This window comes from Aquarana catesbeiana, linkage group LG02 (genome assembly GCF_042186555.1).
Source record: "Aquarana catesbeiana isolate 2022-GZ linkage group LG02, ASM4218655v1, whole genome shotgun sequence".
In the NCBI taxonomy this organism is placed as follows: Eukaryota; Metazoa; Chordata; class Amphibia; order Anura; family Ranidae; genus Aquarana; species Aquarana catesbeiana.
In genome coordinates this window covers 269014952-269159130 of record NC_133325.1, presented here as the reverse complement: position 1 = coordinate 269159130, position 144179 = coordinate 269014952, and the positions used below count along the sequence as shown (strand labels likewise).

Genomic DNA, 144179 nt, shown 5'->3' with positions numbered 1-144179 from the left:
TCTTTTCAGGGCTGAATAGGATAGTGTTAGAATGTTGGTGGCTATAGATGCAGAGATTTTAATTTTAGCATGGACTTCCACTTTAAGGACACCATTGTTGCGGACTAAATCTCCAACTACATTTGCAGACATGCAGCACCAAACATGCAAGGAACCTCCACCATACTTCACTGTTGCCAGCAGACACTCATTATTGTAACGCTCTCCAGCAAACAAACTGCCCCATGCTACAGCCAAATATTTCAAATTTGAACTCCTTAGTCTGCTGCCATTTTTCTGCACCCCAGTTCATATGTTTTTCTGCATAGTGGAATCACATAGACTTGTTTGCACAGCAAAGGTATGGCTTTTTTTCGTCACAGCTCTTCCATGAAGACCACTTCTGATCATTCTTCTCTGTACAGTAGATGGGAATACCTGGGTCCCACTTTAAATGAAACCTGCTGATCGTCTGTGTCCAATCACACACAGTTTTGTGTTTACAAAAACACAGAACTGTGTACATAGGAACAGTGATCTGGCTATTTCTTTTCCCTGATAAGCAAGGAGAAATGACAGCCAGATCAGAAAGTAAAAGCAGCACACATTACACATTGTTAGGCACACAGTTAACCCCTTAACGTTAACTTCTTCCCAGCCAGTGTAATTAGTAGTGTCAGTGTACAGTATTATCACTGATCTCTGTATTGGTGTCACTAGTGACGTCAATGTCCGTGACCCTCCCAGTCAGTGTCTGTTAGTGACAGATTGCCAGACCACCCTGTCACAGTCACTATAAAAGTTGCTGATCGCCACCATTACAGTATAGAGTCTATAGCTGCAAAATTTGTTATATATACACACACACACACACACACACACACACACACACAAACACTGTAGTTTGAAGATGCTATAGCTTTAGCACAAACCAATTAACCCCTTGATGTCGGGCGCACACACACATATGCGGCCACTCGGAAGGTGGGCCTTAATGCCGAGTGCCTGCATATATGCGGCCCTGTTAAAACAACTTACCATGCTGAGAGTGCACTCGCAGCACGGTAGCCGGCGGGTACCGAAAAGCTCCTGATGCATACTAGCAATGGGGAGCTTTCCAATCATATGACCGCTGTGACAACATCCTGGCTTTTAGACCACTTAAAGGGCTGGAAGGCGGTTGGCATGAAGAGGTTAATATGCACTTTTTGGGATATTTTTGTTTATAGCCAAAAGCAAAGTAGCAGAATACATCTTGGTCTAAATTTATGACCCTTTCACACTGGCAGAGTCCGATAGTGGATCTGCCTGCTCAGAAGGGGGTATCTCCGCTGGTCCCCACTGAGCAGTCGGATGACAGGTCCGCGTCCACTCTGCAAATGCTGATCGGACACGGACACACCCCACTGTTCTCTACGGGTTTGTCAGATGGAAACGGACCGCCTATCTGTTTACATTCGACTGTTATCCGCTCTGATCCCCCAGATGGATGGGTATCCCCATCCATCTGCGTTTAGCAGACAGTATCAGATTGGATGTCGACGGGTGTCAGCAGACATTTCTGCTGACATCCGCTGCTCCATAGAGAGCAATGGATGATTCGATCAGGACTCAAGCGGTCCATCAGTGTTAAAGGGGCCTTCAGAAAAAATTTTTTTTATTATTTCTTGTTGGACATGTTTTATAACAGAAATAGTAGAATATACTGTATTGTTTTTTTCTTCCAATAGCAAAAAAGGCTGTGGTCATTAAAGTGTAAGTCCAGCCTAAAATTAAAATCCCTGAATCTACTGGCATCCACGATCTAACACTAACCTATCTAGCCCTGTAAAGAAGAAATCAGTATAAAATACTGTACCTTTTTTGAAGCCGATCCGATCTCCAGCGGTGGAAGCTCTGCAGAGGACATGGCCGACAACGGTTGTAAAATGAATGGGAAGCGACGTCACGTCGCCCATAGAGTTACTATAGGGCTTCCGTTGTCGGATGTGTCCTCTGCACATCTCCACATCGAAGCCGCAGATGACAGCTCAGCATGGGATCAGGTTGGAGCGGCTTCAGAAAAAGTATGTATACTGATTTCTTCTTTACAGGGCTAGATAGGTTAGTGTTAGATCGTGGATTCCTGTAGTTGCAGGAAATTTAGTGTTAGCATGGACTTCTACTTTAAAGGGGGTAAAATCTTTAAGTGGTCAATGAGGAGCTCTAAAGTATAAAACAGATGTTTTTTTTTCCACATAGGGACACTTAATTCAGCTAAAGTAACACAAATGCAAACACTGCCTAAAGACAATCTAACAAAGAAAAAAGCAAAAGTGATCTGAAATTCTGTTGTGGGAAAGTTCACCCAGAGAAACAGATTTGAACTTTCCAATGGAAAATGAAAGGGCTGGGCAGAGTTAGTATGCATGGGTAGGAAAACAAGCCATGAACTATCAGGTAGCGTCACTGATCAGGCCATTTCATTGCTGACAGCGAGTGCAATGCTAGAAGAAAAGCCAGGTTACCATGACAACACTTTAGTAAAGCACTAAATCCAAAGCACAAAACGTCAAAGCGGGATAGGAAATATTAAATTATTTGGCAGCAGCTGGTCAGACTAAATTACACTGGTCATATCCTTGCAGGATTGAAGAAAAACAAAAGCATGGCCGAGACATCAGTCTAACCAATAGCAAGTTCCTACATGTTACAATCATATACAAGGCGGTTTTGTCAGCATTGACTTACAGTATATGCAATGCTCATTCACCAACAAAAACATGAAAATAAAAGTTAGGGGAATTCCTATTTTAGACAGTTGTCACCACCAAAAGATTTCTTCTCACCTTTTGCTCACATTGCAACTCCAAAATGTACTATTTCCCCTTGCTATCTTGATGACAATGGGTAACAAGACAAATATACAGCCGTGGCCAAAAGTTTTGAGAATGACAAAAATATTAACCTTCACAAAGTCTGCTGCTTCAATGTTTTCAGAGCTTTTTGACAGATGTTATTATGGTATACTGAAGTATAATTACAAGCATTTCATAAGTGTCAAAGGCTTTTATTGACAATTACATTAAAGGGGTTGTAAAGGTTCATGTTTTTTCACCTTAATGCATCCTTGGCATTAAGGTGAAAAAACACCTGGCAATGACGGCCCCCCCCCAGCCCCCATTTACTTACCTGAGCACGTTCACCTGCTGTGCGCGTTCCCCGGCGTCCTCTTCTGCACAGAGTCTGGCCGTTGATTAGATAGATAGGAAAGATTGATAGCAGCGCAGCCATTGGCTCGTGCTGCTGTCTATCACATCCAATGAAGCAGCCGCCGGGGGGGCGGGACCGAGTTATACACTCTGTGTCTATGGACGCAGCGTGTATGACAGAGAGCGCATCCGCAAGCTAACCCCCTTGGGAGAGAGCTTCCCAGAGGGGGGTTAGCTATTGCAGGGAGGAGCTGAGACAGCCACCGAGGGACCCCAGAACAGGAGGATCGGAGCCACACTGTGCAAAACTAACTGCATAGTGGAGGCAAGTATAACATGTTTGTTATTTTTAACATAAAAAAAAAAAAAAAACGAACCCATACAACCCCTTTTAGTTTATGCAAAGAGTCAATATTTGCAGTGTTGACCCTTCTTTTTCAACACCTCTGTAATTCACCCTTGCATGCTGTCAGTCAACTTCTGGGCAACATCCTGACTGACAGTAGCCCATTTTCGCATAATCAATGCTTGCAAATTTTCAGAATTTGTGGGGTTTGTTTGTTTTGTTTTGTTTACCCGCCTCTAGAGGATTGACCACAAGATCTCAATGGGATTAATGTCTGGGGAGTTTCCTGGCCACGGACCCAAAATTTCGATGTTTTGTTCCCCAAGCCACTTACTTTTGCCTTATGGCAAGGTGTTCCATCATGCTGGAAAAGGCATTGTTCATCACCAAACTGTTCTTGGACGGTTGGCAGAAGTTGCTCTCAGAGGATGTTTTTGTACCATTCTTTATTCATGGCTGTGTTCTTAGGCAAAATTCTGAGTGAGCCCACTCCCTTGGCTGAAAAGCAACCCCACAAATGAATGGTCTCAGGATGCTTTACTGTTGGCATGACACAGGACTGATGGTAGTGCTCAGTTTATGTTCTCCAGACAAGGTTTTTTTCTGGATGCCCCAAACAATCGGAAAAGAGATTCATCAGAGAAAATGACTTTACCCTTAGCAGTCCAATCCCTGTACCTTTTGCAGAATATCAGTCTGTCCCTGACGTTTTTCGTGGAGAGAAGTGGCTTCTTTGCTGCCCTTCTTGACACCAGGCCATCCTCCAAAAGACTTTGCCTCACTGTGCGTGCAGACACACTCACACCTCATCATAAATATTGAGGCAGCAGGCTTCAAAATGAAAAATAAATATTTGTGTCATTCTCAAAATGTTTGGCTGCGGCTTTAGAGGAATCTCCACAGCAGAAAAAGAAACTGCAATATAAACTCAGTAGTGGGCCTAACCCTTCCCCACTAACCAATAATATTTGCCTCAAATACACCATTATATGAATGAAGGAACAAGAGCTTAGCACACCGATCAAAATGTTCCATTTACTTATTCATTCAATAAATAAAATTATTTTTTACCTTAAAAAAATAAAATAAAAAGACAAACATGAAAAACCTTGTACAATGAGCATAGACAATTGATGCAGTCATTTTATTGGTTATAAAAAAGGAAATAACAGTGATGCCCAGACCGGGGCTGCAACATGTGATAGGAACAACAATCAAGCCAGGGTAATAAGAACAGATACATGTATCAAACATTCAGGACCTATATGAATGCTATGCTAGTAATCTCTTTGAGGGGTATTTGTGGAGAAGTAACCTGATCCACTGGTTAAGAAATAGGTCCAGAAAAGAAGATGGGGAAGGGCTGAGGAGGGAGGAAGAAGAGGAATTGGGGAGGGGTAGGGGAAGAAAGTGAAAACCAGGTAAAAACTGAGGCAGGTCAACAGGGGACAGAAACAGAAGTCATGAAACAAGGCCAACACAAGGGGACAGATAGCTAAAGGTCACAGAAAATGCATCCCCCACAGAATCAGGCCCAAAGGCCAATCAAAGAACTATAAAATGACTAGTAGAGTTAAAAGATGGAAAGCGTAGGCAAGACATGGTTCCCATATTTTAAAGAATTCCAGGAATTACATATTTTTTACATAATTACATTGGTCAATCTTGGACCAATGTAACTAGGCATATACCACATTTGTAGGTTCCTTCTAGAAACTGGAAATCACTGTAGTGCTCACCATTACTACAATGAACTCCATTAGCTTCAGGGCCTATGCCAAGCAGCTGCCCCGCTGCATTGTGAATACAGGAGGTCAGCCACTCAGCATGGGAGCCATTCATAGAATGCTTTGCATTCTCTCAATGAATGCAAAGCATTTAGTGATTGGTCGAACTGTAGAGTCAGGGCAGATGCTTTGCATTCATTGAGAAAATGCAAAACATTCTCTAAATGGTGCATGTGCAGGGCACGGGACCTGGAAGCTAGTGGAGGAGTGTCTATTACAATGATTTCCAGCTTCTAGGGATGCAATGTTACCATAGTCTATGCATAGTTACACTGGTCAAATCTAGACCAAAGTTACTATGTAAAAAAAATGCCACACCTGGATTTCTTCTTTAATAAATATGGTTTGTGAATCGTTGAGAATACTGAGTAGTTTCTAGTTAACCAACATCATATTCATATGTTCCTTAATTTCTTGAAACATTGTAGGTTTCTTTAAGGCTTTAGCTGCATTCTATTTAGCAGCCAAAACAAGTAGTCAATTTCTAATGGGAAGAAAAGAGGCCTGGAATGGTGAACACACTAATCAATTAGTGAAACCTAACAATACATACTAAGCAGAAACATATTCCTGCATAAAATCTAAACATGTACACTAACAGATAAAACATGTCTATGTTAATCAATCTGTGCCATTAAAAGTCGATCCTAAAGAAATGAAATGAAAACACAAAAGGCAAACATTTTAAAGAAGTAGAGGAAGAAATGAGTAGCACTTCCAAATTAAAGCCATTATGAATTGCTGGGTTTTGCCTCAATTATGCCGAGTATTAAAGAAACTTCCAATAATGTGTACCTGTGCTGAATTTAAGTAGACCTAGAGGCAGCTTTTTCATTTTGGATAGAGTAGAGAAAGGTTAAAACCCTAGATTTACATCTACTTCCTGTCCTGTAGATGCAAAGTATTAGGATATCACTTCAAAGCTTGGGAACCCCCACCTCTTGGACAGCTGTCATGAGAACACAAGACAGCATTGAAAGACTTCCCCTGTATTCTTGTTCAGGCGATAGCTCAAAAAACTTTGGATTTTCTCTCACACATTAAGTAAACAATCACAAACCTTTGTTAATGTAATTGTGTAGCCAGTAGCAGGTACCTCAAAGTGCTACTAGGTCACCCAAATTTTTGCATTGGGCTAAGCACATCTTCCCTAATGACAAAACTCAGAAATGGCAATACGCCACTTGGCACTGAATAGAATATTTGGGGAGGCAGGGGCCATGACACAAAGAGCCCTCACATATCGCTTCCGGATACATCTCTGCAAGTAACCTTGTACAGTAGGAATCTGGGGGGTTTAAGAAAAAGCTTTCACAGACAGAGTTATTCCCATAGATGTACTTGAAAGGTTTAGTAAGTGGATCATTCATATTAAATGTGATAAACGGAATAAAAGAGAGTTGATACAAAAAATGGATTATATTGACATATCCTGTGCACTGGTTGGTCTTCCTGCATGACAAGGTGGTAGCCCAAATAGGTCTAAAGTCTGTGATTATGGCTAAAAGAAATCCATGTGACATGTTGGTTTGTAGCAATTTTGTACCCTCTAGGAAAGAATATATGGGAGAACTACTAATATATGGGACTCGGTAACCTCCGTTTGCATCCTGTACATATTGTAAAAGAATTTAGGGAGCAAATTGGAGTTGTAGCTTCTCCCTTAGGCCCCTTTCACATGGGCAGACCAGATCGGACCCTCCAGTCTCCTCTCTGGAGTGGCGGGTGTCAACAGACATGTGTGCGTTGACACAAGTCGACTTCCAATCTGATTGTATCTGTTAAAGATGAATAGAGATCTGTTCCCCATCCATCCGGTGGACCAGCCAGGATCGAATGGAAACGAACAGGCGGTCTGTTTCCATCTGACAGCCCCATAGAGAACAGCAGGCAGTGTCAGCATTCACTCTGCATCAGCAGAGAGAACACGGACCTGTCATCCACCTGCTCATCACACTCTGCCAGTGTGATGGGGGGCCTAAATTTAGGCATCTGGTGGATTGGATCAGAGGACAGTCGGGTGTAAAAAGACAGGCGGTCCGTTTACGTCTGACCGCCCATAGAGGAAAGTGGGCCATTTGTGTTCACTCTGCATAGGCAGAGCAGACACGGACAACCAATCGGGCCTGCTCAGCGGGGAGCAGGTGGACTCCAACAGAGCCCGCCCCATGTGGAAGTGACCTTGGTTCCAGTTCATTTATTTTCATTTAAAGTTTTTATTGTGTGCAACAGTAAGGACAAAACAAATCCAGCATTGAAATATGGTACAGTAAGAATAGGCTGTTACACAAAACTTATAAGAAAGTAGCATTATCTGTTAGGTATATAGCAAGTAGGCCGATATCAACATAACGCAACAACTACATTAGACTGAATTAAAATGCAACAGTGTAAGGCTAAAATCGCCCTGAAACTGATGTACACGGACAAATTTTCCAATAGGACAAAGATCGTTAGCAGACAAGAAGGTAAGAGTAAACAGAAAAAGAACTAAAACAGGCTCAAAAAGGGAAAGACAGAGAATGAACATGAAAACCTGGGGGAAGGAAAAATTAAAAAAACTGTTAGAAAAGGAGGTGTTAGAGCAAATGGATAAGGGCACATGCACAGTCACAGTTGCTCCACTGAGCAGGCCACAAAGGTGTTGTAGTCTTGCGAGTCCTGGAAGTTGTGCCAATAAAACCAGGTTTTATTGAATTTTTCCTCTTTTTGTTTTAACGCGGCTGTTAATGGTTCCATCAGGTTAATTTCATTCACTACAGCTATCCACTGAACAATTGAAGGGGGTTCCGAGCATTTCCATTTTTGTGGATACATATTTTAGCGGCATTGGGAAGGTGGATCAAGAAGGACTTCTTATATCTACGCCTCAAAATCGGAGCGAGATGAAGCAAGCACTGAATCGGATCGTCTGCTAGTGAAATGTCTGTCAGCCGTTAATTCCAGTTTAATATAGAACATGCACGTTTCAAATACTATACAATAGTTTGGGAGGGAGGAGTGATAAATAGTGGTGTTATATTTCAGATAAAGCAAAACAAAATGTTTAAATATTGGACTTACAGAAAATGTTTTCTGCACTGGAAGGGTTTGGTGGTAATGGAGGTAGTGGGCATCAGTACCTAGCTTGTCTTTTCCTTTCAGCCTAGAAGTGTGCACACCCCCTTTCCACCACAACCCCAAATACAATGTGCCCAGAGAACATAGAAACCAGAGAACAGCATTGCCTCTACATTGCTGCCCTGCCCTTCCCCACCATGGCAGCTGACTTCATTCTCCCCAGAACTACACCTGTACACCAAACCCTACTGAACACCTCCCTTCTCCTCCTGCTTTTACTACCTCTCCAATATGCCCCACTTGTCAATCACCACTATGCTCCCTGCCATTGTACAGATGCATGCCTCAGCACTCATCACCACTATACTAATGCACACTTCTGTTTTCTCTGCAACTGCAGTGACATGCCCTTGCATATTCAGCCCAATCAAAAAGTGGGTAAAAGTTCAGGGTATTCTAAGCTAAAAATCAATCCCTGAAGAGGAGTCCCAAATCATAATGTACTACATAACCTGTAAACCATGGACACAGACTGACATATTCAGTCAGAGCTTTGTGTGGCTTTGGGAATGGGGCAGTATGACTGGTAAACATTAGAATAATGATGTAACATATTGTGTAATCATGTTTTGGCATTATTGTTCATAAAGATAATCACTCAACTAACAAGGTGCACTCCAGACAATAAAAAGATTATGAGGCAATAATTGATTTCTATATTACGTAGACAAATACTCAATCAAATATAATTACTGTTCAAACTGAGCTTACATTTAACCAAACTTCAAAGAGCTTAGGAAAAACATTGATAGTCTAACTTATATATTTAAAAAGAACAACTCAGGGAATACTGGTACACTGATCTGCTACAGGGTGTTGTCTGCATAACGTATTGGCTTTGGCAAGCATAGTTTACATTAGGGACCAGAGGGAGGTGGCCTTTTGGCAATTAAGTTTGAATACTGAATCCAAGTTAAACATGATAGTGCCTAAGATAGGGTAGAGTAGACTGCTTCCCTTGTTTATTGAAGTAAAACTAAAAGGCATTTTTTTTGCCATTTGTGTCCCACTGCAGAGATTTTCCTTAATTTCCTATCCCAGAACCAAACAAGGAAGTGAGAAGAAATCCCTCCAAAGTGAGGGAAGCCCTGGTTGTTAGCAAGGTCACCAGAACTAGTGTCCCTATTGGAAGATATCATCTCTATTACCGTTTTGGAGACAACCCAAAATTTGGGATTTCATTTTTCTTTTAATCTCTGTGATAACAGTAAACAGGACAAATAGAGAGGGTGTACACTGCCCTAACAGAGGCACAGATAGCAATAAAGATGTGACTTTTTTTCGCACACAATCTGCAGCCCCCAATACCATACTAAAGCGCCGTACACACTAGTAGTTGTTTGTCGTTAAACACAGCACGGCTGAAAGAAACAAAACTGACAGCTCAGGAGGAGCCACTGTACTAACAACCTGACGTTAGTACAGCGATCTCCCCTACTCCCTACTGTGCTATTGTGTTCGCCGCCGCGCGCCCCCCCCCCCCCCTGGTCAGTGCTCTCAGACATTGGCCGGAAGAAGGCCAAACTCCAGTACACACAGGCCGAATGTCAGCTGGTTTCTATTGAACATTCAGCCAGTGTGTACTAGGCTTTATTTCTGTTATGTCAATGGGGAATGATCAGTAGTGTCACAAGATCAAAGCACACAGCTCTCTTCTGGAAAGTACCCTAAAGTAGCCTATGAAGGCAAACAGCACAAGTGCAGATGTCAGATCAAGTGGCCAGCGGAGGGATGAAAACAATGTCACAGGTCTTGGTGGAAGATCTCGTTAAAAAAATGATTGGGGTCTAGACCGATTTAGGAAGTAAGGGAGAAAGGGTTAAGGAAACCAAGCAAAAAGGAATTCTGGTTGGCGGCACACCCAATAAAGCCACCTTTATTTCATCCAAGTCCATAAAAACATTTCCAAAAAAACACATTTTTGCAAGTGGCATTAGTGGATTCCCCTGCTGTGCACACATTTAGCCCCCGTTCACACCGGCGCGACTTGCCATGCGATTTGACAGGTCAAATTGCATGACAAGTGGCACCCTAATGTTGGCAATGGAACTGTTCAAATTGGTGCAACACTGACTTTGAAAAAGTAGTTCCTGTACTACATTTGGCGATTTCAGATGCAACTTGCATGGACATCTGTGCATGAAGTCGCACAGTTGTCAGCCAAATTGCACCTGAAGTCACACTGACATGCAGCTTTCAAATAGTGAGATTTTAAGTGAAGTCCCATGATTTCAAAGCCGCATTCAGTGTGAACCTAGACTAAGAGGGGAGATTTTGTGCATTCTACTAGTAATGACAGAAATCATGATATTACTTCCTTCATTAATTGTAACACTAGGTATTTGATATATGTAATTATGTGCAACCTTTGCAAAATTCAGTATGTTGGGCATACTACCTGGAGATTAAGGGATTACCTGAACAACCATCTTTATGATATTAACAAGAAACTTTCAAATAATGTAGCTAACCACTTCAATGGTTGTCATGCAGGTGATCCCTCAGCTGTATCTATACAAGGTGTAGAAAAGATCATAGCCCCCAGGAGAGGTGGTGATAACTTCAGACTTCTGTGTAAAAAGGACGTTTTTTGGATCTGGGTAACCTGAAACCTGTAGGACTCAACCATGAATGGGATGTCACATTTTTATGAAAGAATAAAGTGCGATCTAGGTCTTTGCTACTAGTGACCCAGATAGACATTTTTTTCTAATTTGACTTTTTCAAAAATTTGGGTTTTGATTTTTTTAACATTTTTCTATTTTTTATGCAGTCTGATCTTTATTATGATTTATTTGAGGTTTTATATCAGTTATATATGTAAGGCCCCTTTCACACAGGCTTTCCGATCAGGTCCGATCAGTTTTTCAGGCGGACCTGATCGGATGCTCCATTTACTCCTATGGAGCAGTTGATGTCAGAGGTGACATGTCTGCTGACATCCTGTCTGTGAAATCCAGATGGATGGTGACCCTATTTTCCATCCGCCTGCCGGATCGGATAGGCGGTCCGTTTTTATCTGATCTCCCCATAGAGGAGATCGGGGCTCTGACAGGTCTGTCTCTGCACAGTAAGCGGAGACAGACCTGTCAACCGCCTGCACAGCGGGGCAGACGGCCCATGTGAAAGGACCCTAATGCCGCGTACACACGGTCGGACTTTTCGTCTACAAAAGTCCGACAGCCTGTCCGACAGACTTCCGGCGGACTTTCGGCGGACTTGCAGCAGACTTTCTAACGAACGGACTTGCCTACACACGACCACACAAAAGTCCGACGGATTCGTACGTGATGACGTACACCGGACTAAAATAAGGAAGTTCATAGCCAGTAGGCAATAGCTGCCCTAGCATGGGTTTTTGTCCGTCGGACTAGCACACAGACGAGCGGATTTCGGGGTCCGTCGTAGTTACGACGTAAAGATTTGAAGCATGTTTCAAATCTAAAGTCCGTCGGATTTGAGGCTGAAAAAGTCTGCTGAAAGTCCGGAGAAGCCCACACACGATCGGATTACCAGCCAGCTTTAGTCCGTCGGCGTCCGTTGGACTTTTGTAGACGAAAAGTCCGACCGTGTGTACGCGGCATTAGAGTTTCTGTTCCAATCACAAGTAATTATTGCATATATGTATATATACTATATTACCAAAAGTATTAGGATGCCTGTCTTTACACACACACATGAACTTTAATGAAATCCCAGCCTAAGACCCCCATACACACTATTAGATTTTCTGCAGATTTTTGGCTTCAGATTTACCAAAACCATGTACTGCAAGGGCCTGCCTGATTGCATACAAATTGAAACTCTTAAGGTCTGATATTATATTAAATGGTTTTGGTAAATCTGAGGACAAAAATCTGCAGAAAATCTAATAGTATGTATGGGGTCTTAGTCCATAAGGTTCAATATTGAGTTGGCCCACCCTTTGCAGCTATAACAGCTTCAACTCTTCTGGGAAGGCTGTCCACATGGTTTAGGAGTGTGTCTATGGGAATGTTTGACCATTCTTCCAGAAGTGCATTTATGAAGTCAGGCACTGATGTGGTCGAGAAGGCCTGGCTCGCAGTCTCCGCTCCAATTCACCCCAAAGGTGTTCTATCAAGTTGAGGTCAGGACTCTGTGCAGGCCAGTAGTTCCTCCACCCCATACTCACTCATATCTTTATGAATCTTGCTTTGTACACTGGTCCAAATCATTTGGTGGAGGGGGATTATGGTATGGGGTTGTTTTTTAGGGGTTGGGCTTGGCCCCTTAGTTCCAGTGAAGGGAACGCTTAAGGCGTCAGCAAAGCAAGACATTTTGGACAATTTCCGGTCTGTTCTGACTCAGGTGAGAATTCAGTACCATTAACGCTTCTGAATCACACGTCATTCAGTTGTGAACAGGATATAATCCTGACCTGATCCTGATGTAAACCTGACCTGATCTTGATCAAAAACTGACCTGAAACGCTAAACTACTTTGTCAATTAGCTGTGAAAACGCTTCAATACGCACCGCAGTTGTGCACCCAGCCAAAAGGCAGACTTTTTTTACCGTATTGTATTCTCTGCATTAAGGTAAGGTGCACTCAACGGGGTTAGGAGCCAGGAGCGCTGGCAGGGGACCCGAGAAGAGGAGGGCCGGGGCTGCTTGGTGCAAAACCACTGCACAGAGTAGGTAAGGATAACATGTTTGTTATTAAAAAAAATAATAATTTACAATCACTTTAATACATTCAAATTCATTTTAGCATTGTGTTCTGTAGGCTGTCAGCAAAAAATTTCCATGTCGCCTGCAAATTCCACCATTGGAGGTGGTATAAACAGATGACACACAGATCTCTAAAGGAGAACATGTATGGCTATAGGCAAGTTGGATACCAAGCTTAAAGCGGAGCTCCACCGAAATTTATTTTTTTTTTAAAAGTCAGCAGCTACAAATACTGCAGCTGCTGACTTTCGAAACATGGACACTTACCTGTCCAGGGCGCTCGCGATGTCGGCACCCGAGGCCGAACCAGCTCTCGGTCCTCGGGTGCTGCCGCCTCCATCTTCGGTAAGGGAATCAGGAAGTGAAGGCTTGCGGCTTCACTTCCCAGTTCCCTACTGCGCATGCACGAGTCACGCAGCGCAATACGGATGGTCCCTGCTGTCTCTGGGACCTGTGAGTTTCCCAGCAGACAGCGGGGGGGGGGGGGGGGGGCCAGGAAGTGTTGTAAATAACCGCAGAGTCTGCGGCTATCTATGCAGGCAGTGGGTACAGATACCTGTAATATACAGGTATCTGCACCCCCCCTCCCCCCTGAAAGGTGCCAACTGTGACACCGGAGGGGGGGAGGAATCCGACGTGTGGAAGTTCCACTTTTGGGTGGAACTTCACTTTAACTTTTTGAAGTGCTCACCCTGATTACTTACCTAATGAGTCATTGACTTGAAACAAGCACAAGGTTAGTAAAGTCCAAAAGAGTCTTAAAAGGATAAGACATTCTCCTTTAGAAAACTTGCAGGAAAATATCGGATTTCAGATCAGACTTAACACCCCTCCCCCTCCAAACCCCTGCAGCCAGGCCATGCTTCTGCTATTGGGAAAAAAAAAAAAAAGAAAGCTGCATTAATTTTTATTCCATAATTTTTACAGGCCTTTTTGCAGGCATCTCAGGTTTGAATATAATATATATATATATATATATATATATATATATATATATATATATATATATATATATATATATATCCAATGTAAAGTTACCAGAGAAAAAAAACATGATACACGTTTTCCAGCTACGCTATGCTCAAAAGTGAACAGGCCCAACTGAAAAATATGTTTTTTGTTTTTTTTTCGATGTTGAGCGTTTTGGAGCTTCAAGCTACAAAATGCTCAGGGGTCAATGAGGCCTTAGTGTATTGGCCAGCTCTAAAACAATTAATCACCTTCCAAAATATTGTCCTTGAAAATAAAGTGCCTAGTGCAACACCCTTGTCCATTTAGAGAACGCCTTGTATCCCGTGAGAGGTAGCAATGAACAACAAATGGCTCCCTGTGTTAAGTTTGCAGTGGGGCAGTCGCTTAACTTGAAATTGTGGCAATAACTGTAGCAATTTCTTAATATTCAAAAGGATTTAGTGAAAGAAAGCAGGGAGAAGACAACAGCTTTGTGATTTTCGGTCTACTAAAAAGGAACCTGTCAGAACTTATTATATGGAAATTCCAAATCAGTGAATCACGAATTAAAGTGTAATGGGGCGTACACACGGTCGGACTTTTCGTCTACAAAAGTCCGACAGCCTGTCCGACAGACTTCCGGCGGACTTGCAGCAAACTTTCTAACGAACGGACTTGCCTACACACGACCACACAAAAGTCCGACGGATTCATACGTGATGACGTACACCGGACTAAAATAAGGAAGTTCATAGCCAATAGCTGCCCTAGCGTGGGTTTTTGTCCGTCGGACTAGCACACAGACGAGCGGATTTCGGGGTCCGTCGTAGTTACGACGTAAAGATTTGAAGCATGTTTCAAATCTAAAGTCCGTCGGATTTGAGGCTAAAAAAAGTCTGCTGAAAGTCCGGAGAAGCCCACACACGATCGGATTACCAGCCAGCTTTAGTCCGTCGGCGTCCGTTGGACTTTTGTAGATGAAAAGTCCGACCGTGTGTACGCCCCATTAGAATCCAGCCCCTGGAGCTTGCACATTCAAGGACTAGCAAAATATGGCAGCTTCCAAGTTTAATTTACAACCCAATGGGGTTTATTTACTAAAGGAAAATCTACTTTGCACTGCAAGTGCACTTGGAAGTGCAGTCGCTCTAAATCTAAGGGGTAGATCTGAAATGAGTGGAAGCTCTGCTGATTTTATCATCCAATCATGTGCAAGCTAAAACGGTTCACACAGCGTTCTGTAAACCGATTTGGGGGTGTCATTAACTTTATATTGAAACCTGCAGCGGGTCACAGAGTGCAGTGTAAAATGCCTGTGATGATGCAGTGCAGGAACCCACACAGTTTCCCGCATCCTACAAGTGTGAACCTAGCCTGACAGTGTTAATAAATTGGCTACTACAGAGAGAGAACTACTAAACAGAGTTGATACAAAGTTGCATAGACAGAACTTTGTTGTTTGACCAGTTTACCAGACAATGTCTTCACAGATACATAATAGATAACCTAAGATAAACAAACAATGTAGTTCTGTCTCTGCAACATTGTATCACTTCTGCATTGCAGTTCTCTGCTATACAAAAGTTACACAGTGATCTCCATAAACTTTGTACATTGTACAGAGGTCTGTTTTTCAACTTTTTTAGCCTAAAGTGTTAGGCTATATCAGGGGTCAGCAACCTTTTTCCACTTAAGGGCCGGATTCAATGTATGTGAATGCATGGAGGGTCACATTCACCTGCTAATAAAAGAAGATAATAATCTGCACCCCTGTACATCCCCCCCCACCACCACACACACACACACACACACAGACGTATCGTTTGGTAGCCCATGAAAGACAACGTGTGGAAGGGGTTAAAATGTCTGCGGGTCGGGTGCACATGAATTTATCACGTGCACTGACAGGCCGGAACATTTAGTGGTGACGGTGGGCGGTGTGTCGGGTGCAGCCCACGGGTTGCCGACCCCTGGGCTATATAAGGTTAACTCTTCTTGACGAGTTAGGGAATGTTGCATTTACTCTGCGAAAGGCAACATATAAAAACTGACTAAGGGCTCTTCCACACGGGGCGGATCAGTGATGATCCGCCCCGTGAACACCCGCTTGCTCAGCGGGGACCGCTCCGCTGATCCACGCTGAGCAGAAAGATGACAGGTCCATCGCTGCACACTGTGCAGCGACAGACCTGTCAGAGCGCCGCTCTCCCCTATGGGGGATCGGATGATGACGGACCGTAGTGTCTGTCGTCACCCGATCCGATCCGAAAACGGATGAAAAAGTAGGATTTTCCTCCGTTACACTTTTCGGATCGGAGCGGGTCGGATGTCAGCGGACATGTCACCGCTGACATCCGACGCTCCATAGGGATACATGTATGTCCGTTTTTCATCCGAAAACGGAAGGATGAAAAACGGACATACGGATCCCTCGTGTGAAAGAGACCTTACACATCACAAACATATGGGTTTTATTCAGGACTTTTGTGCAAGAGCTCAGACATTCGCAAAGCTATTTTTTACCAATAGGTAGACTATATAGTGACTAAGGTTAGGTGCAGGTTGCAGTTGATGCACTTTTCAGCTCATTTTGTGGTGCGTTTTTTGAACACGCGTTTTGCATTTTTTTGTGGCCAATAGGAGATGACAGTTCTGTTTATGGAGTGCAACTTTGATGCGACTTTACACTCTCTGGCACTCAAATAGCATCAAAATTATATCAAAAGGCAGGGACCTTAATGTTTTCAAAGTCGCATGCTAGGGTTAAGAGCTAGGGTTAAATGTTAGGGTTAGCAGGTAGAGTTAATGTTGGGCTAGTGGTAATCATTAGGGTTAGCTTTCTATGAGCTAACCCTTAACCCTAACATTTAACCCTAAGATAGGACTTTGAACACAAAGGTTCCTGCATTACTTTGATGCTACTTAGATGCTGCTTGAATGCCAACGAGTGCACTCCATGAACAAAACTGTCATACTTCCCTATTGGCCAAAAAAAAAAAGCAAAATGCCCAACAGACTGATGCGTTTTTGATGTGGGACCAATGAAGTCTATTACATGCGAAATGCAATCTGCTGCGGGAAAAAAAGTCCCTGACCCTTTCCAAAAAAAAAAATGCACTGGCTCAAAACACACAGATGTGAGCTAGAACCATGGGAAACTATGTTGAATAAACTGTAGTGCGTTTTTGCTAAACACACTAAAAAAATGCATTGGTGTGAACCAAGGGTAACGGTATATAATTAAAAGCAAAAGTTCATGCTCATATGTATAACTCACATATCATATACCTAACTGCTACACGTCATTTTGTAATTTGATGCAACGAGCAGGGCCTTCTGATTCCTACTGTATTAAAGTGTATTGTATTTGTACTGTCTACCCTCAATTTGTAAAGCGCTGCTTAAACTGTTGGGGTTATATAAATCCTGCATAATAATAATCATTTCTAAAACTAACAAAAATGTCCTACTACATTTCCTTGCAATCATGGCTCTACATGATTTTTCCAAAGCTCAATCTTCATTTCCCTGCAGTTGTAACAAAAAATCCGGGGGGTTTCCTGTGCACAAGTTTTGAACACAACACCCCCAGAAAACTCATTAAACCAGTGAGCTCCTGCCTCACTGCTTTTCCCAGAATTCTTCATAGTGCTACTGGTAACATTACAGGATTGCTGGTTTTTATCAAGTGAAAACAGCGCTTGAGAAAGTTGCTGGGGTGGCCTATTTCACAATCTTCAGAACAGGTCAGGTAAGAATCTGAAGTCTATATAACTGGCTTTGGAGAGGATTTGTTTATCAAGAAAAGTGGGGGTTTACTTTAATAAAGGAGGAAGAAGCCAGCCTGTGCTGAAGCCTACAGCAGCTTTCAAGAGACCACAAAACATGCAAATCTATGGTCATTGGCTAACATGAACTCCAAAAAAGTAGCAGCTGAAAAATCCTTGACTCCTAGGCATTGTAGCGGGACATCATTCTTCCGTGTTCAAGACAGTGTACTAAAACATTCAGTTTCCTCAGAAAACAGAATGAAAACATGCCACATGTGCTAGCTACAGCGCAATCACTGAGAAATATTCAGTTATAGACATAATTACCCTGTAAACTAAAAATACAACCAGTATATACAAAAGGGTAGTAAAGTAGTAATATTCAATGCTGAATTGTGTTTATTAAATCACACAAGTCCAGTAGCTGTGTCAATTCATTCCAGGACTCTACCACCCTTCTTAGATGGTGTGCAATTCTGAGAAGCAAACTGAAAGGTGGAACATGCTCACATGTTCTACAACAAAAACAAGGAAGTGGCTTTAGGAGGATAATATTACCTGTATGTGAGAACACAAGTAACCCCACACCTCTCACCCCACCTACTAGGATGCTCAACTAAACAACAAAATCATTACACTGCTGCTTCTAATGCACATGGTATAATGCGCTACCGCGTGTTTAACTTCCCCATTGTAAAAATAGTGCCTGTTTCCATACCAGTGCTGCAGTGCAATGCATTTGGAAAAATACAATAGGTCTACTTTTTCTGTGCTTCAGTGCGTTTGAAGGCCCAAAGAAGAAAACGATCGCACATATAACATACGTTTTGATTAGCTGGTAACAGATACCAAGAAGCCTTGGTCAGCGGTTAACCCTTTCCGCTCCAAATATAAAGTGCTTCAACACATATGGCAACACACAAAGAAAATGCACATTGATGAAGGTCAATAAACCTGCCTAATATGACAAAATAATGCAACTCTACACAAATGCAATGATCTAAGGCACCCTTCCCACCTTTGTGTCTGCATATTTTTTTGCGCATTTTTCTTTTCCAGGAATTTTATTAAAGAATAACTAAAGGCAAAACTTTTTGTTTTGTTTTGGATAGAGTGGAGATGGATAACACCTGTCACTTTTTATTGCTCTCTGTAACCCTGTTAAGGAGATACAACCCCTCTCTATTTGTCCTTTTTACCATTATCATTGAAAATGAAAGAAAATACCAAAATGTTGGGTTGTCCCCAGAAAAAAAGAATAGAAAAAGGAGGGTACATGGGTGGAGAGTGGGGTCAGATAGTAGGAGTAAGGGATGGATAATCTGCTTTGGTATGTGGGTATGGAGCATGAAGTCGAGGAGTTTACTGTTTCTTTGGAAGTGGAGCCAACAGGCCCATGTGTGAGTGAACTTTGTGGGAGTATCATGTGCTATGTTGATCAGCTCCTCCTTGTTAGCAATGGATTTTTTGTGCATTTTTATGCATCCTGCATTTTTGTTTGGCCAATAAAAGTCAAAAGAAAGAGGTTGCTATGGATGGGAGCTTGTTGTCCTGTGCTAAAGGCAAGTAAAATGCATTTTTCATGTGCTGCCACTGAAGTCTATTGTTAAAAAAGTGTTTTTTTACCCCAAAAAAATGCATCAGTGCTATTTCTCCTGTAGCACCACAGAAAAGAATGACAATTCTCTTATTGTGTATTATTGTGAATTGGGAAACACATGTTAAAAAACCCAGGTATGAAAATGGCCATAATGGGCCCTGAAAGACAACATAGGTGCCTGTAAAAGCATGAACTTGGAAAGTTCCTTCAAAAAATAAATAAAAAAATAAACAAGAAAAAATAAATGAGTACCCAGTGAGACTATACAGTCAACAAAACCCTTCCATTGTCATAGCAACCCATAGTCTACCTCAATGACATCCAGTATAATTGTGACATTTGTTTTTGTCTTGTTCTAATCACAGTGTCTGATTGTGGTGTTAATGTGACCATGTCAAGGCTGCTCAGACACATCCCCTTTGCATTGGGTCTGACTGATAGAAAATAATGAGCTTACAAAGCCTCTGTTTCATCTAATGATTTCTATGTGACCTTTCCATGGAAAGGCAAGTATCAGGGGCTAGAACAGAGCTAACTTGCCAAACTGCAAATATTCACATCTTCGACAGGGACTCACACAGTTCCTAAACCATAGCTACATGGATTTGTGTGTTGTACGATTTCATGCACATCGGTAAAATCTGCATCCACATATTCAGATAAATTAATGTACATTATGCAAAGACCTGCATAAATGGTCAGCGCTAAATACCTGGAATGAGTAAATACATTGGAAATTGATTTGTCTTCTCAGACAGGCGCACTGACAGTTTCTTTCTCGGTGTACCCAGCACGTGGCCTCTATCTTGCATTAAGTAAAAGTCCTCCCTTAAAGCGGAAGTAAACCCATCCATAAAATGGTTTAATTTCCAGCACCGGAAATGTAACACTACCATTGGTTGTGCTCTCAACCAAACTGTCAAGCCATCCAATAGCTAGTGTCCAAACTGATCACATGTGCAGCATCATGGCAGTTGTAGATTAAACAGAGGCAAAGATGGCAGCTTCCTTGGCTGAAAAGGATAGGGGGGTTTACTTACACTTTAACTGTGCACAGCCCCACTTCAAGGGTTACCTACCTGCTTATGTCTAGGGGACTAGGTAAGGGAGCTTTATTTACCTGATCCAATATTCTTCTAGACCAGTCCCCAGCAGCCTCCTCTCCTAGCAATCAGATGCCTCTGACGTGATCAAGACTGATCCAGGCCTATAGCCCTGCACTGGACATGAGGATGCCAAGGGACAGTCCACTGCTGGAACATAGTCTGCTGAGGCAGTGGAGGATCACGCAAGCTAAAATGCTTTTACCATCCCCTAGACTACAGGTGTCCCTCCAACTGTTGCAGAACTACAATTCCCATGAGGCATTGCAAGGCTGACCATTACAAGCATGACTCTCAGAGGCAGAGCCATGATGGGACTTGTAGTTCCACAACAGTTGGAGGGCTGCCAGTTTGACACCCCTGCCCTAGACTAAACAAAGCATTTAACAATTGCAGCATGGGCACAGCCCCACCGCAAGGGAGAAATTGTATTTTTCCTGGAGTTGGGCTTTTAGCGGATAGGCTCACTGTCACAAAAAAAAATGAATGCACTTTTTTTGGCAGGTAAAAAAATATGCATGTATTATTTTTTGCTGTTAGAAGCCTGTAAAGCATTGCACCCACAATCAGCAGATCGTCCTGCAGACTCTCTGTCTAGGCAGTTGCACAGTAGTTCATTGAGAACTATAAGCCGACAGCTACAAAGGATCTTGGGACTTGTTGTTTTCACAGAACACTATGAATGTCAGGGCCAGGCGGGTGGAGCCCCGCACGGCCCCATTATTTTTAAATTGTGACAGGAGATCCCCTGCATGCTGTCAAAACGGGGGATTGGGGGGGAATGTGGGGGCTGGTGCATCTATAACATGAATATGGGTGTAACATGTTACAAAAGGTGAAATTCTCCTATAGGGCTGGTTCACACCACAAAAACGTTTTTAACACATTTTTCATGTGTTCTAGATGCTTTTTTTTCTTCTTTTTTCCACTGTACTGCACACCTGTGTGTTTTTGATACGATTTACTGCATTCCAGTGCAGGAAAAATGCAGCATGTTCTACTTTTCACTGGAACGCCATGCAACTGAACGCACTGGTGTGAACTGTTGGAAAACATATAACCTACTTTCCATGTGTTTTTGATGCAGAACAAAACTGCACTGGACTGCATATGGTGTGAATAGGCCCTTAGTGCCTGTTCACACCACAAAAACCTTCTCCATATCTGTTCTGGATACATTTCTTTATGCACATTTTTAACATGTTTTTGGTGCATTCTGGTGCCTTTTTTTATTTGTTTCCAGATTCTTTTTTCCACTGTACTAGGGGCCAGGTGCATTTTTAATGCTTTTTACCATGTTCCAGTACAGTTCTGTGCAGGTAAAAAAAAAGCAGCATGTTCTACTTTTTTCTTTCCAGAACTGAAATGCACTGGAATGCACTGCACTGGTGTCAACTTTGCCATTGGAAAACACAACCTACGTTCCATGAATTTTTGATGCAGGAAAAATAAATAAATAAATAAGCATATAAAAAATAACTCCATGTGGTGTGAACTTGCCCTTAAAGCTGAAATCCAGGTATAATATTTATTGCATTGCTCCTGCCTGGACCAATGTTAAGTATGCAGATCACCTACCTGAGGCAGAGCACTGCAAGTAGTTGACACTACAACAACAACTGTAGCCCCAGTGCACACCGACCACAGGGGGGCGCCCTCTCCGCACTGCCCACTGTTATCAATGAACGCAGGGCATTTTCTGATTGAGGCAGGTGGAAAGGTGAGGGATGTGATGTCATGATCTCCACCTCATCCAATGGAAAGAAATACACGGCATTCTAGAAATGGTGGCTGTGCCAAGCAAACAACCCCCTGGGGTCACCGCACAGTTGCTGGACACAGGACTCCAAAGATTGCAGCGATGGCTATAGTAGCCCCAACTACTACAATGATTGTCAGCTAACACAGTGATCCCGCAGGGATGAGATATACATTAGGTACACTGTGCCAAGCCGGACCTTTGTAAGTATGCAGTACATCCCTGGAGTTCAGCTGTAAGAATACATCCTTATATACAGTAATACAACCCTAATGTATATGTGAAGAGCAAAGCCCAGACACATGTCATGAGATCCTGGCTGGTGTCCCCCATCATGTCTTTGTTCCCTTGTATGCAGTAGTGGGGGAATGTTCTCCATAACACACAGGGTGACAGACAATCCTCCTGTGTGTCCACAGACAGAACACCTTTCTTCTCCAGCCATACTCCCCCCTCCTCATCCCTCCACCCTTCTCTCCCCTTCCCTCTCCTTCCCATTCAATCTGACCTGCCACCTCCACACTCCCCCCTCCTCCTCCTCCTCCTCTTCTCTGTCTACACCGCCCCCTTCTGGTCCCTGCTCTCCCCCACTACCCCCGGCTCTGTGTATTACCTCTCACCGTCCTAGTGTCTCCCGTTCTGCTCTCTGGCAGCTCCCCGACTCTCGGTACCGTCCGTACTTCTACCCCCGGGGCTCCGCTGCCATTAATGTGCTGGACCGGCGTGCAGGCAGCGGGATGAGGTCTGCCTCAGGCTCGCCATTGTCACAACAGCTCTCCAAACACGATTTCCACAGCCTGCTCTTCTCCCTGGTGGAGGGGTGGAGACGAGCAATGCTGCCTCCTTCTAACCAGCGGGAGCGGGAAGATGAGCCGAACAACAGCAGCCGCCACCGCCGCTCTATTCTCCCCTCCTTCGTGTTCTCTCACATCTACTCTGAGCTAACCGGCTCCCCCTCCCCGCATTCCCCCCCTGGGAGGAGAGAGCGACGTGTGCTGGAGGGACAAGACGGGACACAGCGCCCCCCAGTGTCCGCACTCCTAACACACAGTCTGGATGAGGGACAAGATGGGACACAGCGCCCCCCAGTGTCCGCACTCCTAACACACAGTCTGGATGAGGGACAAGACGGGACACAGCGCCCCCAGTGTCCGCACTCCTAACACACAGTCTGGATGAGGGACAAGACGGGACACAGCGCCCCCCAGTGTCCGCACTCCTAACACACAGTCTGCATGAGGGACAAGACGGGACACAGCGCCCCCCAGTGTCCGCACTCCTAACACACAGTCTGGATGAGGGACAAGACGGGACACAGCGCCCCCCAGTGTCCGCACTCCTAACACACAGTCTGGATGAGGGACAAGACGGGACACAGCGCCCCCCAGTGTCCGCACTCCTAACACACAGTCTGGATGAGGGACAAGACGGGACACAGCGCCCCCCAGTGTCCGCACTCCTAACACACAGTCTGGATGAGGGACAAGACGGGACACAGCGCCCCCCAGTGTCTGCACTCCTAACACACAGTCTGGATGAGGGACAAGACGGGACACAGCGCCCCCCAGTGTCCGCACTCCTAACACACAGTCTGGATGAGGGACAAGACGGAACACAGCGCCCCCCAGTGTCCGCACTCCTAACACACAGTCTGGATGAGGGACAAGACGGGACACAGCGCCCCCCAGCGTCCGCACTCCTAACACACACTCTGGATGAGGGACAAGACGGGACACAGCGCCCCCCAGCGTCCGCACTCCTAACACACACTCTGGCTGAGGAGCAACAAAGCGAGACACAGCGCCCCCCAGTGTCCGTACTCCTAACACACACTCTGGATGAGGAGCAACAAAGTGGGACACAGCTCCAGTGTCCGCACTCCTAACACACACTCTGGATGAGGAGCAACAAAGCGGGACACAGCGCCCCCCAGTGTCCGTACTCCTAACACACACTCTGGATGAGGAGCAACAAAGCGGGACACAGCGCCCCCCAGTGTCCGTACTCCTAACACACACTCTGGATGAGGAGCAACAAAGCGGGACACAGCGCCCCCCAGTGTCCGCACTCCTAACATGCAGTCTGGATGAGGCGGGACACAGCTCCCCCCACTGTCTGCACTTCTAACACACACTCTGGATGAGGAGCAACAAAGCGAGACACAGCGCCCCCCAGTGTCTGCACTTCTAACACACACTCTGGATGAGGAGCAACAAAGCAGGACACAGCTCCCCCCCCCCCCCAGTGTGCGCACTCCTAACACACACTCTGGCTGAGGAGCAACAAAGCGAGACACAGCGCCCCCCAGTGTCCGCACTCCTATCACACATTCTGGATAAGGAGCAACAAAGAGGGAAACAGCTCCCCCCAGTGTCCGGACTCCTAGCACACACTCTTGATGAGGAGCAACAAAGCGGGACACAGCTCCCCCCCAGTGTCTGCACTCCTAACAAACACTCTGGATGAGGAGTAACCAAGCAGGACACAGTTCCACCCAGCGTTCACACAGCTATCACACATTCTGGAGAGAGGGAAGAGGGGGCAAATAAAGCGGGACACAGCTCCCCCCAGTGTACGCACTCCCATCACACACTCCGGATAGAGGGGCAAACAATGCAGACACAGCTCCCTCCAGTGTCTGCACTCCTAACACACACTCTGGATGAAGGTAATAAGGGGCAAACAAAGCAGGAAACAGCTCCGCCCAGTGTCTGCACTTCTAACACACACTCTGGATGAAGGGAATAAGGGGCAAATAAAGCGGGAAACAGCTCCTCCCAGTGTCCGCACTCCTATCACACACTCTGGATGAAGGGAATAAGGGGCAAACAAAGCGGGAAACAGCTCCCCCCAGTGTCTGCACTCCTATCACACACTCTGGATGAAGGTAATAAGGGGCAAACAAAGCGGGAAACAGCTCCGCCCAGTGTCTGCACTGCTATCACACACTCTGGATGAAGGGAATAAGGGGCAAACAAAGCGGGAAACAGCTCCCCCCCGTGTCTGCACTCCTATCACACACTCTGGATGAAGGTAATAAGGGGCAAACAAAGCGGGAAACAGCTCCGCCCAGTGTCTGCACTCCTATCACACATTCTGGATAGAGGGAAGAGGGGCAAACAAAGCAGGACACAGCTTTCTCTCCCCCCTCCACACAGCTACCATACACTCTGGATAGAGGGGCAAACAATTCAGACACAGCTCCCCCCCCAATGTCCGCACTCCTATCACACACTCTGGATGAAGGGAATAAGGGGCAAACAAAGCGGGAAACAGCTCCCCCCAGTGTCTGCACTCCCATCACACACTCTGGATAGAGGGGCAAACAAAGCAGGACACAGCTTTCTCTCCCCCTCCACACAGCTATCATACACTGTGGATAGAGGGGCAAACAATACAGACACAGCTCCCCCCCCCCCCCCCCAGTGTCCACACTCCTATCACACACTCTGGATAGAGAGAAAAGGGGCAAACAAAGTGGGACATGGGACACCCCCTGCCTCAGAGCTCAAGCCAATTGGTGTTTTCCTCCTAATAAATGCAACAGGCACCCTATTCTTTTGGGACATGGCTCCCCCAGTGTCCACACAACCATCACACATTCTGGATAAATCGAAAACAATAGGGGGCACAGCTCCCCCCAGTGTCTGTGCACATACACACTAGTAAGAGGAGCAAATAATACAGCAGGACCTAGCACCGCACTAGTGCATTCTGGTCTCAGAATTCCCCACACTACAGTCGCACTGGGGGGCCCACTGTGCTCCTACACATTATATAAGATGGGAAACATTGTTTGGTTCTCTATCTTTGCTGCAGCTGCGATCTTCAATCGTAGCCGCAGCATAGATCCATCCCACTCTTGCGATAGGGATGAGATTCGGCGCAGTTCTGCTAAAGGGGCAGAACATGTGGTAAACCTTTGCCACAGCCTCGCCTATCAGATATCCTGACTTTATAATCACTAAATGTTTGTCATATCTCACTTTTTAATTTTTTTATTTTTACAATCCCTCTTCCCCTTGCTCTTTTTTTTAATTTATTTCTCACTTAGCTACTGTATAAGTATACATTGAAAGTTATGGAGGTGCTCAGGGTGTGTGTATATATAGATAGATATATCTATATATATAAGAGAGATGTAGCACCCTGATGTTTAGGCAGGGTTGCTCCTCAATATATTTGCCAAGTGAAAGATGCCTTGGCCAATTGCTAGGGGGTCAACTGACTTCGCCCTAATTCTGGAATTGTTGTACTTCTCTCTTCTGTCACTAGACAGATAAGACAAGGGCAATGCAAGGACAAATTAGGAGTATAGGGGGTATCTCAGCCGAACCTATTTATTTGTATGGAGTCAGGTGATCGGGGTTCTGTGCCACCTGGACGACTGTCTGGGTGGACGTGTGTTGTACTGCCCCGGGCTGCTAGGCCAGAGCCTGAGGCCTATCCCAGGGACATCTGGCTACTAGGCTGTCTGAGGGCCTATCCAGGAGCAAGAGAGCAGCGTAGGGTGGGGACTGCGGCTTGCAGTCTTACCAAAAAGTGACGGTCCTGCCAGCTGGAGAACCTGTCCTGGTCGGAGGAAGAGGGGAATCTGTCACCACTAAGGGACCATCCACCTTGTTACCAGGGACCGCCGTGAGTAGCTGAAGCAAGTACCAGAGCAGTATTCTCACCAACCGGGGACAGTGAAGAATTGGGAAACTTCAGCAGGTGTCAAGCCAGGGACCCAGCCAGCGGAGATGATGCTTGCAGAGCAGTCTTGTATGCCAAGTCAGGGACCGAGCAGGGCCAGTGGGGTGACACTTGAGAAGTATCTGTGAGTGCCAAGCTAGGGACCCAGCAGGGACGCGGGGGTGACGCTTAAGGAAGCTACTGTGTGCGAAGAGTGGAGGAGCTCAGGGGATCCAGTGGCAGTGGATCAGCAAGTCTAGTGAGAGAGACTGGGAGCTCAGTTGAGTGAAGATCTACAAGAGGAGATTGTAGAGGAAGCAAAGGAGTTTGTTACAACTTGTGTTAGAAACTGTTATAAGACTGTTGCCATAGGAGACAGTGATCCTACTTGTTCATATGTGGTGTCTTGCTGGATGCCTTTCCCTGCATGGCTATCTGCCTATAGAAGTTTCGGAGTCTGCTAAATTAACATTGCAATTACTAAAGGGTGTCCTGGCCCCAACCCTCTTTCCCGCAGTTCTGTTTGAGACAATAAGTCTCTTTGTATTCAATAAAATTGTCTGGCGCCCATGAATCTACCTTGCATTACACCCACCATGCCTCGTAAACCCACTCTACATAGAAGGATGTCAGCTGCCCCTTGGCTATATATATATATATATATATATATATATATATATATATACAGTATCTCACAAAAGTGAGTACACCCCTCACATTTTTGTAAATTTTTTAATCTATCATGTGACAACACTGGAGAAATTACACTTTGCTACAATGTAAAGTAGTGAGTGTACAGCTTGTATAACAGTGTAAATTTGCTGTCCCCTCAAAATAACTCAAAACACAGCCATTAATGTTTAAACCGCTGGCAACAAAAGTTAGTACACCCCTAAGTGAAAATGTCTAAATTGGGCACAAAGTGTCAATTTTTTGTGTGGCCACCATTATTTTCCAGCACTGCCTTAACCCTCTTGGGCATGGAGTTCACCAGAGCTTCACAGGTTGCCACTGGAGTCCTCTTCCACTCCTCCATGACGACATCACGGAGCTGGTGGATGTTAGAGACCTTGCTCTCCTCCACCTTCTATTTCAGGATGTCCCACAGATGCTTAATAGGGCTTAGATCTGGAGACATGCTTGGCCAGTCCATAACCTTTACCCTCAGCTTCTTTAGCAAGGCAGTGGTCATGTTGGAGGTGCGTTTGGAGTCATTATCATGTTGGAATACTGCCCTCCCATGATTCCCTCCGAAGGGAGGGGATCATGCTCTGCTTCAGTATGTCACAGTACATGTTGGCATTCATGGTTCCCTCAATGAACTGTAGCTCCCCAGTGTTGGCAGCATCAGACCTGACACTCCCACCACCATGCTTGACTGTAGGCAAGACACACTTGTCTTTGTACTCCTCACCTAGTTGCCACCCCACATGCTTGACTCCATCTGAACCAAATAAGTTTATCTTGGTCTCATCAGACCACAGGACATGGTTCCAATAATCCATGTCGTTAATCTACTTGTCTTCAGCAAACTGTTTGCAGGCTTTCTTGTGCATCATCTTTAGAAGAGGCTTCTTTCTGGGATGACAGCTATGCAGACCAATTTGATGCAGTGTGTGGCGTATGGTCTGAGCATTGACAGGCTGACCCACCCCCACCCCTTCAACCTCTGCTGCAATGCTGGCAGCACTCATATGTCTTTTTCCCCAAAGACAACCTTTGGATATGTTGCTGAGCACGTGCACTCAACTTCTTTGGTCAACCATGGCGAGGCCCGTTCTGAGTGGAACCTGTCCTGTTAAACCGCTGTATGGTCTTGGCCACTGTGCTGCAGCTCAGTTTCAGGGTCTTGGCAATCTTCTTATAGTCTAGGCCATCTTTATATAGAGCAACAATTCTTTTTTTCAGATCCTCAGAGAGTTCTTTGCCATAAGGTGCCATGTTGAACTTCCAGTGACCAGTATGAGAGAGTGAGAGCGATAACACCAAATTTAACACACCTGCTCCCCATTCACACCTGAGACATTGTAACACTAACGAGTCACATGACAATGGGGAGGGAAAATGGCTAATTGGGCCCAATTTGGACATTTTCACTTAGGGGTGTACTCACTTTTGTTGCCAGTGGTCTAAACATTAAAGGCTGTGTGTTGAGTTATTTTGAGGGGACAGCAAATTTACACTGTTATACAAGCTGTACACTCACTATCTTACATTGTAGCAAAGTGTTATTTCTTTAGTGTTGTCACAATGTGAGGGGTGTACTCACTTTTGTGAGATGTTGTATATATATATATATATATATATATATATATATATATATATATATATATATATACACAGTGGGGACGGAAAGTATTCAGTCCCCCTAAATATTTCACTCTTTGTTATATTGCAGCCATTTGCTAAAATCATTTAAGTGCATTTTTTTCCTCATTAATGTACACACAGCACCCCATATTGACAGAAAAACACTGAATTGTTGCAATTTTTGCAGATTTATTAAAAAAGAAAAACTGAAATATCACATAGTCCTAAGTGTTCAGACCCTTTGCTGCGACACTCATATATTTAACTCAGGTGCTGTCCATTTCTTCTGATCATCCTTGAGACGGTTCTACACCTTCATTTGAGTCCAGCTGTGTTTGATTATACTGATTGGACTTGATTAGGAAAGCCACACACCTGTCTATATAAGACCTTACAGCTCACAGTGCATGTCAGAGCAAATGAGAATCATGAGGTCAAAGGAACTGCCTGAAGAGCTCAGAGCAGAACCCTTCCTAGAGCTGGCCGTCCAGCCAAACTGAACTATCGGGGGAGAAGAGCCTTGGTGAGAGAGGTAAAGAAGAACCCAAAGATCACTGTGGCTGATCTCCAGGGATGCAGTCCGGAGATGGGAGAAAGTTGTAGAAAGTCAATCATCACTGCAGCCCTCCACCAGTCGGGGCCTTATGGCAGAGTGGCCCGATGGAAGCCTCTCCTCAGTGCAAGACACATGAAAGCCCGCATGGAGTTTGCTAAACAAACACCTGCAGGACTCCAAGATGGTGAGAAATAAGATTCTCTGGTCTGATGAGACCAAGATAGAACTTTTTGGCCTTCTTCTTAGCGGTATGTGTGGAGAAAACCAGGCACTGCTCATCACCTGTCCAATACAGTCCCAACAGTGAAGCATGGTGGTGGCAGCATCATGCTGTGGGGGTGTTTTTCAGCTGCAGGGACAGCACGATTGGTTGCAATCGAGGGGAAGATGTATGCGGCCAAGTACAGGGATATCCTGGACGAAAACCTTCTCCAGAGTGCTCAGGACCTCAGACTGGGCCGAAGGTTTACCTTCCAACAAGACAATGACCCTAAGCACACAGCTAAAATAAGGAAGGAGTGGCTTCACAGCCACTCTGTGACTGTTCTTGAATGGCCCAGCCAGAGCCCTGACTTAAACCCAATTGAGCATCTCTGGAGAGACCTAAGAACGGCTGTCCACCAATGTTTACCATCCAACTTGACAGAACTGGAGAGGATCTGCAAGGAGGAATGGCAGAGGATCCCTAAATCCAGGTGTGAAAAACTTGTTGCATCTTTCCCAAAAAGACTCATGGCTGTATTAGATCAAAAGGGTGCTTCTACTAAGAAGTGAGCAAAGGTTCTGAATACTTAGGACAATGTGATATTTTAGTTTTTCTTTTTTAATAAATCTGCAAAAATGTCAACAATTCTGTGTTTTTCGGTCAATATGGGGTGCTGTGTGTACATTAATGTGGAAAAAAATGAATTTAAATGATTTTAGCAAATATAACAAAGAGTGAACAATTTAAGAGGGTCTGAATATATATATAAATAATGTGTGAATGTGTCACTTATTACTGACCTCCAAACTCTGAATCACCTACTCCCAACACCTGAGCACTGCCTCACTTTTGAATCTTTGCATCACTTACTACTGAACCTCTGCACTCTGCACCCCTTTAAACCACAGATAGCAATCAGCGCAATGAAAATCACACCCAATTTAAGCTGCACTTTTTCTCAGGTGGGAGGGTCCAACTTATGATCTTGCAAACAGGCCCACTACTTTAAGAAAATGCCCCTGACCTGAGCTCATCATTGCGCATCCATTCTAGATGCTTGTATGTGAATTTACATTCAAGCAGGGCAGGCGCCAGCATAAGGCAGCCAAGGCGGCCGCCTGAGGGCGCTAGAGCCAGGGGTTCCCCAAGAGTTACTTATGCTGGCATTGGCCCTGCTTGCACGGCCCCTGTACCCAGCCCAGCTCAGTGACAGGAGGCAGCACAGCCCTGGCTGGGCGCAGTTTACTTCACCTGCTCGCATTCCCTTACTACAGTCTCAGCCCTGCCTACTGCACTCCTCCTGTGCCAGCTGCAGCACAGAGTGAGACTGTAACACAAAGACCACCCCCCTCTCTTCAGCCCTTGAGGCAAAGATCGCTGCCTGCATCATGAAAATACAAAATTCCTCCCACCTGGGCGGTAGCTGAGTGGGTCCCCAATGCCCCCATTTCAACAGCACACAGAGCGTATGAGAAGAGAAGGAGCCCGGGGAGAAGCCTGGAGCCAAGTGAGACCAAACATTTTCACTTAGGGATGTACTCACTTTTGTTGCCAGCGGTGTAGACATTAATGACTGTGTGTTGAGTTATTTTGAGGGAACAGCAAATTTACACTGTTATACAAGATGTACACTCACTACTTTACAGTGTAGCAAAGTGTCATTTCTTCAGTGTTGTCACATGAAAAGATAGAATAAAATATTTACAAAAATGTGAGGGGTGCACTCATTTTTGTGAGATACTATATATATATATATATATATATATATATATATATATATATATATATATATATATATATATATATATATATAGCCAAGGGACAGCTGACATCCTTCTATGTAGAGTGGGTTTACGAGGCATGGTGGGTGTAATGCAAAGTAGATTCATGGGCTCCAGACATGCAAGGACACCCTCATGGTTAAAATTGACTACCTGGCCATGGATACGCCATGATCTGGATAAGTTTAGATCTAGGGTGACGGAGGCTGAAAGTCACATCTCTCAGCCGGAGGATTCCCCTGGGGCTGACTCCAGGGACCTACATGCCTTGCAGTTACAGTTAAAGGTGCTCCAAGAAAAGTCAATTGATACAGAGAACAGGCTTAGGAGAAACAATGTCCGCATCTTGGGCCTGCCAAAGAGGGCGAAGAGCCCCAGGTCGGCGGAATTTGCAGAAACATTCCTCACCAAGCTGCTAGATTTCCCTGCTATACCGCCCACCTATGTGGTGGAGAAGGCCCAGAGTCCCCCCCCACTCCTCCCAACCCGGGGGCCACCCGCGCGCCTTTTCTCCTTAAGCAGCTTAACTACAGGGACCATGATCGAATATTGACAGCTGCCAGGCAGAAGCAAGATTTTAGATATGAGGGTGCCAAGATTCTTCTCTTCCCCGACAACTCGTCTGAGATCCAACAAAGACGCCAAGGTCTGCAAGAGGCTCCGTGAACAGGGCCTCAAGTTTAGCCTTCTTTATCCCAGCAAGCTCCGAGTGGTGGATGGAGACAGCACCAAGTTTTTTGAGACCCCTGAGGCGGCGGGATTCTGACTGGATGGCCTCTAGCATTGCGGATGATTGATAGTCTACTGAGAGCTGTGGATATCGCATACCTGCAAGTATATAAGCCCGAGTCCCTATTGTTTTTGGATTCTTTCATACCTTTCTTACTGTCATGTTACCGTTCCAGATCCTTAGCCAGTTTGACTGCCCAATAGCTATACTTACTGCTGTCATCTGCTCCGGAATGCCAAGACACCCTGCTACCTTTATTTTTTCTAAACAGAACTTTCAGCTACAGCTTAAGTTGGAGCCCACTGTACAGGGCTGGGCAGTTTGAACACCTGAGGAATCCTTTTGTGACCACTTGCCACCCCTTTCACAGGGTACTGTTTTTTCTGGGTTATCCCAATCCCCAGACCAGAGGGGTTCCCCAGTTCCTCCCTAGTCCCACTAGTCCCCCCACCCCCTAGAATAGAGAGACCACCTATTTTAGTGCTGACGTGGTGGTTGGACTTGGTACCGCAGCTGTCCACAGTGAACTGTGTTCTCTGGTTTAATACTTGAACGTTGTTATGTTCAGTTCTGGGCTTAGACTGGTTCCCGACTCCCCCATAAACATTTTTGGGGGACGCTGGGTACTGGTAGGATAGGCTCCTTGTGCCTGGGAAGATATACTACTGTTTTGTATGTGTTAAATGTTAACTCTCAATTGCAGGTTGGCTCCTGCTCTATTACTGCTCATCCAATGGAGTCTGTCCCAGACTCTGACCTCCTGTCCTTAATCTCCTACCCTCCTGACCATGGCATTACGTAATCTAGACGTCACATCAGTTATGTCCTGGAATGTGAGAGGCCTCAACTCCAAAAGGGCTCTCTTGTTCCAATATGTGCAGAAGTATAGTCCTCAAAATTTGAATCCTCCAGGAGACACATTTGATGGGCGGTAATGTGATCTATGTCTAAGTGTATCTATGTTTTACCACCTTTCAAACTAGAACTGCTGTATACCATTCTGGAGAGGATTACCCCGTATTGCCCCGCAAAAATGCTGCCGTTAGGGGATTTTAACAATATCCTTTCAGGAGACTTGGACATGCCCACTCCGACTAAATCCTTGGCTGGGCTCTCTCAGCAGGAGTCACAGAGGTATGGAGATGGAAGCATCCTTCCACCAGAGCTTATTCCTGTTTTTCTACTTCATACAAAACATCCTCTAGGATAGACTATGCTTTTGCCAATCCATCCATGATGGCGGATACACAACCCCTGGCAAAAATGATGGAATCACCATCCCTGAGGATGTTCCTTTAGTTGTTTATTGTTGTAGAAAAAAAGCAGATCACAGACCTGGCCAAAAACTAAAGGCATTTCAAATGGCAACTTTCTGGCTTTAAGAAACACTAAAAGAAATCAAGAAAAATAATTGTGGTGGCCAGTAACAGTTAGATTTATAGAACAAGCACAGGTAATAAATTATGGAATCACTCAATTCTGAGGAAAAACTTATGGAATCACCCTGTAAATTTTCATTACAAACACTAACACCTGCATCAGATTAAATCTGCTTGTTAGTATGTAGGTAAAAAGGAGTGATCACACCTTGGAGAGCTGTTGCAACAAGTGGACTGACATGAAGCATGGCTCCAACACCAGAGATGTCAATTGAAAAAAAGGAGAGAATTATCAAACTCCTTAAAGAGGGTAAATCATCACGCAGTGTTGCACAAGATGTTGGTTGTTCACAGTCGGCTGTGTCTAAAACATGTACCAAATACAAACAACATGGGAAGGTGGTTAAAGGCAAGCATACTGGTAGACCAAGGAAGACATCAAAGCGTCAAGACAGAAAACTTAAAGAAATATGCCTTGAAAACAGAAAATGTACAACAAAACAAATGAGGAACACATGGGAGGAAACTGAAGTCAACATCTGTGACCGAACTGTAAGAAACCGCCTAAAGGAAATGGGATTTACATACAGAAAAGCTAAAAGAAAGCCATCTCTAACACCTAAACACAAAAAAACAAGGTTACAATGGGCTAAGGAAAGGCAAGTGTGGACTGTGGATGATTGGATGAAAGTCATATTCAGTGATGAATCTCGAATCTGCATTGGGCAAGGTGATGATGCTGGAACTTTTGTTTGGTGTCGTTCCAATGAGATTTATGCAGACGACTGTCTGAAGAAAACATGCAAATTTCCACAGTCAATTATGATATGGGGCTGCATGTCAGGTAAAGGCACTGGGGAGATGGTTGTCATTAAATCTTCAATAAATGCACAGGTTTACATTGAAATTTTGGACACTTTTCTTATCACATCTATTGAAAGGATGTTTGGGGATGATGAAATCATTTATCAAGATGATAATGCATCTTGCCATAGAGCAAAAACTGTGAAAAAAATCCTTGAAGAAAGACACATAAGGTCAATGTCATGGCCTGCAAACAGTCCGGATCTCAATCCAATTGAAAATCTGTGGTGGAAGTTAAAGAAAATAGTCCATGGCAAGGCTCCAACCTGCAAAGATGATTAGGCAACAGCAATCAGAGAAGGCTGGAGCCAGATTGATGAAGAGTACTGTTTAGCACTCATTAAGTCAATGCCTCAGAGACTGCAAGCAGTTATAAAAGCCAGATGTGGTGCAACAAAGTACTAGTGATGTGTTGGAGTGTTATTTTGTTTGTTTGTTTTTCATGATTCCATAATTTATTCCCTGTGCTTGTTCTATAAATCTAACTGTTACTGGCCACCACAATTATTTTTCTTGATTTCTTTTAGTGTTTCTTAAAGCCAGAAAGTTGCCATTTGAAATGCCTTTAGTTTTTGGCCATGTCTGTGATCTGCTTTTTTTCTACAACAATAAACAACTGAAGGAACATCCTCAGGGACTGGTGATTGCATAATTTTTGCCAGGGGTTGTAGTAGATGCCGCCTACATACCTAGCGATCTATTAGACCATAGCCCCCTGGTAGTTACAGTAAGGACCCATGCTCTACGTAGCGGTTGCATGTGGCACCTAGGTGCCCAGTGGATTTCCCATGATGCAATTTCAGAGCAAACTTCTCAGGTGCTACGTGAGTATTGAGAGTTCGAATCGGAGTCATCCTCTCCTTCCATGGTTTGGGACGCCTTTAAAGCGTTCACTAGGGGTCACTATATCTCTGCAATTGGCGGTTAAAATACATCAAAAAGCTGAAACATTATTACTGGAAAGAAGAAATTGAGAATTCCTCCGACCAATACAGGTCCGATTCCTCTGTTTAATTTTGACCGACTTCAGGCCTCTTTATCATGCTAAGCAGCGGTTCTTTGAACAGGGAGATAGGAATGGCAGACTGTTGGCGATGATGTCCCATCATGATACCCCTCTCACCCTGATCCCTGAACTCATATCCTCCACGGGTGAATTAATTTCCTCCCCGGAAGATATACTGAAAGAGTTAAAAAGTTTTTATCAGACGTTGTACACCACCACACTGCCTTCAGATGTAGGCCTAGACCAGTTGGCACCTGTCCTAGATTTCCTGGCCCTTGGGTGGCTGTCGGACTCGGAGAGATCTCATCTAGTAAATCCCATCACTGCTGAAGAGGTCCTTACCGTCATTAACTCCTTAGCTATTGGTAAAGCCCCAGGGCGCATGCTGACCTGCTGGTTTCTCTTCTGGCCTCTCTGTACACTCATTGCCTGGAGGTTGGTGCTCTGCCACCTACTATGGATGATGCACATATTATTCTGTGCCTTCTACAGACCCATTGCACTTCTCAATATAGACTTCAAAATTCTATCTGAGCTTATCACTATTAGACTTAACCCCCTGCTACCCTCCTTTATAGACCCAGATCAGACTGGGTTTATGGCCCATAAATCCACAGACATTAATCTTCACAGGCTTTTCACGAATCTACATGCGCAACACGAGAACAAAGGCACCAGAGTGGTTGCCTCTCTTGATATCAAGAAGGCATTCGAATCGGTCAAATGGCCCTTTCTGTGGGAAATCCTTAGAAGGATGGGATTTCCTCTGGTATTTATCCAGTGGCTGCAAACCCTATATCGATCGCCACAGGCTGCCATCCAATTGGGGGGTAATATGTATTCCTCTTTCTCTCTATCCAGGAGAACAAGGCAGGGCTGCTCTCTCTCAGCAGCCCTATTTACCATAGCACCGATATCAGAGGCATTACGTGTCTTACCACATAATAAGGGACTTAAACTGGCTTGGCTGGAAGAGAGGGTGGCCCTGGATGCGGATGACCTCCTCCTTTTGCAGGGGGCTTTACAAGTTCTAACAGAATTCTCAAAAGTAACAGGACTGACGGTGAACTGGTCCAAGTCCCAGTTGCTGACTATTGACCTGGATGCCAAACAATTGGCCCCGCCGGATCTGCAGCTTGAGTGGGTGGAGGATTTTACATATCTAGCAGTAAGAGTCTCAGGAGATGCCAAGGGATTTAGCCCACTTAATCTTGACTCAGTTGTTCGAAGCATTAGGGCCAATCTGAAAGCATGGGATAACCTTCCTTTATCCCTGCTAGGTCGAGTGAATCCTATTAAAATAAAGATACTCCCTAAATTTACTTATTTGTTCCGCAATTCTCAACAATGACTCCCCAGCTCCTTCTTTGCGCAATTAAACAAGCTATTCTCCTCATTTCTTTGGGGCCCACACCCACCCAGATTTAAGCTGGCTACTCTGATGCATTCTGTGTTGCAGGGGGGATTGGCGTTTCCAGACTGGCAGAAATACTTCCTTGCAGGCCAGCTAGTTACAGCGGTTTGGTGGCTAGTACTGGATGGCCCCATACGATCTGACTCACTCCATGCGTACAACCCTTTAGGCCTGGAAAGTAGGTTTGGGTCTTGAAAAATACACATGATCTGCGGTGTCTCCAAATTCTCCCTTGTGGAATAATCCCACTCTACCCCACTTTTACACGCTACCGGAACACAAAATATGGGCCAAGTACAAGATTAAATTGATTTCTGATATTACCTCGGGCAACTCAATCTACTCGTTTGAGCACTTACTGTCCCATAATAATGTTCCATCCTATTTAGGTACCTACAGTTGTCGCGCGCTTTTAAGAGTCAAATACATCCTAAGCACACACAAATGGTACAACCTGATTTGGAAAGGATTGTGCTTTATGAATGTACAACAAAACCTACATCTGTCCTACATTTATACCTTCTCCGGTTTTCCTCCCCTGAACTGTCGGTGCTCTGACAGCATTGGACACACGATATTCTGGGGCTGCACTCTGAGGATTGGGAGGACACGTGGGACTTCCCATTCAAAGTTCTTGTTTCCTTACGGTACCATCTTATACAGTATAAAATTGCCCATAGAGCATACATCAACCTGTATATGTTGCATAAATTGAAACCCTCTGTCCTCGAAATGCAGGAGATGTGCCCAGGCTCTGGAAGACTGCATACATATTTTCTGGACCTGCGCCATAATCAGTGTATACTGGACGCAAAAAGTATCTGTGATACAATAAATAGTAGACCTAGAAATAACCTCTACACTGCAGGTTTGTTTATTGGGGCTGGTAGAGGAGCTGGTCCCCAGGGTGGCGGAAAGAACATTGATCGGACTTCTTTTTTACGCTAGGAAAATGATTACACTTTGTTGGAGGAAACAGCCCCCCCCCCCCCCTCTTTATGGAAAGCACATGTCAATAAAGCAATACCCCTTTACAAAGACCCTTATTGTCATAGAGGCTGCCCTAAAAAAAATTATGATAGAGTATGGGCCAAATGGCTAGCCGAGTCATCTACTGCATCATCTGTTTAGGTAGTACATAAGATTTTCTTGGTAAAAAAAAAATAGTAGTATATAAGATACGAAGGTACCACCCCTCAAGTTGCAGCTATCATTAATTCCACCTGCCATCCATTTCTGCTGCAGGTCGTGATATTGTTGGTTATATAAGTGAGCATGAGCCAACCTTGTTAACTGGTTTTTCCGAGCCACAGCTCCTAACATTACTCAATGTTACAACACAATCAACCCCATACAGTGCGCCCCTGCGAGGGTCCTTCTGGAAGCTGTGGCTGGCTTCTTATATGTATGTAGTGTTTGTCGGTATACGTTTTATACACCAATAAAAAATATCCTTGCACCGGCCCTGCATACAAGCACCTTGGCTGGATGTGAGAGGAGGATCAGTGGGGATGAATATGTCAGGACATGTAACCAAGTTTAACCTCTGCTTCCCTGCATATTGTGCATATTACAACTGAGCAGGGAGTACGGCTGATGAGCAGATAGGTACATCAGTAGGTCAGAATTAGGACTGGGCTGAGGTGTGACGGTCAAGACAAGGAATTGGTCGCACACTGGAACTCCAAGTTATCTCGATGTCATCTTTATTGTCAAAAAAGGGTCAGACAGATACAGGCAAGGGTAAACGTTTCATAAGCGATTGCTTGCTTGTTCGTCAGGTGTGACGGTGCAGGAACTGGTCTGATCCGAAAGGTGAAAGTGCAGGAACTAGGCTTACTATTACTCAAGTAATTTACAGCATTTAGTTTATAAAATTCCTTATGATTGAGAAGTTGACTTCTTTTTATATAAACTGGTACTCTTAATTTCTTGAGCAGTATACAGTAGGTCTGTCAGCAGTAACTCATTATAAATGTGCATCCAGCTTTCCTCAAACTATACAGACAAGTCTGAACAGTAAGCACCACCCTCTCTTGCCTCTTCCACTTACTTTCAGCAGAGTAGCTAGCGTGAAGTTTTCAGTCAAAAGGTAGTAGGCAGATAGGCCCGACCCTGCTTACGAACAGGGAGTGGAGCCTTTGAACCCTAGAACGGCTCTGATGAATCCAAAAGAACAAAATTAACCCAATCTAATGACACCTACTAGTGTGAATTCTTTCAGAGGCTCCACTCCCTGTAAGTAAGCAAAGGGGCCCAAACTGCCTGTCCTACACTTTTGATTCCACCAGGAAGCAATGAATTATAAAAGAACAGTGTAATATGAAAGCTATGGATATCATGTCTTTGGGAAAAAAAAAAAAATCATGTAAAGCAATGTTTCTCAAATCCAGTCCTCAAGTACCTCCAACAGGTCATGTTTTCATGCAATCCATTATTTTGCACAGGTGATTTGATCAGTTTCACTGCCTTACTAATTACCACAGCCATTTCATCTGATGGAAATGCTGAAAACATGAGCTGTTGAGGATACTTGACTGGAGTTGATAAACCAAACAATTTAAAAAAAGGAGGAGACGTACATCCAAAGTTTTTTTACTTCTCATGTGGGTCACAGAAGAGCACTTAGATCTGCACTCCAGCATCAGAGCAATGCTGCAGCCACATTTTTTTTTAAACCCACCCTTCTAAGTACTGTAACCTAGTCAAAATATTTTTTTTTTCATCTGCCTAGCAAAGAGTAAGGCATGCCATCGAAGAGTCATTTTTTTCATTCAACCAGTGGGTTGAAGGAGAAAAAAAAAAAACCCTATTCCCTCATTTGAGGTGGATGCGGAAATCCTTCCCGCTGAGCTTTTCCCATAGTCAGAATACACTGATCAGCGCTGCCAGCACTGATTGAGCAGGGAAAATCCGACAGACTTCTGTACAACCTCCCTGTCCAAACATGGATCAAAATTCAGCCAGTCCCTAATGAACCAGCCAAGTTTCATCCACGTATGGCTGTCTTTAAGTGTCAAAAGGGCAACATGCAGCCCCTGGGCTGCAGTTTGAGCACCAACATAATAGATTGTGTTCAATTGGCAGTACCAGCATATATGGCAAGAATTTATAAACCAGTATTCTCCTAAGGGCTATGAGAATATTTCTGTGGACATCCTTTTACTCTCCAGAGAGCAGTGTGGACAAGAGAGGGTTCTGCATTGTGCCTGCTTATCTTCTCTCCATCCAGCCTATGTGAAAGCAATACAGACACTGGGGCTGCAGTGTCAAGTTGGGGAGTTCAAACTGCTACCCTTCGAAAATTTAGACAGCTTACCACCAATAAAGACTGTAATTGTATCTTTAAACCCAAAAACCTTTTTGCTTGTAGACCTTTAAAAACGTATGAACTTTCTGTGTGCTGAAGCTTTGAATAGTTTAGTATTAAATGCATGGTTGAGATTGCTATGAGTGGCAACTATATAACAGCCGAACCTCACAGTTTTGTTACCACTCAGTGTGCATGTTCTAAATCTACCCATTAATCTGCCCACTTCCTCATTTGGCCCCTGGAAGCCACCCCCTGTGACTCATTACACAAGTATCCAGCAGATTGATGGACATCCTGCTCCTCTGTACAAGATCAGCTGTATCTACTTGCAACAAATTTGATTTATGGCAGCTTCTGCCATGTTAGCCAGCTCACGGGACACATTTGCAGACTTGTGTTGTAAGGGAGTGTAAAGGCAGAAATGAAAAGTATTGTCTAACATTTATTGAAACATAAAAGCAGACACCTGGTGCTTAGAAAACTTACCAATGGATAAAATACAAATATAAAAACACAGTTGTAGGTAGGAGAGTTAGGGGATATCAGTAGAAAATCACATCTGTTGATCTGTCCATGTATGAGCTTGAATTTCTGGTAAATCATTCAGGTGAATGACTGCAAGCAATAAAGGAGTGATGGCAATCTGCAGATCAGCAATAGTGTAAAGTGGAGATGTAGGTAAAGTTAGATAGATTCAGTGTGCTGCAGGAGCTGATAAGATGAAGCAAAGTAACGCAAATCAGCCAGACCAGGTGCTGTAATGTTGAGGTCAGAGCTGGCAGACTGAGAAGACAGAACTGACATATGCCAGCACAAATGCTGGATTTCATTTTGTGTTATTAGGGAAGATATAGTTGGCTGAGCTGCAGGGATTTAAGACAGGGATAGGATTGCAGTCCTGTGCATACACTGCCAGGCTCTGCACATATCTTTGTGAACAGTGGAAAGTCAGGCAGATACACAGCTACAGTATTGTAGCAACGTGCAGACTCCATGTTAGGCAACTGGAAATTTTATCTTCCTTTATTTTACAATGCAAGCATCTTTTCTTTTAAAAAATTGCACGTGACCACAATAGCATCCGGCCAGCACTGTGCAGTCACAAGAATACCCAATTAACTTCCGTGAGGGATGTCTCTAGGCTACCTGAGCGTTTTTCAGCTTGTTCCACCCCGATTGTGCAGTGCAAGCATAAGATACCATGTGACTTGGGTACACCGCACATAAAAAAAATACTTAGCATCAGTATTGTCACTTGTGCAATGTACTCTTGCTTACAATGTGCCAATAGGGGATGGTTTATAGGAAATGCTGGATATGGTTCAGGCTGCAAGTCTTAGCCACTGCTTTTTTCCGAAAGATCGATTTCCATCATGTCATACCAGATGGTCCCAGCAAGGGTACACCAGAGTTTTGGTTCCACCATCAAAGATCACATTCCACCCTTTGTCAAGGAAGACACTACTAGATATGTGAATGTGTCTTGAGATTTCGGCATCAGGCTACTATCCCACTCTAGAACATGTCCTAGTTTCTGAGAAACCGCTTTTAATTACTCAGTAACAAGGCTTGTAAAATGCTTACATGTTCGCTTCAAGGGAGCTTCCTATTCACATAGACATGCTCCTACACCTCCCCAGAGACCTTTCTTTACACAAAATGCATGGGCTGACCCTTAGGCGTAAAAGGCAGCAGCACACTTTTGCTGGGAAATCAATGTATGCATAATAACCGTAATAGGGGGGCGTTCTGTAAGCCAACCACTGACAACACTGCTTGGTTTCAGTTCAGCAAAGGCACTGTTAGCTCAATCAAAGCATTGGGAGTCAGAACACTACATCTCTGGCAGACTGTGTTAATTTCATAGACTAAAATATTTTCATAGACTAGATACTATTTTAGTAGACTAAAATACAATTCAGATGACAAAAATAAAACTAAAATAGCATTTTAGTCAAAAGACAACAAACTAAAAATGGCGTTTTAGCCAAAAGACTGACATACTAAATTGAATTTATATCACAACGGCTAAAACTAGTGAACGTTAAAACCTTAATATAGCTTAGCGCAATTTATGGCCCTATAGCCGGACGTCCCGGTATTAGCATTGGGAGACTATAATACCTTGGATAACTCCCAGGATAGAATGTCCTTGACACCCAGAGTGGTGAGGCAGATGGCTGGTAAGACGGCCTTCGCCTCTTTACTCTTGGAACTGAGACTCAGTGATGTTTTGCGAGAGAGGCATGAAGAGGATAGATGTTATTCATGCTATTCTGCTACACATGATGGACTTTCCCGTATTGATCTGGGTTTAGGGAATGAGGTACTTATGCAGCGGGTGGTGGACTCAGCCTGTGAGCCGCGTCTACTATCCGACCACTCTCCATTCTGGGTACGGCTGGATGTCGTAGCATTGGGCCGCCCATTGTGGAAAGTGAATCCCTTTTGGTTAACCCTGTTCCCATCTGCGGACAGAACGAGGGGGGCAATACGGGAATTATTGCACTTTAACAGGGGGTCTGCTAGTGAGGCGGTAGTTTGGGATACACTTAAGGCATTCTTAAGGGGATGCCTTATTAGAGAGATTGCGGGAATTAAAACTCGGTCCACGGAATGGAAGAATAGGGTACGAGATGAAATGAAAGAGAGAACAGGCCTTAACCACTTCAGCCCCGGAAGGATTTACCCCCTTCCTGACCAGAGCACTTTTTACAATTTGGCACTGCGTCGCTTTAACTGCTAATTGCATGGTCATGCAATGCTGTACCCAAACGAAATTTGCGTCCTTTTCTTCCCACAAATAGAGCTTTCTTTTGATGGTATTTGATCACCTCTGTCATTTTTATTTTTTGCGCTATAAACGGAAAAAAAGACCGAAAATTTTCTACTTTTTGTTATAAAAAAAATCCAATAAACTCAATTTTAGTCATACATTTAGGCCAAAATGTATTCGGCCACATGTCTTTGGTAAAAAAAAAAAAATGTCAATAAGCGTATATTTATTGGTTTGCGCAAAAGTTATAGCGTCTACAAACTAGGGTACATTTTCTGGAATTTACATAGCTTTTAGTTTATGACTGCCTATGTCATTTCTTGAGGTGCTAAAATGGCAGGGCAGCACAAACCCCCCCCCCCCAAATTACCCCATTTTGGAAAGTAGACACCCCAAGGAAATTGCTGAGAGGCATGTTGAACCCATTGAATATTTATTTTTTTTTTGTCCCAAGTGATTGAATAATGACAAAAAAAAAAAATTATAAAAAAAAAAAATTTACAAAAAGTTGTCACTAAATGATATATTGCTCACACAGGCCATGGGAATATGTGGAATTGCACCCCAAAATACATTCAGATGCTTCTCCTGAGTACGGAGATACCACATGTGTGGGACTTTTTGGAGCCTAGCCGCGTACGGGGCCCCGAAAACCAAGCACCGCCTTCAGGATTTCTAAGGGCATACATTTTTGATTTCACTCCTCACTACCTATCACAGTTTTGAAGGCCATAAAATGCCAAGATGGCACAAACCCCCCCCCCAATGACCCCATTTTGGAAAGTAGACACCCCAAGCTATTTGCTGAGAGGCATGTTGAGTCCATGGAATATTTTATTTTTTGACACAAGTTGCGGGAATGTGACAATTTTTTTTTTTTTGCACAAAGTTGTCACTAAATGATATATTGCTCACACAGGCCATGGGCATATGTGGAATTGCACCCCAAAATACATTTAACTGCTTCTCCTGAGTATGGGGATACCACATGTGTGGGACTTTGTGGGAGCCTAGCCGCGTACGGGGCCCCGAAAACCCAGCACCGGCTTCAGGATTTCTAAGGGCGTAAAGTTGTGATTTCACTCCTCACTACCTATCACATTTTTGAAGGCCATAAAATGCCCAGATGGCACAAACCCCCCCCCCAAATGACACCATTTTGGAAAGTAGACACCCCAAGCTATTTGCTGAGAGGCATGTTGAGTCCATGGAATATTTTATATTTTGACACAAGTTGCGGGAAAGTGACAATTTTTTTTTTTTTGCACAAAGTTGTCACTAAATGATATATTGCTCAAACATGCCATGGGCATATGTGGAATTACACCCCAAAATACATTCTGCTGCTTCTCCTGAATACGGGGATACCACATGAGTGGCACTTTTTGGGAGCCTAGCTTCATACAGGGCCCCGAAATCCAATCACCGCCTTCGGGATTTCTAAGGGCGTAAATTTTTGATTTCACTCCTCACTACCCATCACAGTTTCGAAGGCCATAAAATGCCAAGATAGCACAAAACCCCCCAAAATGACCCCATTTTGGAAAGTAGACACCCCAAGCTATTTGCTGAGAGGCATGGTGAGTATTTTGCAGCTCCCATTTGTTTTTGAAAATGAAGAAAGACAAGAAAAACTTTTTTTTTTTTCTTTTTTCAATTTTCAAAAGTTTGTGACAAAAAGTGAGGTCTGCAAAATACTCACTATACCTCTCAGCAAATAGCTTTGGGTGTCTATTTTCTAAAATGGGGTCATTTGGGGGGGGGGGGTTTGTGCCATCTGGGCATTCCGTGGCCTCCGAAACTGTGATAGGCAGTGAAGAATGAAATAAAAAATTTACGCCCTTAGAAAGCCTGAAGGCGGTGCTTGGTTTTCGGGGTCCCGTACGCGGCTAGGCTCCCAAAAAGTCTCACACATGTGGTATCCCCGTACTCAGGAGAAGCAACAGAATGTATTTTGGGGTGTAATTTCACATATTCCCATGGCATGTTTGAGCAATATATCATTTAGTGACAACTTTGTGCAAAAAAAAAAAATTTGTCTTTTTCCCGCAACTTGTGTCACAATATAAAATATTCCATGGACTCGACATGCCTCTCAGCAAATAGCTTGGGGTGTCTACTTTCCAAAATGGGGTCATTTGGGGGGGTTTTGAACTGTTCTGGCATTTTATGCACAACATTTAGAAGCTTATGTCACACATCACCCACTCGTGATACCTCACATGCATGGTGCAATTGCTGTTTACATTTGACGCCAGACCGACGCTTGCATTCGCCTTTGTGCAAGAGCAGGGGGGATAGGGGTGCTTTTTTTTTTCTTTTAAAATAAGATAAAAAAGCAAAAAAATAGTAAACTGTTTCTTTCATTTTTTTTTAAATCATTTTTATTGTTATCTCAGGGAATGTAAATATCCCCTATGATAGCAATAGGTAGTGACAGGTACTCTTTTTAGAAAAAAATTGGGTCTATTAGACCCTAGATCTCTCCTCTGCCCTCAAAGCATCTGACCACACCAAGATCGGTGTGATAAAATGCTTTCCCAACGGCGCTGTTTACATCCGGCGAAATCTAAGTCATGAAATGCTCGTAGCTTCCAGTTTCTTAGGCCATAGAGATGTTTGGAGCCATTCTGGTCTCTGATCAGCTCTATGGTCAGCTGGCTGAATCACCGGCTGCATTCTCAGGTTCCCTGTTGGGACAGGAGAGCCAGAGAAAAACATGGAAGACGGTGGGGGGGGGGGGCATTCCCTCCCACTGCTTGTAAAAGCAGTCTAGAGGCTAATTAGCCGCTAGGATTGCTTTTACATGAAAGCCGACCGCTGGCTGAAAAGAATGATACCAAGATGATACCTAAACCTGCAGGCATCATTCTGGTATAACCACTCGTTGCTGGTCCTTGTTGGGCATACATTGTAAACTTTTTTTTCATGCAGCCTGTGGGCTGAACGAAAAAAAAGATATTGATCGGTGGGTATGCCCTCCATTAGAATACCTCCCTTCATCCACCCACTTCTAAAGATGGGCATACATGCACCATATATATATGCCGAAGCATGGGGGCATCCTCCCGCAAAAGGCAGGAGCAAATCGCTCCTCCACCCACTGCTGCCCCCACGCTTCGGCATATATGCTGAAGTATGTAACTGTGGTGGTGAAATCACCTCCGACAGCGCTGGAGTCGCGGCTTTATGTATCATGGGAGCAAACGCTGTTGCTGTCAAGATAAATAAATCCGTGCTGCAACTGAATGGCGTACCTGCTAAGCAAATGATGGTTAACAAAAACACAAAGTAACATTACAGTATAACAGTAACACTTACCATACCTGCAAAGCAAAATACAAAAAAAAAAAACATAGTAAAAAATAAAACATTTAACGCAACCTGTGCCTACCTAAAATATATATATATATATATATATATATATATATATATATATATATATATATATATATATATACCGAAGCATGGGGGCATCCTCCCGCAAAAGGCAGGAACAAATCGCTCCTCCACCCACTGCTGCCCCCACGCTTCGGCATATATGCTGAAGTATGTAACTGTGGTGGTGAAATCACCTCCGACAGCGCTGGAGTCTTTATGTATCGTGGGAGCAAACGCTGTTGCTGTCAAGATAAATAAATCCGCTCTGCAGCTGAATGGCGTACCTGAAAACAAAAGAGTGGTTAACAATAAAAAAACGAAGTATAAAAAAATGGCATACCTATAAAGCAAACATGATAAAAACATAATAAAACATTGCAGTATAGAATGCAGAACAATAGAGAGAGAATAGAGAGAGAACAATAAAACTACTATTTTTGTTTTTTTTATTTTATATATTTTTTTGTTTTTTTTTTTTTTTTTTTACTTTTTTTTGTAACTTTAACTGGTACCAGGTTTGGGTCTCTCAAAATGCGACAGCATCTTGGGAGACCCTGTGAAAGTGTGTCCTAGTCTGTGCAGTGCTGTACCCTACGCTAATACTCCACTAATGTATGGTAGCGTTCAAAACATTCACCAATGCAAAGACCAGGATTGCCAGGACAGAGGGGACAATTATACCGGGTCTCACGCCTAAATCCGCGCTTGCTGCAGACACGACATCTTTTTTGGGGGGTTCGTTGGGTAGGGGTACTCGGAAGGGCATAAAGAAAATGCCTCTCATGTAGCCGGCTTACTGCATTTGGTTGGGGAAGGTGAGGTGGGGCACCGTCTGGAAACAGAAGGGCTCTGACGATCTCTTCCTGGACTTTAAGGAAGGATCCAGTCTGTCCTGAAGCTCTGTATAGCACATGAGCGTTCAGCAAAGCCAATTGAAAAGTACTAGTTACTTACCGGTAACTGTCTTTCTGGGAAATCTTCCAGGACGGCACACCTGAGAGATGAGAGGCTCCTCCCCACAGGAAACACAATCAATCAACAGCTGTTTTAAGTCCACACCCTTCCCCCTGATCCTCAGTTTGTAGAGAAGTAACTCCTGAACCTGGTTCACAAGGGAAATCATTCCTCATAGGCACTCACCTTCTAGTGTTCTAAAATTTTCCCTCCTCCAACGGGTGGGAAGTAGGCCTGCCGTCCTGGAAGATTTCCCAGAAAGACAGTTACCGGTAAGTAACTAGTACTTTTCTCAAGTCATCTTCCAGGACGGCACACCTGAGAGGATAATCAAGTACCTCAGGCCTACCTTAGGGTGGGACCACTGCAAGACTCTTGGCGAACCTCCGTTCTGCAGTAAGCTTTACCTTTACTCCATATGCTTGATGAAGGTATCTTAGCTGGATCATGCGGCTGATCTGCCGGTCTACTCCACCGGTGTCCCTGCCTTCTGTTTCGGATGCAGGATCTAGGTGGAGTGGGCTCTTAAAGATGGAATCAGAAAACATGTTAAACTTGTAGGTTATCAATGTTGCCTGTCACACATCTACCAACAATGGCCTATTCTGCCTATAGGTGCTGTTTAGAACCACTAAAAAGATTAATCGGAGACCTGTGTTGTAAGACAAGGACACTACATTGATCCATAAGGGGGCCTGTCTTAACACAACCCTGTCCAGGGAAATAAAACTGCCAAAAAAGGGGGGCCCCTGACAGACAACCCCTTTTTGTTCATTTTTATCTTTATGTCAGCAAAGACTGAAGGGAAACCTACTTAAGGGAAATAGATTAACAAAAACTTAATCCCTGGGTTTAAGGAATGCCCAATCTATAGTTTTACTTACGCCTGAGAGCCTACTCAGGAGATTAACATCTATAGCAGGAGAAGAACACTCATATTGCTACATCTAGTTTTGCTAGAAGGGCAAAATGAAGGCCATGCACCGAGCTGTAACCTATTTGGTCGGGTATACATGTTTATACTTCATCTTCAGGCCATAAAAACTCCTCTGAACCGAACTTCCTAAGTTCTTATTAAACAGGGCGATTCATTATCGCCTTCCTCCAGTGAGCCATAACTCTACTGGGCTTCAACCCTAGGAAATGGCTCTGGCATCCCTGAATGTAGGGGGTCGAGGCTTTCTGACATGTGACATCTGCACCAGAACTCCTGGCCCTTTCACGGAAGAGAAGGCTGAAATACAAAAAGGTGATACATGTATTAATATCACAAATAAAAAAAAAATCATAGATTGTGGACATAGCACAATAGATTTAGACAGAAAGGACACAAGCATAGACATCAATGTTGTGTATCTGAGTGTGACTAGCTAAACCAAAATATCAAATATGGGAAGAGACCCAAATCTGAACCTCACAGTCTGGTTTTCTGATGTGCGGCCAATATGTAAGCATTAAGACACAAACACACCTTAAATGCTGCGCATTTCTGAAGTGCAGCTAGCTAGGTCATAACTGGTAAATACAGAAAGGACGGGAACCCCCTTTTACAGTGGTGTTTTACTGATGTACAGCAAAACAAGGCTATAAAGAGAAGACAGAAAGACCCAAACTTCTATGTTGCGTATTTATGACGAACTACCAAGTACAGTTATAAGACAATCCTTCCTGTTATGCAGTTCTGTAGTGCAGTTACATAGAACCAACAGAGAAAGAACACAAGCAACCTACAGCATTGTGTTTTTCTGAAGTGCCATAAGGTAAGGCAATATGAAACAGAAAGCACCAACAAGCTTCAATGTTGAGTACTTCTGCTGTGCAGCAACATAAAAACAAACAAACAACAGACAGCCTTTACAGCTGCGATCTTTCTGGTCTACTGCAAAATAAGGCAATAACTCCACAATGAGTATTCCTGCAGCATTGCAAAACCTGAACCAGAAGGGACAGATAAGCTTAGGGTTCCCACACCCATGCGACCCAACCTGCCACTTGGGACTGCAAGACGCATGAGAAGTCATACTATGGCTTCCAAAGGGTATCATTCGTAACTGTGCGACTCCAGGTCGCAGCGTATCCAGCAGTCCCTGCTTACGGAACCACAGACCTCAAGATTACACAGGTCGCAGGAAAAGCAGTTTTCGGGTCAAACAAACAAGGGGTCCCCATGCTGTGGCTCCCTGGAGGAGTGCAGCCAACAACCCCCTACTGTGTATACCTAAGAAACAGCAAGGAAGATCAATGAGAAACACCACTTACTGCTGTGCCTTTCTGATATACGGACGATAAGTCAGTAAATATAGGACATACAGGACACAAACAATGTTCAATCTTTGTGTATGTCTGATGTGTAGCATATACCAATACTGAGCAGAGATGTCATTACCCTCAATGTGTCTCCCTGCTGAGCAGCAAAAACAAATCAGAAAAAGACAAACAACCTTCACTGTTGTGTCCTTTCTGATATGCAGCCAATAAGGCAGTAAACCTTCAAATTTGTATGTGTCTGATGTGCAACAACAATCTTGAATAGAGATAGCACATCCATATTCAAGTGATTTGGCATGTGACTCAACATGTCAAATCGCATGCCTAAAATTGGCAGCCATTGCCGTTAATAGCACTGTCTGAATCAGCCCGGGCCACTTTGTGGTGCTGCACTGATTACCAATGGCAGTATGTGTACTACCCCTGGCACAGGTTCAATTTTGTATTTTCCAACAAAATCAGGACCATCTGTCATCACTGCTGCCTTTCTGATAAGCAACCAATAAGGCAGTAATACAGGACCCACAGACAGACCTCAATCTTGTATATCTCTGATGTGCAATAATATAACAGTTCTGAATAGAGATAGCACATCCATATTGAAGTGATTTGGCATGCAACTCAACATGTCAAAATCGCATGCCTAAAATCGGCAGCCATTGCTGTTAATAGCGCTGTCTGAATCAGCACGTCACTTTGTGGTGCTGCACCGATTACCAATGGCAGTATGTGTACTACCCATGGCACAGGTTCAATTTGTATTTTCCAACAAAATCAGGACCATCCATCTTCACTGCTACCTTTCTGATAAGCAACCAATAAGGCAGTAATACAGGACCCACAGACAAACTTCAATCGTGTATATCTCTAATGTGCAACAATCTAACAATTCTGAATAGAGATAGCACATCCATATTGAAGCGATTTGGCATGCGACTCACATGTCAAATCGCATGCCTAAAATCGGCAGCTATTGCCGTTAATAGCACTGTCTGAATCAGCACGACGCCACCTTGTGGTGCTGTACCGATTACCAAAGGCAGTATATGTACTACGCCTGCCATCAATCTTTCCTGCTGCCTTTCTGACAAGCAACCAATAAGGCAGTAATACAGGACACAAAAACCCCACAGACAGACCCCAATCTTGTGTAGGTCTGATGTGCAGCAATATAACAATTATGAGCAGAAATGTCATCACCAGACTCAATGATGTGCGTTTCTGGCGTGCGGCACAAAACCAGAAAGTACAGACCACCTTCTCTGTTGTATTTTCTGATCTGTAGCCAAACAAAGCAGTACCTTTAGGATATAAAGGACACCCAACAAGCTTCAGCAGAGATGTCACAAATCTCAATGTGTACTTTAGTTGTGCCACCAAACACCCCAGCAAGGACAAACCTTCACTACTGAGGTCTACTGGTGAGCAGCCAAGAAGGAGTCATGGTGTATCCCTTTATGAAATAACCAAACAGGAGCAAATTATTTCATAGGCATAGCCTGGGCTGTAGATACTAATCCTTCACCACCAGTGAAGGAACCAATCCTAAAATGGTTGGACACCTTACTATAGTAGCTGTTGTCCTACCTTACCTCCGTAGATTGAGCAAACGCTAGCCAGCTCATACACGGGTGGGGCTGATCAGTAACTAAAGTCTCAGTGAGCCCAGCCCTAGAGACCAATATAAGACCTCTAAAAAGGGTGGTTACCAATTTAGCCTGGAGGTAAATAGCCACCTGCAGCCCTTAAAGAAGCAATCATATAGCCATCTAGCTCTTGCATATGTTTGCACAGAAAAATCCTTAATCAAAGGATATAGGAAAAACGATTTATGGTAAATCGCTTTTAGATCTGTCACTGAGTGGACTGTAGCCCAAACCAACAAAAAGGTTTTTCTTACCCCCTGCATTAAAATATAACCACAATGTAAGAGTGGAGTGGGAGGTTGGAGCTTATGAAAAGTTACCCATAGCAAGCAACCCCCAAAAGGAGGATCTGTCACAAGGGAACCCCTACTGTGCCACACAGAAGCTTGGTCCCTGCCACATTGTTGAAAGCTAGGTCAGCTTTTAAGTATCTTGGAGCAACTTTAAGCAGATTCCTAGCAGCTGGGCTAATAGGGCCAGATAACCTAGTGCACCTGCTGAGCAAGGGAGTTTACTCCTGAATCCTTCAACCATTGCACCATTAATAACTTGTTCAGTGGTATACCTGGCCAGTAAGGAACTCTTTGTTCTACCAGGTCACCCTCTTTGCTGTATTCACCCCTACTAATGTACCACAACCGGGTATGTAGGGAGAGGCTGGCAACCTACTGTTGTGATAACCACAGTGTCTCTGCTATAAGAGGAAGCTGTGGCTGGTGGTTTTTAGCAGTAGCTTCTGGGCTATTTTGTTATGGAGACCCCAGGTCCTGCACTGCACCACTCAGTAAATACAGGTGGAAGGGCAAAAAATGCCTTACCTACCTCTTTCCCATCTGAGGTGGTTTAGGCACACTCGCTCCTCTGCACCACTTGTCCACCATACAGCATCTCTGATGTAGGAGGGAGCTGTGGCTGGTGTCTTTAGCAAAAGCTTCTGGGCTATTTGAATCCAGACCCCAGGGGAGATTATCTCAAATGCCCCAGAAGCCATCTGGCTGGGATTGGGGATTTTTGACTCACCGTTGTCGTCTTCCCCTTTTGCCACAGCCACCGGGCTTGCTTTTCCATCCTTATGGTCCACACGCAAGGAGGATAGCCGCCAAAGTGCCCCCCCCCACAACTGCTGTCCCTTTTAGGGAGCTGCAAGGTTAGGTTGTGTCCTGCACTGTCCAGTCAGTATATACACATGGGGGGGGGGGGGGGGGGCAATGCCGTACATTCCTCATTCCCATGAGGTGGTTTAGGCAGACATTCACCATAGTAAACTGGTATCTCCTCGAAAGGAGGATGTGGGCGCCTGCTCCTGCTGACTCTCAGCCTTTCCTTCTGAGTAAGAACGCGGGTCGTTCAGGCGGTGCCCTCCCTTGCAGCCCACGCGAGCTAACAGGGACCCAGGAGTCAGGGGATACGATCCCCCTGGAAAGAACCGACGGCCAGCACCCCCGTCTGAACGGACGTCCGGACAGGTAAGGGGGAGAGACAGGATAAAGGCCCCTGAAGTTCTGGGGACACCACTGTACCCAGGGGCCTTCAGCTCTCAGGGGGGCTTTCCTAGTTTCTGCTGCCCCCCCTGAGGAAAGGATAGGGGAACCCCCCGGGAAGGATAAATATATCCCGCCAGACCCAGAGGCTTCCCAGGCATTTGGTCCGGCTCCCAGGGGGAGACCACCAGCCCCAGGCTTCGGTCATTTGGAAAAAAACAAACAGTTTCGCCGTGTAGGGAGAAACACAATCAAAAACTGAGGATCAGGGGGAAGGGTGTGGACTTAAAACAGCTGTTGATTGATTGTGTTTCCTGTGGGGAGGAGCCTCATCTCTCAGGTGTGCCGTCCTGGAAGATGACTTGAGAAATAAACGCTTTTTTGTACCAGCGTCTGGCCTTACGGGCAATTAGGTACGGCGCCAACAACTGGTCGTTGAGGTCCACCCCTCCCATATTAAGGTTATATTCGTGGACACAGAGGGGTTTCTCCACAACACCAGTCGCCGTAGGAATTTGGACCGTCGTGTCTGCATGAAGGGAGGTAAGAACGAAAACATTCTTATTGTCCCTCCACTTCATAGCGAGCAAGTTATTACACTGCAAGCAGGCTCTCTCCCCCAGCCTAAGACGGGAATCTACAAGCCGCTGGGGAAAGCCCCGGCGATTAGGTCGCACGGTGCCACATGCTCCAATCTGATGATCAAAAAGGTGGCTAAAAAGTGGCACGCTCGTGTAATTGTCCACGTACAAGTGGTACCCCTTTCCGAATAAGGGTGACACCAAGTCCCACACTATCTTGCCAGCGCTTCCTATGTAGTCAAGGCAGTTTGTCGGCTCTACGTGACTATCTTTGCCCTCGTAAACCATAAAACTACATGTATATCCTGTGGCCCTGTCACAGAGCTTATACATCTTGACCCCGTATCTGGCACGCTTGCTGGGAAGGTACTGTTTGAATGACAAGCGGCCAGAAAACTTAACCAGGGACTCATCAACGCAGACAACTTGATGGGGAGTAAACAAGTCTGCAAAACGTTGGTTGAAGTGGTTTACGAGGGGCCGAATTTTGTAGAGCCGATCGTATCCAGGGTCTCCACGAGGGCGACAGAGTTCACTGTCGTTGAAGTGCATGAACCGCAAAATCTGCTCGTATCTTGCCCTGGCCATGGAAGCAGAGAACAAAGGCGAATGGTAAATTGGGTCAGTGGACCAATATGACCGCAACTCACTCTTTTTATTCAAGCCCATGAGGAGGGAAAGGCCCAGAAAGATCTTAAATTCGGAAACCGTAATTGGTTTCCAATCTCTGGCAAGGGAGGACTAGGGATTAGTGGCGATGGGTTGACCAGCGTATAAATTGCTTTGGTCCACAATAGATCTATAGAGATCTTCGGTGAAAAACAGCAAATAAAAATCCAGTGGCATAAAGTCAACTGTTTCCACCTGAATTCCGGGTTGGCCAGTGAAAGGGGGAAGTACGGGTGCTGCAGAAGTGGTGGGTACCCAATTCGGATTGGCGAATGCAGCAGGAAGGGCACTATGGGCACGACGGGCCTGTGTTCGTCTTCTTGGTGGCAGTGGGACACTTGTGCTTGTCACCTCGCCAGCTTGAACTGCACTTACGGGACTCGCCACATCACCAAGTGTTACTGCAGTGCTCGATGTACGACCAGGGTGTACTAGGCTGCTGGTGCTTGCCAGTTCACCAGAAGGAATAGCGGCACTAGTACTTCTCTGCTCCATACGAGAGCCCTGCGGTTCTTGCACTTAAAGGACAGAAGAAGTTCGGGGTCTGGTACGCCTGACCTTAGCAGGGACCACAACTCCGTTGTCAGAGCTATCTGTCATGGAGCAGCTGTCCTCTACAGGATCGTATTCTGAGCCTGAATCTGACAGATGAGTGACTTCCTCTTCACTATCTGTCATGCTCAGAAACGTGTAGGCCTCTTCACCAATGTACCTTCGATTTGCCATTTTGGGCTCTAAATTTAGGGGTACACTAGTGAGACTCACAAGCAAAAAAGCTCCTGTTAGCGACTGATTCAAAACGCTACCAAAAAACTTAGCGATCGCAGGGATCAGACCTGACTCTGCGAACACTGCAGTTATGTGTGCTTAGTGTTTTGTAAGTGTCAGTTATCGATCGATACTGCACTTGGGTGGGGTGGGGTGGGCTGGGCCAAGGAGCAAAACGCAGGTGCTAGCAGGTATCTGGGCTGATCCCGCTAACACTGCGTTTCAGGGAACCCTAAACTGCTGGGGAGTATAGATCTGATCGGATCAGATATCGATCTGCTCAGATACTATAGCACTAAGGGAGGTGTATGCTGCGTGCGTGGGTTTTAGCGGTACTGGCGCTAACCTGATGCTGCCTGGGGCGACGCAGACCTTATCTGACCCTAAAAACGTAACTTATATCACCGCCGGGCAATTAGGGGGTTAAACCTTTATAAGGTAATAAACGGCGGGTGCCCTAAAACTATAATAAACGATAAAAAAAATAAACTAACTAACCAGCGTCACCCGTAACAGTTATACGGTGATCGCTGGTGAAAGGGTTAACTAGGGGGCAATCAGGGGGTTAAAACCTTTAGCAGGTAGTATATGGGGGTCCCTGTCGCTCTAAAACACTGACAGCGAACCTATATACTTACCTCCCTAACTAGCGTCACCTGTGTCACTAATACTGCGATCAGAAAAACGATCGCTTAGCGACACTGGTGACGGGGGGTGATCACGGGGTTAACCTTTATTAGGGGGGGTTAGAGGGGTACCCTGGACCTAAAGGGGGCTAACCTAACTGCCCTAACACTTATAACTGTCACAAACTGACACCAATGCAAAAAAAAAAAAAAACTGCTATTGGTGTCAGTGTGACAGGGGGGTGAAAAGTGTGCCTGCGTGTTCTACTGGAAGTGTAGTGTTGGTGCAACTTACTTGGATGTCTTCTCTCCTCGGCACCGGATCGAAAAGACTGGCTCGAGGAGAGATGACATCACTTCCTCTCCCTCTGTTTACATTACAGAGGGAGAGGAAGCATTTGATTCGCTGGGAGCGATCGGGAGGGGGTGGCCATCAATGGATGGCCTCCCCCTGACCTCTCATCGCCTGCGAACAAGAGCCGACCGCCTATGGCACCCCCCGCCCGCGGGAAGGCATCACGTATCAGGTACGTCATTTTGCCTGCCCGTGCCATTCTGCTCACGTATATAGGCATGAGGCGGTCGGCAAGTGGTTAATAGCTGATCCATCCTGATCTAACCATGACTCTTGGACGGAGACAAAAGCAATGTACAATTCGGTTTTGCTGACCGCAGCGGAGAAGAGGAGATATTTTCAGCAGCAGAGCTATTTTGAAAAGGGGGAAAACACTGGCCGCCTTCTTGCTCTCATAGCCAGAGAGCAGCGGGAATCTGCTAATATCTCGGTTGTAAGGGCAGAATCTGGGGAGAAGCATACCCTTAGCTCGGATATTTTAAATAACTTTCAGCGGTTCTATAAGGACTTATACTCCTCCAAAACTAGCTATACCCCATCTGATTTGGCTATGTTTCTACAAGCCTGCCCATTTCCACGGCTATCTGAGATGGATAGGGAAATGCTGAATTCTCCAATTACATTGGTGGAACTGGCAGAGGCATTGGAGGGGGCACCACATCATAAATCCCCAGGCCCTGATGGGATACCGGTGGAGGTATATTCCCACTATGGGGAGGACCTTTTACCACCCCTGTTGCAGGCTATAACAAAAGCAGAGGAAGTAGGCAGCCTACCAGACAGCATGCAAGAGGCAATAATAACAGTACTCCCAAAACCAGGAAAGGATAAGCGCCTATTGGACTCTTATCGCCCAATATCTTTACTAAATGCAGATGTCAAGCTCTTTGCTAGAGTCTTGGCTAAGAGGCTATCCCAAGTAATGGGCAGGTTGGTCCATTGTGACCAGTCTGGCGTTATACCCACCCGTTCTATGGCCGATAATATTAGGTGACTATACATGAATCTACAGGTGCCGGTAGATAATCCGGGGGGTAGGGCCATTCTGTCACTGTACGCTGCAAAGGCGTTTGATAGTGTGGAGTGGCCCTACCCCTTGAAAACACTGGCAAGATTTGGAGTGGGGAATAAATTTATAGCGTGGGTAAAGGTGCTTTACTCTAAGCCTAGAGCCAGAGTACACATCAATAATCTTTCCTCTCCATTTGAGCTATACAGAGGTACCCGACAGGGATGCCCATTGTCCCCGTTGCTGTTCGCCCTGGCGGTAGAGCCTCTGGCCATATTGATCCGCAATGCCCCGGAAGTGGCAGGGTTCCGAAGGGGCCAGATGGAAGAAAAGATATCTTTATATGCGGACGATGTGCTTATATATTTAGGCGACACAGCCACCTTGCTGCAAGCAGTGATGGAGATAATAGGGGATTTCTGAAGTTTTTCAGGCTTTACCATCAACTGGTCAAAATCAACCTTAATGCCTATAGATCAGCTGAGGGAACAGCTACCAAAGGGGGCAGAACAAATAGGTATAGCCAACAGCTTTAAATATCTGGTAGTGGTGGTATCTCCGGATCCGGCTGAGTATCTTCAGCTGAATCTGGGTCCACTGTTGGTTAGACAGAAAGTGAAATGCAACAGTTGGTGTAAGCTCCCACTGTTAGTAATAGGAGGGGCAAATTTAATAAAAATGGTATGGGCTCCACAGCAACTGTATGTTTTTCACTATTCCCCAATGTGGATCCCAAACAAATGGTTTAAACAAACAGATACATTGATGAGGGAATTAATATGGAAAAAAAAAGTTAGGATCAGTCTATCCACAATGCAATATGGAAAGGACAGAGGAAAACTGGCAGTACCTCATTCCAAAATGTATTTTTTGGCCTCACAGCTACAGCAGATGGCAGGGTGGGGGAGGGAAGGAAATGAAGATCCTATATATAAATTGGTGACTGTATCAGCCCCCGCATTAAAGGCGGCATCCCATATGGAGATGGACCTGCCAAGCATGGCTGGTTCGGCGCCTACGTGTGTTCTCCTCAAAAAGGTATGGGGGGATTCGGAAAGCGATGAAAATATCGGGTGTGCTTCCCTTTACCCCAATATGGCACAATAAAAGATACAGAGGTACAGGAATTGCAGGGCTTCACCCCCTGGAAAGAGAGGGGGATCTGGTTCTTTTGCACAGCTATATGAGGGGGAGGTGTTGAAGACATACGAACAGCTATGTAGGGAATTCCAGTTAAACCCCAGGAGCTTCTATCAATATCTCCAACTTGGTCACGCGTTGCAGGTACAACAAACACACTCTTTGATAGTGTCAACATCATCCTTGTTGAGAGAAGTTCTTGGGGCAGACACTAGGAAAGGATTAACATCAAAAATCTATAGGGAATTGCTGTCCTCAGTCCAGGATCATGTCTCGCTAAAATGCCGAAGCAAATGGGTGGAAGATATAGGGGAGATGGGAACCAGTGGGAAATGGCACTTGAAATCTATTCCAGCAGTATCAGTATCCGCATCCCATAGATTGTCATTTATTATGCATAGGGCATATAGAACATCTGTGCAGCTATATAAATGGGGAGGAAGGGACTCCCCCTTGTGCCCAAAATGTAGAATACATAGGGGGACTTTATACATCCAATTTGGAGGTGTCCAAAACTACACAGGTACTGGGAGGAAGTCTCCCAGTGTATTACTAGACTAGCACAGGTTCCTGTCCCTCTAAACCCTGTAATGTACCTGCTTGGAGCCATAGATACAGAATTGTTCCCAGGAGGAATTACATGTTAACCAGAGTGATGTATCTAGCCAGAAAACTCCTTGCAAAATACTGGATGGCACCAGCGGTACCCACGGGGAAGCAGTGGATTTCCTATGTAAACTGCTTGCTTCTTAGAGAGCGATTGACGTATAGTTGGAGGAGAGAAATGGGTAAATTTGATACTATATGGCAACCATGGTTGGGGGATGTGGATCTAGCACCATCTCAACTGGTAGTGGAAAGACTCCAGATGTAAAATTCTGGGGGAGGTGCAGGGGAGGGAGGGGCAGAAAGGAGAGGGAAAGAATAGCCTGAAGGAGTAAAGGTTAAACACCTAAATAGGAGAGAACATCCGTGGTGGAAAAAACGAATTGTGGTGATTAGATACTAGGAGGCATAGGTGATGGATGTAGCCATGGGGTTAGGGGGGGAGGGGGATAGGGAGAAAAAGGGAAAGGAAGATAGAGTGATATGACAGATGTAAATACACAAGATTGACATAAAATAGCACATGGATGTAAGAATAGACATGTTTACTCTATGTGTAATGTTTTATTGAACAAAATGCACAAATTATATGTATTATGAGAATAATTTTCTAAAATAAAAAATGTTTGAGAAAAAAAAAACCTTAATATCATAAATTAACATTCGATTTTTACTCCAGGAATATAGAATGTTTGGCAGTTCTGAAGAAACATTAAAGTGTAACTAAACCCATTCGATTTTAGTAGACTAAAATGTACTGGAGATTTTAGGCAACTAAAAAAAACTTAGATGACTAAAATGGCATTTTAGTCAAAAGACTAACTAAAACTAAAAATTTGATGTCAAAAGTAACACTGCTGGCAGATCAACAGGTATTTTTTTGCACTTGCAGAGTTAAGTGATAAAACATGACTCCGCAACACATACAGAATAGGATTTTTTTTTGTGTTAAGTTCAGCTCTGATATGCACTTTATTATAAAATTCCACCTTGGACTGCTTTCAGTAAACACTTTAAGCTAAAAAGTGTAAAAGAATGAATTCTCAAAAAAACCCAGCTTATTTAATTCGCTTTTTAAAAACAAAAAAACTGTCCATTGTTTATATCTAAAATAAAATACCTTTAAGTCATTTTCATACATAACATTTTTATTTCTTGTGTTTTATGCAAAAATGCATATCCAATTTGTCTAATAGTTTGCATACAAACTGTGAAACATTAACACACAAAATAGCATCAGGATCCTAATGAGTCCAGGCAAAAATGTATAAAAAGAAAATATATGTATAACTAAAGTAATTTATACATGGTATCTACAGGCGTAAAAGTAAAACATGACACATTGTGTTAATGTATCATTAATGTATCATTTAGAGTAATTCTAAATAAAACATTACCTATAAACTAGAAAAAAAAAATAGGTAGAAGGTTTATCTAGCAAAGTATAAACCAATTTGCAAAATGAAAGTGGCATCACCTTTATAGCACAAAGGAGCCCTCACTCTACACCTCCTAGAATTTAGGCCTGTAATTTCACCTACCATACCACATGCTGGTAAATCTGGCAATGCAAATCAGGCTGAAATAATGGCCTTTTGTGAAGTATTCCATACAGAAATGGACAACAGTCTTTAGTTTAAAAGGGTGACAGTAGAAAGGGTGGGCCCATCACTACTACATGAAAAAGGTCAAAAGCAAATATCTGTTTATTAAAATACAAATCTCCTTTCACGTGTGCTACTAGATGGCAATTATACAAAAAGATTAATTCAAGACAGCAGGAAACCAATGCACATGCCGGTGTTTGTATTTCATTGTTTATTGAGGAGTGAAGGAGATATTGCCAGACATGCCAAAATGACATTTCACATTCAAGGGCCTGAAGCTACATATTTTTCCTGTATCAATTAACAATTTGGGCACAATGGGTGACCAAAAAAAAAAAAAAATATATATATATATAAGCCAATATAAATCTGTGCAAAATTTCATTTTGAATACCACACTGACTATTTTTCCAGGATACAGGAATTTGCTTTCATTCGACTTGAGTAGCGTTAATACTATAGAGACAAATCTGCCTTGACGATTATAACATCGTGCTAAGTTACTAATTATGAACTCGCCATATCATTCTAATGAATGATGTGGGGAGTACCATTTTAAAAAAAAGCTTTGCAGACCCTCTGGGCACTCCGGAATTAAGTCCATTTGCCTTAAAACCAATCTAAATCCCTCTCAACTCCTGAACTGTTGATAATTGACAATGGAAAGTAGTTCTCCTTAACCACTTATGTTGGAAAACAGGAGACAGAAGGAAAGGAAAGAATCCTTTAAAAGTTAATCTGTAGGCCAGCAGGAAAGCATCTTGCTTCAAAGAATAGTTTATCACAGTTCATTTGGAGAATGGTTTATATTCCTCCTAGTCCGTTAGCCTGCAGAATAATGGCCTATAAGCACTACTGCTCCTTTTTGCTGGAAAACAAAAAAAAAAAAAAAAACAAAAAAAACCCAAAGAAACCTAAACAGAAGAGGTAAGTCTGATGTTAGTTTTCCTGATATATATGCAAATGGTATGAGGTCTTCACACAGTGCTAAGGAGATCTTGTAAAGCTTTCTGCTGAGCAGCAGTAAGCTGTGCAACACATTCTGTAAACAGTCCTCCAGAGGCCTAAAAAAGGAAAAAAAAAAAAAATTAGGCTAAATAAATAAACCGTAAACAGTTATCCACATTAATGATGTTTAGTTTCACATAGGAGGGATACTGTACATATCAGTAACATAAGCATCTTAATACCTCTCAAAATGGCAAAATTCATACTTCGATCAAGTAGCAAGCTCCAACACTATAGCGTCAGGGGAAGAGTTATGTACAGATCATAGCTTAGACAAGTTGGCATAAGAGGTCTGCAACTTTGTCCAACATTTGGCTGTGCTCATAACGATGGATTTTGTACAATCAATGTAGAAAAAGCATTGTGCACCGATATATAATCAAAGCTCAAATTATATTTCCCGACAAGCAGAACTCCTACAAATATTGCAGGCTAAAGACTTTTGGATCAAGCCTCTAATTAGATTTGTCCTGACCTAAGCTAATAAAATATCTCTCTCTCTCTCTCTCTCTCTCCCCCTCTCTCTCTCTCTCCCCCTCTCTCTATCTCTCCCCCTCTCTCCATCTCTCCCCCTCTCTCCATCTCTCCCCCTCTCTCCATCTCTCCCCCTCTCTCCATCTCTCCCCCTCTCTCCATCTCTCCCCCTCTCTCCATCTCTCCCCATCTCTCCATCTCTCCCCATCTCTCTATCTCTCCCCATCTCTCTATCTCTCCCCATCTCTCTATCTCTCCCCATCTCTCTATCTCTCCCTATCTATCTATCTCTCCCTCTCTCCCTATCTATCTCTATATCTCAAACACAAAAAAAAAAAAAAAAACACACTACACAGTTTATTTTCTACAGAAGGAATTACATGCCAATCTTCTGTGAACAAAGCTCACCTGAACTTGTCGAACAACATTAGCAAGTCTTTTGCCACATACGTCTTCATTTTTAATAGATTCATTAACACCGCCATCAGCTATAATACTAAATATTTTGGGTAAATTTGAATTGTTGGGTCCTAACACAATAGGGTTATTACTGTGGATATGAAGAAAGAAAACAAAACATTAATACCCATTTAAAATGTAACATTCAAGCTAGCTGTATTACATATGGTGGATATACAGTTGTATGCAAAAGTTTAGGAACCCCTGACAATTTCTATGATTGTCATTTATAAATATTTGGGCCTTTGGATCAGCAATTTCATTTTGATCTATTAAATAACTGAAGAACACAGTAATATTTCAGTAGTGAAATGAGGTTTATTGGATTAACAGAAAATGCGCAATATGCATCAAAACAAAATTAGACAGGTGCATAAATTTGGGCTCCCTTGTCATTTTGTTGATTTGAATACCTGTAACTACTTAGCACTGATTCATTGGAACACACAATCCAATCATGAGAAAAGGTATTTAAGGTGGCCAATTGCAAGTTGTTCTTTGACTCTCCTCTGAAGAGTGGCAACATGGGGGCCTCAAAACAACTCTCAAATAACCTGAAAACAAAGATTGTTCTACATTATGGTTTAGGGGAAGGCTACAAAAAGTTATACGTTGTCAGTGTCCACTGTGAGGAACATAGTGAGGAAATGGAAGACCACAGGTACAGTTCTTGTTAAGGCCAGAAGTGGCAGGCCACATAAAATATTGGAGAGGCGAAGGATGGTGAGAATGGTCAAAAACAGCCCACGGATCACCTCCAAAGACCTACAACATCAACTTGCTGCAGATGCTGTCACTGTGCATCCAACAATTCAGCGCACTTTGCACGGGGAGAAGCTATAAGGGAGAGTGATGCGAAAGTAGCCTTTTCTGCGCGCACACACACACACACACAACGGAGTTGCTTGAGGTATGCAAGTGCACATTTGGACAAGCCAGCTTCATTTTGGAATAAGGTGCTGTGGACTGATGAAACAAAGATTGAGTTATTTGGTCATAACAAGGGGCGTTATGCATGTCGGCAAAAGAACACAGCATTCCAAGAAAAACACTTGCTACCCACAGTAAAATTTGGTGGAGGTTCCATCATGCTGTGGGGCTGTGTGGCCAGTGTCGGTACTGGGAATCTGGTTAAAGTTGAGGGTCGCATGGATTGCACTCAATATCAACAGATTCTTTAGAACAATGTTGAGGAATCAGTCACAAAGTTGAAGTTACGCCGGGACTGGATATTTCAACAACACAACGACCCAAAACACTGCTCAAAATCTACTCTGGCATTTATGCAGAGGAACAAGTACAATGTTCTGGAATGGCCATCCCAGTCCCCAGACCTGAATATCATTGAACATCTGTGGGGTGATTTGAAGCGGGCTGTCCATGCTCGGCAACCATCAAACCTAACTGAACTGGAGATTTTTTTGTAAGGAGGAATGGTCAAAAATACATTCATCCAGAATCCAGACACTCATTATTGGCTATAGGAAGCGTCTAGAGGCTATCATTTCTGCTAAAAGAGGCTCTACTAAATATTGATGCGATTTTTCTGTTGGGGTGCCCACATTTATGCACCTGTCTAATTTCATTTTGATGCATATGGCGCATTTTCTGTTAATCCAATAAACCTCATTTCACTACTGAAATATTACTGTGTCCTTCAGTTTTTTGATAGATCAAAATGAAATTGCTGATCCAAACACCCAAATATTTATAAATGACAATCATAGAAATTATCAGGGGTTCCTAAACTTTTGCATACACTGTAAAAAGTCTAGACACCCCTGTTAAAATATCAGGTTTCAGAACTTTTCCCACCTTTATTGTGACCTATAAACTTTGTACAACTCAGTTAAACTGAAATCTTTTTAGGGCGGGAAGTAGAAATAAAAAAACTAAAATATGGTTGCATACGTGTGCACACCCTTAAATACTTTGTTGAAGCACCTTTTGATTTTATTACAGCACTTTTTGGGTATAAATCTATCAGCATGGCACATCTTGACTTGGCAATATTTCCCACTCTTCTTTACAAAATACAGATTGTGAGGGCATCTCCTGTGCACAGTCCTCTTCAGATCACCCCACAGATTTTAAATCAGGTTTAGGTCTGGGTCATTCCAAAACATTAATCTTCTGGTGAAGCCATTCCTTTGCTGATTTGGATGTATGCTTTGGGTCATTGTCATGCTGAAAGATGAAATTCTTCTTAATGTTCAGCTTTCTAGCAGAAGCCTGAAGGTTTTGTGCCAATATTGACTGGTATTCGGAAAATGTTCGTAATTCCCTCTACCTTGACTAAGGCCCCTTTTCAAGCTGAAGAAAAAACAGCCTTAAAGCATGATGCTGACATCACATCGTGCTTCGCTGTGGATATGGTGTTCTTTTGGGGATGTGCAGGGTTTGCGCCGAACATATATCTTTTGGAATTATGGGCAAAATTTTTAACCTTGGTTTCATCAGACCAAAAAACATTTTTCCACATGCTTTTGGAGAGACTTCAGATGTATTTTTGCAAAATTTAGCAGGGCTTGGATGTTTTTCTTCATAAGAAAATACTTCCATCTTGCAACTCTACCCCATATCCCAGACATATGAAGAATATGAGAGATTGTAGTGACATGTACTACACAGCCAATACTTGCCAGATATTCCTGCAGCTCCTTAAGGCCCCATTCACTTAGCGTTTTGTAGCTTGAAGCTTCAAAACGCCGGAGGCGAAAAAAATCAATGATCCTCTATGGAGAGGTTTAACATCTCTGCTCCAAAACGCCTGAAGCTAGAAGCTCCAAAATGCCTGAAGCTCAAACAAGTTCTGGAACTTTTTTTTTAAGCAGATTACAGGCATTTTTCTGCTTTTTAAATTGGTGACCTTTTGACCTGTCCAAAATCGTGGCAAAAACGCACGAGTTTCTGCCTGAAAAACGCTACACTTAGGTATAAATGGGGCCTTAATGTTGCTGTAAGCCTCTTGGCAGCCTCCCTGACCAGTTTTCTTCTCAATTTTGGAGGGACGCCCAGTTCTTGGTAATGTCACTGCTGTGCTGTATTTTCTCCACTTGATGACCGTCTTCACCATGTTCCATGGTATAACTAATGCCTTTGAAATTCTTTTGTACCTTTCTCCTGACTGATGCCTTTTAACAATGAAATCCCTCTGTTGCTTTGGAAGCTCTCTGCAGACCATGGCCTTTGCTGTAGGATGCGACTAAGGCTACTTTCACACTGAGGCGGTGCTGGCATTAGCAGTAAAGCACCACCAGTTTTAGCGCCGCTTTACCGCTGTTATTACGGTGCTTTTCATGTGCTAGCGGGGTGCTTTTAACCCCCGCTGGCGGTCAAAGAAAGTGTTAAAAGTGCCTGTGTTGCGGTGCTGCCGAAGTGCTTTGCAGGTGCTTCGGCAGTGCTGCCCATTCATTTCAATGGGCAGGGCATTTAGGGAGCGGTGCTCCCGCACCACCCGAGAGATGCTGCTTGCAGGACTTTTTCCCATCCTGCAAGTGCACAGCACCAGTGTGAAAGCACTTGGGCTTTTACATTGGGGAGGCATGAGAGGAGCTTTACATGTACTATTTTTAGCGCTAAAAACGCCTGAAAAGCTCCCCAGTGTGATAGGAGTCTAAGAAAATTATTGTAACAGCTGAACTTTATTTTGGGTTAATCAGAGGCACTTTAAAAATGATGGCAGTTGTGTACTGACTCCTATTTAACATGAGTTTGAATGTGATTGCTTAATTCTGAACACAGCTACATACCCAGTTATAACAGGGTGTGCACACAAAAAAATTTCAGCTTGTTTTTCCAATTGAGCTGTACAGTTTATAGGTCACATTAAAAAGGTGGAAAAAGTTCTGAAATGATTTATCTTTGTCTCTTTTTTTACATCACAGAAACCTGACATTTTAACAGGGGTGTGTAGACTTTATATCCACTGTAGCCAACAAGGGACAATTAAAAAAAAAAAAAAAAGCATTTTATATACTAAAGGCTTGTTCACATCGTAACATGTATTACTGTATATAACATACATGCGTGTGTGTGCGCATAAGCTGCAATGCATTAATAGCATTGCAGGAATTCCTTTATTTTCAACTCATATCAGGCAAATGGTCTTGTTCTTCTGTTATAACATATCCCAACAGCGCTGATGTGAACAAGCCCTAATTGAGAACAAAATTTTTTTTTTTTTTTAGACACATTTTAGAATTGATAGAGATGGAATTGGCGATTCAAATCTTTAACCCAATTAACCACATAATTACTATTCACTATAGAAAAACTACTTTGTGATGCACACATTAGTAAACCAATGTCTCACATTCCTGCAAAACAAACATTTTAAGTATCTTGTTACAATGGCCTCTGAAAGCCGGTCAGATATATTAGGCAGCAAAGTAAACCTGTTGTCCTTGAAGTTGAAAGCAGGAAAAAAAAAAATTGCAGTTTGTTGGGTAGCTGCACACTGGTCAGGGTGTCGGGTGCCAGGGGGGTCATACTGACTTGTGTCCACAGCCAAAACTGCCTGCAATGGGTACCGGGGGGGGGGGGGCGCACCAGCATGCAATATGGGAAGAAAGCAAGCAGACAAAAGGTAGCATGATGCTTTGGGCATGGGTTCAAGAATGGCTTAAAAAAAGCTGTATGGTTTTTCACCTTAATGCATTAAAGGTGAAAAACCTGTGCTGCAGCTGTCCCCCAGAGCCCCCCCCCCCCTAGCTGAACCAGATCATTCCAGCGACGAGCACAGCAGCTCCAGCCACTGTCTTGTGTGCTTATTTGATTGATTGCAGCAGGAGCCATTGGCTCCCGCTGCGGTCAATCAAATCCAGTGACATGGGAGCAGGGGGTGAGGCAGAGTCCTGCTGTCTCAATAGACTTGAAAGCGGCTTTCCGTGGGGGCACTCGAAGAGGAGGAGCCAGGAGCGCCCCTGGGGGACCCAGAAAAGGAGGATCGGGTCCGCTCTGTGCAAAACCCTTGCACAGAGTGTATATATATATATTTAAATTAACACAGACCTTTACAATCACTTTAAAGAACACAGAGTATGGGGTGCTGACATGTCCTCAAAATTCTCCAGATCTCAATCCAAGCATCTGTGGGATGTGCTGCAACAAGCCCAAACCACGGAGGTCCCCCACCTTGCAGCATACAGGACTTTAAGGATGTGCTACTGTTAGGTGCCAGATAACATTACATGTATATTTATCTTTCAGCAATAACAGGCTTTACCTTTCAATAAGGTCACAAAGAAAGTTGAAAGTATGAACTGCTTCTTCTTTGTCCTCATGCAGTGGTAGCCATGATACCCAGTGGGGTAAGACCTCCTCCACGTTTATACAATCAGGCCTGAACTTCATTATTTTTCCTACAGCTGAAATGCAATTCTCTGTTGCATTAATATTCTCTTTGGTTTTGGAGTCAGCAGCTTGGATAACCTGAACAAGCAGCGGAAGAGCTTCTACAAAACAGGAATGTGAGACTGCATGAAACATCTAAACCTCTCAATCACAATATACATGCATTGAAAATCCACATACCTGTGCAGAAAGGACGATAGTTATCTCCACCAAACTGAGCCATAACACCAACACCATAAGCAGCTGCCTGCCGGACTTCCGGACTGTTGTCACAGATTGATTGCAGCAAGGGTCTTAGAAAGTACTCTGCATATTTGAAGGAAGTGGGACTGCAATGTTCAATTATATCATCAAAGATACAGAGACCCCACTGTCTGTCTGGCCAGGGCCTGTGAGGACACTGTTAAAACAAAAAATACATAAAGATAAATGTGAAGTATCTATACACTGTAAAAAATGAAGTACTAACACAGGCCTTTTCAGTATGCAGAATCAGCATGAGGAGAGGGAAGGCAATGTTCTTCCTAGACTAATACTGGCAAGTTTCACAAGCTCCCATCTACGTATTCAGCAGTTAGGTTTTATACTTGAAAAATGGCCCAAATACTTAAATTCAATTAACTAGTCATAATTTATGGATAATAAAAAAAAAAATCAAATTGTAGTTAATTTAATTAGTTTGGATTAAATAGTCATTTTCGCTTTTTAGTTGTCAACCTTTTAATTCAGCAATAAACTTGCTGGTTTTATACTTTAAGACACTGATCCCCTTATGCTTTGATGCATCTAAAAAAACACACAATCAGCAATAGTACAGCTTCAAAGCAAAACTAAACCAGCAATTAGGAAAACTGAGCAGGCAGCTTTTTATTGCAGAAGAAACATGCTAGGTCTGTTCTACAATAAGACATACATTCCTGCTCAGTTTTACTGAATGTACACTGAGCTATTCATGTGCAGCACACACTGGCTGTGCCAGAATGACGACTTGGCTCCCATGTGCATGCTCAGAGTCACGTCATCCTCCACCAGTCAATTAAGAGGATGAAAACCTGACACCCAAAAGTAGCCTGGGGAGAAAGGACAGCGGCTGGAAAAAAGGAATGTAAATTGCTGAAAGAGCGAAGGCATCTTGTGAATTTAGTTCCACTTTAAAATGATCCTCACTGGCTGCATATATTTTGAAATAAAGTGTACTCAAAGATAATAACAGACTCTGAAGTCAGGTTTCAGTCTAACAGCACCTGGTGTTAAAATTTTAAAGGCGGCAAAGTTTCTGCTGCCACTGAAAAAAAAAAAAAAAAAAAAAAAAGGAGTATAGGAGCAGTGTTTAAGGCTAAGGCCTCGTGTAGAATTTGAAGGTTCACTTCTCCACAGTAGCTACACCTAGAGCAGTGGTTCTCAACTCCTGTCCTCAGGACCCACTAACAGGCCAGATTTTAAGTATTACCTTGGGGAGATGCAGACTAGAATACTGCAATCACTGAGCAGCAAATACTACCTGTGATACATTTCTGTTATCTTGCAAACCTTGCCTGTTAGTGGGTCCTGAAGACAGGATTTGAGAACCACCGAACCCGAGGTTTGTATTATAGGGCCTAAAAAAAAAAAATAAATGCTTTAACCCCTTGGAGCCGACGCCTCCCGCCGGCCCTTTAAGGGGTGTCATATGCTGGGATTTACGATCATGCGACGGCCATGACTGTCACAGCAGTCACGACCGGAAAGCTCCCAAAGCATGTTCTCGGCACAGCTGCATTTACATTCTGGTACACAAATATGTGGCCTGTGTGTTAAGGCACACCTGCCAAGAGGCCACACATTTGCGTACTGTTGGCACCACGGAGTTAATGTGCATAGTCATATCTGCTACATTTAGTTTCTCTGCAAATTTTACATTAAAAGATATCTTTACTCTCCAAGAAGAATCCATACGAATCCACTACTTAATAGCCCTGTAATCCATTTCAGTCAATCATTGCTAACTGGTTTTCTGCTTGGTTGCACTGTCCTTCGTGTGCTCTTCAACCTTTGCTTCCCCCCTCACTTCCATTTGATTGCAACAGGTATTGCATGTTAGTTGTGTCATGTGCAAATTTCAATACACACTTCATCTAGAAGCATGCAAGAGAGGGTGGCTACTTTATTTTAATTTTATTTTTTTTACATACAGTGGGACCACAGAGAAGGAATGTAGCTAATAAAAAGAAGGCAGATTAAATAAAAAATTGAGGCTGAGAGCAAGAGAGGGTTTATTCAAACACATACCCAAGTAGAATTGTTTGTTAAGAAATTTAGGGTCACTAATACATTAGGCTCAATTCTGTGTTGCCATAACACCAGTACTTAATCTAATTATCTCCTAAAAAAAAAAAAAATAAAAAAAGGCAACTCACAAAATGTCACCAAGATGTGTAAAGTAAAATTTCATCAAGTAATTTTCTCAGAAATCATTTTGTTTCATCACCACCTCTAGTAGTTCTTTTTAAAAAGGGGAGATCTGTGTGGTTCTTTTTGTGAATTGACTTTTACGTTGAATTTCATAAGGGCTGACAAATTAACACTTTCATTATACAATAGCCCTAGTAGTACTACCTACAAAGCTGATATAAAAAAGCACACCCCCATTATGTATGCTTGTAAATTTAGAACTGAGTGTTATTAGGTAAATTGGGTTATTATTAAGCAATTTGGTTTGTGAAAAATGTTAACCTTGCCGCTACAGTCCTGTTGTATCGTGGGCTTTTGATCTTATGCATGGATTTTTAAGATTAAAGCATTCATACTTACGAAGATTGGAGTGTGGTCACCTCTTTTGCACATACTTTGATAGTCTCAGTTCACGGACTGGACCAGCACAAGATCTTCAGTACAACTATTGCATCACCCGGAGCTGTGTTACAGCCCGTCTCACAAGTCAAATTATAGGTATGGTATGACGGAAGTCACACAAGAGAAAAATGGGTTTATGAGTTAAACCAAAGCAGGGGTTCCCTGAAACAACTGTTGAGAGCAGCTCTAAGCAGATATTGGCAGTTCCACACGTGTGGGTTGAGGAGGGGAGGTCTTTAAACTTAAACACAACAAATGAAAGGTCAACTTACAATCAAATTAACAATTAATGGCAGCAACTGTTCGAACCACGGCAACACTTTTTCTTTGTAGCTGCTGAATATCGAGTGCAAAACGTCAGCGACTTTAGTCAAAATATAAACATCATTGTCATCCTGTGAGAAACAAAACCAAGAGAAAACCGTTTCAAGAACACTTGTTAATGCAAGTTTCACATTCTACCTCATTTATGAAAGTTTTGCTTGCAAACCTCAAAATTAAAAATAAAGAGGGTGTCTCATACAATTCTTCAGTAGCAACCACTGCTATAAAGACAGTATATCAATAGGGTTTTGTTGCTAAAATCACTAACGTCATATATAGTTATTGAGATTAACTTTATTAAAAGCCAACAGGTAGCTTTTTACAGCAGAAGGAAATCTGCATGTCTATGTACCGAGATATCATCATACTAAAAGCTACATTTTAGAGTGATGTGTATCAAAGCACATCTCCAAAAAGGACAGAAGGGTACAGCATGTAAGATATGGCACCAATTCAATAATGTGCAAAAAGTTTGGATTTTGGTTAACTTGTAAAATCTTTCTTGGAGTACATCATAATCATGAATGCCTGAAAGTGGCATCATAACTCAAGCAAACACTGGTATTTAAGAAAAAAAAAAAAAAAGAAAAAAAAAAGAAAAAAAAAAGGGGGGGCTCCCTGTACAGATATGACTCCTCCCTTGGGGGGACCTCACTACAAAGCCACCTGCAAGATCTACTTCCCAAAACTGGGTGTCCACAGAAGAGTGAACATCTACCTGGTGGAACTTGGTAAACGTGTAAAGGAAAAGACCAGGCGATAAGCCTTCCAAACAAAAAAAACTTACATAAACTTGATCTCCTTCGGATGCTGCGGAGAAGGATAAAAAGATGGTAACAGGTCTGCAAAACAGACAAGCCCATGAGACGTCATCTGGAGCAGTCTCCAGACGACGTCCCCATTGACGAAACACGTAGGGCAGGACTACAGCATCATTTCCAGTTTTGAGCCGTGGAGCGCAGATCGCTCCGGTTTCCTGTTTTTAAACACTGTTTTCGCTTTTAATGATTTTTATTAAATGTGAGTACCCATCAGTATAAATAACATTTTTGGATATTTGTACGGCACCACACTATGGAGTCTCTTTCCTCTCTACATGTGGGCAACATCTAAGAGGTTAACAGTGAGCAGACCACTTACATCGCAGACAAGGAGGCACTTAGAGAACACAGGACAGGAAGTTTCCCCCCACTCCACAGGCTACACAGTGGCTCATACTGTAAAGGTGAATAGCGGTGAGTGCGTTTCTTATAGGGCTCTGTTTTCAAAGAAGCACAGAACAATTTGAAGGAGCACATTGTCACTTTATTGGACTTTTTTTTTTATACACCAGGGTTTAAGGACGGTATATGCATATTTCTGAACCCAGTTGCACAGCAACAATAGACACCAGTCATATATGTTAGATTTTTTTGCACAGAAATGTCACTTTGAATTGCAGGTTTTGCACAGGATTGTGTTTATTTTATTTTCGTTTGAACATGATATGTATTATATATAAGCGGTTTGGAAGTTTACACAGTAGGATTTTTTTGTGGATTTTTGCGAATATACAAATATTTATTTTCTGCACTTTTGTCATCACTTTTGCACTAAATGCACCCGTGACACACACACCCCTCAAGTATTTAGAGGTTGTAGGTCACCTCTTAAGAGCAGCGCTATACCCAACTTCCTTCCGGAGCCAGGGGAGGAAGTGGGAGCTGGGTGTATCTGCTCCCCCCAAAAAAATGACATGCAAAATGTGGAATGTCTGGGGGTCACCATCACTCAAAGCTGAAGTTTCATTTTTGGGTGGAACTCAGCTTTAAGGGCTTGGCAAACTCATCAGAGAGAAGGATACCTAAAAGGTTCTCCAACTTCTTAAACATGGTGGCCTTAAAGACTGGGGATCTAATCTACCGGGACACATCAGGGTCCTAGTCAAGTAGGAAATGGCTGGGTCAACAATCAGAACTCTAGTGTTGAATTCCTCCTCCATAATGTACTGTTAAGTAAATCACTTTAGAGGTGAAAATACCTTTTAGGAGAGCCCATCGGCATAAATTACTTGCTGAAAGCTAGGGTGCTCTGGAAGAGATTTAGGATATTTTGGCAGCTGCCATGACCCAAATCCAGTGACCTTTGGAAAAGAGAATTCCAGAAGTGGCACCTGCAAACCATAACCATTAGGAAAGCCCACTATGGTCTGTGTCTGAGACAGCCCTGGACCTTGAGATTCCTCCTGGAAGGACTTGTCTACAGAAATTCCCACTCCTCAGATTCTTCCTCTTTCTGAGGACATTTTTTCAGACACCTTCTGTGTAAGGTAATCAGCATGCCCAGGCTTGCTCCCCAGGTGTTCCAAGCAAGTAAACCCCTAAGAGCTGGTCACGCAAACCAGAAATTGCTGCATAAAAATCCTCTTGGACACAAGTAAATGGAAGAGTGTGCCCTAAGACCAGATAAGGGCAGGAATTCTGAACACTTGGGATGCCATTGCAGAGCGAACTCGGCAGAGGGCCTTTCCTTTCAGAGATTTGGGAGCCCACCACCCTTTGCAAGGCCCAGGTCTTACTGAGGATTTGTAAGACTTTTATTCCCCAAGAGGAGCCAACCTGAGGGGAGTGTAGGGACAAGCCAATATACCTAGGTGGCAGTCACCCTTGATGAACACATGTCCCCAGATAATTGCTGTACACTGGTGCTGAAACTGCTGCTCTGTGCAGGGGCTGTAGCAGAGCTACTTGTTCCAGAAGCACTCCCCAGATGTTGCAGGCTCAGCAGGCCCAATTTTCAATCATCCTGCAGGGCTTTGAATTTCCTGGACTCCCTTGAAACTGTAGATCCTGCTAGAGAAGTCCCCTAGTAAACTGTATCCTGAAGATCGCTACCCACAGAATTCTGGACCAACTGGCACTGTTACATGCAGTACCTGCTTTCACATGCTGCGGTCAATAAGCCAAGTTCCTCTTGGCCTACTGACCACTGCAACTGGTGCAAAGCCTTCCTTTACGTCATCAGGGAGGTTAAAAACCAAGGAATTTGGGGACTAAAGCTCAGGAAAGGAGCACCTCAGAGAGACATAGGTACAGATATCATCCAAGGACAATAGCTAAAACAAATGAGGCTAATTGGGGAAGGGAGGGGTTATGCCTGGATTTGGATTGGCCAGTGTCCATTCACCTGAAGGTGGCAGTATAACCCAAGCAGTCATGAATATGAAGTTCTCTGTACCCTGTGATGAAAGGATAAGTTCCTTAGGAACATGTTACACCTGTATTTAGGGTTGACCATGTAAAATGCTCCAGCTCCTGCCCCTCCCTATTTGATAACCCTCATCCTGTGACAGCAGACAGGTTCCTTTCACAGCACCTGCTGTCACTTTACAAAAACGGCTGTGGGAGCTCCGCCCACACAGTCGCCTCATTCAGATTCCTGTAAAATGAATACACTACAAGTACATCTTCCACTGGGGCAGATAGACTTAGTTTTCAATGGGCTACAGGGCACGCTTTTGTTCACTGACATATCCCTCCGGTTTTCAAACCGAATGCCTGTACAGAGATACTAGCTGAAAGACATGTCTACAGGAGCCCACACTGCACCTGTGATCTACTGATCATGGGTGCAATGCTTTCCAGGCTCCTGCAGAAAAAAAAAAAATGCACATCTGTGTTCTCCAAAAATAGAGATTTTTTTTTCTGTAAAAGGTAAACAGCCTTTATGAAAATGCAGCTACGTGGCCTTAAAGCCACACAAGTGCTCTCATGATAATATAGAGATAGATATATAGAGAGAGATACACACATACATATACACACACTGTGGTAGTGTGATACCCCACCAGCAAAAGGACGCAGGGTTCTCAACCGGCCAGGTTCGGGGGCTCCAGGGGATTTGCTGATTTGGGAGGAAACTGGCCTTTCAGTTTCCTCATTTACTAAAATCAGTTTTGGGATCTGGAGCCCGAGGATTTTGTAGCGATCCGGGTGGGATGATTTTGAGACTCACCAGCATACTGACTGGTCAGGTGTGTGCTGGGCTATTTGTAGACACCTGACCATGGTTCTGGGCTCCACCCTCCCGAGGAGTCCAGGCAAGCAAGGGAGAAGTGTGCATGTCTGCACAGTTCTGTCTGTCAGGGCAGACAGAGGGTCCAAGCCTGTGGGCTGGAACAGAGCTGAGGTTCAGAGTGTACAGGATCATCATTATAGAGCGAGAGGGCTGAAGCATAAGCCTGAGCAGCAGTGCTGCTAAAGAGCCAGGTGGCTTGGTAGTTTCTGTTTATCTTACATTGTTGCTGTGGAAAGCTGAAACCCGTGTGGGCAACTCTTCGGTTATCGGATCAGTTTTCTATATATATATATATATATATATATATATATATATATATATATATATATATATATATATATATATATATATATACATACATATACATATACACACACACACATACACTTGTGCTCATAAGTTTACATATCCAGGGAGAATTTATGATTTCTTGCCCATTTTTCAGAAAATATGAATAACACGAAAACTTTTCACTCATGGTTAGTGTTTGGCTGAAGCTATTATCAATCAACTGTTTACTCTTTAAAATCATAATGGCAACAGAAACTACCCAAATGACCCTGATCAAAAGTTTACATACCCCAGTTCTTAATACCGTGTATTGCCCCCCCTAACATCAATGACAGCTTAAAGTCTTTTGTGGTATTTGTGGATGAAGCTATCTTCTCAGATGGTAAAGCTGCCCTACCCCCTCGGCAAAAAGCCTCCAGTTCCTGTAAATTCTTGGGCTGTCTTGCATGAACTGCATGTTTGAGATCTCCCCAGAGTGGCTCAATGATATTGAGGTCAGGAGACTGAAATGACCACTCCAGAACCTTGACTTTCTTCTGCTGTAGCAAATGACAGGTCAACTTGGCCTTGTGTTTTGGAGAATTGTCATGTTGGAATGTCCAAGCACATCCCATGTGCAGCTTCCTGGCTGATGAATGCAAATGTTCCTCCAGTATTTGATAACATGCTGCATTCATCTTGCCAGCAATTTTGACCAAATTTCCTGTGCCTTTGTAGATCCCACATCCCCAAAACATCAGTGATCCACCTCCGTACTTTTCATCATAGGCGTTGTTGACTCCTCTCCAAATGTAGCGTTTATGGTTGTGGAGAAAGCTCAATTTTGGTCTCATCACTCCAAATGACTTTGTACCAGAAGGTTTGAGGCTTGTCTGTGCTATTTGGCACATTATAGGTGGTATACTTTGTCGCATTTGCGTAGTAAATGGCTTTCTTCTGGCAACTCAACCATGCAGCCCATCTTTCTTCAAGTGACTCCTTATTGTACATCTTGAAACAGCCACACCACGTTTTGAGAGAGTCCTGTATTTCATCTGAAGTTATTTGTGGGGTTTTTTTTGCATCCCAAACAACTTTCCTGGCAGTTGTGGCTGAAATTTTAGTTGGTCAACCTGACCGTGATTTGGTTTCAACAAAACCCCTAATTTTTCACTTCTTGATTAGAGAGTTTGAACACTACAGTTTGGCATTTTAATTCCTTGGATATCTTTATATCCCTTTCCTGTTTTATACAGTTCAACTTCCTTTTCCCACAGATTTTGTGACAATTCTTTGTCTTTCCCCCTGAATCAGAATCCAGAAACGTTAGTGCAGCACTGGATGAAAGATGCAAGGGTCTGTCATGAGTCCAGAAACTCATTGACCCTTTTATACACACACTAATTACAAGCAAACAGATCACAAGTGAGGATGGTTACCTGTAATAGCCATTCAAACCCCTTTGTGCCAACTTGTGTGCATGATATCAGGCCAAAATCACCAGGGTATGTAAACTTTTGATCAGGGTCATTTGGGTAGTTTATGTTGCCATTATAATTTAAAAAAAGTAAACAGTTGATTGATAATGGCTTCAGCTAAACACTAACCATGAGTGAAAAATGTTTGTGTTATCACTCATTCTCTGAAAATTATATACATACATATACCACACACACTATATATATATATATATATATATATATATATATATATATATATATATATATATATATATATATATACACACACACACATACACACAGAAAAAGTTAACATGCACAAAGTAGCGTTTTCCTAGTTATTCAGTCTAACAGTAGGCACACAAGTAATACAGTGAGGGGGGAAAAAAAAAAAAAATGTATTTGAGGGCCTGTTGGTTTTGTACGTTTGCCCACTAATAAATGATCAGTCTATAATTTTAATAGTAGGTTTATTTTAACAGTGAGATCAAAAATATCCAGAAAAACACCACATTTCAAAAAAGTTATAAATTGATTTGCATTTTATTGGTGAAATAAGCATTTGACCCCTTCGCAAAACATGACGTAGTACTTGGGTGACAAAACGCTTGTTGGCAATCACAGAGGTAAGACATAGTTGGCCACCAGGTTTGCACACATCGAGGGATTTTGTCCCACTCTTCCTTGCAGATCCTCTCCAAGTCTTTAAGGTTGAGGCTGACGTTTGGCAACTTGAACCTTCAGCTCCCTCCACATATTTTCTATGGGATTAAGGGCTGGTGACTGGCTAGGCCACTCCAGGACCTTAATGCGTTTCTTCTTGAGCCACTCCTTTGTTGATTTGGCCATGTGTTTTGGGACATTGTCATGCTGGAGTAACCATCCACAACCCATTTTCAATGCCCTGGCTGAGGGAAGGAGGTTCTCACCCAAGATTTGACGGTGCATGGCCCCATACATCTTCCATTTGATGTGGTGACGTTGTCCTGTCCCCTTAGCAGAAAAACACCCCCAAAGCATAATGTTTTCACCTCCATATTTGACAGTGGGGATGGTGTTTTTGGGTCATAGGCAGCATTCCTCCTCCAAACACAGCGAGTTGAGGCAAAAAAACCTGATTTTGGTCTCATCTGTCCATAACACTTTAACCCAGTTCTCCTCTCAGACGTTCGTTAGCAAACTTCAGACAGGTGTGTACATGTGCTTTCTTGAGCAGGGGGACCTTGCGGGCGCTGCAGGATTTCAGTCCTTCACAGCTCAGTGTTACCAAATGTTTTGGCGACTATGCTCCTGTGTAGTTCTGGGCTGATTCCTCAAAAGTACTTAGGATCATTGAAACTCCTATAGGTGAGATCTTGCATGGAGCCCCAGACCGAGGGAGATTGAGTTTTGTGTTTATTCCATTTTCAAATAATCGCACCAACTGTCACCCTCTCACCAAGCTGCTTGGTGATGGTCTTCCCATTCCAGCCTAGTGTAGGTCTACAATCTTGTCCCTGACATCCTTGGACAGCTCTTTGGTCTTGGCCATGGTGGAGAGATTGAAATCTGATTGCTTTTGTGGACAGGTGTGTTTTATACAGGTAAAAAGCTGAGATTAGGAGCAATCCCTTTAAGAGTGCTCCTAATCTCAGCTTGTTACCTGTAGAGAAGACACCTGGGAGCCAGGAATCTTGCTGATTGATCCCTTATCTAACACTTATTTCACTCATTAAAATGCAAATCCATTTATAACTTTTTTGAAATGCATTTTTCTGCATATTTTTGTTATTCTGTCTCTCACTGTTAAAATAAAACTACCATTAAAATTAGACTGATCAATTGTCAGTGGGCAAACGTACAAAATTAGCAGGGGATCAAACACTTTTCCCCTCACTGTACCTGCCCTTTACAAGTACTTTTACATTTAAATGTTCAGAATGGCTGACAACTGCATATAAATTTACTCTTAAGGGTCTATTTATGGGGGGGGGGGTCACCCCCCAACTGAGAATGTCTTGGCATTTGCACAGCCGACACAAATGTGTATCTAGAGTGTGACATGTCATTTTCTATGCATTTCCCATGATCATCAGCTTCCTCTATTGACCCCAATTCTGTGTTTTCCCAATTGCAGCATTTCAGAAAACACTGCATGAATGCCAATGGAGCAAAATCATAGGAAATGAGCAGAAAATCAAATTTCACACATCTGAGATATTACAGGGATTAATTGCAACAGTTGCAAATGCTGACATTCACATGCCAATTTTTTTGTTAAATAGAAAGCATTACATGAACAGCATAGTTAATAGTTCTGAAGCCAAATACATTTCTCTGTTCCTGCTGCTTAGCACAAGATGCGACCCAAAGGCTCAATAATACCAAAGTTTTGGTGGTTCCCCCCCCCCCCATATTCCCATTTGACTCATAGGGTCGAGGCATTTGCTCATTACAAAGACACATATAGAAAGAGGCCTTAATGTCTTCATTTCCAAGCACAGAAATAAAATCTACCTCATCTTGCAAGGACTCCTCCACTTGCTCGTCATAGTCTTCATCTTGTCTTTTTACTAAAGTGTCAAAATAAATATTAAAATGTAGTATACAATATTTGAAACAAGACTTATTAAAATTGACTCAATACATCATTTGAAATCCTGGATAGCTGCTGAAATGGTTTTGTACCCACCATGAAGGGATTTCATGTACACAAAATTTATTACAATTGGGTTATACTGCCACCTCCAAGAAGTTAGGGCACTGGCAAACAAAGCAATAAGCCAGCCCCTGTATAACCCCTCCTCTACCCAGCATACCTCAGTTTTGTAAAAGAAGAAAAAAACAAAACAAAAAAAAAAAAAAACACACAAACAAAAAAAACCCACACACACAGGGGTGCAATCTGTGTCCCTGAATGAATTACAAAAAGGATTTAAGGCAGAACAAAAAAAAAAAAAAAAAAAAAAAAAAAAAAAAAAAAAACGACTTGACTTGCTTGTAGCTTCCTTATCTTGGAATGCAGTACAGGTTTGTATTCAAAGACCATAGGTTATATGCATGCTACTTTCAAGAGATTGGACACTGGCAAAAATTAGCTAGGGCAGCCCCTAACGTACACTCATAGCCCACTCAAAGAAACCTTTTTTTTAAAGCAATAAGGAGTGAACAAAACCAGAAACCAGACTTTAGACTAGCCAAAGTATGAGTGGTAGAATATTTCCGTGGGTTCAGCTGTGTTCTCGAACCATGCAAAGACACCATGTGCAACTAGAAATATTGTGGATAGTTGGATGTTCTTGCTCTGAGTAAAGTGGAGATAACCGTCACAATTACTTCTATCCTTTAGCACAGTAGTAGCGAATTAAAATTCAAGGAGGTCCGGTAACTACATTTTTCCAGCCAAGGTCCGAATCATGAAAGATTGTACATGTCTTTCCTTTTTTGGCACAAGCTGCACTCTGGCATTTTTATTACTGTTTCCTCCACACACTGGTAATACTCTGTAAAAGTCCCGATCACAGGCCCCCCCCCCCGAAAATAAAATGTGCCCATCAGCATGCCCCTTATTTTCTGTTAAGGAGCAGGAGATGGGGTGCACAAACGCAATGTGGCTGGGAAACCCACAGTCCCAGCACACCATTGACTGCTACTACACTAGCAGCTTGGCGGTCCGGGCAAGAGCATTGCATGGGCAGTGCTCAGACCGCAGGCTGCCATTTAGTGATGGCTGCTTTAGGACTTAAAATTTCAACAGCCATGCTGTTAAGCCAACGACTGGCACTGAGCCAGCAGGAAGAAATAGAGGGTCTTGAGCAATTTAGAATTTAGAAGAGGTCTGTGTACCTTGTCCTAGGTCAATTTGGTGTGATGAGAAACAGATACCTTTTCTTCCTGCAGACAAGATGGTCTTTGTCGGAGGGAGTTGTAAACCAAGCTTCGGCTTGTAAACGCTGGCCCCTATAGTCACCTTCTAGGGCATGGGAATGGATATGGCTTTCCTGACCCCAGGGCAGAGTTGGGGAGTCACCGTGCCAGGGAGATTGTCTGGCTGAATAGAAGCACTAACAATTCAGGATTGTATTTGCTTGTTCCACGCTGTTGAGCATGTTGTCTTAAAAAGGTATAACGTGAAACAGAGGCAAAGAGGCTACCATTAAGCCTAAAACCCTGATGCAAAAAAGAGCTGAAGAATGTGGTTTTGACCCAAATCTCTGCATGTGGGACCTCAGGGGAGACAATTTTCCTGCAGAAGAAAGTTTCTAGCTTGGGCTGTGTACAAGGTTGAACCGAGGTACTCCAGCCAGAGGTGGAGGGCAGACTTTGGAAAGCTGGCCATTCAGCCTACAATTTGAAGGAAATGAATTGCCCTTGAATGTTGCCAGACAATTTTATGAGTGGTCCCTTCAATATTAGGTCATCCAGATATATCCTATGAAATGAATGCCTGGATTAATAGATTCTTAGCAAATTTTGCTCTAATGAAGTTATGTTATTAGGTCATTGCTATAGTAGCCCTAAATTTAGCTATTCTCCCACAGTAAAAGCAGAAAGCGGCAACGTGAGTGGAAGCTGGAGATGTGTAGCTAGGCATCTTGTATATTTATCGATGGCAGAAATTCTCCTTGTTGGAGAAACACCATATCTAGTTAAAGTGGTTGTAAAAAAAAAAAAAAAAAAAACACACACAGCAAGACAAAGGCATAATGAGCTAGTATGCATTGTATACTATCTCATTAAAATACTTACCTTGGATCAAAGCTGCTGCAGCAGGCCCAGCAGCACACAGCTGTGACCGGCGACATGTCTTCCGGAGTTATTTCTGGGTTTCCAGTGCTGCGATTGGCCGGCATGAGCGAGCCGTTTCAGTACGTATGTGCTGACGTTGGCATATGCGGATACAGTGAATAGCTCCTAAACTGTGCGATATTCATGGTACCTACAGGTAAGCCTTATTATAGGCTTACCTGTAGTGAAGTTTACCACTTTAATTTCATCCATAATTTCGGTACACAAAGAAATCTGTTTAGAGGCTTTAAAGAGTTTGTTACCCCAAAACTTCATATTCCTGACCTGTGCCTGCAGTACCATGTACTTGAATGAGAAAGTATTCTGTTCTTTGTATGCTTCCTTTATGTGAAATCTCTGGTGTTGCCGACAGCCAGTCCATCTGCTTTCCTATTAAAAACTGATCACACTAAGCAGGAGAACACACTGGTCAGTTCTCTAGCTATGCTGGGACATCATCCTGCTCTTCTCCAATGATCAGACTTGTCCTGACACTCCCACTGCACAGGCATGCACTGGGAAGCTCAGTGTACTGCCATTTCTCCTCCTCCCCCCTGCTCTTATGCAGCTGAAAACAGAACAGAGGGAATGTGATCACTTACAAAAAAAGGGAAAAAAATATATTTATTTTTTATATCTATACAAAAATGTTTTGCCTTTCAGTTCTATTTTAAACTGAATGGGCTGTTTTACAAGGTGATCATTTACAATCACTTTACGTTAAGTATGGGACGGATGACCCCATTTAGAATTGGGCCCATGAATAAGTTTGAATAGAAACCTTAATTTTTCTTCCAACTGGTACAACCACTTTGTGGTTAGTACGAAGCAATAAATTTGCTCGCTTTGGAGTTAAAGCTGGCAGATTGGAAGGTTAGAAATAAGCATGGGGCAGATCTAGAATCCCCCTATTGTAGCCCTGATCAATTGGACCCAGAGGTCCAGGGCATCTTAGATTCATACAGCGGCCCTTCATTGTGAGGAGGGCTTCTGGTCAGGCTTGTTGAGTTATGACTCCAGGGCTTGTGACAAAACTGTTAAACCTTGGTTTGAGCTGACACCTGGGAAGAACGAAGACACCTTTTTGTTGAGCAGATGTAGTAGCTGTACCAGAAAGAGACTTAGGATTTTTAAGGGGTAAGAATACCTATCCCTCAGTGACTTCCTTGATTAATTTTTCCAAAGGAATCCACCATACATATGACTATCAAAAAGGCATGGGTGGAAGACACATCTTACAATTAATTCAGCAGACTAAGCTTTTAATTTAAAAAAAAAAAAAAAAAAAAAAAAAAAAAAAAAAAAAAAACCACACTGCACAAAAAACTGTATGCACTGTGATAAGGGACATTCTGGAGACTTGGCCAATTACATTCCCTAAAGCGCCAACACAAACAATAAAGCTGAAGGCATCAGCTGCAATTGTTCTAAGAGTGGGATCATTAAAGACTCATCCAGGGTCGGTTTTCTAGTTCAGCTAGCAGTAATCTGTCAGAGATAGGGCAGAAATTGCCTGCTGCTAGGCAGGACCTGAATGTGGAGCTTTAAAGGAGAGCTTTCAATCACCTAACTACAGAATCCTTCAAAGGAAAAAACATCCTAAGTAATGTAAGGTGTTTATTGAGAACTGAAAATGCAGGATCCACTACGTGAAGTCAGTTTATTTTTCAAATTCTTTTCCATAGGATAAAGCTCAGCAAAAATACCAAGTATCCTTTCAGGCTTAACCACAATCATTCTGCATGTACAGGAATGTAAACATCCCTTGTGACAGGTACTCTTTATGGAGGGATCTGGGGTCTTATAAGACCCTAAACTCTTCCTCTGCACTTGAAAGTATTCAAACCCCTAAGAACGGCGTTTTTGAATACTTTAGACTTTTGAAAACTGGCACCGTTGGATCCAGTGTAAATCGGAGGGGACATTGCTTCCAGGTTACTACATCCAAGACCCGTTTAAGGCCAATTTCCGGTTTTGTTCGGGTCTCGGGCCACCGGTGGATGTGGCGGCTTGTCACTCAGGTCTCCTGGTGGTACCAGAGAGGCTGGGCGAGTGGAAGGTGGGGGCGTCCCCTCCCGTTGCTTGTAATAACAGTCGAGCGGTCGCTTAGCCGCATTGGTTTTTACTAGAGCGCCTACTGTGAGCTATAAAAACGGTACCGGGTGATGACTTCAGCTGCAGGCATCACTTCGGTACAACCACTTGAAGCCAATGAGGTACAAGTACACGATTTGGCGACAATGGGTAATGTACAAACCAAGTTAGGAATTAAAACATGAGATGTGTATAAGAGAAAAAAAAAAAAAAAAAAAAAAAAAAAACGTTTTATGGAAACCTACCTTGTCTTAATTCTTGATTTTTAAAGTGCTCTTCTAATTTGCTTTTGAGGATTCCTCCAAGCTCTTCAAAGTGTTCACTGTTTAAACATCCATCTCCCATAACCTCAATGCACTACCCAAAAAAACAAAAGAATATTCAAAAACATATGTAAACAAGACCTACGACTAAAAAAAGTTTAATGCTTACTTAATGCAGAGAAAAAAAAAAAAAAAAAAAAAAAAAAAAAAAACTTAAACTTCACATAAAAGTGGATGTAAACCCCATTCATGAAATTTGACCTGGGCACAGCTATCTGTAGTAGAAACACATACAGGTCCCCAAGCGCTAAAGCATTTAGATTGGAGACACATTTTGCACGCATTCGCTTTCATACTTTGAAAAAGCGCATATGCGCAAAGTGCGTCATCACTGCAACAGACGAGCCTGCGTTCCATGCTGGTTATGGGCATCCATCCCTCTTCCTTTCTGCTGGCCCCGAGTGGTTGTGTCATCCAGGTGTACTGCATCTCTGGCTTGGCTCCATTGTCGGCTTGCAGCATCCCCCTAGTGAGTCTTGATTCCTTAGCCTCCCTCCCCGGACAGCTCATACAATCCTGCACCACAGTTTCCACACACCCATGTGCACTTAGACCTCTCGTGCACCTTCCCCCTCCCTCAGACCAAGATTCCATCTTCACAGCATGGATACCGGCACCCCTCCATGCCACACCAGCTGGTCTGCTAAAGGATTTTAACCCCTCAACACCCACAGGATCCAGTGTGGTATCGGCTGTTTCAATCTATTTTAATATAAATCTCTCAATCTTTTATACTCATACACTTTTTTGCTCATCGAGGAATAAACATGTTTTTTATGTTACGATTGACTCCTGTGGTTTTTCATAAGACATCACTTAATCCATTGAGCACTGTCCATCCTGTTTTGTTTACATCTATCTGTAGCGTTTACTTAACTCACGCCAAAGCCCCAAGTCCCGTGTCTTCTGCTGCTCTGTTCCTCTTATTAACATAACTTCTGACAAGTTCTCCAACAACCGAGATAAAACTAGCCTGACATTTATGTCGGGATGATGCATAGAAATAGATTGACAGGTGGCTTATTCACAGCTTTGCACATTTCTTCCTTCCTCTGCCTATGTGGGGGTGCTTTTCCTCCAATCAGCTGTCACACTGTTTTCCAAGAATCCACACCCCATGGTGGAACAGGAAGAGAAAACTAACACAATGAGCATTTTCTAAACAGTCTAGAAAGTTGAAGACAGCACATATACAAGTAAAACATATGTAGGGAGATTGGTTTAACTTCTGTGTATCATCTAAGGCTGTTCACTGGGTATATATGTGAGGGTTTATGTCCACTTTAACATTACACAAGTGTACAAATCTTTAAAAAGCAGAGGAAAAAAAATTAAAATATACAAACATTCTGAAAAAAGGTGGACTATAATTGTTCCAGAAACTGGAATGCAGGAATATCAAGATATCCAATGTAGATGTGTTTATATTCAATGCTCAGGGCTAAAGCTGGCCCTTTTTGTTTTCCAAAACTATATTGCTTGCAGCAAAGAAGAGTCAATCTGATGATGTGGAGATGCCCGATATACATTTGTAGGGTTTTGCTAGTTTTGCCTAGGTAGGTTACTCTTCCACAAATTCAAAGGGTTTGCCTTCTTGGCAAAAGGGCTTCTCTGCAAAATAAGCCTGGACTTCTCTTGAGTATTAATATCCCCCTTATGTTGCCCCTCTTTAGTCCGTGCACTGCTGCCGCCAGACTCCAGTAGAGATGTAGCTCTTGAGGGCACAGCTACTCTAGCTACAGGCAAAGTGATCGCTTGCTGTGCACCATCTCTGTTCTTAAAGCAAATGCCTCTGTCTGTACATTTATCATTTCCCCTGGTGTTAAATTTGAATATTCTAAATATTTAGTCCAGGACAGAGAAAATCTGTGTTTGGGACCTGTTCAAAAAGGATCCCCTTCTGTCTGCTTTGAAGCTGGTCTCTTGCAGTGGCTTGGAAGCGCTTCAGTGCAGATAATTCAAAATAAACACCCCCATTGGACTGCAACAGATCCTTTACAAGTGCAGGTATGGATGAGAAGAGTAATTTATTCTCAGCCCCTCATAAATACAGTAGAGCATTCAAAAGAGCAGTGGAAAGTTCAAGAATATTCCACTGGTCTGGTTTTAAATCCAGAAAATATTTTGCCTTGGTGTAACTGATAGAAAGAGTGTTGAAGTTACTAGCCACCTTTGTTCAGCGAGTCTTGCAAACACATAGCAAGGGCCATTCCGCCCTGTGTTTTGTGCTCAGCCATTTGCCGCTGCTTCTCCAACTTTCTGCTAGCTTACTGTTTTTTTTTTTAAATGTTCTAGTCCTCTCAATTCCTGAATTATTTAATGCAGCGCTAATCACCAGCTGCAAGGTCAGACTAGTACAGCATATACTGGTCCACCCCTGCTTGTGCTCCAGGACGCTAGCAGCTTTAATTTAAATTGTAATGCCTTAATTTACCTCCAGTCTATCAGCCTCCAACTTCTCTGGTTTCAGATGTTGATCTTCCCTGCACAGAGCCCTTACATGACTTCCTTCTCCAGCCCAGGACTACATGCCCTATGAGGAATTGCGCCTCACACATTTACAAGTTCTCAGGCTGACATGTATGAACGATGTTACTGAGTTGTATGTGTGCTGCACTATGTATACTGACATGTAAACAAATAACACATTCTGTAAGCAGGCCAACTAATCAGCTGACCAACTAGTCAATAATGAAAATAGTTGACAACTATTTTTATTATTGATAATGTTGATTAGTAGTGTCAGCACTAGAAAACAAGTAAACTTTACGAACAAGTCACTGGTCTGTTCAGTGATTATGTAGCCAACTAATGGTAAAACAGCTCTGGATTGTGTCTACAAAATATAAAATTCCTGCCATTTCAGATCAATCTTTTTAAAAATCAGGAACTTTGAGCTTTGGCCTCCCACTATGCTCCATCGTTCCTGTGGATAGAAAAAAAAAATATATATATAGTAGTAAAAAAAAAAAACGGGACTCACCTTAGCAAAAGAGTGCATAATCTCTGAAAGCACATCTGAATCAGGCTCAGTTCCTATCCCTTTGATCAGAGCATCACACATGAAGTGCCACATTTGTGTCAGGTAGTCAGGGCCACGGACCCTAGCACATTCCAACAACAATGGCATGGACTCTGCAGCTGCAACTCTGACGCGTATATAAAAGTTAGGGAGGAATTGAGAACTTTTGCATGATTACAATTTTGAGGTTTGCTTTTGAAAAACAGTGCCTTAAAATATTAAGGATAAGGCACAATTCCTTCTCTATAGACATTTTGCTAGAATCATAAATGTGAAACAGTAGTGGTTTTGCAGAATGAAGAAATGAGCAGAACTACATTTTGGTTTTAAAAAGGATATCATCATGAAAGTAAAATTTAAGCAACGGGACCATCAGTTTTACAACTTGCTCCGTATATTCAACAAAGCCCTCCTTCAGTTCTTTAGCATAACAAACCTTTAAAAAAAAATAAAAAAAATTCAAGTTAGATATTTCATGTCAGAGGACCCATTTAGATGGTCATTAAAACATTTATGCTGCCCAACTGAAGCTTTACTCTTCTGTTCAGTTTGCTGAAGGATGATCTTATTGTGTGTAAACATATGACCACTCTCTCAGGTCTATGGGCAGTGTTAGAAACACCGTTATACAATATGTTACCTTTAAAGTATAATTGTCACATACAGAACAAGAACCGACAAACAAGATGTTACTGGTCTAGCTACCGATTCTGTAAAAGGTTAGTTGTGTCCTACTAAACTTCGCCAACTGCTTTGTGTGGACACTGCATATTCAATACAGCTGCACCTAGAGAAATTTATATTATACTGCAACATTAATGTTGACAGTTTAACTGAATAGTTAACACCTGCATATGCAAAAACACTTTTCAGAGCGAAATATTCCTTACTAAAAATTAAACACCTTAATACTCACCAACATCTGACATGCAGTTGCTTTTTCTTCAAGTCCTGCAGTTTTAATACCAAAACTCTGCTGATCCCCCAAGTTAACAAATTCCCATCCATCATCATCACCCATGCTTTCCATGTCTTGAGCTGTGTTAAAGAAAAAAAATAAATAATTGGTGCAGGTTAATCACTTGTTTCCCAAGCCTATTCTGACACTTCTCACAAAACGTAAAAATTAGCTTTTGTTCTAGAAAATTACTTACAACCCCAAACATGTATTTTTTAAGCAGATGCCCTAGAGAATAAAAATGGTGGGTTTTGAAATTTTTGTCTCAAATGCAATTTTAAATTTGAACTTTAATGCACAAAAACCACAATAACCAATTGTTCGGTAAAATATAAGAGAACATTATGCCGAGTAGCTAGATACCCAACACGTAATACTTTAAAATTGTGCACAGTCATGGAATGGTGAGAAGTTATGGTACAATTATCCATATGCAAAAGCCTTTACAAGCTACCAGTTTAGAGTTACACTAGTGCTAGAATTATTGCTCTCACTAATACCCCACATGTGGTGCGAACCCCGTTTACATATGCGCGTGCAACCTATGTATGCATTCGCCTTTGTGTGCAAGCACAGAGGCGCATTACATTTTTCTATTTTAACACTCTTTATACTTTTTATTATTCACTTTTATGGTTATCACAAGAGATGATCATCATGATAGCATGTCTTTTCCGGAGACATCTGGGGTGTATTGGACGCCAGATCTCTCCATCACCCTTGAAAGCAGCTAATCAAACCAAGATCGGTTTAATCACATGCTTTGTGAAAATAAATGGAAAACGCGCTAACAGTGCACAAATTGGGTGAAGCTGCAAACAAAAAGATTTCCCTTCTAATGTCAAAATGTAAAATTGTGTTGCGCTAAAGTACAAAAAAAAAACCTGAATTCATCTAATTTATCATACACGCAAATACGATTATAAAGTGCAAATAACAGACACGTTAAAATGTGAAAAATGTGTCCAAGCAGAAATAAATAGTCCCAAAACCAAAGAAAGTCCTATTTACACGTGCATCAATCGAAATTCTTAATTTTTTCACAAGAGGTGACCAAAGTGACATTCATATTCAGAGTGGTCAACCCAAGCTCAAATGCTATTCCCATTAACATCAATGGCACTTCTCATAGAAAACCAGGGTACACATCTGGACCCAACACTAAATGGACTCCTCCAAATCTCTAATGGCTCAAATTCTATTTGCACAATCAGAAGCTCAACGACTCCCACAGCGCATGTGTAAGCTCTGACTGGAGCAGAGGGCGACCAACTACACCAGGAGCGACTCTGGAAAGTCTGAAACCCTACTGAGGAAGAATTTGAGCAATTAGAGATTTGGAGGAGTCCATTTGTCTACCCTGGTGTTCTATGAGGAAAAGTGGCATTAATGTTGATGAACATTTGCGCTTGGGTTGACCACTCTGAATATGGAGTCACGGTGGTCTGGTAAGCCTGCACCTTTATCATTATTGGTGTTGGTGGATGATGCTGGCACATATTGTGAATAATGAAGAATTGGAATTGATGCAGATAAACAGGACTCTTTGGTTTTGGGACTTTAGATTTATATCTGCATGGACACTTTTACATTTAGTTAACTTTTGTATCCGTTATTTGCACCTGATCTTTATATGCATGATAAATATGAATTAAGGTTTTTTTTTTACTTTAGTGCAACACATTTTACATGATTTCACAAGCCGATAAACTGCCTATTTACATCAGACCAAAACCATAAGTGACCATACTGATTGCCTTATAGTTTTTTTTCTTAGACCAGAGATAATCAGAGAAGTTCCGGTCCTTAGTCTTCCCTATGGTAAGCCAGTGAAACTGCTGGCTAAGTCTCTAGCTCCTCGGTGGGACAGGAGAGCTCAGGAAGGCAGTGGAAGGAGAGGGACCCCCTTTTGCCACATGTAAAAGCTATCCAGTGTCTATTAAGTCACTCAAATACATTTGCAGAATTTTCAACTAGGTTAATGGGGGTATGTTTAAAACCACTTTTATTTCACTTTTATGCCACTGCTTGTATGTTTCAATGTATCCTACATTCCAGTTTAATTCAGTGTTTCAAAGCATTTGTAATCAGTCTGCTTAAAGCTCTACCGAAGCATTCCAGCAATAGAAAAAGAAATACTAGCAGTACATACAATTTCGGTTAGTGTTCAAACATTCTATATACAATTGAATGAATGAATGAATGAATGAATGATTTGTAAAGCGCTGCAATTGCGAACTGAATCGCCTCAATTGGTATCAAGGTAACAGACCTCAGAGAAACATTCAATGTCAAAGCATTTCACAAACGGATACACAGTTTTTGAAAGGTCAAAATACACTCATCCACAGAGCACCCCAATGGTTAAAGATGCAAATAGAACCCTAGTAAATGCAACTCACTGTCAAGGAGAGCAACCTCTGGTTTAATTGATGCAGTTTTCATAAGAGGACCCATGACCACAGGGAGGTATTGCTGAAATTCCTTCCCAAGAATCTTGCACATGCGTGCCCAAGCAGAGATCATATATGAAATCTTGAAGAAAAAAAAAAAAAAAAAAAAGAAGTAAAAAACACACATCCTGAAGAGTTTCAAGTTGAAATACATTTTACAAGAAGTCTGCACAAATAAGCACAAGGATCATCACCAATTTAAGTCTTGTCAAACATGAAACAAGATTAATATTTATATTTTGTGAACACACCTGAGGATCATCATCTTCCAATTCGCTGAAGTCAGTCTGAGTTTTTAGAAGAAGCTGCATTACATCCGACGCATCTTGCATGAACTGAAAGAATAAGGTGCACTGAAGAATTACTACTTGTCCATGTCAACTAAAAAGTACTTTAAACAACAAAAAAATATTTTTGGGTTTAAAGTGGAGCTGTCACATTTGACAATTTGTTTTCTTTTGGGCGGGTGAGCAGGTACCTGGTTGACAAAAACCTGCTCCAACTTCCGGGTAGATCACCAATCTATGACATTTCCAGCATCTCCTCCCCTCCACTGCCTTCTGAGACACACACAGGTCACAGAAGACAGCAGGACCATTTAGAATGTGCATGTGCATTAGGAAACAGGCAGGGAAGCCTGAAGGCTTCATTGCCGGTTTCCCTTACCTACAATGCCTGCACCTGAAGCAGATAGATAAATCGGCTAGGGGTGCCAACATTGCAGGATCCCTGGACAGGTAAGTGCCCTTATATTAAAAGTCAGCAGCTACAGTATTTGTAGCTGCTGACACTTTTTTGGGGGAGACTGGAGCTCCTTTTTTTTAAGTTGCATTGAACATTAATCAGCTAGAGATTAAGTATTAAAACTTCCATAAAAAAAAAAAAATAAATAAATTGTAAACACTGCACAGAACACTCACCTTTTCTTTACCTACAGCCAGCCCAATAAGACTGATGCATTCAATAGTCTTCCCCCTGAGAAGCCGAAGCTCTTTCTGCACTGCATTTTCCACAATGTGTTTCAAGGATGGCATAAACAAATCGTAATAGGGGACAAACTTTTCTTCTGCTGTGTCTGCCACAGAGGCGATTGAAGTCACGACTTGTTCCAGGACCAGCTTTGTTCCCTTTTGTATTAGCTGAAATGCAAAAAAAAAAAAAAAACACTGATGAAATAAAATGGAACGTCAAATTTATTCTATGTGGGCACAAATTAAAAATTAACGTGTCAAAAGAAATTTACTTCACTCAAAAGAAAGACTACATCCATTCTCAAGAGAGATATATAGAGATACACACACAGGTGGATCCCTGGGTTACAAACGACTCCTACTTACAACAGGAAGTGAGAGGAAATCTACCCCTAGGAAGGGAAATTCACGCCTGTAAGTTATCATGGGAAAAAGGTGTCTCCACTGAAGCTTTATCACCAATCCTTGTTTCCACAACAACCCAAAATCCAATTGTCACAGGGACAGAAAGAGGTGAAATCTTCTGAACAGGGGCACGGACAACAAATGTTACAGGGGTGTTAACCCTTTCCCTATGCTATCCAAAAAGCTTAAAACATTTTATGGCTTGAGTTACACTCAAGCCACACAATTTTTATATCTCTCTCTATATCTATCTTGAGAATGGATGTAGTCTCTTGAGTGAAATAAAATTTGATTTTTTTTTTATAGATAAATTAAAAAAAAAAAAAACCCACAACACTGATCCTACACATCAGTAATAATGCATAACTCCTCAATTGTGTGCTGAGTTTTTGTTTTTTTTTTTATGCACAAAATAATTCACAGCACACTATTGAGGAACAATGCATTAAAGCGGGGGTCCACCTATCGGTTTTTTTTTTTTTTTTTTTGAGTTCATTCACAAACTTTTCTTCTCAGCATTACATACTCACATATTGTGTGCAATATGTCCGCCTGTGTCAGATTTCGTCGGAAAGAATAACTTATATTATTCACTGCAGGCGGTTTCCATCTTCATTGTGGGCATTTGAAGCCCACAAGCATTTATTTCCTGGATGTGGTGAATGCTGTGCTCCCAGCATTCACCGCTCGTTCCCGCACATGCTCAGTGGCATCCTGGGAAGCCTGAGACTAGCTCCCAGGAGTCTGGGAGAGGCTAGAAACACGCCTACTCCCACGGGAGGAGAACCAGGAAGTGCAAAGAAGAATAGAAAAATAAAAGGTAATTACGGCGATTTAAATTTTTTTAAAGGGCATGTCAGCATCTAGGCAAGGAAGAGAATACATACAGATATTGTTCAAAATTTGGGTGGAACCCCGCTTTAAATCATACAGAAATTACTGATGTGTAGGATCATAGTATATTTTATTTGCACCTTTAGTGTGAATTTTGGATTTGCTATTTATAGCTCTGCAATGTTTTCAATATAATGTACCAGAATTGGTTCATCCTGTATCCCTTAAAAGGGCATTTCAAGTTTTGCAGCCAAACTGGGATAATACCAATTTTATTTTTGTTACAGGTCTATTCATTTGACAAGTTTTTTTTAGGATTTTACAGGAAAACCAAAAATTCTATTTTCTTTATCCTGCATCACAGGACACAGAGCACCTTTATATTCATTAGGAATGTCCAAAAATGCTAATATAAAAAAGGGGAGGGCAACACGGTAACAAGACAACAGGTCCCAACCAACTAAAATGCAACATTATCCTAACATACCAACCAAAAGGTAGTGTCCTCGGCATGCCCTAAAAATCCATTTGTTAAAATTATGAACCGAAGGGCGAAGCTTGGCACGCAGCGCGGATGGCAGCATAGAGAAGGAGCTCTGCTCTTCCCGCAGCTTTTCAGCCACGCACTGACCGCTCAGATCCAGATTATAGGCAAACCGAACCAGTCTCAGTCCGGTACACCTGCCAGGAGCTCGTCCGCGGTCCCACAGAATACGGGACCTTTTTAGGTCCCGGCATCAGTCGGCTCGGGGCTCAGATACCTCCAAGATGGCGCCCAACGACCACGAGGACAACTACAGCGAAGACTCACAGGCAGCATCAGATGACATGGTGAGACACTGCTCTCCTCCCGACGAGCCCCTGACATACACTGATATGTCAGCATTCGTTGCTGACAGAAAACAACTTTTCCTCCGCTGTCACGGAGCTGAAAGCAGATATACTGGCCCCGAATGAAAGGGTTCATAATACCGAACGCCTAGGGCAAAAGAGGGATAAAGCGATCACCAGATTAGAGTCTGTTTCTGATGCTCACACAGCCCAACTAATAGCAGTTAATGGTCACCTGGAAGATTTAGCCAATAAAGGAAGGAGGCACAACATCAGGGTGAGGGGGGTTCCTGGAGACATTATCATCTGAACAAATTGTCCCAGCTCTGACTGCCATATTTAACAACCACCTGCTGGAGAGGCCTGCGGGCACACCGAACTGTGGGTTTTCTTCCCTTTCTCCAGATAAACTGCATTGTGGAATTGTGCGCTATAAGTTACAGTCCTGGCCACTACACCCCGCTCTCCCGAGTATGTTCCTATTGAATTTCCCATTGGGAGTGGGATCATCTCGGTTGTTTGGATGTTACCTAGGTGGGCACCTAAACGTTGCTCTGTTTCTTTAACCACCATTCCAATTCTCCAGATTACAATCACATGGGCTCAAGGATCCACTAGGCTGTCACTGTTACCATCATCCCATATAGGGGTTCACTGGTACCCTGATGAGTATATATTGTTTTTATATCTCATTATCCATGCATTATTGCTGTACCTTCTAGGTGTATGCAAGCTGCCTCTATGCGCCCCCAACCCCCCCCCCCGGGGTTGTGCTGGATGCAGCATGTGCATACTCCCTAATATTCTTACAGTTTGGTTGCCTTTCTGAAATTTTTATTTTCATATATAATGTTATGCTTATATAAGTCAATGTTAGTTACCTACTTGTAATATGTTTTATTAGGCTGCGTTTTTTATCTTCCATATAGACTAATTACTTGGCTCCCTAACTAATCTGCCAGTTTTTCCCCATGTACCCCACACTGTGCCCTACCTTCAGTGCCTCCACAGTGTTTCTCCTTTTGCCCAGCTTCTCCCCTTTTTTTTTTTATCACCCGTAGGGCTCTAAGGTAGGCACAACTAGGAGCCCCTCTACAGTTAGTAGACGTGTGCTCATTGTTACATTTGTACTTAATCCTCCTGTTTATCCATGGGACCCCCCCCTATTCCCTCCCTTCCTTCTTGTGTCCCTGTCCCCCCCTTCTGTTTTTTTGGCGAGTAGAGGTCCTTTTTATTCTGCTTCGACGCAATTGGGCAGGAATGGCATACTCTATGGGCAGATGTCCCACGCTGACTTCACACAATCTTAGGGGCCTTAATATACCAGAAAGACAGATATCCCTTTTAAGGGAACTGAAAAAGGCACAACCTGCCTTTGTGTTTAAACAAGAGACACACTTTCACACAATCAGTACCAAGACTGTTTGACAGACATATTTCCCAGAGGTGTACCATGCGCCAAACCCAGATCATAAATCCAAAGGAGTGTCGATTTTGCTGCATAAACATGCAAACTTTAAGGTGACCCAACAATATGCAGACCCCCAGGGACGAATTTTTATTCCTGGAGGGGACTTGGCATAATAGACAGATTACTCTTGTGAATGCCTATTTTCCTAACTTGGGACATCTGGCATTTTGTTGCTGCCTGGTGGATGAACTAAAAAGCTTCGTCACTGGTTGTAACATACTGGGAGGGGATTTTAAAATCTCTCTGCAGGATACCTCCAATGGCAAATCTAGTACCCCATATTCTATTTTACAGAAAATTAAGACTGCTGAACTCTGACATTGGTTGATGCTTGGCGCCTGGTACACCCAACAGGTCTCATAATCCCATCACGGATTATATTTTCATCACTCAACGTGACCTACCTCTGCTACACGTGGCCAACATAGGCATACAAACATTCTCAGACCATTGCCTGGTGTCGATCTCCCTGACACAGTCTGACAAACCTCACAAACGTGCAGCAGGCGACTGAACCCTATGCTATCTGACCCTGCCACCTATCCACAAATTGCCACAGCACTTAAAACGCATTTCCAACTTAATGAAACAGATGACATGTCACCTATGACAATTTGGGAAGCTCATAAGTGCGTCATACGTGGCGAACTTATCCGCTTGGGCACCCATAAGAAAAAGGAAGCCAACAAAGACATTGCGCCGCTGGCCGAAAAAAAAATTGCGTTATTAGAAACCCAACATAAGCAATCCTGCGCAGAAGCCACCTCTTTGGAATTGCTAGAAACTAGGGAACGATTAAACTCCCTGCTCAATCTTTTTTTTTTAATCAAAAAAGAAGTTAAGCATAAAAGTCGATGAAATTTTTTTTTTTACAAATCAGGGTGTGAAGCGCAACATGCAAACATAAAATTACAATATATTAACAAAACGTCTGACATATCATACTAATTGCAATATTATCGTTAGACATTGCTGCTTATCACAAGAGCATGGATCCACATAACAATGGCAGAGGCGAATAATGATAACATTAGCCAAACCATCACATCAGTAAGGCAGGAAAAAAAAGGAAAGAAAAGACAACATTAATCAGTGCAAGTGGAGGAGTCGTTCACCCATCTATCCCAAATTTTGTAAAATTTACCGGGGCATCCCCAGTGAGAGTATAAGACTTTTTCTTTTATAAGGGAGAGTGAGATTCACAGCCCTTTTCCATTGCTGGATGGTATTGGGAAGTAGGTCTTAGCCATAATTGGGCTATCTGTATTCTGGCAGTAAACAGGGTTTCCTGCAAGAATATTATCAGAGATTTCTCCTCCTCTGGGAGAGGAAGGAGACCAGACATTGGCGTGGGCATAGTGATAGGAGGGAACCCATGTGGTCGTGAAGGAACTTGACAATTTGAGACCAATATTGTTGGATAGGTGGGCAGGACCATATCAGGTGGTAGAAAGTACTGACAGTATCACCACACCTGGGGCAGGTTGGGTCGGCATCTTGTTTGTACCTGGATATACGAGAAGGGGTAAGGTAAGATCTGTGGAGGATGTAGAGGTGAGTAAGTCGGTCTCATAATTTGGGAGATACTTTCCTACATGCCTCTAGTATTTCCCCCCAATGCTCGTCATCTATCACCCCCAAATCAGTCTCCCATTTCTTTTTCAGCTGATAAGCATTAGTGGTGGCCAAGGGCAGAAGAAGGTAATTGTATAGGCAGGAAATTAATTTCTTGGGGTCCTCGCCAAGGACTATATCCACCAGGTCCACCGAGTCCAGCCCAGGGATGGAGGCACCAAACAGACTGAAGGGCATGACGGACCTGGAGATAGCGGAACATGTGGTTGGGGAGAGCAAACTCATCTTTGAGGGTCTGGAATGTTTTGACAGCACCTCCAGTAATAACCTGGGATAGGTATATAATTCTGTGGGCTACCCATATTTTATGGTCAGGGACGGTCATCAGTTCAGAGAGTTGAGGGTTGTCCCAGAGCGGCATGTGAGCATGTAGGGGGGGGGGGGGGGGGAGACCCAGTGATGATTTGTGTTCGTTGCCAAATTTTCCCATGATGCAGTAGCATATGTTGTCTGGCGGAGTAAGCCCTGGTGCTTGCAAAAGAGTATCTGAACAGGATGGGCCACCACATCAGTAGCTGCTGTACATACCAGCATAGAGTATTGGAGCTTGTCATGATTGTTGATGTAATAGAAGTGGGACAACTGGGAGGCTATGTAATATAGTGCGAGGTTGGGAAGGGCAGTGCCTCCCAGTTGGACAGGACGTTTTAGAGTCTGCCATGACAACTTATGTCCGGAGGAACCCCACACAAAAGTATTGCGTATGGATTCCATGGATCTAAACACGTGGACTGAAATGTGTAATGGGGCATGCCAGAATAGAGTAATTTAGGTAGGAGGATCCTCTTCACTAAGTTGATGCGACCTATGACTCCTAAAGGAAGTCTGGACCAAATCTGGGTTTTATGTTTGAGGAGGTCATACATTGGTTCTAAGTTGAGATTTGTGTAGTCCGTAAGGGAGCGGAAGCATTGTCCCCCTAGATACTTAATCTGACAAGTCCTCACAAGGGGGAGAGCCTCCTGTGTAGCCGTAGGGGCAGTGACATCAATAGGAAGGATTTGGACCAATTGATCTGCAGCCCAGAGAAAGTGCCAAATTGTTGAATTAAGTGTAGGGCTGCTGTTAATGAAGTGTCGGCATCTTCCAAAGAGAGAAGCATATCGTCCGCATAGAGGCTGATGATCTCAGTCACCCGTCCCATGCGGAGGCCCCTGATGTCAGGGTGTGTCCTTATGGCAATAGTCAGGGGCTCAATGGCCAGGGCATACAACATAGGGAATATGGGGCATGCCTGACAGGTTCCTCAGGACAGGGGAAAAGGGGCGGAGGTCTTGCTGTTATCAGGGTAGTGGGAGCCTGGTAGAGGCGTTGGAGCCACCTAATGAATCTAGGGCCAAAGCCAAACCTATGGAGGCATTCCCACAAGTAGCTCCACCGAATCAAATGCCTTAGCGGCATCCAGGCTAACCATCACCCTCGAGCCAACGTTGTCATGTGAGGCTTGGTGGTTCATGAATAGTCTCTGTAGATTAAAAGCAGTGTTTTTATTGGGCATAAAGCCTGTCTGGTCGGCGTGAATGAGGCCAAGTATTACTTTATTAAGTCTCAAGGCAAGGATTTTGGCATCTAATTGTAGGAGGGAGATGAGACGATATGATTCAGGATAGAGGATCTTTCCCTGGCTTCGGGATGAGAACAATGAGGAGGGCTTCACCCATGGTGCGCGGGAGGGTACCTGACTGGTATATGTGGGAGTATAGTGCTTGTAATTTAGGGAGGAGGACCTCTTGAAATTGAGAATAAAATTCTAACGGGAGGCCATCTGAGCCTGGGGCTTTAGACTATGGTAAGCTCGCTATCGCTTCCAAGATGCATTCTTCAGTGATGGGCGCTTCTAAAAGAGCTATTTGGGGCTCCCTGCTCAATCTTAAAGGGAAACGCATTCTTTATTTTAGGAAAGGCTTCTGATATGAACATGGAGACAAATTTCTCACAAAGGCTCTTAAAGAAATAACCCATGCTCAATCTATTTTATCAATTAAAAACTCAGGTCAAGCACTACACAAAACAGATCAAAATAACATCACAATTTCATAACTTCTATACAAAGCTTTATAATCTGCTCTCGCCTCACAGACCCCCAGATTTTCAGGGCACTAGAGAACACATTTTGCGTAACTATATTGAGGAGAGCGGAATGCTCACTTTAACCTTGTCCGAGTGTGAATCTTTAGAATCGCCTATCGGAGGATGAGCTTTTATTGGCTATTAAGGCTCTCAAAATGGGTAAGAGCCAAGGCCCAGATGGGTTTACGGCCCATTATAAAACCTTTACTGACATCTTAAAAAGGCACCCCTCCTCCGCACCCTCAATCATCTCAAGAATTCCCCACCCACATCAAATACCTTCACGTGGGCACATATCACACTGCCTCCCAAACCGGCTAAAGATCCTACAGACTGTTCGAGCTATAGGCCAATCTCGCTATTGAACCTGGACCCAAAACTCCTGGCTAAAATTCTTGCCATTAGGCTCACATCCTTTCTCCCAAATCTTATTGGGCCAGAACAGGTGGGATTCATGCTGGGAAGGGAAGCACGTGACAATGTCATAAAAGGCCCTCAAGCTGATCCATTGCGCATACACAAAGAGAATCGAAGGCCTTCTCCTGTCAACTGACACGGAGAAGGCCTTCGACCGTGTGGCCTGGGAGTACCTATTTGCTACCTGCGGACACATTAGTTTACGATCGCACATAATGGCATGGATAGCGGCTTTATATCACAAACCACAGGCGAGGCTTCGTGCTGCACGATTAATCGCGGAGAATCGTTATCGCGATTCTCCGCCCGCCACGATCGCAACTCCGGATTTGTGCGATACTGACGATCGAGCTGAATAGCACCTGCCCGCGCCGCCGCACACTGATCGATGTTGTCCCTGTGTCAGAGCGGAGGGGAAGCCGTCAGAGCCAGCGTGCTGACGTCACTCAGCAGAAGAATGTGATTGGTCAGGTAAGTAATCTTCACAGAAGTCCCGGGGACAAGCATGACTGCAGCACTGAGCAACTTTACTTTTTTTTTTAGAATCAGGGAGGGAGAGACATTTTATATAGAGAGAGGGAGAATTATATATATATCTATATAGTCTCCCCCTCTCAAAAAAAAATATATAATTTTATTTTTTTTTTCTCTCAATATATAAAATCTCTCTCTCCATATATACAATATATTTGTTAAAGTAATAAAACAAATTAAAAAAAAAAATTGCCTCCCCCATCCCCGCAGAAGTGAACGCATACGTAAGTCTCGCCATATAAACAAACCACACATTGTGGGGTATCACCGCAAACGTTAGAGCAAGAACAATAATTCTAGCACTAGACATACTCTAAGTCTAAACAGGTACTCAAAAAAAAAAAAAAATTTAGCCAGTCACGTCACAGCGTTGCCTATGGAGGTTATGAAGTACCAAAGTTTGTCGTCATACCATGAGTGTCGCAATATTAAAGTGTGACATGTGAGGTATCTATTTACTCAGCAACGGCGTATCATACAACAAAAAATGGGCTAACTTTTTAGTTTTTTGATTTTTTTATTCATGAAAATGTTTTGACGAAAAAAAAAAAAAAAAAAAAAAAAATCACACTGCCAGGTTTATTGGCTGACTCGTTTTGTTTTCTTTTTAGGTACATGTGTCCACCGCATCCAGTTGAATACTAAGAGAGAGAGCTAGAAGAGTAGAATAAATGAGTGAGGCAGAGGCCACAGAGGCAGAGCAATGGCAAATCAGTCTGATAAAAACACGGACCTTGTTTTTGTACCGAAAAAAGGATCTTATTCTGAAGTGTGGGCTTATTTCAGTTTCAAGCCAGATAAGTGCTCAGAAAACCATATTCTGCAAGCAATGTTTAGCCATTGTTTCTGCACCACAGGCTAACACCACCAATCTGTTTAATCACCTGAAATGTAACCACGTACAACTGTATGATGCGATACAGAAAAAAAAAAAATATAAAAATCGGCGATCAAAGTACCTGCAACCAGACAAAACAAACATCAATTAAATCAACAATATTCAATGCAACACCGTACCCAACAACCTCTCCCAGGTACAAAGAAATAACGAACGCAATTTACATTTCACCTGGCTAAAGATATGGCTCCCATGACCACTGTTGAAAAAGACGGATTTAAAAAACTCATTCGTACCCTTGATAAGCGCTATTGCGTGCCCTCTCGTAATTATTTTTCACACGTTGGAATCCCTACTCTGTACAACAAATGTCATGAAAATGTTGAAACAGAATTGCGCAGTGTACTTAGTTTTGCAGCAACTTCAGATTTATGGTCCAGCAGAGCAATGGAACCATACATGAGCTTAACGATCCATTTCATTACTGATAATTTTGAGATGAAAAGTCGGTGCCTACAAACTGGGTTTTTCCCCGAGGACCACACTGGTGAAGCTTCGGCGCAGGGATTAAAGGATGCTCTCATAAACTTGACATTGGAGGAGGAAAATCTTGTGTGCATAACTACAGACAATGGAACCAACATAGTAAAGGCCATATCCATAAATCACTGGACACGACTGCAGTGTTTTGGCCATAGGATTCATCTCGCAATAGAGAATGCAATGAAGGACCCACGAATTGAGCGTGCTATGGGTTTGTGCAAAAAGCTTGTCGGGTGTTTTAGCTACAGTTGGAGGAGGAAAAGGGAGCTTTGTATGGCACAAAAACAACTCTGTTTACCAGACCACATGCTTAAGACAGAGTGTCTGACAAGGTGGGGATCTAGGCAGGCTATGGTGAGAAGGATACTTGAGCAGCAAGCTGCCATCACCCATGTCCTCTCTTCTGACCACAAGGCTAGACACCTCTTGCCAACATGGCAAGACCTAGAGGTCCTGGAGGCTGTGGACAAGATTCTCACCCCACTGGCAGACTTCACAGATGCTCTTTCAGGAGAGCAGTACGTCAGTGTCTCTTCTGTGAAACCTGCTCTCCATCTATTTCAGTCTTCTGTTTTGGCTGTTAAGGAAGAGGACTCTGATCTTATTGGGACAATGAAATCAAAGATCATGGGGTATCTGGAGGAAAAATAATGACCAAAGAACACAAAACCTCCTCGACATAGCCACAACCCTTGATGCCAAGGTTTAAGATGACTTACATCAATGAGGATAACCAAACTGCTGTCTGGAACAGTCTAAAAGATGAAATGTCGAAGCTAGCAGTTAAGGAAAGTCTACCTACAACAGCTACTACTAGTAGCAGTCCTGCAAAGAAGACCTGAAAGACCTTGGGTAGCTTTTTTAAAGCAGTACAAAGAAATGAAGGGCAACCACCAGATCCAGCCTCACACACACAGCAACAATGCATCACCTTGGACTTGGAGCTAAAGACTTACCTGTTCTTAGGCAACACTGACAGTGAAGAAGATCCATTAGTCTGGTATAATATATATATATATATATATATATATATATATATATATATATATATATATATATATATATATATATATATATATATATATATATATATATACACACACACACACACACACACACACACACACACTACTCACAAGGAGCAGTGTCCAAGATTGTCTGCATTGGCCAGAAAATACCTTTGCATTCCTGCAACCAGTTCCCCTACTGAAAGGGTTTTTAGCACAGGGAGCAACATTGTCTCTTGTCGAAGTTCTGCACTGAAGCCACAAAATGTTGATAGGCTCGTGTTTCTAGCTAAGAATCTTTAAATCGGTTTCTCTGACATACCTGAATTTTTTTTTAATGTAAAAGGCAATTCCTTTATTTCACATTACATTGTTCTTCATTACATTTCTTTCAATTTAACTGAAGCGAGGAGTATTATGGCTTATGTTATTGCCATCTTGTTTGCTCAGAGGTTGTAAATCTTTGAAATAAAAAGTTTGAGAATCGTGATCTTTATTCTCTAAGCAAAAAAATCGTGATTCTCATTTTCCCTAGATCGTGCAGCTCTAGCAAGGCTTAAAATAAATGGTACCATCTGAGGCAGTAGATAACAATGGCACGAGGCAGGGTTGCCCCCATCCCCTCTTGTTTATTTTGTCCTTAGAGCCCTTTATTCGCTTAATGTAAACCAGGACATAAGGCTATCAGATAAGTGATCGCACCTATAAAGTAGCTACATATGCAGACGACCTCCTATTCTCTCTTTCAAAGCCACACGTTTCAATCCCTTTAAACTTTTTGGCTACCTATTCAATATGAAAATAAAATTACACCAAGTCAGAAGCCCTCAACCTTACGCTACCACCTGACCTACTAGCCAAAGCACATACCTCTTGCTAGTTTAAGTGGGTACCTTCATCCATCACATATTTGGGAATAAAACTTATGGGCAGCCTAGTAGATACCATATTGCCATAGGGAGCACAAAGACTGGGTCACCTTGGAGGAGGCATAGTCTACACTGCACCTGAGATGCCTTCCCTGGAAGAAACTGCCACACAATCTACATCACCCACTTGTAGGAGCAACATTGAAAACGTTTCACGCAATGACAAGATGCTACAAACTGTCTTCATCCTCAGGCCCCCTTACACCCATCACCCGCAATCCAGATTTCCCACCCGGGGTAGATTTACGACTATCTTCACCCTCTGACCAACAAGTGCCCCTTTTGCTAACACACTGTGTTGACGCTAACAAGTTAAAACCCTTTGCCTCTCTGAAGCAGGACTTGAGTCCTCAAAACTTTGCCTCATACTGGACTTAAATCGCCAAGTACACAACTATATACACACACCTCTCCGGCTAAACAGCTAATCAGACACACCACCCCCTTTTACCATGCCTGCCTCTCTAGAACCCCGATAGCCAAATCTACTCCCCTAATGTACTCTTGGCTTCAGGGGGACAGAGGTCGGGAGACCCATGGAGCACGAGCACAGTGGGAAAAAGCTCTTGAAACAAACTTTACCGACAAACAATGGCAACAAGCCTCAATTTTCGCACACAAATGTTCCATTGGTACAAGACTGCAAGAAAGGTCTTATAAGCTATTAACACATTGGTACGCCACACCAGTTAAGGTTAAAAAAGTGGTACCCACTGTCCTCAGACTCCTGTTGGAGATGTGAGCAAGCCCAGGGCATGTTACTACACATCTGGTGGGACTGTCCCCTACTGAGGCCCTTCTGGAATAAAGGTGTGTGAACCGATCAAACTCATTACAAACACAATAATCCCTCACACCCATGTTCTGCATATTGCAGATTGCTCCATGAGACGTTACAAAAAGTCTTTGACAAGACACTTGCTAAATGCAGCAAAGATTCTGATTCCCAGGCACTGGAAATCGAAGGACACTCCTTCCATCTCCGAATGGCTTCACTCCATAGGAGATATAGATCACATGGAGTAAACAGTAGCCATTGCTAGGGAATCCTTTGAAAAATTTAACAAGCTATGGTCTCACTGGGTGGTGTTCCGGTACTCTGACCAATACTTACAACTTGATACGGGTTGAAACCATCATTTTAGCTCGGATCATTACTCTTTACCACTTCTAGTAGGTCGTTCACCACTGTAGAAGATTGATGTCATTGTTTTTCATATAGGCACTAACGACTTTCATACTTGCTCTATTGACAAATCCGTCATTAGGCTCTCACCAAGGACCTTTTATCAACAACCCTTACTTCTTTCCCATTCCCCCTTTTATGTGTAGCTCATCTTACTGGCCCAGGGTCCAGATAAGCCAAAAAGATTAAAGTACTAGATTGCAGACCTTGCTGTGATCCAAGGCCAGGGTCTCGCTAGAGACTAGTTACCATTATCATTGTTTATGGTTATGTTTTTATTGTTTTGTTTTCCTTTGTCTTGAAAAAAATCATGACTGTTTATGCTCAATGTGCTGATTTGCTGTACTCATGTACACTATGAACTTTGTTAACCATCCTTTCCTTTATAAAAACTTTGATTCAAAAATAAATAAAATATATGAACCGAAAACCAGAAAGCAGTTCCACAAACTTGAGCCGCCGAAACCAGATAGCCAGTAAGCGTCCCATGACATACTTGAGGATGAAATTCCCTAGCCTCATAGCAGTCAAAAAATACACTAGCAAAAGGGAGGGGCCTTCCTGTCTTGTCAGTATCTAATCACCCAAAGATGGCAGAAAAAGGCTATTCATAATGAATATGAAGACACTGTCCTGTAATGTATAATAAAGAAATATATTTATAGGTATGCTGAGTAAATAGGAACAGAAACAATGAGGATATCCCATATTTGACTGCAAAAGTGAACTGCATTTTAATAGTTTCCTTCATTTTTGCACACAACAAAATCTGCAGTTTTGGCTGCAGAAATAATTTCCTGAATGCAGAGGTCTGGTAAAATATATGGTAGTTATAATTTTTACATCGCACATTGCGGCAGACTTTGAACATACTGCGTACATCCAGAGATGAATTCATGCACAATTATGAAAAACCATTTTCCTTCTCATCCATTGAGGTGGGGCACATTCTTGGGACAGCCACCTACAGTCCAACTACATCCCCTTGCAAGGGCCAGGAATGAAAAAAGTCAGTTCTAAAAAAAGCAGGAGTGCAACAAACTTAGCAGGAATTACAGCCAGGCAAGGGGGAGAGATCTAATGAACTGCAGCTGGAAAGAGGAATGGAAAACAATGTCCTGTTGAGGTGTGGCAAAAAGTACTTTGGATAGTTAGGACATTCAACACCTTGTATAAGGCCAGAAAAGATTTTCAGGAGAAGGCCACCAGCTCAGACTTGCCTGTCCAATTTGTTAAACCTAGAGGCCAAGTCCCCCTACTGGAATACATCTGTGTCCAGGCACTGCAGGCTGAAAAAAAATCTGCCAGCCAATTGTTCAGGTCTGGGATTCAATTGGTAGGCAAGGCTGGAATGTGAAGTTCAGCCCAGAACAGGATGCGTTCTACCTCTTGTCATGGCAAGACTTCTAGCTCCTCCCTGAGACTCCAAAGCCATGGAGTTGTAAGACTGAATCTGAATCGGATGACCCTCCACTTAGGTGGTCAAGCATTGCAGGGACAGACAGCGAAATTGCTCTCAGTTTCAGATAAAATGGAAGAGGATTGTTCCGATGTCCTAGTCCCTCTACAGATGACCTGGACTTCACTCCAGCCCCGAACAGCTGGCATCCATCGTGATGATCTTTCTCATTGTCCGATTTGTCCCACGACAACAGAATGCAACTCATAAAACTAGATCAAAAAGTTAATTTTAGTAATTCTTTTCAAAAAGTGAAACTCCTTTTATATGGATGTGTTACACAGAATGATTCATTTCAAGCACTTTTCTTTTCATTTGGACGATTACAGCTAGTGAAAACCCAAGATTCAGTATCCACTGACTGTGGAAATTTCACACTGGACCTCATGCAACTTGGATTGTCTCTCCACTCTTCCTCCAGACTCTGGGACCTCGATTTCCAAATGAAATGCAAAACTTTCCAGTTTGTGATGATTTGGGGAGCCATGTCATCTGCTGGTGTTGGTCCACTGTGTTTTATCAAGTCCAAAGTCAGCGCAGCCCTCTACCAGGAAATTATAGAACTCTTCATGCTTCCCTCTGCTGACCAGCTTTATTGAGATGCTGTTTTAATTTTCCAGTAGGACTTGGCACCTGCCCACACAGCCAAAAATACCAATACCTGGTTTAATGATCGTGGTATCACTGTGATTGAATGGCCAGCAGACTCACCTGACCTAAACCCCATAGAGAATCTGTGGGCTACTGTCAAGAGGAAGATGAGACACCAGACCCAACAATGCAGACAAGCTGAACGCCGCTATCAAAGCAACCTGGGCTACCATAACACCTCAGCAGTGCCACAGGCTGATCGCCTCAATGCCACGCTGTATGCAATTCATGCAAAAAAAGAGCCCAAACCAAGTATTGCGTGCATACTATACTGTACATGGACATACTTTACCACTATTACTGAAAAGTATGTGCAGCACTAATCTAATCTTACATGTATTGCTACAAAATGAACTTTGAATGTTCAATTCAGTGCCAACCGAACGGTATAAAGTCAATACAACAGTGTACATTCAATGTATCCGTGTTGGGTGATGGATACAAACTTGTACATATTACCATAAATGATACGAAACTTCGAATTACATACAATCACAACATAATGTGATCCTAGGTTTAAATGAATAACTTCAATCCACAATGCATTGAGTGAATATTGAAAATACTTATGAAAGAAAAACTGCGACAGAGTGTTAAAAAAAGTGAAAAGAAATTATCAAAAATCGTGATCCAGAATAACTAGATAAGTCCCAAAGCCAGCAATAAGGGTCACCACTGTAGAGGGTTACACCAACACAGATTATGAGGGGGCTTGCCGAAATGCGTACCCAGGTAAGCGTCTACCTAGTAGCTCTACACAAACCACTAAGGATGGAATCTCCACACCACTTCGTCCTGGGTAACAGATGGGATACTCAGCTTCCAACGTCCCTTCCATAACTTAATACAGGGCGACTGTGCAGGACTTGCATAATCAAAATGAGGGGCGGGTAGCATCTTCACTCTACCACTGTCTGACACGACGTGTATGAGATTCCGAAATTGCTTCCTAGATTGCAAGATGCCACGGAAGTGTCAAGCCTCGCTCTGACAATCGGGCTGACATCTAAAGCCGCTGCATCAGCCCATTTTCCTATGTAGAAATACACGTAATTAGATTAGCACTGCACATACTTTACCACCATTTTAGGAGTACAATTTTGTCCTTTGCTGTGCTGGCTGCTTTAGTTTTTCACTTCAGACACCAACGCGGTATTTTTTCTTTACATTACAGTGAGCCAACATTTCTGTATTAATCTTTTATTGGTCTTATGTAATCTGAGATACTGAATTTTGTGTTTTCACTAGCTGTAAGCCACAATCAAATTAAAATAAAATGCTTGAAATAGATCACCCCGAGTATAACGCATCTATATTAAATATATACGAGTCACTTTTTGAATAGAATTACTGAAATTAACTTTTTGATCCTATTATAAATTTTATGAGATGCACCTGTAGTTTACTCCTGAACAGAAGATTTTAAGTTTGCTAGCAGAGTTTGGAGTTTCTACTGGAAAAGAAACTCTGGATTAAAGCCAATCTCCTGCATCAGTTTAAATAGTTGTTTGGGCCAAGCTGGCCTAAACTATTTCCCTCACCAACATGTGCAGGGCCACTAGGTTAGCTGTATAAAACGGTGTGTCGCTAAGGCTACATAAAGTATACAGCACTGTGATCCGGGTGCAAGAGGAGACCTTCCTCTCACACCTGGAGCATAAAAGCATCGGGTCCGAGTGCCGCTCAGCCATTCATAGACGGATTTGTATTCCAGCAAGGGATACAAACCTTCCTCTGATTTGCAGTCAGATTGTGACATCAGCCCACCGCAGCGATTAAGCACACTAGGGGCCGAAATGTCAGAGGGACCTTACCTGCAGGTGGAGTGCAGAGCTGAAGCCATCTTAGACTACTTGGTTCAGTTTGTGTCACAGCAAGTCAGAATCATGAGTGCAATCAGTTGCCATTTTCCCAATTAGTGGTTGGCTACCCATGCACATGTGTTCAGGTTATACTCATTTATCCTATTGACAACCTGCTGCATTCATTGTGCAGCTTATGACAGTTTTCACAGACGCCTGGCATGATGAGCTCTGTTGACCCCATGGAGGTTATAATGGGATCTTCCTTTAGTTTACAAGTTACTTTTCTGCCCAACAGCAATGCTTCTCTTGAATTTGCATTGAGCCATATATATATATATACACAGCTCAGAGTACATTCTCAGCATGCCTTTGGTACAGACAGACACAGAACCCAGCCAATTAAGATAGCTGAAGACGTCAAACAGAAAACTAGGGAAGATGCCATTGGCAGAGCATCCCTGGAGGGGACATACTTGTAGATTATGCCAAAAGGCCTGGACACCAGGATTTTAATTTGGCTTTCAAGATAAACTTATGTTAGAAATGTACAAATGAGCGCATTAAAATCTTATATATAGCCAACCCATACCTCCTGCAATTTGACGACCATAATGGAATGCAAGTGTTTAACCAGATTATCCAGGTAAGGAACAAGCAATGACTTTGGACAATCTTCAGTAAAGTTGATAAGGGCAGCAGCTGCATGGGCCTGGACACGGGGATTAGCTTGGTCTTCCATAGTCTGAAGCAGGCTTGCAATCACCTATAGAAACAAGAACACACAGTTTGAGCAATATAAAAAGAAGAAAGTGACCAGTCGCATAACTAAATATCAATGGCATGCTTCCATCCCGGGTTAATATATAAAAGAAAAAAAAGAGGGGCAAGTGGGACTTTAAATGAAGCATGTCAATTGAAAGTATAATAATGAATACATGTGGAGTAGGTAAAATGATTGGATTTAATTTATAGTCAATAACCCCTAAGGGTAGTCCATGATTTGGTGCATACAGTACCAATAAAATAGTATAGATACAGACAGTCGCATGAATTGATAAGCATATTTAGCAGTAACAAATCGCCATCAATTTTGTGATTTTGATTGGCGATTTTAACTCATGTATTTCTGTTCTGAACTGCATTTATGTATATCCATTGATTTGTTTGCACTACTGAGTCTTTAATGATTGTTACTGCTAAATATGCTTATACATCAATTCATGCGACTATGTCTGTATCTATACTATTTTATTGGTACTGTATGCATCAAAATCATGGACTACCCTTAGGGGTTATTGACTATAAATTAAATCCAATCATTTTACCTACTCACATGTATTCATTATACTTTCAATTGACATGCTTCATTTAAAGTCCCACTTGCCCCTTTTTTCTTTTATACACAGTTTGAGCAGTAAATTATAACTGGATCCATATAGGATAGTTCATATGAGTGAAAGTTAACTTTTTTTTTTTCTTGTGAAAAGGTGAACACACTACAGTGCACTTACCACCATGGATAATTAACTTTTCCTGCCCACAGAGCCTGTGCAGCCTTAGAGACACCGGAATGGATAAGAGTGATTCTATTTGGTCAAAGCAGAAACGTCACCAACTGCATGGCCAGTGAAAAAAATTAATCATCCACAGAGGTTACTGCAATGGGGATCAGTGGAATAAGTGAGGATATTGGCACACCTTTTCATTTTTTCTGAAAAAGGTGAACTTAAACTTCCAAGTACTTCTGTTGTCTATTACGGTTCAATCAATGTTTGCATGAAAAATACAAACTACTGGGAGGTATGTATCACTCTAGTTTCTATTACTGTGCACAGTTATACAGCCTTACTAAAAAGACAATCATTGAAAGAAGCGCACAGAATATACTTGGCTATAAATGCTAACATATCTGCAGAATGTATAAAAACACAAGTAAATATAAAAAAGGTGCTTACGTACCTTTTCATGAAACTTCTTCTGGAAGGCAGGCGCAAAGTCTGTAGCCATCTGCCCAATAGCATTACATGCAGCATACCGTACTCTTGGATGCTACAAAAAAAAAAAAAAATAATTAGTTAACATTTTAATCTTTGATTTTCGCCCATAACCTTGACAGGCGTTAAAACTATTGAGATGCTTACTAAACACACCCATCTAATTAAACTGTACCAAGCAAATCAACTGCCATTTTAGACAGTATTATACATACAGGGTCTTGGAGAAAAAGTAACACAAAGTTGACCATCTCATTAAGGATGCTCTCCATTTGCTGGTGACAGCCCTCTCCAATGGCTGATAATGCCATAAGACCAGCATGCCTGTACTTCCAGTTAGCTGTAGAAAAATAGAATAAAATAGTAAATATCAGTTATAAATATTTATGTAAACTGGACCAAATGCTCTCCAGGTCAGTGACAATTACAAGGTGAAGGGATCTAAAGTATAACTACATACGAAGAAAGTTATACAAAACAAAAAATTGTTGTAAAAAAAACATTAAGTACAAAGATGAGAGGAAGCCAAAATTGCTTATTAAACACCAACTGGCTTGGAGGGGAAAAAAAAAAGCCTTATGGCCAAAAGCAAGGTATAAAGTTAAGTGTTTACTACTACTGTCTCAGGATACCTGAGTGGACATTACTGAAAGAGTCTCTCTCTCTATATACATATACACACACAACTTTGGTATGCACCTCCCCCCACAGTACCCCCATAATACTTACCTGAGCCCGATCGAAATGTACACAAGATCAGCTGTCCCCACCTCTCTGCCTCCTCCATTGGCGCCTGCTGTTGTCAATCACAGCTAGTGAGGAGGGAGTAGGGGCAGGGCTCAGGAGCAAGCATGCATTGATTCCCCCCCATAGCAAGCAGCTTGCTATGGGGACACTTAGCATGGGAGGAGTCCAGAGCTCTGGCAGGATACCCGAGAAAAGGAGGATCGGGGTTGTTCTGTGTAAAATCGTGGCACAGCAGGCAAGCATAACATGTTTGTCAAATTTTCACAACCACCCAGTTTGCGGTAGCAGCTGGGAGTAAATGAGCTAACCCCTATACACCCCCACCCCATGTGACATCAGTGGCAGTAAAAGGGTGAAAGATTGTACATTCAAAAAGAACGTGCTAGATCAACTTTTGTTGGAATATCACATCAAAATGGCTTAATGCAGTGCAATAAAAACAGAATTAGATCATCAGCCCCATAACATAAACGTACAAGTTTTTTCTTTAGCACAGGTAACATGAAATGACTCACCATTTTGTAGCATTTGCATGATATGTTCCTTAATCATGGGGAGGACAATCTTTCCACCCAAACCACAAGCCATTCTATCCAAGGCACTTTCACCAGCTACAGCATTGCTAGGAAAAAAAAAAAAAAAAAAAAAAAAAAGGCAAAATTACAAATGTGTTTAGATCGTTTAAATCAAGCAGGAGCAAATGTGATCAAAAGGACAGAAAAACAGCCATACTTGATTAAAAACACAATTTACATGCAAGAAAACCAACGGCAACAGATTTAAAACTAGCAAAATGGGTAATGGTGCATATGGGCAGGGACATTTCCCAGCACTCTGCAGCTAGGAAAAAAAAAAAGTTAGCTGGAAATTGCCTCAGCTGCCTAGAGCACATTTTGACTTGTTGCTATACCTTTCAGGCACAATGTGCCTCCAGGTAGACTACTTTAAATCTAGAGCTCCCTGGCATGGGAATGTTCCAAATTTTTATAAAAAAACAGTTCAACCTGAGATGCTGAACATTTTCATTTATACACACAGTTTTAGAATTGCATACTATATAGGTAAATACCTGTCAAAATCATCATCCTCCAACTCATCAGCATTTGACCATTCTTCATCTTCTTCTAAGTCTACCATCATTGCTAACATTTGGGGTACTAAAAGCAAAAGGAGTCATTAAACAAAACACCAAGACCAGACAAAAACTATCAGCAAGTCTTACACAGACAACATTCAAGATAGACTTACTTGCTTGAGCAACAATACTTGTATGTTTCCTCAACATAGCGGCAGCTGTCTCTGAGAGGGTGACAATAACCTCAAGTGCTAACTGTCTTTGCATGTTGCTTAAGCTTGTGTCAGCACAAAGCTAAACCAAAAAACAAAAAAAGTTAATAATGTACTCATGTGTAAGAGTAATATAAAAAAAATTGCATGAAAATATTACTACCTTTAAGCTTAGTTGCAAAGTTGCTTCCAGGTTGGGCCTCAAATATTTGGGAACTGTATCTGCAATTTCCACAAGTGACTTCAGAACAGAATCATCATTTTGATAACACGACTCATTAACAGCCTAGAAAAAATATTTTTTTAAAATATGAATAGTACTGGAGAGAAAAAAAAAAAAAGAAATCTGAGGTCAAGAGATACAAAAGTAGTTTTTTTTTAATTAAGCAAAATACAGCAAAGTGGTTATGTGGAATAGGTTTTGAGGCTATTTTTTTTAAAAGGTTCTTTAAGTGTATATGCAATTGAGTTGTTTAAAGATTTATATACAGTGGCAAAATTATTTCATCCCCTGCAAATTTTGTAAGTTTGCCCACAAATAAATTAAGAGTCTAATTGTTATTATAGGTGTACTTTAAATGACAGACATCAACCAAAAATACTGAAAAAAACATGATATAAAAGTAATAAATTGAGTTGCAGTTCAATGCAAGTAATTTATCCCCTACCAACCAACATCAATTCTGGCTCCCACAGACTGGCTACAGGATGTGCTCATGTGGCACACAGAGCTGCATGATTCTGAATAAAAAGAGAATCATGTTTTTGCTTAGAATAAAGATCACAATTCTCACGGCATTAGCACCATCTATCACATTGTACAAAAAAATTAGGCTAACTAAGTTTTTTTTCTTTTTTTATTAATTCATTGAAGAATTTTGTTTGAAAGACCGCTGCACAAATACAGTGTGACAAAATATTGAAACAGCCGCCATTTTATTCACTAGAGTCTCAAAAATAAATTTATATATATATATATATATATATATATATATATATATATATATATATATATACACACACACACACACACACACACACATATATATATACACACACAGTTTTGGAGGTTCTAAGTAATTTTCTAGCAAAAAATACAGATTTTAACTTGTAGGCAACAAATGTTAGAAAAAGCTTTGGTCTTTAAGTGGTTAAAACTGCCATCATCTACCAAAGTTCATTCCTTTCATTTAAAAACTAAAAGATACAACATTGTATCTATATCTCAGTGCTGAGGAATGTTGAAAACATTTGTTGTTTTTTTTGCTGGCTCTGCACTGTTTACATAGAATAAAAAAAAACAGCTGATTAGCATTGTGAGAGGGGGTTGAATTGAGATCGTGATATTTTAACGATTAATCGTGCAGCTCTAGAACACATTAGTCTAGTAAATTTAAAGCAGAGTTCCAGCCAAAAAGAAAAAAATTTTTTTTTAAAATGAGCAGCTACAAATACTGTAGCTGCTGACTTTTAATATAAGCACACTTACCTGTCCAGGGATCCCGGCCACCCAAAGCCAATTTGGTGCAAGTGCCGCCATTGCACCTCAGGGAATCTGGCAGTGAAGCCTTCAAGAGGGGCTGACGACATACCTCGCTGTAGTGGGGTTAGTACTGAAAAACACCTTTGTACGCCAGAAAATTTGTGTATATATATGTGTGTGTAACAACAAACACACACGTGTGTATATGTGTATGGAGGGAGCTGAAACTTCAAGTTGACAACAGCCAAGAAACCTTAAAGATTTAGAGACGCTCCAAGTCATGTTTTGCTTGGGGATCAAATACTTATAAATTGAGTTGCAGCTCAATGAATGATACATTTGAATCACGTGTTTTTTCTGGATTTTTGGTTGATATTTTGTCTCGATCATTTAAAATAGACCTATGATAAAAAATTAGACCCTTCATTTCTTTTTAAGTGGGCAAACTTACAAAATCTGCAGGGGATTAAATTTTCCCACTGTAAAACCATCCTACAAATAAACATTCAATAAAAGGGTGCACCCATGATAGACATGACTTGCAACCCCCTCTTTTTGTTCTTTAGGGCTTGAATTCATACATCTTTTGGATCTGTTGTATGTATGTATAATGTATGAATGTGTTAGGGACCTTAGCTTGTAAGCTCCTTGAGGGCAGGGACTGATGTGAATGTATAATGTACCGTATATGTAAAGTGCTGCGTAAATCGACGCTATAACAAGTACCTGAAACCTTTAAAAAAAAAAAAAAAAAATTTAAAGTTTTTTATTTAGTAGTAAGGATTTGCCTACCAAATCTAAGAAATATGCCTTGAGCGTAATTTGTTGTAAAATAGATTCAAATGCAATATTTAACCACTTCACGTGAATTTTTCACACGCATGTTAAAAATCTGCATTTTTGCTAGAGAATTAAAAGGAACATGTGGACTCTTACACACAAAGTCACATGAGCTTGTCTATCAATACATTATCCGTAAGGGAGCACAAGCAGGCTCTAGGTTTCCATATTCAATCACCAGAACAGCTCATACAAAGCAGCAGGATATTCGACCATAATCTGGCACCTGACTGCTCTTCTAAGAAGGATTCGTTTCACACGCTCATGTGACTGTATAAAGAGGCCACATGTTTCATTAAGAGTCTTGTACATTCAAGGTGGGGGAGCACTTTGGTGTTTGGCACATCTAGCTATCAAGAATTTCACAATTTTTACCAATCTGGACTTTTGGTGTATATTTTTGGGTTATTATTTCTGTTGGTTTATACACTAAGACTGACACTATTGTATGAAATTCTAGCATGGCAATTTTGACTATTTTGTACACAATCTAATTGTTTTGCCAGCTGCTCCACAGATCGGTTAGCGCGGTTTCTGTTTGTAGCCACAATATTTAGTTGGAGAGCTCTAGATTTAAAATGCATGAAGGGTACTGACTTGAAGGTCACCATTAAGCCCAGAACTCTTATGCCAAAATTAAGATTCTTTTGGATCTCAGTTAAGAATTAGCTCGAGGGTTGTCAGTTACATTGCTGACAAGCCGGGAAGGCTAACTGCCACATTATTGATTGTGCTCTCCACAAAACTGTCAAACCATCCAATGGCTGGTGTCCTAACTGATCACATGTAAAGCATCATGGCATTTGAATATCAAACAGACCAACATGGCAGCTTCCTTGCTGAAAACGATAGGAGGGTTTGAACCTGTCCTGTGATAGCACAATGACAAGAGGTTGTCCAAGGCCCTTTGTGAATTTGACTGCGCTTGGACAGTCTGGTTAAAATTACAGAAGAAAAACCAGTGAAGTGGTAGAGTTTAAACTTTCCTGTATCATTTGGAAACCACCAATTGAACCCGTAGGTCTGGGACATCTTTGGTCCAGAGGGATGCAAACTGCAACAAAAGTCCCCCCCACTAAGGCATGAGGCTGCCCGCTCATTGTGAAGATTGCTTGCTGGTCTTTGTGGGCAAAGCCTTGTGCCAAAAAGGAAAGTCTGAACTAAATTTTGAAGTGGATTTCTGGGAAGAGCATGGAGGTGATCTGCATTCAGAGGAGAGAGGAGTACACGAAGGACAGTTTGTTACCTCTAAGGAAGCAAAACTTTTATGCCTGCGACTTCTTTAATAAATTAGTCCAATAATGGGAGAACACTGCACAGATGTAAGTGCTGCACACGTTGTATAGCATCCAAGACAGATGCCTGCCCAGCTCACCTCCGAGATCAGCAGGAAAAAAATAAAAATAAATAAATGTATGAATGGCCGCACACTCCAGATGGAAGTCAAACTTTATTGTAGTGTACCTAATACAGCCAACACATTGAAGGCCTTGTGAGATGCTATATTACAAATTTGTTTTGAGGGGAGCTCCTAATTAAGAGTTGCGTATATTAAAAGTATGCAAATTCAGAGAGATATAGAATATATATATATATATATATATATATATATATATATATATATATATATATATATATATATATATATATATATAGATATCTATATCTAGATATAGATTTAGAGATTTTATACATAATGACTAACACAAGTTCAATGCCTGAGCGGAAAAATGAAATGATGATCTTTGGATCTCACCTGAAGGACACCTGGTAACAAGTCCGCAAAGTGCTTCAGTAAGGGAACGTTGTGTTCATTAGCTAGAACAAATGCAGCAGCCGCCCTGGCAGACTGTGTCCTAATCTACAAAAAAAAATAAAAAAAGAAGAAGTTTAAAAAAAATGACACTCCAGTGCCATTTATAACGTGTATACAGCTTCAAGCACTTTTCCTTTAATGTGATTTTAAAAAATTGTGTCCTGCCACCTAGGTGTACAGACTAGTACTCCTCACCTCATGTGTCATAGCGCCATAAGAAAAGCTGAATAGTCAAGGTTATATAGAAGCCTAGTATTAGATCTCTTTGTATTGCTTCCTTTCTGTGAAATCCCTGATGCTGCTGCCAGTCCCTCTGCTTTCCTAATAAAGACCGACCAGCAGAAGAACACAGTGGTCAGTTCTCTAGCTGTCCTGGGAACTCAGCCTGCTCTCCTTCAATGATCAGACTTGTCCTTGCACAGCTAAAGTGACAAGTATTCATACAGCAAAAGCTCCTGGGAACAGTGAAGATGCCGAAGCTGCTAATAGTCACTAGCATCCTCCACCCCACCTCTCAGAGTCCAAAGGAAGCTTGGATGTGGCATGAAAATACACAATTATTGCGCTTCCCAATAACCCAAGCTGCAGTTCAAATTTGTAGGTAACAAAAATACATAAGCAAGGTAATCAACAGAACCGCGCTAACAGATAAATTGAATGTGAGAAAAACAGTGATCAAAACAATATGAGAAATTCCATAAATTGAATAAATAAAAAAATCAAAAACACAGTGTATAATCCGACTCAGAATAAGATGCCCTGGATACCACACGTGACATATATAAAAAAACTAAATAAAATAAATAAGTGAATGGTGGAAAAAAATAAATACAATAGTGTCTTAATGAAAAAAAGTCTTTGAGATCAATGAAATCCACAAATGGTGATTAGAAGTTCATCAATAGACACCCAGTGAGATCCACCACCTATAAAGATGTACGCTTACCAAAAGTAAGCTTTAAAACAGCTTATATTGCAAATCCACTCAGCGGGGACACCACCATCTGTAACATCTCAGGCAAACAGATGACCGGAACGCACCGTCCAGGGAAAGCGAATGGTCAGCAAGGGGAGCCCAAAGAAATGAAAAATACATTCTCCATAGTGTGAATCCGCATAATCAATTTATTAAAATAAAGAAAGATTGCACTTACATAAAGGAAGTACGATTTAAAAGCATGTATACAAAACAGCCGGCCGGCCTGCATGCACCCGTTCACAGTGGGATGGAAAGATAACGTCAGCGTGTCTGCCTTCCGACGTACGTTTCGTCCTAATGGACGTTCATTAGGACGAAACGTACGTCGGAAGGCAGACGCGCTGACGTCATCGTTTCCAATATAAGCTGTTTTTAAAGCTTACTTTTGGTAAGCCTACATCTTTATAGGTGGTGGATCTCACTGGGTGTCTATTGATGAACTTCTAATCACCATTTGTGGATTTCATTGATCTCAAAGACTTTTTTTCCATTAAGACACTATTGTATTTATTTTTTTTCCACAATTCACTTATTTATTTTATTTAGTTTTTTTTATATATGTCACGTGTGGTATCCAGGCATCTTATTCTGAGTCGGATTATACACGGTGTTTTTGATTTTTTTATTTATTCAATTTATGGAATTAATTTTCATATTGTTTTGATCACTGTTTTTCTCACAATCAATTTATCTGTTAGCGCGGTTCTGTTGATTACCTTGGATGTGGCATGGCCAAGACATGACTGGCCAAAAGATGCAAAAAAAAAAAAAAAAAAAAAAAAAAAAAAGTATCTGAATTTAATTTTCTATATTAGTGTAGTGTGATGTTTGAATCATTAAGCTCTTACGGCTGGTAACAATTAAGTCTATAGAACCACACTGTATAATCAGATAAATGTCACTTAGCCAATCAATTACTACAGTTAGCTCATTTAACCTACAAAAGTGTTTTTATTTCAAATAGTTTGCATAATATAAATCAGTACCTGGGGGTGAGTCTGGTCTTGCATACACTGGACAAGCATTCTCTTAATTACTTCTAAGTAATGTTGCTGCTGATTTCCAAAAATACCCGGAAAGTTCCTGAAAAACAGATGTTGCATCTCATCAAGAAAACTCTATCTGGAATGTTTTTGGATACTGACCCTGTTCCAAAGCTAAAAGTGGACTTACATGGACTTAATCAGCAGAATCCAGTGAATTTTCTGAACTGCCAAAAAAAACAAGCTTCAATGGTGCCATGTTGGCTTCTTCTAAGTGACTTGTTTAAAGCAATATTAACCCTTTCATGACTAAGCCTATTTTTGACATTTGGTGTTTACAAGTTAAAATCCGTATTTTTTGCTAGAAAATTACTTAGAGCCCCCAAACATTATATATATATTTTTTAGCAGAGAATCTAGAGAATAAAATGGTGATTGTTACAATATTTTTTAATCACACGGTATTTGTGCAGCGGTGTTTTAAACGCAACTTTTTGGGAAAAGGGATACTTTCACGAATTTAAAAAAAAAATCATAATGTGAAAGAGGTTATGCCGAGTAAAGAGATACCAAACATGTCACGCTTTATAATTGCATGCACTCGTGGAATGGCGACAAACTACGGTACTTAAAAAAAATCTCCATAGGCGACGCTTTAAATTTTTTTTTTTTTACGGTTACCAGGTTAGAGTTACAGAGGAGGTCTAGTGCTAGAATTATTGCTCTGACGATTGTGGTGATACCTCACATGTGTGATTTTAACACCATTTACATATGCGGGTGCGACTTCCGTATGCGTTTTCTTTGCTGCGCGAGCACGGGGCGATTTCTAAAACTTTTTATATTTTATATGTTTATAAATTGTGTTCAAAAAAAAATTTTTTTTTTTTTTTTAATCACTTGTATTGCTGTCGCAAGGAATGTAAACATCCCTTGTGACAGTAATATGTGGTGACAGGTGCTCTTTATGGAGGGATCGGGGGTCTAAAAGACCCCCGATCCCTCCTTTGCACTTCACAGTATTCAGATTGCCGTTTTTGGCGATTCTGAATACTATATTTTTATAAAACCGGCGCCATTGGCAGCCGAGTAAATGGGAAGTGACGTCATGACATCACTTCCGCGTTTACAATTAGGAGGCTGGAACGAAGCCGCTCACGGCTTCGTTCCAGACTGTCAGTAGCTGCCGCAGGCGGCAGATTGGTCATCAGGCCTCCCGGTGGATCGAGAGGCCCGTTAAGAGCGGCGGGAGACGTCCCCTTCCGCTCCTCCGGTATAACAGCCGAGCGGCTTTTAGCCGCATCAGTTGTTATACTTTGAAAGCCGATCGCCCGCTCTACAAAACAGTACCGGGATGATGCCTGCAGCTTCGGGCATCATCCCGGCATAACCCCCAAAAGCCGAGTACACACATCTGCGTACGCTCGGCGGGAAGGGGGTTAAACCCAAAATCAGAAGTAATATATTGCAGCTTACCAATCATTCAATATGGTGGCTGCATTAGTTTTCTTTAGGCTTCCTTCCCTCTTTTCAGCTGGTGATATGGGCGGTAACACGTGTTAAGAGTGCCCCCACGCTGGATGAAAGAGCAACAGACACCTTTGGACAGCAGCTTTGATAGTCTGCAGGGAGGGTAGTGTTAACTGTATCAGCAGATTTAGCTACACTTACAAACTGAAGCCAAACTCAAGCCAACACCAAGCTGTTACAGCAGTTTACCTTTTTGGATAAAGGCTTTACTTGAAGTGGAACTCTGACCCTTCCAAAAAATCTTAACCACTTAGGGACCCGCCATCCGTCGTTATATGTCGGCTCTTTAAAGAAGGATATTGTTGTGATGGCAGTAGCCAACTACCATAACCCCGGTATCTTCTTCAGCAGGTGGTCCGCCTTCAGATAAAAGTGGCCTCTGTGGTGGACTCACCACGAGATCACTTACATCGGCAGCGGGAGAGGGCCCCCTCCCGCCGCTTACCGGAGCCACCAGTGGGAGGCAATCGTGTCCCGTTTCCTGTTAGGTATGGAGATGAGTGAGGGGAAGATGGCCCCCACCCACCTCTATACCATTGCAGGGTGGAAGCAACCTCAAAACGCCACCTCCACCCATAGCTCTTAAAGCAACATTTTTTTTCTGACCCGTCAAATTTCACACAATCTCACACAGAGCAGTGCAAAGTTAGTAGCAGACTTTCTCTGCACAGCATGGTGAAATGGCAGGGAGCCCCAGACCAGTTTTCAATATTGCTGGTGCCGCTCTGATAAACCCTGCAACTCAGCAATGAACAGACCTCTATTAATTAGCACTCTTTCCTGTGCAGGCAACAGAGCTGCTTCTCCTTACTTGAAGGCAAGACAGGGGGGGGACCTTCTACACAGAGGCAAGGGAAGCTGGGGAACAGCCTGTGCTCTGCATGTCATTTGTCAGAGAACTTACAACATATTACAGGCTGTAGAGATTGTATTGCAGGATGTCACAACTTTTCTGGGAAGCCTGCAGGAGACAATTTACAGGGAACAGACAGCAGTGAAAGGCAGAGGACGACATGAGCTCAGTTTACTCAGCGACAGAACTTCTGTCTTTGAGATGACACGGCTTGAATTACTATCATTGCCATTTGTAATTTGGATTACTATTGTTACAATTGGCCACATGGATCATGAAGCAGGGAAGATTGTAGTTGTGCTACTGCAATACCAGTCTCCAAAAGCAAGTTCAAATGTAAAAATGTGAGCTGTATAATTCAGCACCTCTCATATGCTGAAAATGCTGTTCTGGCTGCACAAGCGCAGTAAAGACTACAGGACAAATAATTTGTATTACACAGCTTGTGGGGGGGAAGCAGGGAGCCTAAGGAACATCAATTATGTAACTTATTGGTTGTGTTAAGTTCCACTTTAAAGACTACAATTATAAGCACCACTGTCAGTGTTAAATGACTCGTCTCAAACCTCTGTTACATCTGCAGGACAGCTTGTTAATGGTAGGATCAGCTGCTGAAAATAAGCCAAAAAAAATGTAATGCAGCCATCACATCCGGGAACTGGTAAGGAAAAATTATATATTTGCTTTTGAGTTTAATGCCACTTCAACCACTTGTCTACTGCCATACGTTCATAAAGAGTAGAGGCGAAGGAAGTTTATTTCTGCAGTGCAGTTTATAAACAGCACTGCAGTAAGAACCTTTGGCCAGGCAGTGCCACCAGCAATTTCTTTTGCTTTCACAGAGGTAAACACTGTACAAATGCTATTCTATATTACAATAATGTGATTCACATTATAGTTATAGCAGCTTTAGCTATAGTAGTGTAGTGATGTATGACTAAGTAATTGCCAATTAAACCATCACAACACTGAAAAAAATGGCCCTATAATGAAGGAGTATTACAAGCTGGTACTCGAGAATGAGGTAAGATTTCAAGACTTTAGTCTGTTAGTGCCATTAAAAAGGAGTGCAAACGAAAATATACAATACCAGAAGATATGCAGGGCAGACTCACGCAATCCAACATCTTGAGAGCTCACAGAATCAAATAAAAACTTTAATGCTTCTGGCCACTGATTATTGCCATCATCATCTGATTAAACAAAAAGAAAAAAAAAAAAAATCAATGTCACGTAGGGAGCAAATTCAATATTTATCTCAAAATCTATTTGGAATGTCAATATAAGGCATCCCAACACAAGATCAGGTCCTTGTAAAGGGCAAGTAAGTTCTGAGTTATAACAATGCTTCCTGCTAAAGTTCCAAAATAACATTTAAAAAGGAGTATAGGAAAAAAAATTTTCCTATAATCATACTTACCTAGGTGGATGCAGCATTGGTCCGATAATGCATCTGTCCCCTGCAGCCTCTGCACTGAGAACCGAGCCATCGAACACCGCCAATGGCTTGGTTCTCTCAGCTCCCCGAGCAGAGAGCTGCTGCCCCCGTCAGCTGCTCAGCGGAGCGCTGAGCTGTGGAGGGGCAGGGAGCGGCCATCTCAGCAGCTTGCTGAGACAGCCATCAGTCCAGGCACCTGGCAGATCCAGACTTCATTGTCGTGATGCCTGGACTGATTCCAGTGACATCAGCAGAGTGCAGACTTCAGACCGCTCTCTGCTGAAAACAGGTCAAAACTAATTGCACTCCTGTGACCCTTAGGAGAAGCCTAGGCAAATAAGCTCAGGCTGGACTTCTCCTTTAACAGAACCGCTTTGCCTCTCTTTCTCAATTATATAATAAAAACAAACTCGCGCTGATAGAAAAAAATTACTACAAAAAAAAAAAAAAAAAAAAATGTATATATGCATGAAGACCACAGCAGCTGCTACAAAGGTACTAGAACCTTAAAGAATGGATATACAGAATTTAACAGCACTAGTGGAATATATTAAATGTGAACACAATTAAAGTGCAAAGTGAAACAAACAATACTGAATGGTGAGTAATAATACAATAAGTATAAATAAAGTGCCAGGTGCTTCCAACGATAATTCAAGTATCCAGGTTGAAGGGAGTTAGAGAACACATTTAAAAAATGCCGGTAGTACTTCACTATATGCCTTTTTCTCTCTTCTTTTAAATATACATTGTCCTTGTTGGTCCGTATGCAAACTGTTTGTGAGAGCCCCTCTGACCTTGGATTCATACACTGACTCCATTAAGCATTTTTGAGCCCTGGACTGCAAAGCTGAGGGTCCATTAGCTCTGGTGAGTGGGGTCACAAGAGGGGAATGTATTTTTTGAATGTGTTCTCTTTAACTGCCTTCAACCTGGATACTTGAATTATTGTTGGAAGCACCTGGCACTTTATACTTATTGTATTACTCACCATTCAGTCTTGTTTATTTCACTTTATGTTCACATTTAATATATTCCACTAGCGCTGTTAAGTTCTATATATCCTCTCCTTCTCAATTGTGCACAACGTCAGATGTTTATACTGTAGGCTTTCTAAATACTGCACAGCGGTCATTGAAGTAAAATATTTTGCTAAATCACTAAATTCAAACCTTAATGAAAGGGACCTCTCCTGCAGGTGAAAAGCAGAGCTGAAGCCATCTTACACTGGCTGGCTCAGGAGCCAGCATCCAGATTGCGATAGTTTGCCTTTTTTGTAGCAGTTTATGAAAGGTTGCTGCATGGTTGCACTATTATATCTAAATCCTAAGTTTCTCTTTTTTTAAGCTCTTGATAAGAGTGTTGGAACCAATGTCATGCTTGTATTTTGGACCGCACCTCAGCTGGGAAGCCATAATTGCAGCGACCAGTTACCAGCTGAGAAAAAGACAGGAAAGCCAACATGTTACAATTGTCACCATAACAGGAATAAGGCCCCTTTCACGCGATCGGACCGTTCAGGTCCGCCTGTCAGTTTTGACGGCGGACCTGAATGGGCGCTCCATGTTAGTCTATGGAGCGTCGGATGTCAGCGGACACAAGTCCGCTGACATCCGACCCCGTCCGATCCACTAAAAGCAGATGGATGGCCCTACGCCCAGGTCCGTCGCTGGCGGATCGGATGAGATCTGATGAAAACGGACATGCTGCCTGTTTTCATCCCATCCCTCCATAGGCAGCAGCGGCGCCTGACAAGCCCCTCCCCACTCAGTGAGCAGAGAGGGACCTGTCATCCGCCGGCTCAGCGGAGATCAACTGACATATCTCCCGCTGAGCCGGCGGACCGAGGCGGGCTCCGTAGAAACGGAGTCGGCCTCGTGTGAAAGGGGCCTAAAAAAGGGGCAGTTTTCCTATATGGACACATTCTGGTAACTAAGAATTTGCTCTCACTTCTTGTCTCCCCAAAAAATAAAAAAAAAAAAGTAAGGGAAATCCTGCCAAAGCAACACAAAAGACTGTCAGGGGTTTAACCATTTCAAATTTCATTCAAAAGGCATTAAAAAAAAAAAAAAAAGTTTCAGACATCCTTTAAGAATCTTCCGCTAGACCAATGCACAGATGCGGCCAGGCAGCAGAGTCATTCTGGGACGACGCACTAGTGTATTCTTTCACTTCTGGCACGGGCATTTGGGTACAGTGTTGCATGCCAAGTAATTGTTATTCAAAGTGTGACAGTGTTGAAAACTGAAAAATGGCCTGGGCAGGAAGGGGGTAAAAGTCTTTAGCTGGGCAGAAGGAGAAGTTCACCTTTAGGGAAAAAAAAAAAAAAAATTACTACAATTATCACAATCAGTGGATCACAGATGCAATGTCAAGCTCCCGCAGAAAAGTTCTCCTGCTTTCTGCCTGTACTTATGTATGGGCTGTTAGAAAGATGGAGGACTTGTGAATGAACTACAAGCATGCTGATCAGAAGGTTGGAGTCTATTGAAATGACAGTGTTTGCAGTGGTGGAAGACTGAAATTGGTTTATTCAGCCATGCCAAATTTCACATGCGACAGTGGCTGCAGGAAGAGTATGCTCCACCCACTGTCACACTTCCCGATGCACCCATGCGCAAAATGCATTGAAATGCAGGCCTGACACGCATTGACCGAAGCCATTCCTCTGGGTGGAACGCAGGCCGAGTTCAATCAAGCTGCACATGTCTTATGCCCATTTACCTTCACACACACATATATTTTTTATACCAGATCTCATCTTAAGAGGTGCCTGTCATGTTTTTTTTCTATTACAAGGGATGTTTACATTCCTTGTAATAGAAATAAAAGTGACCCAAATTTTTTTTTAAAAAAGCACAGTTAAGAAAAAATAAAATTTTTTTTTTTTTTTTTTTTTTTTTTATATAAAAGGGTGGTGGATTGACAATCACTTTAAACGTATTCTGTGCATAAAAGGTAAAAAAAGCTGTGCTGCAAGAGTCCCCCAGATCCCCTCCCCCTTTATTCTTACCCGAGCCCAATGCAATCCAGCGACGTGTACAAGAGCAGTGTCTTCCCTTATTTGAGGTAGATTGATAGCAGCAGCCATTGGCTCATGCTGCTGTCAAATGCCACGACATGAGCAAAACCTCCCCCAAAAGGTTTAGAATCACTTGAAATCCTGCTAGATCACTTCATGGCTGGCCCCTTTGGCAGGTATAGCTATGTAAAACATTAAAATGAAGTGCCTATATTGTTAAAATTCCACTAATACACTGTCTCAGCCCTGCTCTGCACATGCTCAATTGCATGTGCAGAAAAAAAACAAAAAACAAAACAGAGCCAATCGGTTAACAGCTTTAAGATTTACTGCTTTCTCAGGGAGAAAGCTGAGAAAAGTGGAGAATGGAGTACTAAACAGCAGCGGGGGGGCGGGCCAATTGCAGGAGGAGGCCCGGGAGAGCTGTGAGGGAACTTCACCTTTGCACGGTTCGCATCATTACACGGTCATTGGTGTGGAATTCCTGGAGCAGAGGGGCAGGAGAAGCTGTCGGAATGTACGGTCCGGTTAAGTTCTTCGTCATGGACGCAGGGCAAAGAAAGGTCGGTGAGTGTACCACAGTGGAGGGCTCGATGTGGAGACATGCCAGGAAGTCTGAGAGAACTTCACTTTTACACGGTCATTAGTGAAGTCCTCATCATTACACAGTCATTGATGAGGAGTCCTGGATCAGAGGAGAGACTGAGGAATGGTGTCAAATCGATGTGGCCCGAGGGCACAGGATTTGCAAGCTGGCCTAGCTGGGAACAGTAGTCCACTGTCCAACACATGCTTTTAAACTACTAGGCCTCCAGGGAGAGGTGCTGCAGGCCTCTGGCCTAGTAGCAGCAAGCAACCAGAGTCAGCCTTAGAAACTATTCAGAGTGGGATCTTTTGCACATAGAAGATGTGACAGAAAATTAATGTGCTTCAGTATAAGTTTTGTGCAGGAGGAGAGGATTTCTGGAAACTTCACCCTTACACGGTCATGAGTGTAGTCCTCATCTTTACATGGTAACTGATGAGGAATTTCTGGGAGCAAGTCTGCAGGAGTAACGCAGAGGAGGTGCAATAGTCTGAATGGTGATGCAGGGAAGACTGTAGCTGTTATACATGCACATCATTTTATACCCCCCCCCCCCCCCAAATAAACAAAAGCAAATGACTGTTCATTGTCTCTGAGGCAATATATGAAGGTCTGGCAGCAGGGTGATTTGGTGGATGTTTGTTACTAGTGGCAACTACTCCGCTAATTTTTTTTTTTTTATATGAAGTTATGGGTAAAGTTCCACTTTAAAGGAAATCTGTTTTGCAGAAATATGCAAGCTACGTCATAACTAAAACATGCAGAGTAGGATTTCTGAGATTGGAAAGTTGCACGCTTGTTTCATGATTCACTGATCATAGCATTGAAGCCAGGAAACTAGCATTTTAGAAGGAACAGGTAGAAAAACAGCCTCTGTATACAGGTTTATTAAATCTTTCTATATCATGTGAAGATGATCTCACCAATTAAATTCCTAGCAAGTTCTGCAACAATGTCACAGATCTTCTTCCTCATAGTGGACTGAGACTCCAGCTGAATGACAAGTAATAATTCACTTTTAATAGCATTCTGGACATCAGTAGGCAAGGATGGATAAACTTCTTCAAACGCTGACGACAGGAGACGACGCAGTAAGACAGCTGCCATCTGCCTAGTCTGTAAAAAAAAAAAAAAAAACCTGATTAGAATCTTTAGGATATTCAAGGGACAAAGATCCACAAACAGGTCATAATTTGTGCATATGAACTCCAATTCCCAATACAGAAGACTGGTAAGAATCAACACCAATGATTTAGGAAGACAAGTGGAATTTCAGAACTCACTGCCTGGTTTACTAAAGGCAAAACGTCTGCTCACTTTGCAAGATAAATGTTCCCTTAGCTCCATTAATGTGAAAACTCACACTTTGCAAAGAATACCCAACCATGTACAATTAAAAATGGAATTTTAAAGTTACCTGTAAATTTCTTCTTGGAGTACAATGTAGGTTTTGTATTCATAGATCCATAGGTTACATGCAGGCTACCTTTGGGTGACTGGACACTAGCAATAAACTTGCTAGGGCTGCCCCCTAAAGTGTTATGCTATAACCCCACCGACTCAGCGAGATGTTTAAGCAAACAATAAGGAACGATTCAAAAAACAGAGGGGAAGACCTGTTTCCTGTTGTCTTATGAGATCAGGAATTTAAAGGCAAGTTAAAAAAAAAATCAAAATGATAATTTTCTTAATTCTACAGTACAGAACTTTCATAGACCATGGGACAAACCCAAGCAATAAACTGGAGGGATGGGCAACAACATAGCAACAGGGCTTACCAACAGGCTAACAAAAAGGATTAAGGAAACCAACAAAAACACATGAAAGCAATTTCACACTGGCGGACCATCTATAGTCCTTTAGGGAGTGGCAGATGTCAGTGCACATGTGTCTGCTGACACCCACCAGCATCCGATCCTGTCTGCTAAAAACAAACGGATGGCAGTCCGTTTCCATCCGACAGCCCCTTAGAGAACAGCTGGCTGTGTACGCTCTACATAGCGGTGCGGACATGTGCCTGTCATCCGCCTGCCCAGTGGAGAGATCCCCTGCCGAGCAGGTGGATCTGCTTGGAGTCTTCCCATCTGGAAGGGGCCTAAACCTTGCATCAGCCATGGTTTGAAAATCTACCTGATAGACATGGAGGGACGTATGAGGAAAGGACCAGGTGTTGGTCTGGCAAATTTGGGAAGCAGCGGTCGATGCTGAAAAATCCAAATTACATCACACCTGGTGGAATAGGCTTTGATACCAATAGGAGGAACTTTGTGCCCAAGTGTGCAGGCCCTTTTTTAGCAAGCGTGCTGGGAAAGGTGTTGTTTGTAATGTGCTTAGCCTTTACCATGTGACTGTAAAGGATACTTATAGATTGGGGTGGTCTCCACTTATCTGCACAGCTAATTGACTCAATTGTGGGGACAGATGCTTTCAGCTGCCATTGTGCTTTTGCTGGGCATCCAATGTGTCCCTGCACCTTCAAGGAGTAAGCCCCCCTCCAGGCAAACTTGCCCTTAGTTAATCCATGGCTCAGACTTGAGACTTAGGACCACAGTATACAGAGGAGCCTTGGCATAGCACTGTGGCTTTCACGTGTTTGCAAATGTGTAAAACTAAACCCTCTAGTTTATAAAAAAAAAAAAAAAAAAGTTTTAACATAAAACTGTCACCAGTCAGTGTCCCTGATAACCGCCACATTATAGGACTACACTGTACTGCACTGGTGACAATATGACAGAGCGTTAAAAAATAAATGTTACTCAATTTCAAGACACGAGTTGAAATGGAGTAAAAAAAAAATTCTCATTAAGGCCCTAAAATGCCAGGACAGTACAAATCCCCCCCAAAATTACCCCCTTTTTGAAAAGTAGATAGGCATTTTAGGGCCTCAAGTAATGAGATGAGAGGGCATGGGTACATCAGGATTGATCAATTTTGTTAAATATATGCCATAGTTTGTAGACACTGAGGCTACTTTCACACTAGAGGCGGTGCTGGCGTAAGCGGTAAAGCGTTGCTCGTTCTTGTGGTGCTCTGGCCCTCCTTTTTCGGGTGGTAGCGGGGCGCTTTTAAGCCCCAAGGGGTTAAAAGTGCCCATGATGCGGCACTTCCGAGGCAGTGCCCATTCATTCCAATAGGCAGGGGCAGTGGTGTATACACCAACCCAAAGATTCCGCTTGCAAGGCTAAAAACGCCTGAAAACTGCCTCAGTGTGAAAGGGGTCTTACTTTCACACAAACCAATATACACCTTATTGGGTTTTTTTTTTTTTACCAAAGACATGTAGCAGAATACATTTTGCCCTAAATTTATGACGAAATTTGATTGGATATGTTTTGAGACAGAAAGTTGAAAATCTTTTTTTTTTTACTTCAAAATTCAGTCTTTTACATTGCAAAAAAAAATAAAAACCCAGTGGTGATCAAATTCCAAAATGATAAAATTCCATTTGCGCACAGTATTTCATGACCAAGCAACTGCCAGTTAAAGTAGCACAGTGCTAAATAGCAAAAAACGCCTTAGTCATGAAGCTTCCAGAGCGCAAGTAGTTAAAAAGGAATATCAACAGAATCCTTAAAGCGGGGTTCCACCCAAATTTTGAACAATATCTGTATGTATTCTCTTCCTTGCCTAGATGCTGACATGCCATTTAAAAAAATTTAAATCGCTGTAATTACCTTTTATTTTTCTATTCTTCTTTGCACTTCCTGGTTCTCCTCCCGTGGGAGTAGGCGTGTTTCTAGCCTCTCCCAGACTCCTGGGAGCTAGTCTCAGGCTTCCCAGGATGCTACTGAGCATGTGCAGGAACGAGCGGTGAATGCTGGGAGCACAGCATTCACCACATCCGGGAAATAAATGCTTGTGGGCTTCAAATGCCCACAATGAAGATGGAAACCGCCTGCAGTGAATAATATAAGTTATTCTTTCCGACGAAATCTGACACAGGCGGACATATTACACACAATATGTGAGTATGTAATGCCGAGAAGAAAAGTTTGTGAATGAACTCAAAAAAAAAAACAAAAAAAAAAAAAAAACGATTGATAGGTGGACCCCCGCTTTAAATGGGGAAATCCTCAACAAGAAGTGAAAGCAGTTTGAAATCTAAAATGGCAGGATTTACTACTGGAACAGCCCATTTCTTTTTAAAGTTCTTATCCATAGGATCAACCTTAGCAAGAAAAAAACAAAAAAAAAAAAAAAAAACACTTCAGGACTGAATACCCTTTCAGGATTGGGTCAATTCTCAAATCATACAATCTGTGCATGAGTGTGAAAGTACTTTTAGACTTAGCCAGCCTCTCGGTGCCCATAAGGGTTTGTTTTGACAGTAGAGAAATCAGATGCCCTTAGCAAAGACGAGCACACACAGACGCATCAAATAGCCTGTGGATAGCACGTGATGCAAAGCTGTAGCTTGTACCTCAAAACGCAGGAGAGGGAAAATCTGCCATTTTCACTATAAATCAAGACACGCAATACTTCCTTCTGGAATATCCTCAGATAAAGGAGGATCTGCCTTTCCTGAACAGAACATGTAGCATTTGTCCTCTAAGCCAAAGGTTCTAGAAAGGCTGGGAGTTTTGCAAAGGACGCAGACATATTGGTAGAGAAATCTGCTTGTCAAACAAACTGCATGGTGCATGCCTGGGAATCAGAAGGGGGGGGGGGGGGCGCGCAGTGTCATAAAAGGACATCGCTCCAGTACAAAGAACAGCTATTACCCTAAGTGTATAGGCTGTCTAGAGAAGCTTGTTACTTAGCTCTTTTGTCCCAGCTTCCTTGTGCCTGTGATCTGCCATTACCAAGTAAGGAAATCCAGTTGGGTACACACTATTCTGGAGTCTCGAATGGATAGCATCTGGCTACGGGAGCCGATACAAACCAAGGCACGGTGTTCCAGATGCCGTGTCTCAAAAATATGGAAGCAGAAATACAGCAACATGCCATTTGCTTTGTAGTGTTCAACAAACTACCACAGCGCTCAGTAGTACATTCATGCTTCCTGTCAGAATGTATCGGCTTAACCATATGGGCAAGCAGATACCCTGACTCTGCTGGAGACCTGCACAGCACCAGCAGTCTGCTGATCACTGGTGCAATGCTTTACAGGAAAAAAAAAAAAAAAAAAATGCATTTACTTGCAAGAAGAAAAAAAAACATTCCCCCCCCCCCCAAAAAAGTGAACCCATCCTTTGATAAAAATATTGAAGACTGCTTGCCAGGAAGATGAGGAAAAGTACATTGGGATGTCACATGACTAGCCAGAAGCCTCTGTAAACATTAACACATTTCTCTTATTTCCTCCATTATTGTCTATTTCATACACCACTGGAATCATTTTTGTTTGATGAATTGGGAAAAGAAAAACCCACACGATTCAAGTACATATATTGCACAGGTGTACTATATGTAAACAAATGTATCCTCAAATACAGATCAGAATAGATCAATTGCAACAAGTAGCACCTGAAACCGCAAAAAAAAATAACGCAGGATCTTTTTCTCAAATCAGTACGGCACCGCAAAGTCAGAGACGCACGGATTTGAACAACTCCATTGCCAACAATAGAGTGCGACCTGTCATGCAATTTGGAACTGCCAAATCATGACAAGTCGCACCGCTGTGAATGGGGGCTCAAGGTGATGCTGCCAATATAATGTCCTATGAACAGGCGACATAGAAAAAAAAAATTCTTCATTGGGAATTGGAAACCACGTGTCATCCAGTTGTGCAATGTGGAAATGAGTGTAGACCACAAGATTAGCTGTACTGAATCACAAATTCCTTTAGCAAGTAGAACAGTAGAAATACATGTTTCTCAACCATTTAGCAGTTTGTCTGGCGTTTACTATTGTACATTATTGTCTGTAGATGAGCCATTTTCACAGAATGGCTTACTTGCCCTCTGCTTGCCCAAAAGGATTTTCCAGTCTGCAGTGAAAATACTCACCTCTTCGGCAGCACCAGCATTTCTTATTGCTTGTAGAAGGAAAGTAATCTTGGATGGCCCAGGGATGCTGTCATAGGCTTCCTATAACATACCAAAAAGAAATTAATTCAAAACCTGTAAACATTTGACCAGGGTGTTAACCCTTTGTATTAATCAGTTCTTAAAATGTAAAATTCACCCTACATATATTTACCATAAACAAATTTTTCCTCGTCTATGTAATTTGGGCCCTTTCATACTGATGTGCTTCTGTGCAGCTAAAGGGCACTTTCACAGCAATGCACTTTTGAGGTATTACTATTGACTTACAAGGGAAGGAGCCTTTTTGGTACATTTTTTCAAAGCGCATCACACCTGCAGTGTGAAGTTACATAGCATTTAATGGGGAATAGTTTTAACGTGCTTGTCACTGTGGAAAAGCATGGCAAAAGCGTACCACTGTGAATTTGGCCTTCGTGTTTTACAATAAAAAAATATTTAAGTCAATCTAATATTTGAATTATGACCAGTTTGTGAGGCTATGAAACCCCAATCACTGTTTGGCGAGTTCTGAAGTGCTTCAACAATGAATTATCTTAATGAGTCAGAATAATGCCTTTCAGTACTTTAATGGTATGGGATCTATAGTGGGCCATCAGACAATGAGAACAAGTGATACAATGGTGACGTGAGGATGGAAAAGCTAGGTCTTTGTTCTTAACTGCCACAAAAAAGTGCTGAACTGTGCAATGCAATGATGTCACTGATAAACCAGGAAGCCAATCAGAATTTCATACAACAGACACTGGCATGCAAATTCATTCAACCAAGGATTCCCCTTCAAGCTTCACAATGTACCCTGCTGAGGAAGGATTAGGTCGCTTTAGATATAACAAAGAACTTTGCCATCTGGGGAAAAAAGTTTTAGCTGAGGATAGTAAAAATGTGCAGGACTTTCATGCAGCACATCTATTAATAAGTACTTTAGAAACAAGTTTCAAATACATTTACATGAATGTTACAACTTAATCATTTGAAAAATCTAGATTATGCATAAATAAAATGTGAACACAATTTACCAGGATTGTAACAAGCAATATTTTCCCCAGGACCAGGCAAAGTTTACCAAGAGAAGAGAAAGAACAGTTGGAGCCAGCAGATGCATACTGTACAGGGCATCTTTAGTGGACCAGATTGGATCCAGATGTAGGTGGGTGTAAATGGACAAGTATGTTTACACCCATGCGTCCATACAGGTGAATGGACCTTCTGATCAGGTACGGTTGAAAAACTGACAGGCGGGCCTGACTGGACCCACCGTGTGAATGGGGCCTAACTAAACACTGCCACGTTGAGGAAGAATAGCTTCAGTGCATACTTTTTTTATATTTTAAAACACCCGCAAAGCTAAAGCAATAATTTGGGGGGTGGGGGGCGATTTACTAAAACAGGAGCTGTGAAAGAATCAGCTTTTAAACGCAGCTTGTTCGGATTGCACATTAAAAATAAAAGCTAACTGGCGATTGGTTACTATAGCTGATCCATAGTCTGTAAATTCCTTACATACCTAATTTTGGATTGTGCCCGGAAGACAACTTTCTCCAGTGCCCACCCCCTTACTCCATCAAGAACATGATCTGATTGTACTGGAAACCAATTTGTTTTCAGGATGAAAAGTGACCGAAATCCAACATTTTAATAGTTGTCACAGGATCAGGCAGTAAGAGGGAAGTCTGCCAATGGGGAATGTCTGTTCCAGTGACAGCTGTCAAAGGAATTTTCCCTAGATTAAAAGTTCAGTTTTTTTTTTTTTTTTTTCCAAACAAACATGTCATACTTACCTCCTCTGTGCAGTTGGTTATGCACAGAGTGGCCCCCATCCTCCCCTTCTGGGGTCCCCTAGCAGCGCTCCTGGCTCCTCCTTCTCGAGTGCCCCAGAGAAGCGCTCTCCCTCGGGGAACACGTGCGGCGCGCTCCCGTGTCCAGCTGCTGCGTCCACTGACAGACGTTTTACGGTGCATTTTGGTGTAGAAAAATGCAGCATGCTTTCTTTAAACAAACATGAAAGCACTGCAGTGGTGTAAGCTAGTTATATCAGAATACATTTTTTTCTTGCATATGCAATTGTACTATATTTTGTTGTGTTTAAAAATACGCCTGGTGTAAATAGCATGCTGCATTTTTCCCACGCATTAACATACTGTAAAAACCCATGAACATGTGCAAAAGCAACTGTGAAATAGACAAAAAAAATATTCCAAAAAAGCATCCCAACCACGCTACAAATATGCACATTGAAATGATCAGGATGCAAAGATGGTGATGCAAACAAGCCCTTCGGGCCAGTTCACACCACCTGCAATCTAGTGTGGTTTTTTTTTATGCCTTAAAAATGCATTGAAAGTAGGTTATATGGTTTTCAATGGCATAGTTCACACCAGTGCCTGCAGTTTCAGGAAAAAAAAAAAAAAAGTATAACATGCTGCATTTTTCCTGCACTGGACTGTTCTGGAACACTGTAAAACGAACCAAAAACGTGCATACAAAAAACCCCACACTGGAACACGTTCTTATTTAAAAGAAAAAAAAAAAAATCACTGGACTGCATCAAAAATACGCATGCAGAAAATTACACTGGACTAATGCACATGCAGAAAAGCATCTGGAACACATCCGGACTGCGCTTTTATGGTGTGAACTGGCCATACATTATGCAATTATCGTCCCTTCAGCTACAGGTTGAAAGAAAGTAAAGTACTTGATTAACCACTTCAATACCGGGCACTTATACACCTTCCTGCCCAGACCAATTTTCAGCGCTGTCGCAGTTTGAATGACAATTGCGTGGTGATGCTACACTGTACCCAAACTAAATTTTTATCATTTTGTTCCCACAAATAGAGCTTTCTTTTGGTGGTATTTGATCACCTGTGCGGTTTTTATTTTTTGCTAAACAAATTAAAAAAAGACAGAAAATTTTGAAAAAAATAAAAGTTTTGCTTTTGTTTCTGTTAAAAAAATTTGTAAATAAGTAAGTTTTCTCTTTCACTGATGGGCACTGATAAGGCAGCATTAACAGGCACTGATATGGCAGCACCGATGAGGTGGCACTGATGATAGGCACTGGTAGGCGGCACTGATAGAGTGGCACTGATAGGCATCCCTGGTGGCACTGGAGTAGGCACAGATTGGCAGCTGCCTGGGCACAGATTGGCAGCTGCCTGGGGGTCTAGGGGCATACCTGGTTGTCCAGTGTGGATGGCTTCCCTGGTGGTCCTGGGCAGGATCCGAGGGGGGGCCGTGCTGATAAACAATCAGCACAGACCCCCCCCGTCAGGTGAGCAGCCGATCAGCTCTCCTCTACTCGTGAGTGAGGAAAAGCCAATCACCGGCTCTTCCTATTTACATCGTGATCAGCCGTGATTGGACACGGCTGATCACGTGGTAAAGAGTCTCCGTCAGAGACTCTTTACCTAGATCAGTGTTGCAGGGTGTCAGACTGACACCCCGATCACGTCATATGACGTCCGGTCAGGAATATCAAACCACTTTACCGCCATTTGGTAATAGGGCGGACAGCAAGTGGTTAAAGCCCAGGTTCACACTGAGCTATGGGAATGAAGCCATGCGAGTTCAGCTCAACTAGCACGATTTTAGAGATATTTGTGCAGGTTTCTGCACAGATGTAAATCGCAAAAAGTAGTACAGAAACTACTTTTTGAAATCGGTGTGGTGCCGCAAATGCAACGTCGAACCGATTAGGACGGTGCCATTGTCTGCAATTGCTGCCGATTTGACATCTCAAATCGTACCAATGAAAAAAGGGCTAAAGCACTTTCCAGCCAATCCCTCCGGCTGCGCTACAGTATTCTGACAACGGGAGGTTTTCCAGCCGTCAGAATACAATGATCTCTGCTGATGGCTATAGCCACCAGTAGCGACTGAGGGGGGGGGGGGGGGGTACACAAAAGTGAACACTAAAGTCAATCGATAGACCAACCTCAGTAATTAACCTGCCTATAGATGGATTGACATTCGGGCAGTTCCTGATGAATTATCCATTTATGGCTGGCATTGGCGAGGTTTTCTTCTCACTTCCTGCTAGTTCTCTGGGACAGAAGTGGAAACGAAAAACAAGATAGGTAAAGAGAAAAGGCTGAGAGTTCTTCACCGCTCCTCACTCTATCCGGTACAGAAAAAGTTTAGTCTTTACACCTCAAAATGATGGGCGACTTGTGAAAGAAAGGGAAGAACTGCAACCACTATGTATTAATGTTATATACAATGATGAGCATTTGGATAGGTGGGCCAGCTGGACAATCAATGGAGGAAGTAAACAGACTTCTGCAGAGTAGTGATTGCAGGAGGATGATAAGTGTCAGTGATTGGTGTACACAGAGTACAGGGATAGCATAGAAGGAGATAGGTCTACAGGGAGGAGGGCAATTGCAGCCACTATGTATTAAGGGAATACAAAATGATGAGCCTTTGGATAGGTGTACCAGCTGGACAATCAACGAAGGGTGTATAAACAGATTGCTGTTGAGTAGTGATTGGAGGAGGAGGACGAGTATCGGTATACACAGAGTACAGGGGGTAGTATAGACAGATTGGTCTAGGGAGGGGGGGGGGGGGGGGCAATTGCAGCCACTATGTATTAATGTAATATACAATGATGAGCCTTTGGATAGATGGAGCAGCTGGGCAATCAATGAAGTAAACAGACTGCTGTTGAGTAGTGATTGGAGGAATGTCGGTGATTGGTGTACACAGAGTACAGGGGTAGTATAGAAGGAGACAGCAGTGAAGTCAATGAGGAGAGTATAGAGCACATGCAGTGATGATATGAGAATGAGGGGAGAAGGGTTACAGGTGTCAGAGATGAAGCTTCATGTCCCCATAGGTACACAGAGTATACATCCTGCGGGGGGAGGAGGAGCCGGCTGCCGGGCCCAGGCTTAGCCGGGGAGTGCCGCTCACACGTGGGCCTCGCTCTGGCCAGGGACACATTCACACCGGCGCAGTGGACGTTCCGCACAGCACACATTCCCTCCAGAGTCCCCACGTCTCACCTCGGCCTGTTTCCTGGCGCTGTTGTCCGCGCTCAGCAGGTTAGTCAGGAGCAAATAGAACTGCTGCTGCTCGTCCGCCATGTCCGCAGCTCCACACACACTTGGGGGAAAGAGAGAGAGGGCGCGAGACTGAGCGCGGGCCGGAGCGCTGACTACAAGGGGCGGAGTCACAAAGGACTTCCAGCTAGCTTAGCGCCCTGACCTCACACGTCCCGCGCACCAGAGAGGCGCCGGCTACCCATTGGATGTGGCTGCCATGGGGCGGGGCCAATGAGAAGCAATGCCGGTAGGAGACATGTGACGCACACGAGGGGAGAAGGTGGGAATGACGGCTGATTGGCTGTGCAGGTAGCAGCTGTTGCAGCCCCTGGGTGTGTTCGGGTAAGCTAGGCAAGCAGTGACGTTAGATTTGCAAGGGGATGCTGGAAAAAAGGGAGGGGTTGAGGCGGAGCTAAGGAGTCAGCTGTCTGCAAAGCGCGGGAGATCCGTTCTATGTACTGTGTGCAATGGAGGGGTCAGCCAAGACTGGCATCTCCCATGTTCTGGTGTATGCAAAGCACAGGCGCTCAATGCACCTGAACTGCCAGTGTTCTGTTCACAGCTTGACCCGGAATTCTCTGAAGATGTTTATCATAGTGTAGGGTTTTACGCACACGGCCATACAGGGGCTATACAGCATGCACAACCTGTGTACATAAGGCTCATTACATGGGTGCTGGGACCTGTCTTCTTCGCTGAGCTCTTTTGCTGCGTGTTCATCCACCTTGGAGCCATGTGCAGGCACCCCATAGAAGCAGATACAGCAGTTGCATGAACACACTCCCATTTAGGGTTGCCACCTGTCCGGGATTCACCCAGACAATTCGGGTTTGGAACCATGTGTCCAGGTTTCAAACTGCCTGAAACCCGGACACATTATTCAGACTGGAGTATGGCTTCCCAGCAGCATTGCTGGCTGCAGTTGTCTAAGCCGAGAGTGTCTGTTACACACTGCCCAAAGTCAGCACTAACAATTCACCCCCACCCCACTCACAGACAAGAGAGGAGAGAGGGCTTGATCTGCTCCTCTCCCTCCTGCCCCTACCCCTCGGTGTCTTCCCACACTATAATCCCCAGCACTGTGCCTCCGAAAAGGAAAGTGGGGGTCAGAAATTTGAAGTCCAGCAGCCTCAGATACATCTGGATGAGAAGTGCTGACTGCCAAGGGGTGAGTGAGCTCACCATCCTTCTCCCTCCTGCCTCTGAGTGAGTACACTAAGGTAAATCAGGGTTCTCAGAGCACCCCTTACATCAGAATTCTCTTTTACACCAGAAGCCACAGTGTTCCCCCTTACATCAGAGTTCTCAGTGTCCCCCCTTACATCAGAGTTCTCAGTGTCCCCCCTTACATCAGAGTTCTCAGTGTCCCCCCTTACATCAGAGTTCTCAGTGTTCCTCCTTACATCAGAGTTCTCAGTGTTCCTCCTTACATCAGAGTTCTCAGTGTTCCTCCTTACATCAGAGTTCTCAGTGTTCCCCCTTACATCAGAGTTCTCAGTGTTCCCCCTTACATCAGAGTTCTCAGTGTTCCCCCTTACATCAGAGTTCTCAGTGTTCCTCCTTACATCAGAGTTCTCAGTGTTCCTCCTTACATCAGAGTTCTCAGTGTTCCCCCTTTAATCAGGGTTCCCAGAGCATCCCTTATGTTAGAGTCCCCAGAGTTCTGCCTTACATCAGAGTCTGCAGAGTCCCCCTTACAGTGTAAGGGAACTATTTGAGTTCAGATGTAAAGGGAGAACTCAGCGGATTCAGATGTAAAAGGGGAACTCTGCAGATTCAGATGTAAAAGGGAAACTCTGCGGATTCAGATGTAAAAGGGAAACTCTGCGGATTCAGATGTAAAAGGGAAACTCTGCGGATTCAGATGTAGAGGGAAACTCTGCGGATTCAGATGTAAAAGGGGAACTCTGCAGATTCAGATGTGAACGGGGAACTCTGCAGATTCAGATGTAAAAGGGGAACTCTGCGGATTCAGATGTAAAAGGGGAACTCTGTGAACTCTGACATAAAGGGGGACTTTTGTGATTAACTTCATATGATTAGAAATGTTATTTAATTGCAAAATATATGTATAGTTTATACATTTATACTTAAAAAAAAAAATTGCTGTGTGCCGCTAAAGTGTTTGGGTTCGACTTAAAGAAAAGGTGGAAACCCTACTCTCCTTTTAAAATTTGACATGCAGGCAGGAGCTGGTGCAAAGATCTGAGCTCACAGAAGGAGGTTTACTAAAACGGGAGCACACATCATCTGGTGCAGCTGTGCATAGTAACCAATCAGCTTTCAGGTTTTATTGTCAAAGCTTAACCACCTCCCGCCCGTACTATAGCCAAATGACAGCTACAGAATGGACTCACACTGCCGCGTGCCACCCTGCAGCGCGTATCGGCAGGGATCTGTAATCGCTGTGTCCTTTGGACACAGCCGATAACAGATTGGGGTAAAGAGACAATCACAGTGGTTCTTTACCATGTGACCAGCTGTGTCCAATCACAGCTGACCACAGTATAGGTATAGAATAATTCTGCGCTACCCTAAAACGAAAGACAAGGAAGCAGCCAACACGACCAACAAAGTGTAAAATGGAAAAACAACAAAAAAGTGTGGCACTGAACAATGTCATATAAAACTGTAAACAAGTCAATAGACAGTAAGGAGGATCAATTGTATCTGCTTTTAAGCATATAGTCCTCATATGAACTTCAAAGATACATAGTCTATATGGCAATATGTTAAGACAAAATATTGAAGACTTATATAGACATCTTGACTGAAAATCCGCTCACTACCACCAAGAGTTGAGGAGGCTTACCAGATGAGGTGGACCCAATTGGGCATACGCCGGATTGGGTCGGACAAGGCTTAGGTGGTGAGTGGCTGTATATACTCCAAGAAGGATGCGGTCTCACGAGTTTGTTGTATTCATCCAGATAATACCAGGAACTTGAGAGGTGTGCACAATCTCCCGGATGTGGGAGGTCATGTAGATCTTAAGGAAGTGGTGGAGTGTTCCATAAGCAAACCCCTGGTTTCACAGTGACATCATCTGTGCAATTGCTGGTTGCAATGAGAGAGTCTGTTAGAGAATGTCTCTGTCTTTGCTTTCATTTAAACCATTATCTGAAAAGATACAGGGCTTTCTGGGTGGCATATGTATTGTTTCTCAACCAGAAATCCTGTGACCCCCTTGCTCAGGGAGGTCATACAGTGCTTGACTGGATCTCTGATCCACTGAAGAAAAGCCCTTTTCTTCAGTGGATCAGAGATCCAGTCAAGCACTGTATGACCTCCCTGAGCAAGGGGGTCACAGGATTTCTGGTTGAGAAACAATACATATGCCACCCAGAAAGCCCTGTATCTTTTCAGATAATGGTTTAAATGAAAGCAAAGACAGAGACATTCTCTAACAGACTCTCTCATTGCAACCAGCAATTGCACAGATGATGTCACTGTGAAACCAGGGGTTTGCTTATGGAACACTCCACCACTTCCTTAAGATCTACATGACCTCCCACATCCGGGAGATTGCGCACACCTCTCAAGTTCCTGGTATTATCTGGATGAATACAACAAACTCGTGAGACCGCATCCTTCTTGGAGTATATACAGCCACTCACCACCTAAGCCTTGTCCGACCCAATCCGGCGTATGCCCCATTGGGTCCACCTCATCTGGTAAGCCTCCTCAACTCTTGGTGGTAGTGAGCGGATTTTCAGTCAAGATGTCTATATAAGTCTTCAATATTTTGTCTTAACATATTGCCATATAGACTATGTATCTTTGAAGTTCATATGAGGACTATATGCTTAAAAGCAGATACAATTGATCCTCCTTACTGTCTATTGACTTGTTTACAGTTTTATATGACATTGTTCAGCGCCACACTTTTTTGTTGTTTTTGACCACAGTATAAACAGGATTTGCCTGTTATCAGCAATCCTTTCCCCGCGCTGACAGCATGCGGCGCAAGGTGAAGAGAGCCAGTTACCGGCAAATCCACACAGCAGACATCTACACTGATAATTAATGCACTGATTATCAGTGTACTGATAATCAGTGCAGCCCCAACAGTGCCCATCAGTGATGTCTATCAGTGCAGCCTCATCAGCGCACATGAGTGAAGGAGAAAAATTACTTATTTAGAAAATTTTATAACAGAAAGTAAGAGAAAATTTTTTGACGGTGGCAGAATGGCACTCCTGCACGAATTGCTGTAGCTGTACGGCGGGCGCTTCAAGGAGCATAGGGCGTGCGCGCCGTGTGACGTAGGAGCCCGTGCACGTGGCTGGCGACCACAATGGCCACTGGCTACCCGTGATTGACAGATCTCCGTTCACTCCTTCTCGGGGGCAACGTAAACAGACAGATCAAAGCGACGCAGTGCCGTATTGCAAAAAATGGGCCAGTCAGGAAGGGGGTAAATTCTTCCAAGGCTGAAGTGGTTAAGTAAAAAATAGAAACCCCAGTGGTGATTAAATACTACCAAAAGAAAGCTCTGTTTGTCTAAAAAAAATGATAAAAATGTTGTTTGGGTGGGGGTATGACCAAGATGTCGACGGTGCAGGGCGCTTAGTTACGGAGCTCTGCAGCCATCACGGGAAAATCATCCTGTTTTCCCATCCTAACAACATCCTGAACCACCTAACTGCTCCAGTTCTCCCCCCTGCGGACACGGAGCTGGAAACGTTTGGATCACCGCAGCCCAGGAAATACCCTGATTCCTTCAGGAGGCAACGTCGCACACGTGGGAGCAGTAAGCAGCATGGCGACTCAGACGGATGATCCGGAGCCAGCTCTCCCAGAACAGGGCAACTTTGCTGCCCTCATGCAAGCCATTACAGGCTGCCAGTCCTCTCTGTCTACCCTCATCACTAAGATAGACACAGTGCAGCTGGAGATTGGACTCATTAGGCAGGACTTTGAAAAGGTCCGCCAACGGGTCATGGAGGTTGAAGGCCGAGTGGGGGATACGGAGGACATGGTCCGGGATCACTCTGCCTCCTTGCATACCCTCCAGGTGAGGGTGAAACATCTGGAATCGAGGGCTGAGGATTCCGAAAACCGTAATTGGCGAAACAATTTATGGATCATTGGTCTGCCTGAGGGGTCCGAGGGCTCGGACCCATCTGCCTACACAGAGCGGCTGCGGCTCACTTTTCCCCCCAGGAGGCTTTTTCACTGTTTTTTGCTGTTGAAAGGGCAAACAGAATGCCGCATGCTTGTGGCCCTCCTGGGGCCCCAACTCGCACATTTATTTTCCGGCTGCTCAATTTTAGAGACCGGAACCGGATCCTACGTGAGGCCCGCAAACTAGCTGAAATCCGACACAAGGCTGCCCACCTGATGTTCTTCCTGGACCTTTCGGTGGATACCCAGAAGCTATGTCAATCCTTTGACTCTGTGAAACAAGCCCTGAGGGTCAAGGGAGTGCGGTACAGTATGTTGTTCCCTGCCTGGCTTTGTGTACAGGAAGGTGAGAGTGTTCATTTTTTACGTCCCCTGCTGAGGCCTCGCAGTGGCTGACTACTTTGCCCCGTCATTAGAGGCTCAGCCCTGATATCTCTCTTGCCCTTACTTTTTTGGGGGGTCCCCCTGTCCAGCCTTAATGAATGCCCTCAGGGAACTCTGCATACCCATGTGCCGTGGTATGGTGGCTCCTGTGACTGCCTCAAACCCTGATTGACAATGTCACCATGCAGCCTTGATCCCCCCCGTTTCTTTTTTTTTCCCCCTTTGGAGACTCGGAGTCCCAAGCTGCATACTGTACTTATATGACTTGGCTGCTCTTGCAAGCCCTGACTGGTGTATGGTTTACCTGCAATTGGTGGTTGCACACCCCTTAGCATGGAGCTTTACTAACTGCCACTGCTCATAAAACTCTGTCAGTCCACTCACTCCTTGAGGATGCTATGAACTGGGACAAAGTCCCCTACCTAACCATTCGCAGTTACGGCTGCCTGTTTTACTGTTGCAGACACCAGCCATGGAGAGACCTGGCAGATGTTTCCCCTCTCCTCTGTGCTGGGTTGTATTATTTCATTTTTGTCTTCTTTTTATTTTTTAACAATGTGCCCCCGGCTTCGGTCGGGTGAAGACTCTGTAAGTTCTGGCAGCATCTCCTTCAGAGTTAGATATCTGTGCCTTAAGTAGACAGTGTCTACTAACAGACCTTTGGTTCATGACCCCAATTGGTCGCTGACCATGTTTAGTTTTGGGATACAGGCACACCCTGGTTCGGGGGGGGGGGGCAGTGCGGGGAGGGGGGGGATTAGGTTTGAAGGGGGGAAGGTATACAGGTTACTTAAATGAGTGTATTATGTACTTTTTTTGGTGCTAAATGTTGGTTATTTACTTCTGCAATGTTTACAAATGATCTGTGGAGGGTGGGCCGAGACGTCCTCACTCGGGGTCCGAATGTCCTCCTCCTGCAGGCTGAACTGGGGGATGAACTGTATTAAACATTCCCTAGTATTCAGTTTTCTTAAAACATATTGCCCAGATATTTGTGTATTACAAGAAACTCACCTCACTGGAGGTCAAATTCTTAGTTTAAAAAAAACATGGGTAGGCCATTATTATCATTCCACTTTTTCCTCATATGCCAGGGGGGTGAGTGTGCTGGTTCATAAGACCCTATCTTTTACACTGCTGGACTTGCATTTGGACCCTGAGGGAAGATTTGTGATTCTCTATGCCGTCATTGCAAATGTACCCATGGTGGTAGTGGGGCTCTATATCCCTCCACCATCGTCACTGCTGGTATTGCATAAGATTACCAAATTTATAGCAGGCTGCTCCACCAATAATGTGATCTTGTTAGGGGATTTTAACATGCCTCCCTGTCTTAATATGGTTAGGCTGACCCCAGACACGACTGTGGAGCCCCCCCTTTCTAAATGGGCCTCCACACTCGATCTCACAGATGTTTGGCGATGGAAGAATCCCCTCCTAAGGGCCTACACCTGCTAATCAGCTTCCTATAAGGCCATGTCACGTATTGATCTAGTATACGCCAGCGGCCCTGTTCTTGCCAAGATACATTTGCCTAGGGGTATATCGGATCACTCCCCCATCCTGCTATGACTAAATGTGAGCCCTGCCTCATCTGCTCATCTGCTGACGGGGAGGCTGGCATTGTGGCCTCCCTTAATGCAGAGAAGGCCTTTGACTCCGTGGAGTGGGAATACTTGTGGCTCATTTTACACAAATTTGGAATAGGGCCTAATTTAATTTCTTGGCTGCGTCTATTATATTCAGCTCCATTGGCCAGGGTCTGTATGAATGGTGTCCTGTCAGCCTCTTTTCCCCTCCACCGAGGCACTAGGCAAGGCTGCCCCCTCTACCCGGCCCTCTTTGCTCTGGCTATCGAGCCACTGATGGTGCTCCTGAGCGCTTCAGAAGAGGTTAGGGGTATTTTGTTCCCCCCACTGATTTAAAAAGGTCTCCCTCTACGCTGATGACATGCTCCTATACCTTCGGGATGCCCGACAGTCGTTGAGGGCGGTCTTGGCAATCATAGACCGCTTTGACACCTTCTCCGGTGTCCGGGTGAACTGGGACAAATTGCTCCTGTTCTCCCTGGCTGACGCCCCTACACCGGCGGGCCCTCTGTTTCCCCTTAAATGGGTCTCGCACTTTAAATATCTGGGAATACATGTTCAAAATGACTCAAAATGTTATCTAGAGAATAATGTATATCCTATCCTCCAGCAGTTTAATCAGCGCTGCTCGGTGTGGAAAGCA

General features: G+C 42.9%; 1 protein-coding gene across 1 annotated transcript; it reads right to left on the bottom strand.

The window, feature by feature from the left end:
• Nucleotides 1-59916: 59916 nt before the first annotated feature.
• On the bottom strand, nucleotides 59917-136599 carry IPO5 (importin 5). The gene is made up of 26 exons (XM_073614407.1): nucleotides 136398-136599; nucleotides 131347-131427; nucleotides 126319-126511; nucleotides 121440-121542; nucleotides 117970-118066; nucleotides 115945-116049; nucleotides 112029-112151; nucleotides 111827-111947; nucleotides 111648-111735; nucleotides 111094-111200; nucleotides 110047-110171; nucleotides 109797-109886; nucleotides 108427-108600; nucleotides 91172-91390; nucleotides 90503-90586; nucleotides 90201-90333; nucleotides 87757-87878; nucleotides 87180-87276; nucleotides 86802-86974; nucleotides 83741-83852; nucleotides 79131-79186; nucleotides 70797-70919; nucleotides 67873-68092; nucleotides 67565-67793; nucleotides 62287-62428; nucleotides 59917-61460 (listed from the first exon to the last, which is right to left on the bottom strand). The coding sequence occupies exons 1-26, from the start codon at nucleotides 136476-136478 to the stop codon at nucleotides 61374-61376; spliced, it is 3285 nt and encodes a 1094-aa protein (XP_073470508.1). The 5' UTR covers nucleotides 136479-136599; the 3' UTR covers nucleotides 59917-61373.
• Between the last annotated feature and the right edge of the window lie 7580 nt (nucleotides 136600-144179).

Coding starts and splice junctions, on each gene's coding strand:
- IPO5 (XM_073614407.1), bottom strand. CDS start 136,478: ATGGCGGACGAGCAGCAGCAGTTCTATTTGCTCCTGACTAACCTGCTG. Junction 131,428..136,397: donor GCGCCAGGAAACAGGCCGAG/GTGAGACGTGGG, acceptor GGTATGTTATAG/GAAGCCTATGACAGCATCCC. Junction 91,391..108,426: donor TGGTCGTCAAATTGCAGGAG/GTATGGGTTGGC, acceptor TTTGCATTTCAG/CTAATACAAAAGGGAACAAA.